Below are 144179 nucleotides of genomic sequence, written 5' to 3'. Positions count from 1 at the left end.
ATCATTGCCTGGCACCTCTGCCCTCAAGGCAAGAGTCCAAACAACTTGTGAGAAGGCACTTTGCCATCTCAGCAGATGGACATGAGCATAAGCAGCTTAGGGACTGTGTCTGCGTATCAAGCATAGGCATTGAGGGCACGATTCCTAGCCAAGAATACTGCAACTGCTGTTTATCTTCTGCTTACCAACCAAGAGTTGTTTATCTTCTGCTTACCAACCAAAAGAGTTCAGGGAATATGTCATTGCTAATTAAGACCTGGGCTGGACTCAATTTCAAAAGTATAAAATACGACTGTGCAAAACAAGTGTCTGTCTGGCTTGAAACGAGCAGCAAGCCCTAAAAGGGACCAAGGGAGTTATCAGGATGAAATCTGCACTGGGGCTGACCAAAATGCAGTAAATGATGCCTCAAAATGTTGCCATTTCATCAGATTCAGGAAAAGAGTAAGGGAAGGGTGAACAGGAAAATCACTGTTACTATATGGGTGGATTTATGTTAACTCAAAAGAAAAAGTGAAATTTGGCATAATAAAGAGATGTAGTTGAAATAGGGAACAAAATGAGGCTTAATATGGAAAAAAATCCTGACTGTAATTGCATGAATTTACAGAATAATCTCAGGAAGGAAAGCTTAGAGGCATTTTTGTTTGGCAATTGTAATACCTGAAAGAAAAAACTTCTTCAAAATAAGAAGACAATACTGTATTCACTGTGAGAAAACCCAGATGACCTAAGGGATCTTTTCCTCTCTCAGTTCCTTGAGTCAGATAAAATTACATTACCTGAGGTACAGTGGTAGTACAAGTACTATAATGCCTTTGAAAGCCTGAACTAGAATTAACTGATTCAGAGGCCTTCTCCATGTACAGAGAAGAAATGAAGCAGAGGATCAGGCAATATATTATTTAAATCATGACGTGACATGCTTCTGCTCACTGGATACAACTGCAATATCAGATGACAGGATCAAGGACAGGCTGAAAATATATTGAAAATATTTTAAAACTGGGTTTTGTTTTTGCCATTGTTATCTGAGTTTCAGGTCAAATATTCATGAAGTATCATAAAATATGCCCCTCCCCTTTTACAATTCTAGTATCAAAAATGGTTAGTAATTAGGGAAAGAAAAGAGGTCAAGCATTTGCTTTTCTGATAAAAAAGGAATTATAAATAGAAGGAAAACAAGTGAATAAAAATGAAAAACTAAAACTTAGAGGGATTCACTGCATGATACTTTCCTTGAAATACAGCACCCTAAAAGGAAAAGCTGGCCCAAAAGGTAAAAAGCCTAACACAAAAAACTATGAACCAGGCACAGCAGATTTCAGAGCCGATGTTCTCTCATTCAAGTCATTATCCACACACTGATACTGAGTACTAGGACCATGTAGTTTACATTATTTTATTTCACCCATTTTTATTTACACCCATGAAGCTATCTTCATCAAGCCAAGTTTGAAAGATGTTGTGCCTGTATGGAAACTGGGATACAAGAAACTCAAATGTTCTTCAAATCTTTACAAATACTTATATTCAGACAAAAAAGTTTCTATATATCGTATGTTTCTCTTATCAGGCACTGATACTAAGAAGTTAGAAATGTCCAGCTTCCTTTCCCACTGTCCTTCCTCTTCCCTGACTGCTGGTATAAGAGGAAAAGCCTACAAAGGAGCAAAACTGAAGCACAAGCACAGCTCACACAAACAGATGCAGCATGTTCCAACACCCTTCTCTAATGATACAGCTAGATAAACTATATCACTTCAGACTGTTCTCCAGCCTTATGCTAAAAGACAGACGGGATTTGCTTTTCATCACCAAAATGTCTTTCCACAGTTCTACCAGCTTTCAAAAACAGTGTAGTCCTGACAGCTACTTTCATTATCACTACACTTGTATCTATATCAATATTTGAATTTATATATTTACACTTTTGTCAGAGGACCTTCATATATAAGAAGAAAATTTATAAGAAAATATCTTTGGTAGTATCATAAAAGTCTTGCAAGGCCATCACATCCTCTTGCATTGTATCATGTGACAATGCAAATATTTTGGGATACAAAGTAAACTGGAAGAAATCTGTGTTTTACCCTTGTCTGTTACCATGCACTTCTTCCTACTGTAACTATTTAAAGTCTAAATCAAAGCACAGTGAAGTTAGAATTTGCTCAATGAAATAACCTTTTCTTATTTATCACACTTCAAGTCACCCAGTTTTCTTTTGAATATCCTGATGACCTACGCAGTCACACATGAATGTCAGTTGAACTATTCAACTCATTTTCTCAGACTGCTCATACTGCTTTTCAGTGCAGACAGAGCCACCTCCCCCCCCACCCCCCAAAAAGTCAATTAAATGGGTATTCTTTGCTTACTTACAAGATATCGGTCAGCTATCAGGTTAAGATGACGTGTTAGCCTTATCCTCTCTGCTAGCTGGCAGAATATCTGATTTTGGGAGGATTAGTTTGGAAAAAACGTAGAAGAAGATTGCTCTCCATCACAAATCACAAGTACAGGGTACACTGGCTGGGTTTCGTAAGGCTGGAGAACGAGCACTGGGCAGCGCCTGAAGAGTTCTAGGGAAAACAAAAACCTGCAGAAAGTAACCAGTAGTTGAACAGCAACCAGCACTAGATAGCACACACACAATGAAAATGTGTGCTACTAAAGTAGTGCTGCTTCCTTCTGTTCTACCTTTACCTTTTTTCTCCTTTTCCATGGTATCAAAGCCAAGGCTAACAAGGAGAATAAGCACCTGCAAGTCAGGCTTTCCACAGTCAAACGCACTTGCAAGTGTCCAGCTCTCCGAAAGGTCTCCAGATACCTGCCCGACGTGCCGCTGCTCCAGAAGCAGTGCAGTGCACAAGGAGGGTGAGGTACCTCAAAATGGACATCCAAAGACATTTAAAATGCATACGTGGCAGTAAAGCTAGACATTAGCATTATGGTTGTTCTAAAGGTAATTCAGTCCTTCTTGTTGTCTCCAGCTTCTTGTTTTCTGTGTCCACTCTCTCGCAAATTCACACAATTCCCTTTGGAGGCTTGCTCAAGATATTCACCTCATCTTCCATTTCACCAGCCCTCCTCTAGCATAACCACCCAGACTGTCTATGTCTATCCTGCAGAAAAATTCTTGCACGCCCAAGCTCCAGCAAGAGAGGTCTTGCACACCAGCTCTCCTCTAGGACTCTTATTACCTACCTCGAGATCAAGAGAGCTAAATTCCTGCCAAACTTGCTCAAAAGAGGACTTGTATGGCCTCCCATCACTAACCTCAGGCCTTGTGTCCCCATACACAAAGAGATTTCTTGGAAAATTGCCTTTTTCTTGTGTAAACTGTTTTCTCACAGACCGGCTTCACTGCTACCTTACCTTCCTGGGTAAGCAGAGATCTGCCAGCAGTGGTGGCGCAGGCAGTGCACAGCCAGGCAGGCTGGAGAGGGGCAGGAGAGGCTGCCCACCCTCACCCAGCTGCTGCCACAAGCACAGGGCATGCTGGAGCCTTGCGTCCTCCTCATGCTTTCTTCCTCCAGAATGATTAGCCCACAGTGACTTGTGTACACTTTTCACATGGTTACCAGGGAGAAAGACAAAGGAAGAAAGGAGAGTCAATGATCCTTCCCTGGGCCTCCTCATGCTCCTGAGAAATGTATTTCAAGAATTTATTCTGTACTGTGGGGGAAGGCAGGGGAGGAGGTGCTTTTTGAAAGCAGCTGTTTTAGGAAACACTACGCACAAGGATGCATTTGAAATGTGACCCTGACCTACTCTGTGCTTCACATTTTGCAGGCAAATGCTTTTATCTACTGCAGATCCACAGCTTTCAGCCCTTTCCTGAAAGAAGGGGTCTGTGACCTGTCTTTGAAACAGCTAAGCAGGGACTATTCCTTTTAAAACACAGTTGAAAGGGGAGATGATGAAACAGCATTGAATAAAATATGAATCCTTGGAGCAGAACTCAAGCTATCTGTCTATCACATAGTGCCCTACCCATGAAGCTCTGTTCGTACTCCTGTTATCTTACTGAATCTTAAGTTCATTTCTATACAAAAATCCAGATTCAACAGGATGGCTGAAGAGCACTGCCCACGTACATACCCCGCTAACCACAGACACCTAAACTAGACAGGAAAATGGGGCATGTGGGTCTCAAATCTGTAAGACAGGAAGGAAAGGTGAACCTAAATCTTTTGCAATTACAGGCTACTACGTATAAGGGAAACAGTAGGGTGAGACTATCCTCCTTCTAAAGGAAAATGACAACTCCTACTGCATTTTGTCCAATCTTTCCAGTTCATAAGGCACTTAACTAGGTGGAATCCCTTCTGAGATTTAATCACAGGATTCTCTAATTACTTGATCTTGAACGCGAAGTCCGTCAAACCCAAGTTATGAATTCAGTGTTATTTTAGCTTGGTATCTGGACAAGGCTGAGTAAATCTGTACTCTGGCAGAAGAGGGGAAAGAAACATGTTGAAATATAATCAGTCGCAGCTACTCTCTGAAAGCCAACAGCAGTCAAAGGGCCAGCACCCTGATCCTGACACACAGGAGGAAAAGCATGAGTTCATGGCATATTTAAGCTCACAAAAAAAGAGAGAACTGAAAAAGGGAAAATATATAATAGAAATCTCATGAGCAGTACAACTTTTTAGGTTTCTTATTAAGTGTGGTCCAGCAAAGCAAATACAATCTGAAGTGCAAGTTCACTAGTTAATACATTAAGTAAATTCTTGGTTCAAAATTCCACTGGGAACAATAGTCATTAGGCACTGTCACCTACTGTAGATGGTTATGAAGGAACTTAATAGAGGAAGAAGCTATTAAACATTTCATCTTAATAATACCTACCTGCTGTCTCATGGTCTACAAAAAGAGACACGAGAATTTTCCATGATAAATTTATCTCATAGAAAAGGAAGAACTGCTACTTGCTACAGATTTTTGGCTGAATTTTTTTCCACTAGTGTTTTTTCTTTTTTTCCATTTCACTCCATACGCTGTGGAAGCATTTTCTGCCAAAGGGGAAAAATATATTATTTACTGAACCAAACCAACATGTTCATATAAATTTATGCCCTGTCCTTGGTGGTGGTCAATACGAGTTACCTTACACAGAATAGGATGGAAGAGGTACAAGAAATTCTAACTAAAAGTTCTGAATAGCAGGCTAAATAAGAAAATTCTGGTTTAAGCTCAGGATGAATATGCCCTGAAACGTAATGATCTATAATCATTTAAATATTGTATCCCATTGATATTTGTCAGTTCTTTCCAATTTTAGTTCTAGTAGTTTGATCATACTGGGAGCATTTCAACTCATATATTCCTAAACAATATTTCACTCCAGTACTGCATTGTCCTAGTTCACCAGCACATGAGTTAAACCTATTGAGAAACAGGCTGCTTTCCATCTGCTACCACAAATGTGATCTACTGTATTAATTATATTAAAACCCTATCTTTGAAGAGTTTTTTAATAAAGTGCTAGAGAACCATTACCACCAGGTTTTCCAGTTAAACTTATTTTGGCTCACAGTCTGGTCTAATATTCCCAACCACCCTACTACAGTCTGCATTTGAAGAGCAAGCTATTAGCTTTCGGTTTAATAGCTGGCTGGCTGTTTTGGTTTAGATTCCCAAGGTCAGACACAAATCCCTCATGTTGTCTCCCTTCTTCTTGACCGCTCTGCTAAGATAAATTTCCCCATGACCACCAGCTCTGTTATGTTTCCTGAACCAGAAATGAAGCATGGATTTGTAACACAAGCAGTAGGTCTTCGTACTGGTTAGCCCCATACAAATGTTTTTCGCATCCTGTTCAACATTAGTGTGTGCGAGAACTGATTTCTTCCCACAGTTACTTCCATTCTTCTAGAATTGTGAAAAATCAGTGGCCTTGATTAGGTATTTTGTCAAATAGGTTTTGATGAGATGCGTACCTGGAAAGATATTTGACTAGTTCTGCATTTGTGCTCCAGCAGAAACAGCTCATCAGCTTAGCTCATATATTTCAGCAGAAAGAGCAGGATGAAATGTCATGAGGCTGTACTGGATTATATGCGAGGTTTTCCGACCTAATTCATTTTCATTTTTCCTTCTTATTTTCCTCCTTAATGCAGTATGCTTCAGTAAACCTAATATCTGACTTTCATAACTATTTTGAAAATTATAAATACCTCTTCTATGAAGCACTATGAAAAGTCATCGCATCACAAGCCTTACAAAGAGATGCTGAAAAAAATCTTTCATTAAAAGTGCATTAGGTGCTAAATGAATCTACAAAACCATACTCAGAGACCCATATATTGCCTGTATGGGGAATAAGATATATAAAGTTTGTGGCTGGCAATCTGTTATTTAAATGGAACATTAATGTAATAGAAAGTATCTGCTTGTATCAGCAAGACTACCATCCTAAACTTTACAGAGTAATCTCTTGCTCTTAATAGCATTTCACAGGAATCACCACAGACAGCACAGAAAACATATCCGCTGTAGCAATATAGAGTAATAGCCAATGGATAGTCCTTTCTCTTCAATACATTTAATGTGCAATTAGAGAGGTCATTATTTAAAAATGTCAGCACTTGAACTTGATTCTGGATCTCAGATCCCCAAAATATGAGGGTAGGGTACCAATCTGATCCAGATTTTCCATTTTATCTACAAAAAACTGAGAACTCACCAACACTGAAATCCGGTACTAAGTATATAAGGAAGGAAGAAATGTTCTCAGACATGGAGTGTGGTTTCTCCCACTTATGCCAATGATATGGAACTTAATTTATAATTAATAGATTAAGATGTGGAAATTCAATTGAAGTTTCCAAGCCAAATCCTTAACTGGTGTAACTCAGATATAATTCAGACTTAAATAACACCAAACTCACAATATGAACTACCAGGGAGTAAGAATAATCACAGTAAGGAGGAACAAATTACTCAACTATGTCATTTTACTGACTAAATAAAATATCAGGGTTCAGTAATTTTAGCATTAGCAAGGCATCAAGTAGCAGTTAGCAAGATGCTTCTGAAAAAATATATATATTTCTTATTCTCTTGGTGTCTGAAATAATTGAAGATTCTTCATCTTAATGTTTTGTTTCATCTTCTATCACTGCAATACCCAACCAGAAAAATATGTGATGTCTAGTGGGCTTCATTTAGACTTTATCAATGAATGGTGGATAGGGGTTTTTCTGACCACGCTGAGGTTGGAATTCCTTTCTATTTTCCTGTCTCCATATTCCAGTATAAGTCTCTGGACATTTCACACTTAAAACCCACTGTGATTCATAACAGAGACATTCCCCTTCCTTTCTCACCAATAGGACCTAAATGTTATGTTCTGAGCATGTTCAACCCAATGAAACAGAGGAGAGGAACTCTCCATAATGTCATCAGAATATTTATTTAGTACTGGACAATCCAGATGAAAAAGCTTCATCACATTACAAAACTTGGACCTATCAACCCTACCAGCAGGACAGTATCCCACTGGAAACCACAAGACAAGTGGTTCTCAATCTTTACTTGTGAAACACTTCCTCTCTGCATAGAAAAATTAAAAATATTTGCCTTTAGTTTGAGATAGATTCTTGGCATTCATATGGGATAAAATTAATTCAAGTCCTTGAGGAAATTAATATTTGTTTCTTAAAAGTAGAGAGAAGCTGGGGAGGGCCATGAGAGACCGGGAGCTCCTCAAAGGCACTGACATCTGGGCCGTCCCCTCTGCTAGCCTTTCCCCATCGCCTCGCTATTTTGCCATTTCTGCACGCTGACTTTTATAAACCCATTTTTTAGGTAAATATTAGATCCAATGATTGGGTGACAGAATTTATAAATTTATCTCTGGCTTGTGAACTCGTCTAGCCCTCTGGGTATGAAAAGTTAGGAATTATGTAGGTTAGTACTGAAACAATAGAAGTCCCCTTGAGAATCTACCCTCAATGTCTCAGTTCTGTGTTGCCAGAAGAAGGGCACGGGTCATGTTATTCTACAGAACAAAACATAATAAAAACAATAAATTTTTTTTCCCTGTAAATCACCAACGCCTGAGAGGAGAAGCAAATTGTAATCTCTAATTGCAGGTTGTCAGAACCAACTGTTTTTCCCAGTTCACTATAATGGGGAACAGTAGTGACAAACTGATCCCGCATCTAAAAACATGATTTACCGTCTCCTTTTTCTGACTTTGAAAAGACAGAAAAGTCTTTGTCTTATTAATAGCGCATACTTTTTAAAAGTACAAAGTACATATTTGTCCAGAATATTTCTAGATTAGACTTCAGGACAGCCATAAATCTACATCAGAAAATACCTTGGCAGGCAGCTAAGGTTTGATTGTACAAAATGCTTCCGAGTAATACTTAACAGATTATGCTGCAAATTTTTTAAAGGCTAAAATCAAATCTAATCTAATCAAAAATAATTCAGCTGAACTTCCTGGAGGAAAGGATAAGGCAGGTGGTCCACTGGCATGACATCTTTACTTTTTTCTAGGATTTTCAGAAATATGGATGTAACGTAGAGACGCTCCCACTCCAAAGCCACTGAGCACTTGGAAAAGCCATTTATAGTAAAACTTTAATAAGCACATTGATGACTTATGAACATAAATTCCCTTTTTGAAAGTGAGGTAGGCACTGACAAGCTTAACTCCCCTAAAAATAATTCCCAACACCATAATTCCCCAATTCTCATGCACACAACCAATGTGAATTAAGCTTTTTATCTTTTAAAGAACAGAATTATTGCAAATGGCAACTAGTTTTCTACTGATGTTCAAATAAAGAGACTATATCTACTTTCTACAGAGTCTATTCTTAGGTCTGAATGTGAAATTATTTCATCTTGGCGTTGGTTAAGGGTAAATTTTTTCCATCTTGCAATTTGAGCAAGATAACTTCCATAGCTGCGGGCAGTTTGTAGTAGACTTCTCAAAGAGCATCAAAACCAAACCAGAAAATACAAATGCTTATTATGAAAATGTTTATATTTAGAACGGGGGCAAATATGTTGAATAGTTACTTCCACGGGAAGGGATTCACAGAAAATGAAGAAGGTGGCAATACATGTGTTTGCACCTCTTGCTAGCTGGGAAAAAGAAAAGCAATTTCAGTTTCTTTCTACAGAACCATTCTAGGTAGTCTGCCAAAATCTTGGCACAGAAGCCCCACTCCCCTTCTGCCAGGTAAGGGGGCTGCAAGGGAAGCAGTGCATCCAAACCCGTATCTCCTTCCCTTGCCATGCTGTGTGGTAAATGGTCCAACTCGCTGCTTCCTCAGCCTCAACATGGAGCTGCCTGTTGGGGACTTGCCTCTCAATTTTGCTTTCTCCTTGCATCCAGAAATATCTTCAGTGCCTTAATTTCTCAAGAGGATTTTCCATCAGCTAAATATTTAAAAAAAAGTTCCCCAGACATTTTCTAACATTCAGCAATCTGCTAAGTTTTGGAGCAGATGATTACTTATTTGAGCACAGACTTTCTTCATTTTTGTACAGTGCTTTGAACAATAGGGGACTAATTATATTAATGGTCCTTTGCTTCTAAAGTCTGTAACTTGAAAGGGTCATTTCAGAGACGGGCGTTTCCAGCTGTGCCAAGCCTCTAACAAGCTATTATTATGGAATAAAAATCTCCTAAAGCACAACATTTAAAGATCTATCAGATCACTAAGGATCTACTTGAGACAATAATATAAATACACCAACTCACAGAAACCAATCTTGTTCTACGAATTCACATTTTGTTTCCAGACAGTATCAGATACTTTGTCTAAAGAACTGCACTCATCTAACTTGTTGATAATAACCTTTTCCCATTTCATATAACACATACAATGTGATCAACTAATACCAGTATTCATACCTGATTTTGGAAAATAGAAACTTAGGACACAATGTTTGCAAACTCAACAGGATCACTCAAAGCACTAAGGTACTCAGGCATAAAAATACACAGTAAGGGATCTAAAACTTGTAAATAAATGTTGTTGAAGAATACTCCTGAGAGCAATTGTGAGAAAAAAATTATTGTCAACAGTATATTTTAAATCAATGAGCTGCTGTAGTATTGGAATTTAGTGATGCTTGTGCCCTTTCTGACATTAAGTGCTTGCCATGCTTGCTTTGTCTGATCAGAGCCTGTAATCTTTGCTATTGCTGTACTTCAAGCTGCTGATGAAACAGCCTGAGGAAGACTGGAAATACCTCTTTGAAATGCACAGCGGGATTTCTCAAAAAATGAACCAACAAAACTTTGAGAAAACTGCTGCAGAACCAAAAGCAAGAGAGAACTATGTGCATTACAAGCGTAAAGATAGACATCTAGGAAATGCTCAGATGGGATTAAAACGGAGGGCAAATAATTGTCTAAAAAAATAATCAAGTACAGACAAGAGTCCATGCACAGATGTAAGATTCCCCCAACTAAAAGTAAATATTTGTCCTTTATTGTTTCCCCTGCTCCATGTGTATCCAGCTTCCACAATGGCAGAAGGACAACTAACCCCGATGCTTTGCCATGGTCTATATCAGGAGCTATAGGGGTCACTTTAAATTGTTTCAGTTGCAGAACATCACTTGGTGAAAGTACACAGCAAAATTTTTCTATCTCAGATGAAAGGCTGGAGGCTGGCGGAACAGAAATTGATGGTGATCTCAAACCGATGATTTCATGGTAAGGAGACAAACAGGAAGCCTTCTGTAGCATCGTGCTACGAGAAAATTAGTACCCCCTTTCTCACAAGGTTTTGCTGATATTTTATTATAGGTAACATTTCTGTAAGTACCCCGTGTGCAAATGACGGAGCACGGCATGACAAAGCCTGTCATGAAAAGCAATGCCAACCAATGTTGATTTAATTTAAAGGTAACAACATAGGAAAAAAATGCGCAGAAACCCAACACTCTCCTTTGCTATGTATGGAACTTTCTTACCAAGAATAGTGCTCTAGAAGATTATTTTCCCTCTTCCTGCTTTTGCTACACCTGTAAAAGAAGATGACTGCCAGCATGCAGCAATTGGTACTACTTTGTAATATAGATGATAAAACAAACCTGCCTGTGAGAGCAGGTATCTGGAACCAATGACTTTCCTCCAGAGCTGCATTCCTACAGATGGTCATAAAGTATTTGAAAAGGAAGTCTTAATATGTTTTAGTTATTTTTATATTTACTTACACAGAAGAAGTTTGAAGTTTCAAGCCTTGTGACCACCATCAAGAAAAGCTTAATAAAACAGGAAAAGAACTTGCACATCCTGAATACTGTACGTTACTAGTAGGTAAATTACGACTTAGCACCTCGCAGTAGTATTGTGCAAAGGCAATACACTGAATCACAGAGCAGCCAGGACAGCACCTGCAACACCCGCCTCTCCAAGAGCTGGTCACTGCCCAGGGACATCGCCCGCTCGGCACGCAGGTACTTGTGAGCTCTCTGCAGCAGAGACCATCTTGCTCTTCTGTGTATTTTTATTATGCGACAGCGAGCAGAAGGCAGTCTCACTGCACCACTGGGATCCTCTGGTGCAAATGTAAACAAGCGAGCGCACCAAACAGCACTGCACACAGCTCTGACATTTTCCATGGCCTCTTCCAGAAATAGCACCCCCTCCGTACATGATGGTCTGTGTTCACTCTTTCTCACCATTTCCCTTTGTGGCAAGATCTGTTGGAATTAGAATCATTCACCATCCTTGAGCCACCTCAGGCCTTTAAAATATTGTAAAACAAAAGGGACCGTTTAGTTTTACCCAGCGAGGCGTGAGCCTTACGTGCACTATATTAACAATTAATCCTAAAAGTGACCCCAAACTCGACCTGCTGCGGAGCGGCTGATGGCGGCGGGCGGCAGCGCAGCGCGGGCTGACAGCGCCCCCTGCCGGCTCCGCGCCGCCCGAGCCGCGCAGCAGCCGCGCAGCAGCCGCGCAGCAGCCGCGCAGCAGCCGCGCAGCCGGCTGGGACCGCCGCACCGCAGGGCGGCGGGGGGATGAACGGCCGCTCAGTGTGGGGAAAAACGAAACCAAACCAAAAATAGAGTCCGTCTTACTAAGGTTTACCTGCCGTAACAATCATTTTTTGTGTATTTTGAAATACACGTATTTTCACTTATATATGCACAATTTCCTATGTTTGTGCGTGGTCTGCAATCTCCAACGAGTCACTCATGAAAACAGCTTGCCTGGCACACGAACATGACAGATTAACCATGACGGGTAATCGGTGAGGAAGAGCGACCCTCACCCGCACGCGAGAGGTCGGGGCGAGCATCCAGACTCTGCCCGTGCCCATGCGATGGATGGTGTTTTCTTCCTCGAGTTTCTTGCCTGTGAGGTCAGGATGTTAAGTAACACCTGCTTATCTGCATGGCAGTGCCCGACGGGGACCCCGGGTGACCTGGGGGGCCAGCCCCAGTGCCACGGCCAGGAGCAGAGCAGCCGTGGGGGGGCACCGGGGCAGCCCCAGCCCTGGGTGTTGGGCACCGCCACGGGGATGGCGATGGGCCCAGGCCAGGCTGGGACATCAGCCAGGCTCGTCTTGGTGGGGCCCACGGCCAAGCAGGCAGGGGCTGGCAGGGCTGGTGGTGCCCTCAGGGCCCTGGCAAGTTTGTCTCGTGTCTTCTGGGTCCTCCTGCTTCAACATTCCTCCCAACTCTCAGGTTTCTCTTCTTTTCCGCATTTATAAAGGGAAATGAAAGGAAATGCACCCATGTGGACAAGGCAGGGGAGCCGGGCTCCCAACACGGAGGGCAGGTCTGCATCGCGGGGAGTGCAGGGCCCGTTCTTGATTATTAAAGCTGACAGATAAAGACTATTAGGTCTCCTTGCCAGCCTAGTAAGCAAATTAAATACTTTCCTATACCACCCACAAAGAGCTTAAACAAACCCTGAAGTGGATTAAGCAGCTAAGAAAAGGAAAAAGTTCCTAAATTTAGCAGGATGGAAAGAATAAAATGGCTTTTAATAATATGAATAAGCATCTCAAAGCTTAACTGTACCATCTCAAGGCTGCTCTGGCACTCAACCAAACCCAGAAATTAACATCTTGTAATCAGAAATTTTTAGCACTTGTTAACTCATGTCACAAATTTATATTGAAAACACGCATTTTAGTAGTCAGGCTTAACGCTGCCATTTTGTTTTCACTGCATGATTATATGGAGTAAGTATGCAATTGAGACTTTGGAAATAGTCCCTTAATTAGTTTCCTTAGGACAATATCAGGGTACCCAAGAAATAACACAATAAAATAGAAATTTAAGTCACTGGAAGATTTGAGTTCTGGCAGGACTGCTTTCACTTATTACAAAAAGAACAGAACAAATTTTCCAAAATGTTTAATGTCAGTACTTGCAGTTCTCCTTTCACAACAGCAGGAGAAAAAAAAAAAATTGTCTAATGCCCAAAAATGACATCTGTGAAAAAAATCTGTGCTAGAAAAGATGAAAAGAACATCTAGTACAATTTATTCACAGAAATGCCCTTAATAATCTAAATTTACACCATAAAACCCCTTTTCTACCCACTTTGTATAATGAAGAATATTACATTATTGATACTAGTGTTAAACCAGCTTTGTGTGGTATAGTAAATCACACTCAAGGCATGCTTAGCAGATGGACGCATTTCTGCTATGTGTTAGGGACTGTATCAGTTAGCCACCCAATAAAGTCTTATCAGCACATTCATCCATGTCAGCTAACTTTCATTTAAGGGCATCACTAAAATCAGTAGCTGAGATTTAAAAGGTTGAGAAAGCAATCAGATCACCAGAACACCCTTTTGTTATACAGCCCATCTCAGGTAGCCCTTGCCACAGATTTCAACCTGGTGCTGCAGGCAGAGAGCAACAGAATGAATTCAAGTCGCAGCCATCTTCCCAGAACACCATTTGAAATTTCACTTGAGGAGGCACATAGTAGAGTCAACCAAATTAACATTTTTACCATTATTGACACTACAAGATTTATTACTCCCTGTTCAATTTAAAAAGATTCCCTGGGGAAATTTTTAAGGGGTGCTTGCTTTATTAGTTGTTATTGAGTTGGACCATTTGACAGCTTGTGGGGAATGTCTGAATAACAAAATCCTTGCTAGAAAGAGACCAAGAGACCCCTGGTGACTGATACGGGTGACATTGATTTGATTTTAGCATGATGCATTTAGTTTCCATTGTTAAAAGAATATAGCAGATTAATTTAAAGAATGAATAGTAACTATATGAACTGTATACACAAAGGAGTCTGACTAGGGCTGTGATAGAACCTGGAGCCCTACAGTGCACGCAGCTCTCACTCCCCCAGTAAACATTAATTTCAGCAAGATTACTATATAGAGCTGTATTACTGTGGGGATGAAGCACTAGGGCTGAACCCTACAACTTCTACACTTGATATTCACAGAATCACTCCATTAACGTATTACAGTGGCTGTGAGGTGGGGTGAATAACTTTCTTCCAGCATAAATATAAAGAAACCATGAAAAATTCTTGTATAAGCAGGATGTTCAAACAATGGGAGCTCTCCGGCAAATACAAACACAGGGTGTGTTAGAATTACGCAGTCATGCAGTTTGAGAGGTATTCTTGGCATTAAAATACAAAACACAAGGCTAGCTAACAAGTAACAAAACACAAGGTCAAGCACTGATAAGACTTGAACTATTTTTTTCTGAGGGATTATGAGAAAAACAGGCAGTCTAGGAAGGTGGAGACAGGAAAGACAGTAAGTTTAATTAATTCACCCAGACACTAAAGCATTTATAGAACTATGCACAAAGGCTTCCTTTAATATGCTGATAAGAACATTTAGAAAAGCAGGAGTGCATCAAGTTTACATGATCACATCACCAGCATCGTTTGCTAATTGCCATAACCCTTAAGTCCCTCATTTTAGATTTAGGCAGTAGTCGAAAGTTGTATTGCTGCTGTCAAAATGGCTTTCACTTTCCAAGGAAGGATCGGTAAATATTCCTGTTAGACCGAGAAACAGTAAGTAGTGGAGGGACATAATATACTCAGAGATGGTTGAAATCAACTTATTGGAAGCTTAAACTAAAAGCTGAAGATTTTTAAAAAGAACTTAAAATATGTCCTTAAAAAAATGCCTCAAAAGTCTGAGGTGTTTCAATTTCAGATGAAGTCTCTGCTGGATGGGCAGCAGCTACACATACTCTAGACTGAGAACTGCACTAAGATACCTTTCTACCATGGTTCCAAAAATTCCCTAGCCTCATGCATTTATTTTCCACCCCCCAGTCCCCCAGCAAACATATAGTTGCAGCGACCTGGTTGATCATCACTACAATCCCAACCTGCAACCACCAAGAGCCTGAATTACCATGTGAAGGAAGCAAAAGGGTTTTATTCAGTCTGTGAGCATTTTGGGGCATATCAAATCTGAATTGGCTAATCCTAGAGTTCATCCAAGGCTTAATATGAATCAATCATTAACCCCACATCTGTGCTATATACTGGGCTTTGGCAAAAAAAAGCATGCCAGGCAAATATTCAGATTATACAAACCAAAGGAAGCCTGGAATCTGTTTCTCCAAGCACGCCATGGTTACTCAGCAGGAATAGCATTTGTCCCACTGTTTTTCTACCCATCCATACTTTGCTGTGTACAGCTACTATAATTACACTTAACCCTCTCTGTGTTACATATGCTAATATAATTTTCTGTACTGTGTTTGAGTCATCCATAATTCACTCCTGCCTTTCTAACAGAAAACTTATGCCTGTGGGGCTGGAACACTCCGTTGGTTTTCCAGTATGCCAGATGAATGCCCAAACTGGTGGATTACAGTCAGTTTCCTTAACCGTGACTCTATCATCAACAAGTCTATAGAACAAAACAGTTTAATAGCAAGAGATTCCACAGGGCAGGAGATATTCACAAGCAATAGCTCTAACTCAGCATTTCTGGTGATCTGGCATTTCTCCATTGCCAGGTTAATATCCTTGGCATTGACCTACAGAATTACCTCGTGCTAATTTTCTCTTGTTTTGGCCAGAACGAGAGAAATCCTTTTTATAGAACAAAAAAAGAGTCTCAAGAATAGTAAACTTCTTCCTAAAAGCATCAACTTCAAATGATTAACATTAGCTCTTGAAAATCATCATTGGACTCAATTTGAATGGTATGTCTGTTATTCCAGGTCTGAGACCAAAAAAGGCAGTGACTATGAATCTCTAAATGGTGGCTAAAATAGACAGAAAAATTATTGCCGGGTGTTCCCCAAATGAGAGCTTTGCACATCTTTCTAACTAGTCTGCTTACAGGAGGAGCAATTCAAGGGAGCCCTGTGAGGTACTGCGGTGCCATTCCATTCCTGTACGCTATGAAAGCCGGAGACAAGGCATGAATAGTTCCTGAAAAGCATTTAACAATGAAGGAAAGGAAGAACACAGTTCTTTACATTAAACCAAATCAAAATACCATGTTTGAGAACCTAGCCACAGATGACTAAACCTAGCAAATTGGATGATCATTATTATGGTGAGCTACAGCCATGGGTATCATAGGGCAAGAAGTATCCTGCAACCAAGGAGCAGCATGAAGATCAGCCTCACTGGAAGAATGATTGATTGCAAGCAAAGAAGAAAGAAATTACCTAGGATAGCTTTTTCTGGGGACAATGTTCTTCTTTGTGCTCTTTAAACCCAAGACAAAGCCTCTGTGAATATAAGATGCTAATTTAAAAGAAATTAAAATGATTTCTAACTTGTCATATCAAACCCTTATATAAAAGCATTTCCATTCGCTGTGTAATACCTGTAATGCCTAAATATCTCCTCAATTATATTTGTTTTCTGGTTGATTCTCCTCACCTAAGAAAGAGGTACACTGCTATCTAAAAATGAATGCTTCTGAGAAGCTTTTTCTCTTTTTCAATGACACTATAATAGTAACAAAAAATCTTGAGCCATTGGCTTTAGTGCAAATTTTGTCTGAGAATGGACAAACTAAACATTTCAGGATTAGGTCCATAGAATTACATAATCATTAGATTCAAATAGATAAATATTTATTCACCGTGAATGGTATTGTAACACTTCCAAAGGGACCGTGCCAGGAACAAAGGACGACAGTACCAACAACAGACCACAGTCGTCTGATGCTGAAACATTTTATACACTCAAATGACAAATGTCAAATATTTGCAAACAAAGAGACAGGGATGCATTCAAAGGTGACATAAAATACTTGCTGCTGCCCAAGGGTAACTGCTGGACACCAGGAGACAACTGTGACAGCACCTATCCCCTGAACCAGCAATCTGCTTCAGACAGCAGGAAATCTAGTTTCGCTAGGAAGGAAAAGGGAGACTATGTGGCTGTGCAGGAAAAGCAGAAGACCAGCCATGGAAGTAGCAAAAATCCTCTACTGTTGCCATACCCTCATTTGCTTCTGAAGGGAAAAGCATTGAAACTCCGAGAAGAGGAAGAGATATTCCGAGTTGGCTGGGAAAAGAATGATAAATGAACCTGAGGCTAGGAGGGAAGGCTGATTAGGGGAGAAATGGAAGAAAGGGAGATATCAGAATCAAATGGAAAGTGATCTGAAGGTGGGTAAGAAGAACTAAGTAGCACCAGCAGGATGAGAAGAGAGAACAGAGGTGGAGAACGCAAAGGCTCTGGGAAGTTTAGTTACATGCCAGAGGAATCCTTGGTAAAAAAAGTTTCAGAATCAGTGACATAAAACACTGTACATGGTACAGCAGTAAAGCTACATAAATTATTACTCAGATTACACATAATTTTCACTCTGTAGAAGTGTGAAACTGTAACAGGAAAAGAACAAAATAAGAGCTGCGAAGTGTGAAAGAAAGCAGAGAGGGGAGAACTTGTTTTTCTCAGGTTATTTTTTTTACATACAGCGAGGAAAACGTTTTCATTCTGAAATGTTAAGAAAAACAATTTAAAAAATAGAGTCTCCATTAAAATAGAGTACCTTCTAGATTAATACCTTGTTCTCTGGTTTGTCTTACCTGTTACTTTTCCTTCTCCCAGCTACACTTTCAACATCTAACTCTGTATTCTAGATGCATACGCCTAATGATCCCTAGCTACTGAGTACACCTGTCACACAGAAGAATCACCACCCTGCCAACTCTGGTATCTAAGTCTCACTCAGGCCCTGCACTGGAAGATACCTCTATATGCCTCTCGCCATGAGAAAAAGGCCTTACTTCTAGTCATGTCCACAACACAGCAGGCCAACTGGAAGGTAGTCTTGGAAGTGAAGCTCCTAAAGGACAAGGCTGAATAAACTACATCAAAGTAGTGCCTTCTGAATTTGCAAGAGTGAAAAATTAGAAAAGAATTAACAGGAGAATAGGTTAGGTTTTTATACTTGGGAGTCATTAAACTGTACGTGAGGTAGTTCAGGTTTTAGGATAACCAAGATAGGAATGAGGTGGGAGAGATATATAAGGTACAAACTTAAGTAGGAGAAAAAAACTAAGCTAAGGTCAGGTTCCTCTGGCAGGAGTTAAATACAACACTATTATGGACCGTAACACTAAGGCAATTGTGAATCCCCTACCTCCTCGTGTTTCCTGCTGATTACTTTGCATTTTGAAAAGCTAAACAGGGCTCAGCCAAGCTGTTTGTTTGGATTTGGCTCAGATATGTCTATGCCCTGCTGAACCAACTGATTTCCCTGGCAAATTGATAGTAGCTTGAAACCTATCACTGGAAATTATTTGTTGCACAAAGCCAAGCTCACAACAGGTGTAATAAAACTAGGGAAAGTCCCTGGTACATTTTTCATACAACTCACCCAGGACCCTATTTCCTGATGTACTCCCTTCTTGTTTGCTAGCTAAGCAAATTCTGAGATGTAGGTGTAAAAACATGGAGCAATGTTCCTATTCTTAATAATTTTATCAATAGAAACTTGAGTCAATAGATTATCACTGGACTGTGTTGATCAAAAACAGTGATGAGCAGTGACAAGCAGAATTGTTCTGGAAGAGCAGTTCATGACAATGCTTATCCCATCACTATCTGGGCCTGGTTTTTAACTGATTAAAATCAGCCGTGAAAGGGTCAGTGTTAGGCGTCCACACAGGGAAAGTTTCAAATCTAGCTTCTCATACAGTATGCAGCCATGGTGATTGCACTCAATGCACCACATAATCATGGTGGGGAACATAACTGTGTTTCAGAGCTTCTTGTGAGAGAAAAGCAACAGAGTGAATCACATCATTTCATGTCCCAGCTCTAAAAACAACAAATGACACCAACAAGAAAAAAATCAGTGAAAGCTTATGGGAGACATGTGAAATGGATTTCTCAAAACGTAAAAGAAGGGCTCATGAAGCAGCACGGGACACTGACTATATTACAGGAAAGGATTGTATAAAAATTGCTGGTCTTTGGAGGAGGAAGCTCTCTTGTATGATTTAGTAAGATGTACCATAGTAGAAGAATACTAATAATCAATTCTCCACTGCCTGATAACACTGCTGAAAAGATTAGTGTTAAGAAAGGTTGATTAAAGCAAGTGCTACAACTGCTGTTGACCCTGACAACATATGCCGTTGTGCTGAATTAGAGAATATCAGCTCCAATCTAGCAGCAAAGCATGATCTTGAAAATTAATTCAGAATAAAGATTATCAGATGCCTGGTTCAAAAGCATTTTAACAGAAGAATAACAGATTTTAAACATGAGTTCTGGGGCATGCAGATAGAAAAACAATGATGGATTCTTAGACCATTAGCATTTCTTAAGGGCTGTGGTATGGAGATACTAAACCATCAGCAGACAGTCAGAACTTTTATTTAAAAATAGCATAGATGCTCATAAGTGCAAGGTAAAAAGAAATGCTCTGCCTGTTTCAGTTTTCATTTGAGCATGACAGGAAATGTGTGGGGAGGATATCAATTTTACAAACAGAAACGGAGGGATGAAGCTTAATAACTTCATTCCTTTGTGAAAGTACAAGGGAAATGAAGAAAAAAGCTGCAGCAGGCCAAGGCGAAGTTAGCTGATACAGATGGTGCCTCACTGACTAATGATTGATAAGAGCAGCGATTACTGACAGTTTTAAAAAATGTCATTCTATTTTAATTCTTGGTATGTCAGACCCAGGAAAATTAAATCACATCAGAAGCCACAGACCTATTACTGAAAGGCCAATTTTTATGAAACTTTTCCTCAACAATTTTAACGGAGAGATTAACTAAAGCCTACTCCATTAACTTGAGCCAGACAAATTTTAGGAGAACATCAGGCAAAAATGAACTAAGAACTGTTGTACTTCCAAATACTGCTTCCGTTTCCAGAGATCGCTTGGAAATCAAAGAGTACATGACCTTGATATTCATAGTAGTACTATCATTTAAGACTTCTGTCAAAGCATGCAGATATGCTTTGAACTGAAAAATGAAGTAGCATCGCTTGTCTAATGCAGAGATGGATCAGGGAAGCCGGTGTTACCCCTCCTATGTAAAGCCACATTCGCTCCCCTAATGCACCCGTTAGCACTGATGGGGCAGGGTATGATTCAGACTTACACCACTACACTTGCAAATCCTGAGGCTGCGGCTTCTTCAGTAACCCGTGGGAGGGCGTGAAGGAAAATATTATGATCACTGAGTCCTTGTGCAATTGACTGGTTTTAAAAGCCAGGCCAAAAGGTGCTGTGTGTTTTATACTAGCTCATTTCTTGATTCACGCACAATTTAAAATTGTGAAGCACGGGCTATGCCTCTGAGAAGCTGAGTATGATTGTGCTGGAAAACTGTGAGAAAATTGAGGACCAGGTTTGATCCAAGAAAAGGAAAGGTTATTCTAGACTTAAAAGTCTAGCTTGAAAAAAACAACAGGAGTTCTTGAAAAATAGACCTACTAATATATCTGCAGTACCAGAGTTTATGTACCAAATCACACAAGTATCACTTTCTCTCCTTTACAATACAGAGGGCTACCAACAAATGTCTGTGTGTTCATCTTTTGTGTTTGATGATAAGTCCAGTAATTTCAGGCATTTGACAAGTACACTAATACTAGCTATCTTAGCAGACTGACTTACCTCAAGATTTAACTTAAAGGGAATCATCCAAAACTAAATATTGTATGCTCATTGATAGGAGAAGTAATGAATTCAACAATCAGGAAAAATCTTCACAATTAAACAGTAGGACTTAAGGATTTCAGAAATGATCCAACTAGTAATTACAGGATAAGTAACTACCATGGTATCTTCTTGCCTCTTTTCACATTTGAACTGAAGCATGAAACAGTAGAATTTTTAAAATGAGGGAAAGAAGAAATGACAAATGAGACTCTTCCTGATATATTATGCACTTGAATGGATATCCAAGAGGGCATAGTTAGAAGGCACAACTGGTCTGTCTTCTGATAAACAATACAATTTACAATTCATAAGAAGAACTATATTATAGACAATAGCAATGACCTCAAGAAAAGAGATTTGACTTTTATTAGAGATGGCATAGCTCCTCTTATGAATTCAGCGGTTTGACAGGAAAGGAGAATTAACATTCTGAGAGGTAGCCACCAAAAAAGTGTTCAAATGGCAGATTTGCTCTACAGAAATTACAGAATTATGTGCTGCCCTATATGTGTTACACTTTGGCTTTCCCACCTGAAGACAGAGGTAAAGAGCAAAAAAAGAAATTGGCAGTGGTAGGCCTCTTTGAAGCTAGATGAAAGAGAGTAGCACCTTGCATTTTGAAGTCTTTTATCTATTCCCCTGAAATTTTAAATATACTTCCCAGACAATGAATATTTTCATTTGATACTACATTTTTCTTACTTATTGCTTCTATTCTTTTTCACTCTGTTCCTACAGGCTCTGTCTCGTCCTGTTTAGAATGTGTACATAAATTATTAGATCATATTGATTTCGTCCTATTATTCATACTTCTCATCTGATTTTTAAAGTACTGATTTTTAAAAACATTTTTTCTGCTTAAACTTGTCACTTTACTTTTTGCCCAATCCTTCCTATTCTGTTTGATGTGGCTGAGGGTGCCTGTGTGTTTCCTGGCTCCTGCTGCTCCTGGATGCTTATCACGTTTGCAGAGCTCACCCGACTAATCTGTATGCCCAGGCTGAGCTGCAGCTGGGATGGCCAGGCCAGCTGGGGCAGCCCTGACAACTTTGCATGAGGGTTCCCCTGGGTGGGGAGATAAGTGCTACATTATTCAGACAGGATCTGGGATAGGGATCAACTCAGGCTAGAGACTGGGGAAAGGCTGGAAACCATACGGTCACTGTATCTTGCACACTTGTGTGGAAAAGCTGTGAAAATGAGAAGGAAACTGAAGGGCTGCTACAGCCAAGAGCTACCAGCTCACTTACCAATTTTATTAAAACTAAAACCAAGACTGTATCAAGTAGTATTGGATAAAAGCTGATGTCATCTACTGTTTGATTCACCTTTTATGAGAAAGGGTCCCTTCCAGCATGTATGAGTGTTACTACATCCATCGGGGTACAGGCCAGACCAGACACCCACACTTCCAGGCGACAGCACCCCGAAGCACACAGCCGGGTTGTGAGATGGTATCAGCCAGTGCACAGCCCCAGGAATCTGGGAAAACCTGCGTGTCCTTGGGCAGGGTTGGTTATTGCAGAAACACCTTAGGCTTCCTTTCTGCCTATGACCATCACACAGCCTTCCCTAAGGCAGACAACCCTACACACCTTCATCTTGCTTGCTCCTATAAATATTATTTTTTAACTTTTTGTCCTTCTATCCGATCTTTTCTGTCTCCATAGAAAAATGCATATTGTTTTCTTTCCTGGCCCATCTACCTTCACTCATTTCTCCTTAGAAGTGCTACCTGCAGACCTGTGCCTAGATCACTCTGTAAGATAAGAGACCTTCATAGCTTCTTCTCTCTGCTTTTGCTTGGAAGGAGGAGAATGGGACTGCTGGCAAAGAAGAGCAAGACAGGAAGCTGCACGAGCTTGTGAAGGATGGAAACCTCCAGCCAAGGCATTGGAGCTAACCTGCAGAGCCTACTCAAGGAGAGGAGCTGAAGAGAGATGATGTAGCTTATCATTTGATATCAGAGAAGGCAATGTGGAAAGATGCCTCCTTTGTTTATGTTGGTTTTAGGGGTGCTGTATATGTGCAGTGCGATGAATGGAAGCTTTGAAAACTAAGTCTAGGTCTGCCAAATACACAGAATTTAACAATATAACAGCAAATGTGAAACATTTTCTTAACGCTCACATTATAACTACTGTTATTCTTCATGGAGAATGTTATAAACAGCAGAGGACAACATGGTCGTTCAATACTGCCCATAGGATTAGACAATCACTTGTATCATTATTTCTATTATTGTCACCAGCCTGCCAGCTAAATAACTTGTGCTTGAATACCTTTGCACAAAATAACCTGTGCTTGAATACCTTGCCTTATTAAAATGCAGATTGAAAGCTTACATTTTTCTAGAATTTTTGACAAAGCCAATAATCTCTTGATATAATTTTTATACACTTTGTAATAAAATATCTAATCAAGGACAGTTAAAAATGTGCATATATGAGAGATGCACAAGTCATTAAAAGCTGTGTACAGAAATTGTAGTCAACACAAATTTATTGGTGATGACACAGAATATTATTTGTGTGTATCTCATATGTAACAGCAGGTTTTTTGTTCTCTTGTGCTTTTAGGGTGTCTTTATCATTCCATTCTGCTTTACTGACTAAGCTGATTAATGCACACTGAACTGAACTGATTTTGTTAATATTTTTGCCAGAGCTACTAAGCTCCTCACATAATTTCAATGGTCTGTCTTTCACACATCAGCCTCATTTACTCAATCTAAAATTTTCTGCGTTTAAAAAAAATACTATAATTCGACTTTATTTTATCTGTTTATCACTCTGGGGTAATAACCAAAATGAAGCATGAGGTGCCAGCAGCTGTAGTTTCACAAACACTGTTACCGGCAGAGGGCACTAAGCCCTGAGAAACTGAATTGTCTATAAAAGGACAAGAGAGAAAATGGATGATTTCACTAGAAGCACACAGGAATTTACTAAGATGATGCAACTTCTTATCTTAACATTGTAGTTTAAGTGCCAGAACTGATGAAGTGGCCTTATCCCAACCCTACCGCATTCAATAATCTTATATGTGAACGTACCTATTAGTGCACAACCCATCAGACTTAAATACTGATCTTCACTCACACTGTTAGGAGCAGTTTAGCAAAATCAATGGAACTATATCCACGGAGACATGATGAGAGTGAAGAATCATGCCTCAGACATTGTTAGTGAATAGATTTTGTACATATTCAAGTATCCTTAAGAATGTCTCTACCAGCAGGAAAAAGATGAATTCTCCTACTCTGCAAAACACATCAAAGTAATTTTTTTCTTGTCATCTTTTTTTGTGGTTTCTTTGGATTATTTTTTTTAAGAAGGCTTTGATGGCAGCTGTAAACTGGGCAATCCAGTTATGGGAGTGTAACTGCAAGATTACAAGAACTAAAATATCTGTTTGTGCTTGAAACAGGATACAGGCTTCTGTTAAGATTACCTCGCTCTCTAGCAGCTCTCTGAAAACTGCTGCTGCTCAGGCAGGGGCAGAGAGCCCGCGTCCCCGCTTCAGGCTGTCCCAGCACTGCTGGGAGGTGGCTGGGCTCAGCTGGGACCGCACCCATGCAGTTTCCTTGCCCTGGGGAGAGTGCAAACCGGGTTGTTGACTTTAGTTCTACTGTTGCAAACATGTAGTAACTCCAGACAAGAAGAAGGTAGGTTATAGTCTGTAAAGTCATCTGTTTGTTTAGACATCATAGGTGTTATTCTTAGTAGCACCGCTTTCTGCAAACAGCTAACTGAAAAGTGATGGAGTAGGAAAAGAATGCAGTGAGTAATGCTGAACTTTTGCATACTACGTAAATTTACTTCCTCTGAGAAGCGTTTGCATTGTGCCGCCTCGCAAGGCAACTGTTCATGGCACTCTCTTTTCATTTCCTGACGGCTTTAAGGCTGTGCGGCAGCAGGCACAAAGAATCAGCTGTCTCGATATACAAATTCAGGTGCCCATCCCATCAGCAAGCGTTGCTGTCAGTGCCTGACCCTGGCGTGGTGTTCAAGCAGCCTTTGGAGCTATAATGGGATGGAAGAGTCAGATGTCAGGCACCCCCTGAGTAAAACGCAGACAGAGTTCAGGGAGCCCAGACTGAATCTCCAGACAGTTGCAATCTCCCTTGGGCTTTCTCTTTGGTCAGTGGCTGTCACATTCCTCTCTTCACAGTAACAACCTTCCCAGGAGAGCACCCTATCACCCCTGCCCAGCTGCTTGCTCCCTCCCCACACCCACCCCAGCCTGCGGGCTGGTGGGGCAGCCTTACAGCGGGAGAGGCTGAACCCCCTTCACCCACAAGTATTGGCCTTCGATCTCTCACATTCCAGGCAGATGTTGAAACTTTAACTAAAGTTACTGCCTGCAATACTGTGCTCCCTTTCTGGTGCATTTGAGGGAAAAAAAAAAAAAAAAAAAAAAGCCTGTGATAACTGAATGGTAGTTTTGGGTATCATAAGGCTGGATTGGGGCACCTAACTTGCATCTGAGTCCCACTTTACCTTTCTAAGCCTGTTTGGTATCTGGCCCTACTGGCCTCTAAAAGATTCATTTCTTTCCAAATGACACTATTACTTATATTTTAAAGGGCTAATTAAAGACAGGGAAAGAAATAGGTTAGCTCATCAACTAGAAAGCCTCAACTGCCTTTAATTGGTTGACAGAAGCACACTCCTGAAGATGTGCGAGACAGCAACACTGGTTTCTGGGATGCAGCCTGCATGTGCTGAAATCTCACAGCAAAGTGACGGTCTGTGGGGTTGTTCAACCATCAGAGGAGAAAGAGCAGGCTGAAGAGGCTGGGAAGGAGATACACCGCTTCCCTTTAGCTCCTGCATCTGTTTCAAACTCGTGTTTTGTTATTTCTAACTTGTGCTCACAATCTGATTTGAAAACTCACTAAAACTCTGAATATTTATATAAAACTTTTTTAAACAAAAGGAGCGTATGCAATACACATATCTTTAATAGCAGAAAGTTGCTGCACCTTCTGAGACTGACGTGGATATATGACATGCATAGCATAGGGAATCCCGAAAGCATATGCTATTTGAACAAATTGTACATTGGTATCCAGGTGGTAAATGCAAAAGCTGTATATATTAGACTCCTTCCCAGAAGATAGATAACAGAGAATGAATTTTTTCAGAGCATCTAACTGGTAAGACACAAAAGCTCCATTTTCCACATGATTTAGAACTCAGGGTCATATTTTCAAAGTTCCTTTAGTGCAGCCCTCTAACAGGACTTTCATAAGTTGGGATCTCAGGTTGTCAGTTGTGACTTGTTTTGAACAGGCCTTGGGGTACCTGCCTGAGACAATGATAGGTGCAGAGGTATCTTTGAAATCTGACCTGCCAATCCCACCAATTTTCTGTGTTTAAATAATAATTTTTTAAAATATGAAGGCCTGTAAATCAGTTCCAAGCTTTTGAAAAAGCCTGTCAATGGAAAGCAGGACTTTATAAGGGCTACAGTCTATCTGATCTCCTTTAGCACAAACAAAGGATTGCGCTGTGCTGCTGAACATCCTAAGTGTAATCACTGTTAGTAATTTTTTGTGATGCTTGCTACCTACAGCCACAGCCTTCTAGGTATTTTTACTATTTTTTGTTTTATGTATACACTGTACTAGAAACACTGGTTGAACTCCAAACCACCAAAAGCAGAAATACTACGGCATACCTGTATTGATATTTCGGGAATAAAATGGTCCTGCCATTGTGTGGTTCCCCGTTTCCTCCTTTGTTTTGTCAGTACCTGTTGCTTGCAGTGAGTCATGGAACTGAAAACCCAGGAAAAAAAGATCAGTCAGTTTAACAGTTTGACCTGAGTCATTGCATCGCCTTATGATCCATCAGAAGTAAAAATGCAAGGTGGGAGGCAAAAAGGTCTGTGCCTTTTGAAGGAAGTGTGGTCCTGGATTGCTTAGGCATACTGTGAAACCAGGGAGGCAGACAATGGCTGCTTAAACTCTGAACAGACAAGAAGCCTCACGGCTGGGTGTCACAGGGACCTCCTGTGCGCCTGCCACGGGCACAAGGCCTTCCACAGATAGCTCCTTCTGGGAGAGCAGCCTTGGGTCCCCTCTCGAACACAGGCCACTGTGCAATTTACACAAATTCCGTGCCTCCACAAACCATGGGCCTGTCCAACTACAGAGATCTGCAAAATCATCTTCGGCATTCTGGATGTGGTACTTACACAGCTTTAGGTGTGGTTGGCTTTGCCGCACGTGCTGGGTGGAGCCGGGAAGAGCGAGCGTGTAATTAGGAGGCAAAACCCAGCGATGGCTGCTGCAATTCTTGCTGTTTCTGGCTCTTGTCATCTTCTATGGGCATAAAAGCATTTATCTGAGATATATAATGCTGTGAGGAAATTAAAGGCTTAGAAAATACAGCTTTTAAACTGAATCTGGTGACCTGTCACGTTGCATGCAGTCACAAGCTGTTTCAAGACGCCCTTTGGTGTGCTGTGCCCATCGCCTTTGTTCCCGCCATCCTACATCACAATATTAAAAACCAAACTAAACATTTCAGACTTTGGAAAGAAACCAGACACATTTTTAGGTCTTGCTCCTGACTAAAAATACACTTCCTAAAGCAGTAATGCCACACAGTACAAATAAGGCCTAATACTGTAGACCTGAACATGAGCCCAGCACCTTAGCTGACTCACTTTATTTGATTAACTTTATGATTAAGAAATCCTGTCACGAAACTGCTGTTGTGCTACCATTGCCCAAGTAGCAAAACTCCCTGTCAGTTTGGTGCATAAAATGGTTACTTAAGCAGTAAAAGCTGAATATAGTTAATCTGAAAGAAGGCCTGAGATGATATTAATGAACAAAAAATGTGAAACACGCATATTGAACAAACTGTCTGTTGGGAACTACCTCAGATTATTGAAGGAAGAGATGAGGAGATGGGGCTGTTTGAGACATAGAAATGGCACCAGCTCCAGGAGAAGGGACAGCAGCTGCCACTGGAGCCTCCTGTCCTCCCTGGCACCGTTGGGCTCTGGTCCTGGGAGATGCCCTCTGCCTCAGAGATCCGGAGGGATGGGCGACAAATTCTCTGTCCATCCAACACCTGGAATGAGAGAGTTACATTTCTTCTGCCATCTCTTCATGCCACATTTCCCCTTCCTCAGGCTTAATTCTTATTTCTGTCTCTCTCCCAACTGCTATTTAAAAAGAAGCCAGGATTGTTATCCAAAACAATGTTTTGCTAGCTCTGAATCTGTAATGAAGACAGTGAACAGCATTATCCTTTATTACCTGACACCAGCATGTTTGCCCTGTAGGCAGGAGAACTGTGTGCTGTTCTTAACAACCTGCAGAATCAAAAGTAAGAGCAAACTTACTCTCAGTAAAGAAGAATGACTATGCTGGCTTTGGCTGGGAGAGAGTTAAATTTCTTCATAGTAGGTTAAATGTTTTGGGTTTGTGATGAAACAGTGCTGATAACACAGGGATGGGTTAGTTATTGCTGAGCAGCACTTACACAGCCTCCAGGCATTTTCTGCTCCTCACCCCGCCCCGCCAGCGAGCAGGCTGGGGGTGCACAAGAAGCTGAGAGGAGACACAGCCAGGACAGCTGATCCCTACTGACTGAAGGGATATCCCGTGCTGTGCATCATGCTCGGAAATAAAACGGGGGCGGGGGGGGGGGGGGGGGGAGGTTGGCAGGGGCTGTCATTGCTCAGGGACTGGCTGGGCATCGGTTGGTTGGTGGTGAGCAATTTTGCATTTTTTGTTTGCCTTGGGTTTTATTTTCCTGTTGGTTTTTTGTTTTGTTTTGTTTTGTTTTTTTTTAAATTATTAAACTGTCTTTATACAAATCCACGAGTTTTCTGAATCCTTCCGATTCTCCCCCCATCGCACTGTGACAGAGTAAGCTGGGGACTGTGTGGGACTTAGTTGCCAGCCAGCATTAAGCCACGACACTGACCCCCACGGCGGGGAATATTCCTTTATCCCACTGGTCTTTTCCCAGTTCTCTCATGAAAGATCAACTATTAAAAAAGATGCAGACAGGGGAAAAAAAAAAAGACGACAAACTCTTTCCCATATCTAAACGGGCAAATAAAATTGCACTACGTAGTGGGGATAAAAAAAAAAGGGGGGGGGTTAATGGCAATCTTAGCGGGGCAAAGCCCTTCCCTCGGGCGCGGTGCCCGCCCGGGGGCGGCCGACGGGCGGGTTCCCCGCCCGTCGGCCGCCCCCGGGCGGGCACCGCGCCCGGTCGGTGCCGGCCCCCGGTGTCCCCCTCCCTCCTCCGGTCCCCCCCCCGCCTTCCCGCGCTCCGCCTCTGCGGACAGTGCGCATGTATGGGGCGGCAGCCCAGCCCCTGACTCACCCCGTCTTCTCCCGTCGGTTCCCATCCCCCGGTTGCGGAGGAGAGAAGGAGGCGGCCACCATGAATCGTTTGGGGAAAAAAGGGGATGAGACTCTCATCGAGATGGCGTTGTCTGCCGATGGTAGGAGACCGTGAGGGGGAAGGAGGGTGGCTGCGTTGTTCTGCCTCGTCAGGGTGAGGAGGGGGGTCGTGGGGCCGCGGATTCCTCCCCTGGAAGTGTCGCGGGTGGGAGGGAGCGGAGTGTCCCGGCAGCAGACGGGACCCGGGGGGTGGTGGTTGGAGGGGTTTGTGGGGGGTCTGGTTGTCTCCCGAGGCTCTGCAGGTAGGCGTCTGGGAGGGGGGAGTTGATTCAGGATGACTCCTTCAGGCCTCCTGAGTCTGGCTTTAATCCTCCGGCTTCCCCTGGGAACTGCAGACACGTTTACATGAGCCTGAGCATAGGTTGATTAGGCCTTTTTTAACCCTAAATAAACCTGGAGAAAAACCCAAACAAAACAGTTCCTACACTAGCGCGCTGCTCAGAACCCATACTAGAGATAGCCCTTAATATTTATTTTTAAACACATTTAAAATGCAAACATCACTTTGACTGACAGAAAACTTTGACCCTTTCACGGAGCACTGGCTGGGTGCTGGCTGAGATGAGCCACTGCCAGCAGCTGAGGTTGTGATGAAGAGCAGGCTCAGAGCAGACCAGGTCCCCTTGTTTTGGGGGGCGAGCAGCCCCTCTCCTGCCACGCTCCATCCCAGATGTGCCAGCCCCGTCGCCTTCAGGTACGGCCTCTGCCCCTGTTGCAGAGCGGGTGGGTCAGCGCTGGGGCTTTGCTTTTCTGCAGAAGCCAGGTTACAGATTCCAGTTCGTGTCAGTTTGTAGTGTAATTTTTTATAATGAATGTGGTAATAGCGTGATTTCGTAAAATAACATGACGCAAATGCTAAGTTTGTATTTATCAGTACCTCACCCGGCAACGTGAATCAACAGTCAGATGTAAGATAATATGTTGATATTTTCAGAAAGAGTCTATATTTAAAACCTAAAGAAAAACATTGACCTAAAAAAAATTATTTTGGGGAGTCATGCTTTGCCATCAGTGCTAAAAGTGAAGATCTTAAAGCAGGAAGGAACCACTCAGCTCGTGGGCTGGCTGCTTGGCTTGTATGCTTTCCCTCCCCGCTTAACTACACTGTCTCTTTTAGGAAAACATACAATACCGTTTTAAACTCCTCGAGCGCTAGTGTAAAATCGTGATTTTTGAGAATCTTTGGCAGCCTTGTCTCAGAGAAATAACGGGTAAGGACTATGAAAGGTATCCATAAGCAGCTGTTTACAGTGACGGGGAGGCACGGTGTCCACACGAGTGTCAGACAGACGTTTGCCCTGGCTGCGACAGCCCGCTGGGGCTGGCAGGCTTGCTCGGGAGTGGAGCAGATGGGTGGTACGGCCCCTTGGCCGTATTGGCATTTCCAGTCTTGCGGGGAGCCCTGAGTCACTGCCCGTCCCGCTGCCTGCGAGCCATGAAAAGAGCTGAGACTGAGCTGCTCTAAGCAGCCCTTGCTCCTCTGAAGTAGCTTGAGACTAAAAAATACTTACAAAATATGCGACAACCACTTAGGGAATGATGTTGGAAGCTGGGTTTGTAAACTTAATTCCGCAGCATTCAATCTTCCCATGAGTGTCTTGAGGGTTTTTTATAGTTATAAACATTGAATATAAGGAGATTTGGGGGGTTTCCCAGTACCATACAGGAGCTTATAATTGTCTATACAAAATCTTGCACCAGTTCATTTTTTTGAAGCACTTTTTGAAAACAGAAACAAATTGAATATGGGGTAAAGTGAGTATAATTTTTAAAGTTTATGTTAACTTGTCCAAAAATTTCTCAAGGTTTAAAAAAAATCTTCATTAAATGATGCTTTAGAAAAGTTAACAGTGTGCATATATTGCCAGTGGGATTTCTCGTAGATCTAAACATCTGCTTTGTGCTTTTAAGAAACAGATAGCCTCTTAAGGAGGCTCCAAGCTATAGATGTCTGACGTGCACAAGAAGGGTCTGTGTGAGTCAGTAGGAACAAAGCAGAAGAAAAAACATCTGCTACTTATTTTCCTTAAACACGTGTTCATATTCAGATAGTACGTGTGTATTTAATTCTGGTTTACTACTGCATTTCATTCAACTTGAATGCTGAGGAACAGGTTGTGGGGGTGAAAAACTCCTTACCAGCAGCAGAACGTTTAGCTTGCAGAGGCTGTGTTTGGAGACCGTGTGCCAAAACTGCTAGCTTGAAGGAAGCTTTCTGGCTTCCTGTTGAATTATACCCGCGTGAGGTAATAACTTCCATTTTCATGTGCGTGATTTTGCTTTCTGTTGGCAGATGTGTGGCATTTACTTCAAATATTAAAAACTAAGAAAAGTGAAATTGCAAACTTGGAATGTAAATATCAGAGGAAGAAGACCACAGCATGTTGTTAGCAATATTTCTTTATGGCTATGCTATCTCTTGGCATTTTTTTTCCAGCATTAAATGATAATGCTGCAGTCTCTGTGTTGTGGGATGTATCCCCAAGGCTCTGGATCTTCTGGAAACTCGTAATTGGCTCCATTGCAGTGGTTTGAAATACACTGCCTTTATGCACATGGTTCATTTTTCAAAACTTCCAGGAGTATGGTTTGAACCTGAAATGCTCTAAGACTGATCGAACTTTGAATACTTCCTTAGGTTGGTTCTCCTTTAGTTCATGTTCCCTCTGAGAAAGGCAGCAAAACATCGGGAAAAGCCGATGGCGTGACTTGCAAATGGTACCTGTGCCATTGTGTCAGCTTCTTGCAATGCCTCAGCCAAATACTGCTGTTGTTTAATAGAATGATACTTCACTTATTTAATCAGAATTATTATGGTTCATACTAGTAACATAAAAATACAGGCCTCTGTTGGAAATGACAGCTGTCTGTAATTACTGGAGAAATGTATGTAGTAATTTCTGATCTATTTGTGGAAATGTGAAATGGGTTATCATGTTCCCACAGGGCTGAAGCCAAGGGTTTGTTAACGTGAAAGCTGTTTGAACGATTATTCCCAGGTAATGAAATAAAAGCTCTGAGAAATTTAGACAGTTCAGAATATAAAAGGCAGGGGAGAAAATACTCCCTTAAACCAACCAACATGTAGTTTCCAAGTGGAATTTCTTTACTAGCTGCGATGCGTCACTGTGGGGGCACAGTGTAAACACAGGTTGGTTATCGGAAGGTAAACCTCCTTTTAACAGAAGACTCCAGTTCGTAGTAGGAAAGCCTGCTTTTGGGAACTGATCCCAACAACTTGCATAATATTGCCTTATATATCTTTTCTGTATACATGCTGTGGTGCTTTTAATGAGAAAATAAACATCAAACTCATTCCACCACAGCTGCTGAATATGGATTTTTATCCAGAGATTTGTGTCAGGGTTAAAAAAAAAAAAAACAAACACAAAACAGCTTTGGTCTTGGACTGGTGACTGAGACTTGCAACGCTTTTCTTTTAGGTGAGGACCCTCCATATGAGCTTAAAGTCACTCTCTCTGCAGCCCTGCGAGTAGCAAAGTGGAGCAGCTCCAGAGGAGGGATTAAGTCTCTCACATGTCTTCTTAACCCAGTAGTAATTATGTGGGAAGTTCAGGCCATGCTTGGGAGAGCTGGGCATACAGTTGAATTCCCCCAGGTAAAGAACTGAGTGACTGTCCCGCCCATCCCAGATGAATGTGGTTTTGTCTCTATTTCATGAGGTGTCCACAGCTTCACCTTTTTGCTCAGAAAATGAAAGAAAATGCTCTGCAGCTGTTTCTCCACAAGGTTTCCTGGACTTGGTTCCAGCTGGGGCAGAGGGTCTGGTCTGCGAATGCCAAATAAAGGCTGAGGGAGCAGCTGAAACCCTGCTGCCGGGTAAGGCTGAGCCATGGCTCTCCAGGTTTCCCTTGCAGGCAGTTTGCAGCTGAGTACTGTCTGGTGTGGTGTCCTATTCTGGGGTGTTTACAGGATTAATCGAAAGGCAGGTTTTCCAGTTCACAGGAGTTTGATTTTCATTTTTATTTAAATAAAAATCTGGCTTTGGATATGAGTAAAATTCAAAATTTTGACAGTATAACTACTGGAAAGTTTCCAGTCTTTGATGCTGGTCAGTGAAATTGTGTACAAATGTGATGTTGCACCCCGGAAGGTTTTTGTAACTGATTCTTCTCAATTTATGAATAAAATCCAAAGTTAATTTGCTTTTCAAGAGTTTATTTAACACGTGCATTAGCAGCACATGTTGAGAACTTCTAACTGCGTTGAAATGTGAGTTTTTGCACTCTGGAAAAGTCTACAGAAACGAGATAACTGTGTCATAAAATGAAAGGGCACTTTAACATCTGTGTACAAATGATTAATAATTACTGTGATGCAAGGAAAAATAGGATAAGATATAAGGGCGCTACTGAAAATGTGCTTTTAAAATTATGCTGAGAACTGTTGGTGGATATTTTGTAAAAGAACCCCACAGAAAACCAGACACCATTGTCTTCATATTTAGTATCTATAAACTAATTAATGAGTTGTATATACACATGGAGACTACAGTCACCTAACATAAACATGTAATTAAGAAGGTATAGGTAATGCAAAAATGTGGTGAGAGTTGCTGTGTCAGATGTTAAGTGGTAAGATAATAATGCAGTGAACTTTTCCACTTAGTTTTTTAGTGTTATCTGGGGGTTGAACTGAAGAGCAGTAATCTTATCTAGCAGTAATTTCGTTATATTTGGTAGTAGCTTTTCACATGCTCATGTGTATAAATGCATGGGGGGGAAGGAAGATCCTTGTGCTGTATTGCAAAGGGTAGTTCTTGCAACTACAACATAGTTATGGAAGGATTTTGAGGTGTTGGCTATCTGCAGAAAGCCGAAGAATATGTCAGGAATTATTTAGAGGTTAAACATTGTGTGGGGGAGGAGTTGATTCTAGGTTGAGACTTGGTTACTTGGATTATACTAGATATGTGTGTTTTTCTTTGAAGGGCCTCCTGCAACAACTTACAGCTGTTAAACCGATGGTGTTGGCTGCTTTAGTCTGCTGCATGCCAAGACAAGGTGTGCTAGCGGGCTGGCTGGCTGCTGCTGATAAAAATGTACGGAGTAAGGCAAGGATGCCTGAACCAGTGCTGGAAACTTCTTGTCTTGTGCTATTGTGCTGACATGCTTTGTAAGCACTAATTACCTCTCTTAACGTAACATAATACAATTCTTAACTTGCCTGTTTGGGTAGGTGAAGGGATGTGACGTGAAAATCTGTGTGTAAGTGTAGTTTCCCAGAACAGCTGAGAGAATACCTGAGCTCCATACCTGCAATACTCCTAATCCAGTAAAGGTTCTGTGTACTTGGAATACATCCACGTGTACATTTGGATTGCTTGTTTCACACCCCATCGAGGCAGAGTTAGCACGTATTCTCACGCATTGTAGGCCTGCCTTCAGTCTCTTTCTTTAGCCCCTGTTTTCATCACGGGTTTCTGCTAACGTAAGGTTTCTGCTTTAGTTGTAACTGGTGCCCAAGAGTTGAAGAGACAGATTGTCTTAGGTTCTCTTTATACAGTTGTTATCTGGAATTTTCAACAGATCCTACAGGTTATGTGGTTCACTACTACTTGTTTTTTGTTTGCATTTGTGGTATACTAGTCTGTTACAGATCTGACCATTAAGAATAGACCAAGATTTGATACTACTTGTGTTACAAGACTTCATTCTAGGCTACCGTTTTACTGGTTTTTATTTTTTTCCCAGTGCACGTGGATCACTCATTTACACATAGCAGTAAAATATAAGCACCTCAGTATTTCATCTTGTTGGTTTTTCGGAGTCTTTCAGTACAGTCAGAGCCATTCTCCACTGGTTCTCAGTGAGGACCAGTAGTTGGAGTTCTAAACGCTCTTTTTTAGGAAGTGAGAATATCTTTGGGTGAAGATATTACTGGGTCTTATAACTGGGAATCCCAAGTGATCCCGTTGTCTTCCTTAGCAGGCTCCCAAGGGTAAATGTGAAATCTGAGGCCTTTGGCAAGATGGCAGAACCCCATCAAGCCATGTGGGTAGGGCTCGTGATGCAGATGGCTGGCCTTTAATTTTCTGCACTAGCCCTAAATTAGAAAGGGCCCTGTGGTTTGTTATTCAAAAGGGTTTTCTTAACTATCAGGTAGGAAATCAGAGAGCCTATGCTTGCACAATTTATAGTGTGCTAGAAATATACCATGCGAAAGAGTAATGACCTGCAGACGTGGTTTTGAGGCTGTTGGCAAGTTGGATGCCTTTGTGTACTTCAGTCCTGTTAATTGACTGGTGCTTGCTGAAAAAAACTCTTTAAGTAATGGGAGCCATGGTCCATTGCCCTGCTCATTTTCTTGATTGATAGGAAGTGTTTCTCTCTGGGGTCAGTGTATAAATTCCAGAGTTACTCCATTGTCTTTAAAGTCATTTGGACAGAAAATGTTAGGTCTTGCAAACTCATACTTAAGAAAAAAACAAACAAACATGGATTTGTTTATAAAAAGTCTTTCTGTACTGGTATATTTTTATGTTGTTTAATATGAGAAAATGAAGTACTCAGACTAGCAAAATTCCCAATGACACATTTCATTGGAAGCACAACCAAAATAGTATTGAACTAGGGTAGAGCATGAGGACCAGAAGGAACAAAAACTTGTGGATGAAGTTGGCCATCTGAAATGAAATGTCTGGGTAGTGTGAAACCGAGGAATGCTGCCAGGGGACAGTAAATTTGAGGTGTAGTTTTTTTGTGTATTGCTTTTTACTTTCTTAATGAAAGTGAAGTTATATGTGTTCTTAATGAAACACAAGTTATATGTGTTCCTAGTTTATGCTAAACCTCTTCCCACCATTTTTCACTATTTCCCCATCGTTAGTTCCCTGTTCAAGTTTCGCTTCTCTCTCCCAGTATCTGTAGAAGATCTCTTCTACAAGGATGGGAGTGTAGTGTGTATCCATCCTATTCCCCCTTACTTAGATGTGTCTAAATGCTACACAATTTAAAATACCTGACTTTATCCAGCTGTCACTGCTCTGGGCTTTATTTTTTTAATTGCATTTAAACCTATTAATCAGTTTACATGTGTCAGTCTGCAAAATTATGATACCTGAAAGGTGTAAGTGCTAGCTTCAGTGCTCATAGAACACATAGGAGTCTCGTCTATGCTGGTACATACAATACGGTAATGGTTATTGCCTGAACCACATCAAAATGCCATTCAAGTTCTGTGTTACAACACTATGCTTGTGGTTTTTTGCTAAAAACAGATTTACACAACTCTTTTTTTCTCACCCCCCCCCCCCCCCGCCCTGTTTTTAGCCTAGTGCCTTTTAATCAACAGGGGAGGGTTTATGGTTCTTTAAAAGGAAGGCAGCTGAGGGTAAACCTCAAGTTCTGATTTCAAATACCTATTTACTATACTGGAGATTAGAACGGAGGACTTCATGTCTTTTCCAAATGCTAAATGAGATTTTCTTATTGTTAGGAAGAGATTTGTCTTCCATATATTTATGCCAATCTAAAAGAGTTATTTTTTTCTTTTACTTCGGAGGTGTTGATAGATACCTGTTCTCTGGATTTGCTTGTTTAATAATAAAACACATGCTGAAAATTAATATATCCATGAAGCAGCCTATACTTGAATGCAATCCTTTTTTTAAGGGAATCATAAAATTCTGTTAAAATGTTCCCAATAATTTTTCTTGGATTTACTGAGAATTTAATATTTTCGCTGTTAAGAAATAGGTTTAAATTTTTAGGAGCAGCCCTGAGTGTGCATGAACCACCACTTCAAACATAATCTTGAGATAGAACCTTTGGCTCAGCAGTGCAGTTACTACTCTTCCAACAATGCCAGATGAAGTAATAACACTTATTTTACTTGCTTGGGAGCCAGTAAGAACTAGGTGGGTCCTCAGTTCCCCTAGACAACTCAGTCATCCAGATCTGGGAGAATATGGTCAATATACACATAAATTCAGTTAAGTCATTTTAAAGCTATTTTTTTCTTAGATATGGAAGCACTTAAAATAGTCATTATGAAGCTTACTTATTCTGGAGAAGTCTTTGTTTGGTACATATTTTTGTTAGTGACTCAGTGCTGATTCAGACTCCTTATCAAAGATGGAAATCAGTCGGAGTAGATCCCACTACAGCAGTAATCCCATGGTGATCTTTTGGGAGCAAAGGACACACTTCTGTAAATAGCACATTGATTTAGTGATAAATAATCATGTCTTAAATTGATTTCTCTTTTCTGTCAGACAGGCCAGATTACTGAATAATATCAGGGCTTTATTAAGATGGTAACTGAAGACATCTAAGAATAAAATTTTCTTTCGTTGCTTGGTAAAGATGAATACTAGGAATTTTCTTTGTAGTACAAAGCAGCTACCTCATAACAACTGCAATGTAAGTTTTGGGATTAGTTTTTTTGTTTGTTTGGGGGTTTTTTTGTTTGTTTGTTTTACTTGGACCATCAAAGTTTTACTCTAGGGTATGTATGTGTATAAACATGCCAAAGGTGTCACATATATGCACAACAGTATGACAGGTCTGAAAGCTCTTTTTACCTGCTTGGTTTTGTTGACTGAAATGGATGCTGTTACTGTGTCTAAGAAAATTGTGGAAATAAATGGAAGCAGTATTTTGGAAACAATGCAGAAAGCAATAGCAGGACCAGTAGTAATACTGTCTTACTGCTGTTAAACAATAAAGTTTATCAACAACTGCCTGAGAATCCTGGCTCTGACTTTGCCTTTGGAATAGCTCTGTCAGAGGTCTTAAGTGTGCAAGTGCAGATGATTTTATAGTTTTAGTAGCAAAAATAAAATTTTGATCCCTAAAAATGTCTGTTCAGCTGCCACTTGGCTTTAGAAGCACCTAATATGTTAACATTTTTACTGGTAAAACATGTCTACCAAGAGCTCTACTTGGTGCAGATGAATCAGGGTGTTAGAAGTTGAAAGAAAGGAAAATGTAAATGCCTTCTCGTGCTCTGTTTTCTGACGCAGAGTTGCTCTGAGCTGCGCCAGACTGCGGCATCTACATGCCAGCTGCTCTGTGCCCAGCTGTACCTTGAGTGCAGCATCATGGGCCAAGCTTTTTTCTTCCCATCTGCCAGCAGACCCCAGTTTACTGGGGATGCTGAAGTGACAAAGATCATTATCTTCCAGGGAGATTGCTGGTTAGGTACAGTTAAAGAGCTAGAGCATCCCTGGCTGTGCCTGTGCTAGTAATTAAAAAAAGCCGAGGATTTTTTCATTGGCCTTCGAGGACAAGTAGCACACTCTGGCCGTGTCCATATCGCTACACTCCCTCCTTGCCCAAGCCAGGCAGACTTCTCCATGCTGTTTTGAAGGCCAGAACCTGGCCTGTGGTGTCCTCCAGAGTGTGTTTCTGCTCTGTCTGGGAAAGTGCTAGAAGCCAAAAACTGTTCCACCAAGTGCACTAATAATTACATTGAGTGAGCAGTCCTGTGGTTGGGCCTGTGTCCTGGACCTTTTATCTGCCCAGTCGAGGCACAGCTGTTGTGACCAGGACATGGCCTGTGGCAGGTTGTGCTTCTCCCAGAGAACATGCAGCTCATTTTTTGGTGCAGAGGGATACATCGCTAGTCCTGTTCTAAATGTTGTTCTAAATGTTCTGTTCTAAATGTTGTTTCTGAGAGCTGTTTTGGATTACTGTTGATCTGATCATCCGGGTATGTAATTGCAATGGTCTGTAATTCTTAGGGGTGGCATACCAAAAGTTTTGATGAGTAGGTTGCCCTGCGGTAGGGTGTAGTTTGAGACAGCATATGTTAATACTGCAAAATTATAGGCCATGTGAATCTTACTTATTTCCAGTAATGTGTAAACTCCCAAGACACCCATGTTTAAGGAGTTACAAATAGATGTCTGCAGAACTGTAAGGCCGTTGGAGACGACGGTTACATTGGGAAAGAGGCATTTCTTTCAGCTAGGATATGTGCATGCCCATGAAAGGCCAGTGATTTGAATAAGTAGTAAAATTATATATTTCTGAAATAGTTTTAATGAGTTCATAGAATCATAGAATGATTTGGGTTGGAAGGGATCTTAAAGATTGTCTAGTTCCAAGCCCCTTGCCATGGGCAGGGACACCTTCCACTAGCCCAGGTTGCCCAAAGCCCCGTCCAGTCTGGCCTTGAACCCTTCCAGGGAGGGGGTAGCCACAGCTTTTCTGGGCAACCTGTGCCAGTGTCTCGCCACCCTCACAGTAAAGAATTTCTTCCTTACTTCTAATCTAAATCTACCCTTGTTCAGTTCAACACTGTTACCCCTCATCCTATCCCTGCACTTCCTGATCAAGAGTCCCTCCCCATCTTTCCTGTAGCCCCTTTAAGTTCTGGAAGGCCACTCTAAGGTCTCTCCAGAGCCTTCTGTTCTCCAGCTGAACACCCCCAACTCTCTCAGCCTGTCCTCCCAGGGGAGGTGCTCCAGCCCCCTGATCATCTTTGTGGCCTCCTCTGGACCTGCTCGAGCAGATCCATGTCCTTCTGATGTTGGTGCCCCCAGAGCTGGACACAGCACTGCAGGGGGGGGTCTCACAAGAGTGGAGTGGAGGCGGAGAATCCCCTCCCTTCACCTGCTGGCTACACTTCTCTTGATGCAGCCCAGGACACAGTTGGCTTTCTGAGCTGCAAGCGCATGTTGCTGGCTCATAGTCAATTTTCTATCCACTAATACCCCCAAGTCCTTCTCTGTGGGACTGCTCTCAATCCACTCATCACCCAGCCTGTATTTGTGCTTGGGATTGCCCCGACCCATGTGCAGGACCTTGCACTTGGCCTTGCTGAACTTCATGAGGTTTGCACAGGTCTATCTCTCCAGGTCCCTCTGGATGGCATATCCCTTCCCTCCAGGGTGTCAACTGCACCACACAGCTCTGTGTCATTTTAGTAGTCATAGCATTGTTCTGGAGTTAATTCTTAATAAAAAAATTGCAAGAAGTGACTGCAATTTGTTAAAAAAAAAAAAAAAATTTCTGTTGAAAAGCCACTTATGTTTAGTAGATGTCCTCGTTGTTGTTGATGTGTAGACGTTTCTAGATCTGTTTACATACAATAGCATGTCTAGTGTTGAAGAATAAGGCCATTCCCTTAAATATGATGGTTTCATCAGAATATTGTTGGTTGACTCCCATCTTTAGATAGGAAATTGTAATTTCTTGAAGAATTTTGAAGGTGTTTTCTTGGCTAGCAGAAAACTGTTATTGTTCTCCCTGCTGCAGATACAGGAAAGTGGCATCCTTGTTTGTGTTGCCAAATAAGGTACCTGGACAAAAAGGGGAATGTTGGTGTTTTAAGAGGAACCTGCTCTGTGCTTTCTGTCTGGGTTAGAGTCTCTGGTTTCCAGGGCTTATTCTTTTGTGGGATACAGTGGCTGTGTTGTAAAGGGCAGAGGGGCATTGTTAAATGGTTTCATGTTAAAAGTGGATTTTACTTCTGCTTCTTACTGAAGTGTTTTTTCCTTTTAAAGATGACATTGCGGTTCTCACCAAGTTCAAGTCAACGCGGTCAGAAGGTATTGTACTAACCAGCGTTACGCCTTCCTCTCGTTTGTGTGTGTCCTCTGTCCTTTTTTTTTTCTGCCAGGGGCCTCTTGGAAACCAGACTTAAGTTTATATGAGTCATTGATATCGCATATGAACCAGGCTTTTTGCAATGTGATTTGCAAGTCAATTCTTAGCTATCTGTGGGCAGCTCTCTGGGCTAAGAACTCATTGGGCATCTCCATTCCTGGTGCTTGTTGCAGTTCTGGGTTGCGGCTCCTTTACACCTTCCTACATGACTTGGACGTGCGTTTCTTGTACTACTCCTGCTCAGGAGCCTGTTTATGTTTTTTTCAAGGTGTGAATGTATTAAGTATGTTGTACTTCTCAGTTAATAAATGTTTTGCATTGTCTTTTTGCCTTCTTGTGTGCTGCTCTAGCGTTACTGAGTTTTTTTTTCCCCTGGATCAGAGATACCAAGAGGATTTCCTTCTACAAGTTGCATAAGTAATCAGCTGTGGTACTGGCAGAGCATTTAAAATGTAGAACTCTGAATTGTGCTTGTTCCTGAGGTTAAACTTTCACAACTACAGGAAGGGTAATCCAGAAAAAACAAACACCAAAGCTGTTGTCGTATGCTGTGGAATCAGTTCAAGTCCTCTCGGCAGCATAGGCAAATTGAATGTTACTGCTCCAGGGACAAGGATTTTCCTGCCATGGAGGGTTGTGTGATGAAATGTTTGGGCTTTCTGCTCCTGGGCCCTGGGCTCGCTACCTTCAGCCAAAGCTGCAGCGACCTGCTTCCCAGGGCTGTGGACAGGGCAGGCAGCCGAGTGTGGTGGTGCTGCTCCCTTCCTTTCATCAGGCTGTGGTCTGCTCTCCTGAGAGGGGCTGAGTTTGCTTAAGCTTAGAGCCAGCCTATATGAAGGTAGAGCCTCTCCTTAGGAATATTCTTGCAGAAACAGTTTCTCACATAAATTAATCTGATTATTTTGATAAGTTACTGTTTTTTGAGTCAAAACTTATGTGTTCTTATTACGATATTCTCCTATTATGTGCTATTTGTTGAACGTTGAATGCTTGTGCTGTGTTGGGAGGTGAACTGAATTCAGTTCTGGGCTGAAGCTGTTCCTGTAAACCTTTCTGTGTTTGTTCTTCTGTTTTACAGCCTAGTCCCTGGAGCAATTTTGTTGTATTTGGGTAGGAAGAATGATCCCAAATTATGTACTCTCACACTAACTTTTAGGAGATGACTTGAAGCTGGTTTCCACGCTTGTATCAGCATATGAAAACACCTTTCTATGAGTGACACAAGTAGAACTTAAGTGTTCAGATTGTATCTACTAATACAGTTTTTGCAGGCGTAATTTGCTTTAGCAGAATAGCGTATGACAACTTTGTCTTAGCATTCAGAAACGTATTCATTATATGTTACATACCATTATATTCCATTGTCCAGTTTCTCATTGCAGGTACAATTATAAATTACAGAGACCGTTTTCTGTAAGTGAACTTAGACAAAGGAAAAAATTACAGGAAACAAAATGCTTTCAAGCTGTACTTAAGTAGCTTATTATAGGTTTTCAAAGAACTAGTTTATATCCTGCCTGGATGCAATTTTGTCATCAAATATTTGCAGGTTACCAAAAAAAAAAAGAAGTAGGTTGGTTTTATTGGTAGGAATAATCTAACTGTAGTTGTCTTGACAGTGGACCAGTCTGATATGTGCTAGTCAGTCTGTGCAGTCTAACCTATACCCAGCAATATATCCTTGATGGAGAAAGGAGTAGGTGAATCCCTCTTTTTGGAAGAAAGGGGCACCATTATTAGATGCCTTCTCTAGATTGTGATGAGCTGTTTTCAAAACCACTTACGCTTTTCCATTAGTGGTGGAGTTACTTAGATGCCTCATTTAGGAGACTGCTCTGTCTGTTGAATCAGCAGAGATGGTTATTTAGAAAAACTTCTTGGAGCAGGAGTCTGGCTTATGGGCTCTGAATTCCTATCCAGAGGAAACTGGTGAGAGAGTAGGTTCAGAGCCACAAACCCAGCCAACATCTCAGTATGACTTAGGGATCTGAAGGTACTCAATGTGATTTTTCCCTGTAATGTTAACATTTAAGTAACAGTGTCCTTGGTGAACTGACTGTATTTGCAGGAAAGTCATGTTGGAGTTCAATACCGTTGTTAAAATGAAGGGGTTTTTTTTGTTTGTTTGTTTTTTAAAACAAGAAGCAGCTTGGTAATTTCAGTTGATACTACTATTCTTGATCCTGTTGTCATATGTCCATTATGTGGGCATCTGTAATCTTGAGGTTGTGCACCATTAATCCCTTAGCAACAAAAAACCTAATTCAATTTATGGCAAGCAACCCCAGAGATAACTGAATTTTCATAACTGAAGCAGCGAAGCTCTGGCTGTGAGACCTTCATAGACAGTAACCTAGCAGACATTTGAGACAAGAAAGATACATGATACTGACAGATTTTTGTTTGTCACAGTTAAAAATATGTTTCTGTGACTGCAAGGTTACACCCAGGTAGTACAGACTGAGTATATTGTGTCTCACAGCGTTTTTTCCCCTTCAGAGAACAATTATTGAAGATTTTATGTAGCTGAGTATTATTTTCCAGTTTTTCCTTTTGTTTGTTCATAGCTCCATGCCTTCAAGGTTCACATCATTTTCAGATACAATAATATTTTAAAATAATGTATTTATGTGAATGTATCTCACTTTCATTGTTCCTTAGGGGAAGAATGCAATGGACCTTTATGTGAAACTACTTCAACTGCAGAGTCAGAAGTCCCAAGCAGCTCTGAGGTAAGGTACAGTTCTGATGGTCTTAACTTGCATGGTAGGAAGAGGAACAGTTGCTGTGAAAGAGAGATTTAGTTTTAAAAATTATATTTCTTATTAGATTGTCTTATACCTCCTTTTTTATCCTCGTAAACATTTTTTTCCTTTAGTGTTTTGAAGGAGCAAAACCATGACTGTAACAGTGATACTCAGTGAGTCTTACAAGAGACTTATCAGTGTTAGTACTACAACACAGTGGTAGTAGAAAACAGCATGGGCTTAACAGTGTTTCCAGTATCAGTCTTGAAATAAGAATCACATGATCATTTAAAGATTTGGCAATTGGAAAAAACATAATGCTTCTGCACAAACCCAACACTTTGTTTTATGCTGCGTATTACGTTGCTGGCTGGATAGGGAACTCAAGGCACTCTTGGATTCCTCTACTCTAGGAACTTTTTGACAGTGCAGCACAAATGAAGATTTGAGTTATATCGCTTTCTTGCAACATGTGCAATATGAAAAGCATCAGCAGCTATTCATTTTCTCACAGTACCTCATTGCTTAATAAGTACAGTACACAGTATCTTAAGTAGATAGCAGTGTGTGGTTACTATTCAGTTAAGAAACAGATTTAGAGAGAATATTGAAAGTATGCATTCTTGAAATCGGTATTTAATTTTAATTTCTATTGTCCAATTTCTTTATTATGGTTATTATATCCTTAGAGGAAGATAGGAAGAGTTTTAGATAGGAAAAGAAATAGTTGCTCTGTTGAAATAGTCTCATACTGGCCATGAGTGCTCATCAGAAATGATGTCTATTGAATTGAGTGTTGGAAAACTGTAGCTGTTCTCTTGAACTTCTTAAGAGTAAAACATTTTCCTCACCTCCTAAGAGGCAAATTTGGAGATGGTCATGTGAAGACAGAACTCAGAAATGCTTCCTAGATTACACAGATCTTCATGTTGCTAGTGCATGCAACCATATCATCTATGTGTTTTCATAAATCTACCAGTTCCGTCTTAAAAATTGTTAGTATGTTCACCTTGCTACTTTCTGAATCTGTTGGAGTTGTAGTAATCTTTTTCTCCAGGAAAATTTTCAATCAACAGCCATAGCAAATACTTCGCTGAACCCTGGGCAGATACAGTCTCTAATTATACCATATGAATCAGCATACCATGATAAGCGTCAGAGTCTGAAGCTGATTCTGAGTTCCTTTTGAGTGTCTCTGAGTAGGTGGAGATGACCCGTTTCACCGAAGCTTGAAAGAATTCACTTAGGATGTAGGAAAAGGCAGGAAACGTGGGAGAAGGGGTGTGACGCACGTGCGGTATAGGTGTAGAGACATGGGACTTGAACCTGGTTTGAAGGGTGAATGATGATGGGGTGGGAGAGGAGGTTTTGGTCTTCAGCACTTTCTTGTCTGGGAGGTAGGGTCCCATGAAAAATGTATCTGGTTACTCTCTTAATCTCTCACTGGTAACTTCATACTGCCTTTTCTCTTGTTTTCTACTCATGCATGTTACTTACATAATTACCTTTCTTCATAGTTAGTTCTTAAATATCACAAAGTTTTGTTATATTAACAATATTAGTCTGTAGTTGACTTGATGACTTGAGGTTTATTGTTCTGTTATTTTCCTCTCTCGCTCTAAGAAGAGACAGCTTATTTGGCTCTAGATTGTTTGATTCTCCAGACCAGCTCATTATCTGATATTTGCTTACATTTAAGTTAGTACTTTTCTGTGCTTTTGTATTATCCTACCCTATGTCCCCTAATACACTCTTAATTTATCTGATTTTTGCTTTCTATGCATCTTCTTGTCCAGTATCACACTCTTAGCAACCAGGACAGGCTTAGTTCTTGATTGATTAACGTCCTAGATATTCAGGTTAAGTCTATCCTTAAAGTTTTTTCCATGAATTCATTCCAACAGTGAGACAGCCATGAATTTTTTTCGTATAATGCTAATCTTATGTGTTGTCACAACTTCGGTTTTCTTCTCTGTAAACTGGAAGAATTTATCTTCCTTCAGTTCTTTGCTAGGCTGCCTTTTGTCGTCCTTGATGCATTCCCATAGGAACTGAGCAGGGTCATGTATCCCAGCATGAAAGACAAGCTGTGGTTTCTCCTCTTTTCACCAAGACCCTTCTGAGCTCAGGTCAACATGCTTTGTTCTTGTTTTGTCAGAGAGCACATTTCTCTGTTTTTATGATTTTACTCCAGTGGTAGGTTGGTAATCTTGTTACTTAACCACATACTTTACTTTGTTGCTGCAGTTGGAAAATATGAACACTTGTAAGTCTTAAAACAATATAAGTAAAGTAATTTTAAAACAGAAATGGAATTCATTCATAAAAAAAACATTGGGAAAGTGCTAAATGAATTTACATTCAGGTCACAACTTCATTATGCTCAGGCTGTCTTTTCTTTTGGAAGAGAAGAAACATAACATACAGTAACAGTATCCTTCTGCTCAGCAGTAGGGAGAAAAAGCTAGGACCTTATTGTTGATTTAGCAACAGAGGAGAGACCAAAGGAAATCTAGATTCAAATATGGAGAGCACAAAACATTACCTATCCATAATTCAGCAGTATTTTTTTTTCTTTTGTATTCTGTAAAGAAATATGTGATTTGGACATAAGGAATGATGCAAGTAAAAAAAAAAAAAAAAACACCCAAAAGTGAAAAACAGTCTGTAGTGAAGCCTGACAACATATTTACAAAAGTCAGGTGAAGTCTGGGACTCAAAAATCAATTGAGTCTCCAGTCAATGGTGCATTTGGTCCTTCGTCATGATTTTGCATTTTGTGCTGTAATCCGCTGCTTCTTGCCTATTTTACCCTGTTTTTTTTCTTTTTTTTATCTGATTGATGTTGAGTCTCCTTGTTTTTCTTCTTTTAATCTCCCACAAGGACAAAAGAAACAAGATCACTTGGAGTTCAACAGCTTTTCGTATTACAAGCCTTATAGGATGAATCATTTCCAGATGCTTTGTCATGCAGGGAGGCAAGGAGATGCTTTCAGCAAACAGCAGACTGGAGAGGGGAAAAAACCGAAAGGATATGATAGAGATATTTTCAGATAGGTGCTGCAATGGGAACTGCTTCAAATCATGTAATTGCTAAATCAGTAATTCGCAGACAGTCACTTCTTTTAGGGATAGGCAGCTGTCCTAATTGAGTCTCTATGTAGAATCTACTTGAATCACTCTTTATGGAGTTCCTGTTCCAAGAAATACATAAATGCCTCTGAAAGTTCTTTCAAGCAAATTGAAAAATGAATGAAATAAAACCTGAGAATCTGTTTTTCCTCTGTGCTTTATATTTATGCAGAGAGCCTGCTAGAAAAATACATAATGGCTCAATTCTGTTTTGATAGCACGGTGCATTTCTGTTCAGTGATTACAATTAGTTGTTCGAGTTAGAAAGTAAATGAGGATGAGGCCTGTTGACAAAATAGTGTTCCTATTCTTAAGAGGAAAGGTGATCAGTTAAAGAATTCAAGATTGGAAGAAAGGTTAAAAAATGGAGTTTGTATTAAGTTTACTGATAGTAACATTTTAGGCCATTCAAGTGGGATAATTGTAAAATCAGTACAGATTTTGTGGAAGGTTGAATGACTAGTTTGTAGTTTATTGACATCTGTAAGAGGTGTATACAGAGGACTGTTTGTCTGTCTGCTACTCCAATTAAGAAGTATGAAGTAACTTAAAATGTTTGCTTTGTATGTATGTGGGCCCTGAGTTTTTCACCCTCATAAAAGGCAGATGGCTGCACTACTCTAAGTAAAGCTGCAGGATTGTGCCCTATTCTAGCTGTGCAAAGGTAGGAATTAATTTTGCACAGTTACATAATAAATTTTCACCTTTCCTGTTAATTTCACACCAGTGAAATGCTCACTAAAAAATCCTGTTCATCAGGATTTTCCGTATTGTAACTTGATGGTGAGAAAATCTCAGAACAAGCTGTCTTTATTTAAGTCAGGTTAGCAGAAGTAAATTGGCAGAGCTCCATCAAATGTATTAAAGCAATGCATTTAATGAAAATTAGGGATATGACACATAGATTATTCTTTTTGAGAGCTGCAGGAGTTCCAAATGAATTGATTTTTTTTTTTTTTTCTGAAGAAATCCATTACAATGGACACTACTTTTCATGCTTGTTTATTTTTTGATTCAGACCAGTGGGTTTTCAAATAGATACATAAAATACCATTATTAATATTGTCAAGACAGACCAAATCAGTTTCAAAATCTAGAAGGAAATACAAAAAAGTTTTTTTGTATACTTGTATTTTCAAGTATAACTACAAAACACAATCTGAGGGATGTTTTGGGGTGAGAGAGCGTTAAAGACTTAGGAGAGTGGATTCCAAAGTATGAAGGACCAGCCCAACACTGCTGCCACCACTGCCATTCTTGGTTTTCATCTCAGGAAAGCTGGATTATTTGAGTATTTCTGAAAACACTGGTTGGTTCTCGGGCGTCATGTGTTATCAAGATTGGAGCCCCTTTGTGCTGTACGTAGATTTTGACGTATAATGAAAAAGTGGTGTCTTCTCTACAGGAGTTCTTACACTTTAAATGTGCAGGAGAAGGTTTGATCACCATTTTTACAATAGTTAACCCCCATGACTTGAGCGGATTAATTTCAGACTGGTGTATTGAGTTCTCTAGGTTAACAGGACTTAACAAAATGCCTAGGAATACGCAGAGGACTCTGCCAGCTGTGTGTCTCCATCTCACAGTTAAGTGTTTCACTGAATGTATTAAAATGTTATCTTGGAGTGAAGCAGTGTGGCCAGCATATGAGGACTGGTGGGTATTTACATCTAATCATGGAGGAGATGGGAAGCTGTGGGAGGGAGGCATATGGGATGGAGAGGTGGAAGAAAAGCAGATGGAAGGGTGACAGCTTGGATGGGGGGGCAAGGTGTGCAACAGAGAGGTCAGGAGCTTTAGGACAGCAATAAAAAGCAAAGGCTGCACTTTCATTGATGTCAAATCTGTACAGTACTTTACAGGCATATATTTTCAGTGTATAATTAGAGAAGAACTCTCTGCTTAAGCGTCTCAGCCCTTAGTTCTCTACAAATAGTGCAGGTTTTTCCAGTAGCATCAGTGACGTGAGGATTAGACTTTTAAACCCAGTTCAGACTATTTTAGGGTGAGAGCTCAGTGTAGCTATTTATATTTGCACTGTTTCTCATGTGGATTCCTTGCCAATAACCAGATCAATCTTTCTGTGTTTGAGTTCTGAAAAGGGCATTTTTATCTCATTTAGCTAGGCAAATACTCCGAGATGGCATCATTAAGAAAGAATGTACAGATGTGTGCATGTATTACTTGCAACGTAAACAGGAACAAAAATATAGCATGTGTGTTTTCACAAAATTACAGGAATGGACCTGGGTGGTTTCTCTCAAGGAAAATTATAATAAAAGTGAAAAATATTCATTTCTAATTTAAAAAATCATAGACAGTACTTTATGAAAATTGAATTTGGGAAAATACACTTCTTGAAATATTACAACTCTAAACCAATAAATGATGATAGAATAATGAAATGAAGTTAGTATTCTGCTTCTGTTGAAAGTTAATTTAATTCCATAGAGAACTGTCATATTTTCATAATGCGCTCGCAATATTTGGTTGCACTGTTTAAACCTGTAATCTGTTTTCAGAAGCAAAACAAAAGACGAGTGTGAGAAATTATTGACTAACAGAACTGGATATTGCAAACCAGCTTAGGTGTTGCAAACCATTATTCATTCCAATAGCGAAGCCTGATCTCAAAATCCTTTGCTCATGCAATCACACAGTTGTGGGCCAGGGCCCAGGTAGCTTACGTATGGATGTGTCTGTAGGATAGCTGTGCTGTGCAGAGTCCTCTGCAGTTGGTGTTCCTGCCCTCCCTGAGTGGAGCCTGGCCAGAGGACGTTGCAGCGCCCGCCAGGCCCACATACAGGAAAATAGTGAGCACCCAGATCGGTACAGTTAAAATCAGGGTAGGGCCTCACCAGGCGTGGATCAGAACTGAAGCTGAGAAGCCCTTGCCAGTCTCGTTAGGCGTAATAACTGCAATTACTGCCACCAGTTTGCCTTGTCTGCACTATGAGATTAATGATTTGTCTCTTAGCATTTGTTTCTGTTCAGCACACATGGTATAATTTCAGTTTGTATTGCAAAAATAGCTCAGTAAGGGGTGTCACATTTGTTCTGACTGGAAGCACAGCCATCTACGCTACACATGTTTTCTCTTTGATATTAATATAAGAAAAAGTACTATTAAAAGTTGTTCTTCATCAGCTTGTAATCTGTGCCAAGTTGTTCAGACTTTATGTTTTATAATGGAAATGTATATCTCTTATTAAAAGCGGGTGTTAATATTTAAAAATCAATATGGGCCATGTAAAAGTCAGTGGCATAGGCTAGAAACCCAGCTCATCTGAGGAAGTACAGGTTTGTTTGAACTTTGTCTAGACTGAAAATCTATCACTCAGAATAGCTTTTCAGCAACTTAAACTAGAAGCTACACTGTTTCTTCTGAAATAGCCTTTTATTTTGAAGCATCCTTTGCATCATCGCTAACAACATTATGTTTTTCCCATGATGCCACTGGCAGGGCCTAAACAGCACTGAGACTACTTTACTCATCCCTGAACATCAAGTGGTAAGCAGTAAGCAATATTCATGCTTCCTTGCATGAATCTGTGTGGCGTCTTCTATTACCATATGCCAAAAAGTCCCTCAGCAGAAAATTTTCCAGTTTCAAGGAAGCCATCCTTCCAAAAAGATTTTTTTTTCCTAGCTTATAAAAATGAATGTGTTTTTTGTGTTTATTCCTAGTGATGGTTTAAATGATAAATTCAAGGAAATTGAAAGGATAATAGGCAAAATTGAAAAGTTAAGATTGGTGAGAAAACTGGAAAGTTTGCTTTTTATTATTGTTTTGGTTTGATGGGCTATAGGATGTATTCTGACTATGGTGTTATTAACAAATGTGGGATTCCTTTTTATCATGATAATCTGGAGGGCTCTGTGAGTCAGCATGATACTTTAAGATGTTTTAAAGAGCAACAAACACTGACAGAACTTGAAATGTGTTGCCTTTTTTATCTTACTGTAGTAAATAATAAGGAAAGGCTCAAAATATCCACTCACTGAAATTTGCAGATGAGACAATTGTCAAATATATCAGAAAAATTAAAACATCTATTATTCTTTTATGGAGAAAAAATTACAAAAAATTATTTGAGATAACTGAAGAAGTACATGCTGAGGATATTAAAACTGTCTGCTTGCTTACATTGGGCTCTGGTGTCTTACATTAACACATATGCTCTCTTAGCATACTTTTTATTTTTCTTTGTTCTATTCTTGTTTAATGTGCTCTTTTATCCAGAGAGGCTTTTTCTGCGCATTTAAATTTTAGTGCAAATACCTTGGTGTCTTAAACTGCTTTGAAATGCATGTTTTCAAGGTTTAAGATTTTAATGTGGTTCAAAATTGAAACACAATTACGGTAAGGGGAGGAAAAAGTAGCTTGCAAGTTTTAGCTACAAGAAATATGTGGGGTTTTGTGTTTCTTTGAATGGGAAGGGTTCTAGTTTTGTATGCAACTTTGCAGCCTGCATGAAGCGTAACTGGAAATTGAAATGTGTGGTGGTAAGAGTGTTGTTAATACACTTCTTTGAAGTGGGTAAGCACTTCAGTTGCGTGGATTCCTTCAAGGAAGAATATTGAAGAGAACTTCATGCAAAGGGGATCTCTGGTATAATGGGAACAGAGTTTACTGCACATAAACCGGGAATTTGCCTTTTTGATTTTCAGTAGAGTGCCTTTATATTTGCATATGTTGTGTACATGCGTTTCCAGGAGCTTTTTTGCTTTTGGAAATAAATTTTATCGAACAGTTACAATTAGCATAGCGGCACTTAAATCATCGTGTTTTTCCTATAGCTGTAAGCATGTTTAATTTGGTGAAAAGGAGAGGTATATAAATATTCTGTGCAAACTGGAGATCTAAGTGAGAGTGGTAATTTTGTTTTTAAGCCATTGAATGTTTCTTACCCTTTCAATTATGGAGGCTTTTCTTGTATTTTGATTCAGCTTTCAAACCCTTATATTTTTGTCCATTTCTGTATTTAGAAAATTTTTCTGCAGTGAATTGTTAATTCATAAATTAACTAATAGCTTTGTAATGACATTTTGGTTTGGTATGCAGTAAATAAATATTTGGTTTGTAGACTGTATCTTGTAAGCAAGCTAGATGTTGCAAATCAATTTTATTTTGTAATTTTGGGCAGTTTTCTTGTCTGGTAATGTAGGACTATGATAATATAATTCTTAGATGTGCTGATGGGGATCACGTTATTAACATAACTTCTCAGCATACCTGTTAGTCATAGCCAGAGTTTCTTCACTGTGCTGTAACTGTAGTGAAGCTAATGTTTTGGGTTCCTCCATCTCACATTAGTGTTAGTTACTGCTTTGTTACTGAAGTTGCTGCTCTAAACCACCTTCTCACTCTGAGATACAGAAAGAAGAAGGGGAAGGCTGCTGAGGTCTGAACCCGCAGTGCCAGTGCTGTGAGGTTGGACACTTGTGAAACCTTGAAGTCTGGGCAGTTGAATTGGGGCAGGGTGTTTCTGATTGTAGGCCCCTAAGAAACTTGGAGTTTTCTGACTGAATATTAATCTGAAAAGTATTGCTCTAGGAGAAGTTCCTCTGTCTTTGAAGTATGGACATGGGGAGGGCTAGGATATCCAGTAGCAAGGTATATTTGGAGGAAGCTCCATTGCCTGCAAGGAGAGAGAGCTGCGCTAAGCGGCCTGTAAGGACAGAAATTTCCTGGTAGGTGGATGACTAGAAAGACAAATCCCTGAGTCCTGTGAAAATACGCAGGATTAAGTCACTCAGGTATAATGTGCAAAATATATTTGCTTTTCAGGTACTGTGATATTGTTAGACCACAGAGGGCTAGCTGACTATACTGACCAAGGTCAGCTGTCTCTGCGCTTTGGTGGGTGAGCAAGACCATGGAAATGTTTACCAGAGTCTCTGTCCCTCAGCTTCAGTCCAAAATTGTTTTTCCGAAGCCCTTCCTGTTACCATGTTTAGTGGTTGATGGCACATCCAGCAGCTCGCTCTCCCTCTCCTCTTTGCGGTGACTGACCTGTTTGCTTTGGCCCTGGAGAAGCGTCTCTGAGCCACCTGCGGGAGAGCTGTGATGGATTGGAATGTAGCGTGCGACCACCAGCCACCATTTACACACTTCACCCAAACCAGTTTGGGCAGAAATGAACGTGGGGTGTCACAGCCTTCCTTTGTCTTAAGCTATGCTTTATTTATTTCCACACTGACATCTTGGTTTTTCCTGTAACCTGTCCTATTTGAGTCAGGATTTTCTACGGGTGGGCTTTAGTTCGTGTCTAACACGAGGATTGCAAGTCCAGGTACTTGGAGGGTTGTTTGGTTGGATGTGCTCCGATACCCTGACCTCCAGTGGATGTCTAGACAGAAGGTAATGATTATGGGATACCTAGGAATATTAATACAATGCCGTATGAATCCAGTAAGTTTGCACTTATGTAGGTACATGAAAAATTTAGCTCTTTATGATAGACCATTAGAGTGTTCAATTAGCAGATCTGTGTGCAGGCTGTGAAGTCACTTCGTTATTACAGAGAATTTTAAAACTGGAAAGTTACTACAGGAAAATAGGAAGGGAGTATTTGTTTTCGAACAAGTAGTTTTTGTAAGCTTGCTTGGTAGCTGGTGGATTTATCCAGCTTTTGGAAGCACTGGTAAATGCTAAACACGTGCAGTAACACCATTGCATAGAATGACATACGATTGGAAGGGACCTCTGGAGGTTTCCTCAACCAACCTCCTACTCAAGGCAAGGCTGATTTCAGTCTTGGATCAGGGCCTTGCTTGGCCAAGCTGTTTGAGGATGGAGGTGATGCAATCTCTCTGAGCAACCTGTTGTACTTGTTCCTGCTCAACCACACCCTCAATCCAGTAGGAATTTCCCTTGCAGCAACTTGTGGCTGTTGCCTCTTGTGTTTTGACCATAACGCCTCAGGGAAGAGGCTGGCTACATCTCCTCTGTAGTTCCTCATTGGGTATTATTCAGTTATTCAAAAGCTTCTGGTTGCTATCTGTGCTGCATTGGGAAATGTTAATTTGGTTACTTGTATTCCAGAAGGTGGACGTCACAGAATGTCTGCTCTGATGAGGTGTAACTTCATTTAATAACTATAGGTTGTGTAAGATCAATTAATTTCAATATAGTTCTGGAAAGAGCTGTTAAGAAATAAGATGTACTAATCCGTAATGTTTTATAATTCACTGATGCAACCAATGCAAATTACTAACATTTTATATATTTTAAACCTGTGAGTGCACATTTATGCATGGAATTGCATGAATATGCAAGACTGATCATGTTCTTCTCGTGAAATCCAAATGCAACGAAACAGAAAGGAATAATTTATGGGTTTAGTAAGTAGCCCTGTCACGATCTGTGATGAATAATCCTATGTATAGAAGGAGAGAGAAGTGGTAAGTATTCCCCTCCTCAAAGCAGATCCAACGATGACTACTGCATGTTCTTACATTGATGGTCAGACCTTTAATGACTGAGCAGAATTCTGATACATCTTAGAAAATGAGCAAACTTTGATGGCACTAAAGATAAAATATTACTTCAATTGTATAGAATGATCTAATTATACTTGTGCTACCCAAAGAATTTGGGACACCCCTTTGGCAGGAGCTTTTTTTAAAGTAAATATTGATTTTTTTTTTTTTTTTTTTTTTTTTTTTTTTTGTGTGTGTATATGGATTTTGTTAGATCACTAGGACAATGTCTGTGCTTGCACGGTCTCGTATCTTTTTTTGATGAGTGGTTGGGGCAGTCTGCTTTTAGACCGCTTCGCAATGTTGTAAGTTGTTAGACTGCACTTTGCGGTTTACTTAATGTAATGCTGAATAATTACAGTATTGTTGATACAATTTAGATGTTGGTGTGGTTCTATAAACTATCAGATTAACGTCTAAACAGTTGCAATTTCTTTGTAGTCAGAATTATATTTACAAAAAAAATGTAACCTGTAAGCACAAAATAGAACAGGAAAATGCGGTTTGTATTTTTTCTCTTGGATTCCATGATTTTTGTGAACCTCTTAGTCTTACGTGATTACATACTGCATTTGGAAGCAAAATGTTTTTGGAGGTAGTTTGTACTGACTTCAATTCTTACAAAGTAGTCTACATTAATTGATCAGCTGTAAATATTTCTCAAGAAGGGAAACAACCAAGTGATTTGTAGCTCCCCAAAGGTGAGAGTAGCTTCAGGAATACAGGAATTCTCCAGAATGAACGGATGGTCCCAGTAGGCTACTGTTTGGTTACAGCAGTTACCAGGGTATCTAGCGCAGGGGCATAAAGCTGTATAACACTGTGGAACAATAGGGATTTTAAATTTTTTTTAAAAACTAAATTTGAGCCTGTTTGAAGATAATGTCCTGGAATATTTGGGTATTATTGCTTGTAATTTTGTCAGCTCTGGAATTACATGGGTGTCATTTGTCTTTTTATGTCCCAGTGGGTTCAGCCTAACATGAGCGTGGCAGAAACATGCATTCTGTGTTCATTAGCCAGTGCTTGTTTTGTTGTCTTTGCATTACATTCAAAGAAACTTTCTCATTGTTCCTCTTTTAAAGTCTGCTTAAGTATCCAAATGATTGCAATTAGCATTTAGGAGTCATTATTTTAAAATACTTGAGTTTGTTATCAAAATGAATGCCAGCACAGCTTTGCCTTGAATAAAAAAGACATTATAGTCATACTGTTTGGAGATGCTTGTGTCTTTCTCATAGTTGGAAGCATTTCCTGTGTTTCTGAAGGACACAGATTTCTCACTAACTCTAGCTGGGGGTATGTGCTCGAAGCAGTTGGTTTGGGTTTTGGAGAGGAGCAGTGGGCTTGCTAACTACTTGTTGGTTATTCCAGCAGAGTGGAAGGAGATTTAATCTGTTCCTGAAGCGACGTCTCAGGGTAAAACAGTGATGAATGATACTGCAAGTGGCTTGGATGGCTGCAGTAATAACATGCTTCACTGTGTGATGCCTTTTGTTAACTGGGAGCAAGGTTCACATTTATGAAGTACTCTGAGAAAGCACAGAATATTTTTCACGCGCGTCCTTGCATGGCTTAAGAGGGAGAAGACAGAGACGTATCCCTCTGAATTATGCTTTTTTCTTCCTACTCTAACAAAATGAAAACCCGATTCAGTCATTTATAAACACAATTCTGCTGATGGGTGAGGTTAAAAAAAAACCAGCAACCACCTTCCTTAGCATGGAGTTAAATTTAGACCAGATTATTAGCTTCTATGGAGAGCACTTTGCTGTATGAACCTCTAGTCTTGTAAAGAATTTGGTAAAGCTGAATATTGATATGATAATAAATAATTTTAGCTAATATTATGTTAACTTCCCTAGGAGAGTGAGGTAATGGTCTTTATATGCTTAATATTAATTACTGTAGTCTAATCAGTGAAAAAGATGAATGTTGTTATTACAACATTCTAGCATGCTGATAAATGAAAATATGACCTTTAATAGATCAATTTAGAATACTAATTGCCCTGTTGCATTGATATCAGATTATTAGCTTTTTGTTTTTTCCCCCACGAAAGTAAATACCCAATTTTGAAATGTAACCCCTGTATTGTTTGTGTGCATTTTCATATGTTGTCATTGCTGAGACATTTCTCTGTGGTGGTTGGTTTAGTGAATTTTGTTATGTAGAAAAAATGCATGGAATTTACATTTTGCTACCTGCTTCAAGTCAATGAACTGTGCCCTAGCTGGCTTTTGTGTAGAGTGGCATTCTGACTAACTGTGGAAACAAATCATGCTTGGTCATTTATGACACACTGTAAAGACTGTGAAAGAGTAAATGGTAGCATTGTTCACAGGTATTGCTACATTAACACGTATTTATTCTTCATATACTGGTTATTGACATGTAGTGTTTGTGGATATAAGCAGTTAATTTTGAAATTATTTTAAGTGGGTATAGCCCTTGTTGAAATTTGTGCTAGTGTATCTTCAACTGTGAAGAAACTGAAGAATTGAGGCAATTTTGGGGAACTTGTTTGTCCTCTGTTATATTTCAGAGCAACAGCAATACTTGTTTTTTTTAATCGTATGCCTGTATCTTCCACAGATTGATAAAAGACATCAAAGCAAAGATTCTATTTTCTTCAGGGATGGTGTCAGGAGAATTGATTTTGTTCTTGCCTATGTGGACGATCTTAATAAGGAATGGGAAAAAAAGTTGGTAAGTTTGTCTTCTTGAGGTTCTCTTTATTCTTACCTATCATAACCTGAATATCAGTTTCTAAGCCTTTCAAGTAACTACACTCAGCTAGAGTTGGATTTAGCTAAAAACTTGATAGCTCTGTAGAAAGCCATTCCATATACTGAGAGTTTTGTGTAATTTACTGTTGTGCATTAGGACCCAATTTTATTAGATTTTTGAGGCTTTATTTACTGAATTGATCACACTCTATTACTTAGCCTGGTCAATATATTATACAATCAGTGCCAAGTAATCCAAATGATTTTGCTTTCTTCATTTAACAGTCTTATAGTTAGCTGTGGCTTTGGTAAAACTGTATCTGTAAATAGTTAAATGAAGGAGGTTTCTTCTAAATAAGCAAAGCATTATCCAAATAAGATGTAATAGTAACTTTTTTCCCCCGTCTCCATCTAACTTCAGTTAGAGTAGAAATGGATCCTTAGAGCTAAGAATCCATGCAACTTTCCTTTTAAGACTTTATTTTTTTTAATACTCTGAGCAAAATAAACACAGAGCTTCTTTTTGAGCTCCTCCCTGTGCTTGACGTGCTCTCCATATACATGTATTCACTGTTCTAGAAGAATATTTGAAGTGGCTTGGATAGGAGATCTACGTTACAGAGCATGAAGTACAGGCTTTCTCTAAAATGCCGGTCAGCCACCCTCCCTGAACTACCCACCAAGACCCGGTTGCCGGAACGGTAGCAGTAGGTCAGACGGACTCAGTAAATGACATGTATCCTTGCTCATACTGACACTTGAGGTCTAACTTGACTAATACATAAATTCAAGCTATTTAAAAAATCCAGTACTATGAGATGCCGTCAAGATGAACAATAAATTCTGTATAAGCATGGTGTTTAAATAATAACAATTGCAGGGATTTTAATTTTTTTTACCCCCTCTTTATTCACTGGCTTCTTTCTGAGCCAGGAGAGGTTACATTTACAATGGTCTGCAAGGTAAATAATGTTTCTCACCTGTATCTGGTCATATTAAAGTGTTTCATAATGAAATATTATAATTGCCTTTGAACAAAAACTGTACAGTTGGGCTGTTCAGAAAACTGCTTACTGCTTACATTCCTTTATGAAGGAAATACTGTTTTCAAAGGACTTATGCTTCCTATATGCAAATATGATCCCATGTAGAGCACAGCTCCTGTATCGTATTCTTGTTACCTCAAAAAAAGCAAGAATCTCTGTCACAATCTTCAATGCTTTTCCCATCTTAAGCATCTCACAGTCTGCTTTCCTCAGCTAGCCACGTTCAGTATATTTGCTTGGCAGACCAGGGTTATATTACAGCTACGCACCATAGGTTTATGTGATGCATACTTTTTCAAACTCGCCCTGACTCTTTGTCAAACTGCAATCCTAGTTAGATTCCTCCTTCTACCATAAAGCAAATGAGTTTAAAAAAGAAGGAAGAGGAGACCAATCAGTGTAGAGAGAAAAAGATAGCCATGCAAAATATGTGAAAGCAACTCTTAAAATAAACTTTCCCATTAGTCATTCTCAAATAACATGAGGGAAGAAATGGAGACTATTTAGGTAATGTTTCAAGTGGGAAGGAAAATGAGCCAGATGCTCAGTCTAGTCACTCATTGATGCTGTGTGCAGCAATTTCCTCCTCATTGGTTTATAGGTCTTTAGAGGGTGGCAGGAACCTGCCAGACCAGAGGCCACATACACAGGTGTCATTATCGACTGCAGGATTCACAGTGGGAAGAACCCAAGAGCTAGTAGCTAATATTGAAGTTCCTCTTTGAGGTAAAAATGCACTTGGCTAGGAAAAAACATCTCTCTCTTCAAAAGAGGAGAAATCTGCATCAGGTTCTGTGAAGTTTAATTCTGTATATGTCTGTTACTTGCAAAAGAGTTTGTGGCCCCGTGGAAGGAGGTGTTTGGTCTGTGGCCCTGTAGGTTAGCTTTGCAGGTGCAGGGCAGACAGGCATGAAGGTATCAATGTTACGGTGTGTGAGTTTTTGCACAGTTGTAGGGGAATCTGCTAAGAAAATTGAATTTGCCCTGTATTTATGTCCAGCATAGATCTTTATACAATTAATATGCCCATAAATTAATGCAGACTTTTTAGCCTGGAAGTACTGTGCTGTTGTCTTTGTGGGAACAAGATGTAAATAGTGATGAACTGCAGCCTTTGGAATGTCTGACATACTGTACTTGCCATTGTACAGTTGTCGCAGGAAAGAAATGTGAATTTCTTTTACTGTAGTACAATGATACAGCGAAATGTAACAGCTAAGAATAGAAATGTTCATGGGAAGAGAATAACAGTTGTGACAAATGGTTTTGTTGTCTCAAGGAAACAGCTTTGTTCTGCATTTCTAAGAAAGGGATGAATAATTAATTTCTTTGTGTTTTTCAACATAGCCCTGATACAGATATAGGAGATGGTCTGCTCATCTTCTCCTTTAGCTTTATGCAGATCAAATGCATTAACTTCTTTGATGTTCCCCAGAAACTTTACAGCTTAAACTCTGTTTTGAACTTGCCTTCTGTCAATGGCACGAATAAATCCTAACCACGAAGTCTCTCTGAACAAAAATTAGGATTACATTTTTGTGAGACGATACTTTATATTTTTCCTCTAAGCCTCCAGCAGATAAATGGAAATATTTTACCCATATATGAAATGCATGTGAACATGGAAAAATAAATCTGATTTCTAAAAGTATCTACCAATTTATTCATGTATGACCAGGACATGATCTTTATTTTTCATAAGTGTATTTCTTCACAGGATCCAGAGTGTTAGGACTGTGGCATCTCTGTGCAAAGTAACTTGTTCCTATGTTTACTGGAAGAAAAGACCCTCTGTCCCCAGCGGGGCATGGAGATACAGAAAGAAATTTTATCTAGTCCTTTCCCACTTTTCATCATCTCAGACCAACTTTTGCTTTCTCACAGGCACCAGATAGCCCAAAGTTCGGGAGTCAGGGGCAGCAAAAAATCAGGTGTTTGTTGTTCCTGCTGTACCCTGTTAGGCTGCTGACTGTCCCCAGCTCTGCAGGAGCAGCTGAAAACTGCCCTTGAGCCAAACTGGGCACCTCTCCATGCCTGCTTCACAGCAGCCTGGCTGGTACTCGCAGAAGGAAGGTATTTTGTGTCTCTTGTGTTTCAGAGGGCACGTGGAGCACCCTCCCATGCCACGCGGGCAGCCCCTGTAGCGCTGCCATAGGGCCAGCTCTCTCATCTGTCTCGTCAGCCTCCCGCTCGCGTGACTGCAGGAGGATGAGATGACAAGGGGTCTTTCCTAAACAAGCTCTATCTCGCCTGAAACATTCTTGCCAGGGAGCTGCGTGGGCAGTCTACGAAACAGCCCATCTCTGTTAGTCCTGTGAAGTGAGTTGTGTTTTCTCAGGGTACAGCTAAGAGCAGAGTTCTTGTACACTTTACAGTAGCATGTGATTGTTCCAAAGGGCCATACTTATTTACCAATATCCTACACATGACTGCAGTTAGAGTAAGCCCGAGCATCCTGATATATAAAAGGTTTTTGTAAGCTTAACATTCCCTGCCTAAAGGAAGGGGGAAAGCAAGGAAGAGGAGTTTGATGAAGGAATAGTATGTTATAAACTTAAAATTATTTTATTTTCCTGTTTGTTTATTGTTGTTACTAGCACTAACAGCTTTGCTATCAAGAAGCAGGTTGATAACAGTTGTCTCTCTTCCTTAGGTCCCTAATCACGCAGTGTTGCATCTGCATTGGGCATACTAGTACCACTGGACTTTGGATCTTGCTTTGTTAATCTTACGGGGATGTTCATTACAGCCAAGCAAACGTTAGATGGGAAAGTTACTCTGTAGAAGTGTGCAGGGTGCTCGGAGAGGTGAATGCTCTACTGGCCTCTCCTATATAGGCCACAGTGGTCTCGGAAAATGTGGTTTCAGTCTGTTACAGATGCTTTGGAGAGGCTTAAGGACTGTACTTAAACAAAATGTGAGGAACGGTATTAGCCTGCTATTACTGGTCTTCACTAATGTGATTACTTATGTTGCTTCCCTCTGTGACTGCAGAGTAGCATCTGAGCAGAGTCACAAATATCTGCACCAGGTCTAACTTCAGGTTTGGGACAGTAAGCTTAAAATTATTACAAGTATGTTTTAAAACAAAACAGCACTGGTCCGAGGGTACATTTTGTCCACTTTAAACCTTTGATGGCAACATGAAGAAATCCAGTATTTGGCAAGAAAAGGGGGAGCATTGTTTTTTTTCAGGAGATTGATTTCCTTTTAAAGATGGTGAAAGTACAGTACATTCGCATGGCATTCAGAGAAGGTGGCTTAAGAGAGCAAGGTGGTAAAAAGAGCGTAATTTCTATTAGAGATCTGCAGTTTGTCATTCTAAGTGTATAGTAAGGAAAGATCAATAAGGTGGGGCCAGACCCTTTGTCTCTGCCTGTTATTAAGCTGAGCAGCGGGAGGAGCTGGCTGGGTTCTGTGGTGGCAGACAGCCCTTGGAGCGGACTCGCTTGGCTCTCCTCCAGTGGTTGCTGGGGAAAGAATGCACTCCAGCATGCTTTGTTTGGAGAAAATGTAGTCCAGGATAGCACGTAGCTTTGAATACCAGGCTTGAATGTTAGATTTTATATAGCACTTTCAAATGTAATCATAAATCACCTTTTAGTTGTATTGTTCTCTGTTAGGTCATCAGGTCAGCAAACAAGTTCTCTGGTGTGTTTATACAGGTGCATGTAGGCGCGTTGGGGGGATACGTTAATTAATAAATAGTACATGGAATTGCATTTGCCCCCAGCATGTGCTCGAACTCAGGAATTACCATATTTGCAAACTTATCTATGCCAATGTCTAATCTAATATCTAATAATATTTGGCAAAATCAGATATGACAGGTAAACGTGCAAGGCCGCTAACACAGGAAAATGTGTCAATACAGCTTAAGATAGATTTGCAGGCCATTAAAGCTCTTCTTCAGTCTGTATTCATTTATCCAAGTAGTTTATGCAAACGGCTATGCAAAGAGGGCAGCCTGCTCCTCACAGACACGCAGGAGAAGGAAATTGGCTGAAGACTGTGGTGTTTGGGGTTTTTTTAAGTTGGTTGGAAAATGCCATTTAAGACCTTTCAATAGAGAAAACATCATACAGCATTGCAGGTTTTAGCTAGAAATAAATTGGTAGTCTAGCTAGTGTCTTCTGAAGAGGCTAGGGCTCAATATTTAGCTTAACTTGTAGTTATTATGGTAGTTCTTCAGCAAATTTTATATAACTAAAAGGAAATTAATTCAGTCTCCCAATAGGAGCAAAAATTCTGCTGAGAAAGAGGGGAAGAAAACGTTTTTACCTGAAGACACCACCTAAGAATTACTTGGCAAAATACAGAGTTCAGGAAGAGTGTCAAACTCCCAGAGGTCATGCAGGCATCATGCACTGCCACCGGCAGGTTTTGTTATCTCTCTTCTGTATGAAGTCCACACTGACTTTATGCAAGCTTAGTATATGCAAGCTTACTCGTGATGATTTGTTAGTCTTATCTAGTTTTACAGTTATGTTGTTTGTGAAGCATAGTTTGAATTGTCTGTAGTGAGTACTTGAACATCTGTGTCAGGCTTGATTGTTAAACTGCTAGATAGATGTCACTGTAAGCAGTCAGTCTTCCATGCCTCCAGAATTTTTCTTTCCTTCTAGTTTTACCATTCTCTTAGAAATATAGCTAAACTTGAAAAATAACACACCACCTTCCCAAAAAGTCAGAAATGCTCAGGACGCCTGACTTAACTCTGCTCAACAAGATTGCAGTTTATGAGCCTATTCTTAACAAATAGGTTTCCTGGTGCTAGTCAGTGCAATTCCTGATGTGTTGCCTTCACTCGGAAGTGGCCTGGTATGCATCAGCTGGCTTTTGTCTGGTGGTCTGATTTCTTTAACAAAGGTCACATAGCATCAAGGGGCTGTCATCAGTTAGGAGGAGTGAAACTCAGTGAAGTCATCAGTAAGTGATCAGTTAGTTGCTAACTTTGTCAGTTAATAAAGTGTGTTTATTTCTCTTCAGGAAAGAAGAAAAGAATTTGAGAGAAATCTGGAAAATGCTGGTTTGAAACTAGAAAGAGAAGACAAGAAGGTAAAAAGAAAAATCAGGACTAAAGCAACAGACCTGCAAATTACTGATTAATATATACCACTTTGTTTCTTTGAGAAAAATGGTATTCTAGTGGATTTCAGTGGAGCATGACTAATTTAGGTGAAACAAGCTTAATATGTTTGAGTTATTTTTGCAGATATATTCCTAAGAATTGTGGAAACAAAGTAATTTTTGATTCAGGAGGCAGTGATTGCTTTTGATTTCATAACAGAAAGCAAGCAGTTCCAAAATACCTGTGAGTTCATTTAAACCCATGTAAAAGGGAAGTATGCTCACAGCTACATTTAATCCCACCTAACACCTAGTAGCATGTTTGGAAGTCAGTGAATGGATTAGCATATGCCCACTGGATCTTGTAATTATGAGGAAGGACTTGGAGATGACTGATCAGTGTCACTGTTTTGTTTAATAACTGGAGAGCAACGCACCCTTTTTTCTGCCAGGGATTGCGTGGAGCAAAATAACTCTTGAAGTTCAGACTCTGTAACGTGCATAGATGGAGATTGAGCAGCATGTTAAAAATATTTTCTGATTCCCATTTTCTCCTCTGTATAGAGAGGAACACTGGAAGAACATAAACTGTCGAGTGAGGCTTGTGATAAGATTATTCCTTATAGCTGCGAGGCTGTAACAGATCTCGGCTCTGGTTGGTAACTCCTTTTTGCAAGGAGTCTTGTATGCACTACTCCGCTGTATGGAAACTGCTCCTCGAGGAGAGAGAACAGCTTCACAGCCCGGCACGGTGGCCAGCAGGACGTGTGGGCTGCCAGCGGCCAGCCCTGCGTAGCAAACCCTCGTGTCTCCAACGTGGTCAGAGTGCAGTGAGAGTTTTCAGGCCTCAGTGTACAAGATTAATGTAGTTTCAAAAGCCTTTGTGAGCTTTTAGTAGTGCAGAGATTATCCTTACGAACAAACAACCACTTGGATAAGCTTTTCAGTTAAAAAACTTATAAATGGCCCCCTATTCCCCCTCCTTTTTTCTAAAGCTTTCACAAATATGTAGAAGGAAATCAATTTTGTATAACAAGTTTTCTCATAAATCTTGCAATAAAATGCAGTTTAGTCGGATGTGTGCTTTAACTTTCCTGGGCAGGAATCTGAAGATGGCAAGATTTGTTTTGTGAAGATCCATGCCACATGGGATGTTCTGATCACGTATGCAGAAGTGCTGAACATTAAAGTTCCTATCAAGGAAAATGACATTCCCTCAACGGTGGAGAACCCTCTGGACTGTATGCTTGCACCACTCAGGCTTCCCAAGAAGGTGATGCACCCTGAACCGGATTATTTCACGGCACCATTCAGCAGGGACAAGCAGGAGCTGTACCTCATTAATGACGAGAGCACTTTCTTCTCACCATCCATGAGAAACAGAATAGTACGTATGTGAATTTGCCTACTTACATTTACATGTAGATTTACACAATCCCATTGGAATATTCATGCAAGGAAGGACTATGTAAACTGTGATATCTGTGGGTAAATATGAGGAAGCCTAGGTGCCTGTGCATCTTTTTTAGAAATCTGGAAGAGTATGTGTTGGAATGGATTTTCTGGATGTCTACAAGGCAAGTGTGGTCTCATACAGGGAGAAGCGCTTTTTGCTTTTGCGTGTTGTTCCTGCAGACTGTATGCAGTGCACAACCGTTACCGGTTTCTGTTAAATGGCCTTAAAGTAGCAAAGGTCTGAAATTCTTGTGTTTGAATCTCAGGTTAATTACATTCTTACACGTTGCCCATATGGAACAGAAGAAGGGAAGAAAAAATTTGGGATTAAGAGACTGCTAAATAATGGCACTTATTCAGCTGCATATCCTCTTCACGATGTAAGTATTTTAGCTTTCTGCTCCCTTGAGCATTTCCTAACGTTTTTACTCTTACACCTACTGTGACATTTGCCATTTCCAGCAGAAATGAAAATGTACTCAAACCCTTCCTTTTGTCCCAGTAATTGATTCTGTTTTATAATACACAAGACATATCTGCCCCCCTTACTACTTGGTTTTTAGGTCCTGAAATGTTTCTTCCTATGGATAAGTTTCTAGGGTGTACTTATGTGTCACTTGCATAATTTGTAAGAGACTTATTCCATAGTATATTTCTATAATGTTTATGATGCAGGTTATGTGGTAATACATTGGAAAGATTATAACAAGGAATGAACACCTACTGTAGGTGCATGCAGTCAGCTGTGTGTGTATAGGGTGTGTACAGGTAGTGCATACTACCTGCAGTTATGTAAATACTCTTGGGATCATACCGTGTTGGGACTGAAGTCAGATGAGTTGCGTGTGCCCTACAGTTCAGTGGGGGGTGGTCACGTGTCCATCTCAGGTGAGTTTTGGTGAGCTTCTGAACGTTGTGTTTAATTCGTTGCATGAATCTTAAATTCTTTCCTTGTTTTTAATAGTTATTTCAGATTTATCACAAAGCTTTAGTGAACTTAAACTGCTTATTTATATCTGTGAGTTCTACCACAACATGTTTTTGAGTACTTTATATAAATTTATATTTTTGAATGTTTCAAGTATTTTTGTCCTCCCTTAGAAAATGGAAAGAAATGGATGAATGAACATTCTTTAGGTTTTCAGGGGGAAAGTTTAGCTGATCAGAATCTGAGCTGTAGAAGACTAGTCTAGCCTGGGAAGTGCTTTATACTGTTGGGACTACCAAATCACAGATAACAAAAAGCAGTACAGCCAACTTTAAATGTTAAGAAATTGCATCAAAAAAATTCCAAAAATCATGAGACAGACTTACAAATCATTGTCTAAAAAATAACTATTTAACCTTTAAAAATATTTTTAAAGTGCAAACTTTAGGTTGTTTAAACTTCCTGATTTCTCTTTAGAAACCAATTTTTCATGCTTTTCTTTGTGTCTGAGAGACATCCAGAAAAAAAGGAAAACCCAGATCACAAACTGAATATTTGACATAGCCAAATATTTCTTAAAGGCAGAGCTCTACAACACAAAATAAAATTACAAGAGCTGTCACGAACTGCGGTTATTTTGTGCTGTTTAATTTTTAGGAAACTGATGAAGTTCCAATATTTTCTTAGCTTTTGGCAGGTAGCGAGGAACACCACTAAGTTAATTAGTGTCAGGATTTCATTTTGCATGTCCTTGCCTTACACCTTGAGAAGCCACAGCACAGAGTACATCATAGTGCTATGGCTGGAGGCAGGAAACAACTTCAATTTATATCACCTAGTTTCCATCTCTCAGTGAAATGCTTTTGGCTGCGCAATTTACAGTGAGACTGAAATACGAAGGACAGGATTTAAATATGCATCATCTTTACTGAAGTTGAGTAAAATGGTGATTTTCTGCTTTAGAGAAGCTTGAAGTTCTGCAGTTGCATATGCTACACCAGCGTAAAGGAACAACCCATTCACTGCAGTAATCTCCCAGTGTGAACAAGTCTGTGGTACCAACACAACACTGGTGTGACGGAACGTGATGTGGTTACAGTGCAGGCAAACGATGTCTAAGATTGATAGATGTTTTCTGAAAATGTGCATTATCTTTAAATATTACATATAAGGGTTCTACTTAAAGTGATGAAGTACAGTGCTAAGTTTGACTTTAAAATTGTTTCAGTTGACACAATGTTAAGAGGAGTGCATCAACATTAACGTTTGTTTCTTTCAATGTAGTATTTGAGTCTGTCGATGAGCTGTTTTGCCTTTACTCTGATTTGCTCACAGTGCCAGTACTGGAAAAAGGCAAACGATCCGAACTGTGAGAGTGAGAGATACACGCTCTACATGGAGTGGGCCCGCTTCTTGCGGTTCTACAAAGAACAGCCTTTAGACCTCATCAGGTAAAAGCCTGACTGTGTTTTATTATATTTACTTGGTTTTTAGTGCAATATGAGTGTGTATGCATTTGTAGCTTGATCCTGCTGGGAAATTTTTACTGCTTTTAAGATCCGATGAGTATTGGATACTTAATTGGGCACTGGGTCCTTAGAGGATGCAACACAGGTTTTTACTAGCAACTGGAAAAATGTTTTATCTCAGATCAAGCCTCTTTCAATCTAGCCAGTGCTCCTGGGGTCAGGTATTTTACAGATAATTCAGCTGTAGAGAAACACATGCAAAGAATACCTTGCATTTTGCAATCAATATCTGCCACAGTTTTTAAAGATTGATTTGAATTTCAGCACAGACTTGAAAAAACACTGATAAAATCAGCTTTGAAGCTTGACTCTTAATTCAGTATTAAACCCAAATTTAAACTAACTTTATCCAAGATCGCTTTGATTCAGTCATATAACAAAAACGTTACTTTATTCACAGGTTAGAATTGCCCCATTTGTAACACAGCCAGTTGTATTTCTGAGAATTATCCATTTGTTCTAACCATAGCATCAGAACTGTTGTGCCCAGTTTCATGTGTATAACTCCTTGGAAAATCAAAAAAGTAAATCTTCATTTACATTGTCCTGTGGGAAGGAGAAAGAGTGATTTTTTTCAAGCTGGAGCTTCTGTTAGGAGATAAAAAAAGGGTCAACAGAGGCCATATATTCTGTTCATTCAGCTTGCGTAACTTCTCACAGATAGCTTCAAATCTCATTTTTCCAGTGTACGTCAACGCATTTACTGTTCCGTTAAGTGAGAATTTTGCCAAGTGTTTCATTTTGACTCTGGCCAGTTTGCTCTATTGCAGTTACAAACTTTGCTTTGTATTCCTATTAATTGCATTTTTTTGTGTTTAGGAAGTACTATGGTGAGAAGATTGGCATCTATTTTGCCTGGCTAGGATTTTACACTGAGATGTTATTCCTTGCAGCAGTTGTTGGCTTAATCTGTTTTCTTTACGGCTTGTTTACAATGGATGAAAATATGAGCAGGTGAGTGTAATGTTGAAAATCTCCTGGGCTTATAATGGGAAAAGCTAAGCAATGTGAAAATTTTATTCTTGCAGAAAAACAGTTAACAAGCTTTTAAAGCTTGTCAGAGCAGACAGATTTGTTCTTCGGCTATCTTTATTGACTGAAATGGTGGTGGATGGCTAATGCAGAACTTGTGACTATTAATTAGTAAGACTCAAATTGTAGGTTAAAAGCAATACTTTATTGCCATTTGGCGATATCTTTTTATATTGGAGTACCTGCAATACATGAAGCCCTAAGACTACCAGTGACATCTCTCAAAATTGTTTCAAGTGTTTATTGTTGCCTTAAGCTTTTTCTATTTTAATCTATCTCTCAGAGTAGTCCGTTGACCTGTTTCTGTAGGTCATCATTTGTACTAACTACCAAAAGCATGAGTACAGGACAGATCAGCAGTGTTCTTCTGTCAAAGAGGAATCCAGTATCTTGGAAGCTAGTTTGCTTCTTTTTAAAAAAACATTGTATTTGTTTGTTCAAGGGTCCCGAGTTTTCTTGTATTCACGGATTTGGCGGGAGGGTGGATGAGTGGGGAGAGGAAAAGAGAGTTGACGTTGCATTGCTCACTGTTTTATATAAGAAGGCTTCCAGAAAATGTTGAGTTTTAACCATAAAAGATGAATAAAATTCTCATCCATTCTATTGAATTCTGTATTTTTGAGACTTACATTTTGGCTAGGTTCAGAATTCACCTGGGAATACTGCTGTAGATGTTCAGATTTCTCTGGATATTGAACGACTATCACAGAATTGTAAACTTCACCCACTGTAGTACTTAAATTGAAGTAGCAAATTTTACTGTAGATAGCAAAGCTGAATTTTTAGCTGCTTTTAGAAAAGATGTTTTTAATGCATTACTAACCTGATAAGAAATAACATAGTTTATATCTCACCTGAAAGCTGTGCATGTGCAGTACAGCTCCTTACAGACTTTTGATTCGTTACTGATAGAGTTGGAAAGCCCATACCAAGTGAATTGCTAGTTTTCCTCCTTGGAGCAGCTGCTACATTTCTTGGCTTGCCCTGACCAACCGTAGGTTAACACCAGTGAATGTGGCAAGACTTGGCACCTTTTCTGTGAAGCTGCAAATGTCGAGCTTTGAACAAACGAAGCTCTTTATTTTTTTTTTAAAAATGAATTTCATATAGCACCTCTTGAGATGCTATGAAAACAGATGCTGTACAATGTTTTTCTCCTCAGCAAAGAAATCTGTGACCCTGCAATTGGAGGAGAGATCATCATGTGCCCTCTTTGTGACCAAGACTGCGAGTACTGGCGACTAAATACCACCTGTGAGTCCTCGCAGGTCCGTATCTGGCTCTCCAGCCGCTTGTCGCTTTTGTTCATACTGAAAACTGTTTTGGTACTGACCTGTTCCTGTGTTTTCTGTTGTAGTATTCCCATTTGTTTGACAACGTGGCAACTCTTTTTTTTGCCATTTTCATGGGCATATGGGGTGAGTACATTTGATAAGTTTTATGTCAAGCAATAAGGAGATCTTGGCCAAACTGCTGAGGGACACTGGAAGTGGGAAGAGGAGGAATAATAGCTTCACTTTAATATCCTGCCTCAGATGCAAAAGTGATGAAAGACTAAAAATAATTTTAAGTTACAGAGGAATTAGGCTTTAAAAAACCCAGCAGATATCTAGGATATCATAAGCATTGCGTACTCTGTAGCTGCTAACATTTGTTTCTTTGCTTAGTAACCGAAGACAGAGTAGTCCAGCCTTTATGCAGCCCTTGTAAGAGCCTGTCTAAGCCCTGCAGTGTCCCTCTGAGGGCGTAGAGGGCTTTTGTGCCCTTTTGCTGGATGGTGATCCAGCACTACCACTTTATGAGCAGCACTTCTAGGATGAGAATCAGTTGGCTTCTACTCCAGTGAAGTTCATACGTTACAGTATGTTTTGATGATGCAGAAATAGGTGGATTTCCTGACTCTCGAAGCATGTTTTCACACAAAGTGATGCTTGTTCAGACTTTAAGATCATACTGTCTTGAATACCTGTTCTTTTCTTAAACTCTGTGAATGGGTTTGTAGATGCAGGGTATTGTTTCTTATTTCCTTAAATACCTTGTCTCCTGTTTCATTCAGTTTGTATGAAATAACATTATTAAGTCTTTGATTTGAATATAGATATTTCATTAACAAGCAAAGATCTCTGTGTGCTAATAGAAAAACCTATTTGTGTGTTTGTTACAGAAGGACCTAGCTGCTAACTTTTTTTCATAAAGAATTCTCAAAAAAAACTTTGAGAAAGATAACGTTGTATGTCTGTTTTACTAATCTTTTCTTGCTTTTAAGCACTAGCATTTGAGTGAGATGGATTAGTCGTTCAGGAAGTACCAGCAAAAGATTTTAGAACTGCAGAAGATAAGTTTTCCAGTGTTTGTGTAAACCGTAAAGCCTCTCCAGTTCAACCAAGAACAATCAGATTACTAAACGTTTACATATGAAAGTAGTTTATAGAGGGCTTTTAAAATGTTACATAGTATTGTAACTTTTATATTTGTTTATTTTAGGTATGAAATCAGTTCCCTCTAGTGTCTTAAAAATTTCTTAAGCCAGCCTCACTCTCAATCATATGAAAAGCATCATTCACCATCTTTAAAATGACCATGATATCAAATAATCATCAAAAAGCAACAGAAATCTTTGAACATACTACTTGAAAACAGTTCTGTTCATGTGTAACAGGTTTATACACAAGCAATTAGTTGAATTCCGTGCTGCTATTTGCATATGAAAAGTAGTTAAACTGTAATTGAATGTGGTCATCATAACCATGGAAATACCCATATCCTGTCTTGGCATCTTCCTTGTCATCCACTCCTGGAATTCAATTAGCTAATAATTACTTAATCCATATTATGGTTTTAGCTGTGAACTTTAATAGACAGTCCAAAAAAATAGATGGGTCACACTGTGAGGATAAATAATAGACTGCAGAATGAAGCCAGTGCAGAAATAAGTTTAACTTGGTTCATGAAATTGATCACTTCTCCCATAACTGAATTTTGACACTTCCAAATTGCAGTTACACTTTTCTTGGAGTTTTGGAAGAGACGGCAAGCTAGACTGAAATATGAGTGGGATTTGGTTGATTTTGAAGAGGAACAACAACAGCTCCAGCTGAGGCCTGAGTACGAGGCAAAATGTACCCATAAGAAGAAGAATCCTGTAACGCAGGTAATGAGCGTGCTGGGTTGACATGCATGCAAATTCAGTTGTGTGCTGACAGCTTGATAACGTGAGTTGTGTCTCAGGAACATGTCTGTATGTCAGGGCTAGGGAAGGATTTGTGAGACACACGTAGGTGATGCTGCGTTTACACTGGAGCAGGGCAGGCCCTCAGCTGTTAGGTCTCCACAGAGCAGTCTTTAGGCCGCTGTGAGCTTGGCTGAAATACGTAGAACCACCATGATGCCAACCACGCCCTCGCTGGGTGGTTGCATTGAATATCAAAGCAGAATTTGCTAACATGTTATTTTCTGGCTGACAGCACCCAGTTGAGTACTGAGGTTTGTGCTCTTTGACTAGTATGAGAGATACCCGCTAGCTGCTGACAGCAGCACAGCTGTGTTAGCACCAGTAAATCCTGGGGTCTGTTTCCCCAGGCGCGGGGCTGTTGCGGTGTGGCTGTCCTGCTTTCCAGTCTGAAGGTAACAGCAGCTGAGGGCTGTCAGCACAGCGGCCTCCTGCACGGGACAGGCATGCCCCAGCTCCTGGACCATGGCTCTCTGCCTGCAGATGCCTTTGTTATCTAGGCTTTAGACACAGAATAATGAGAACATGGGGGTTTTGCCTCTGGAGCGTGCACATAACTTTCATTAATTATTCTCTATTGATTTTAATTTCCACTGGAACTGATAAATCAGGAATACAGAGGCAAAGTTTATAGCTTTCACTTGGCTAACACCATCTTTACAGTGTCCTTCACATTTCAAGGGAGGAGTCTCTGAAATCTTCACACCTTGAAAAGCACTCTTTCTCATCCCTACACGACATATGAAGAAACAGTTGTTTTGATCTAAAGATACATAAGTGGGACTAGCTGTGGTTTTGTTTCTGACATACAACCAGTTTGGGGAATGCTAGAGAGATGAAGGTTGCTGAAGCCCTTTGTCTGAAATCTAATTGAGATACAATTAACCACACTATTTAACTCTGCTAAGTGTTCTGTAGAAATACTTACTAGATGTTAATGGTCTCCATTTAAATTTAATTTAGGTAGAAGTTATTTGACAAATTTAGGGATCAGATGGTTGCATTCCAATACAACATCTACTACCTCAAATTGACATATTTTTAAATCATCCTTCCTCCTAGAATTGCATATAAATAACTTATTTTCACTAGTCATAAGTATACTCGGATAACACAGTCTTCAGAAGAGAAATAGAAGCTTAGCCAGAACATCAGAAGCATCATTGTTTTATACACCATAGCCCTGTCTTTTAGGACTTCTATCCTTAATTATTAGGAAATATATATGCTAATCTTACTTCTCATGAGAGACAGTCTTTTCTGCCTCTCCTACCCCTTCTGCACATGCAGCATTAATGCTGCTGTTCTTATACCTGTAACTTGTGCACTTGGACTGTACACTGTACAAGTTACGCAGAGATCTTTGATAACCGTGCACTGTGATTTTGAGTGTAGCTCTGCTGAGGTATTGATTTCTGCATTCTCAGGAAAATGGTTTCAGGTAAATCAGTTTTTGATTAGCTAGTTCAGCTAGTTCACGCAGGCGGTTCATGGCCCTTGTGTGCTCTGAAGTAACGGGCTGCAGCAGAGGGTAATTGTGTGAGGACGGGGAAGCAATGGGCTGACTCGTAGGCAGTGGTTACGTACCGCACGGACCAAAACCCACAGTCTGGCGAGGTGAATGAGCCATGGCAGATCCAGCCAGAGATGGCACGGGTGAGGTGCGTTTGTGTAACTGTCCTGAGGGAGAAGATTGTTCTCTAAATTCATGCAGATCTCTTTGGTAGGATGGTTTCTTTGGACTTTATTTAGAAAATAGAAATTGGATCATAATATTCAAGAGTGAGGTACTGCACTGCTCTGTGCTTTCTAAGTATGTATTAACAATCACCATGAAAATTCAGTGACTATACAATCCTTTATTTTATGACACATCAATTTATTACCTTGGTGGATTTGCAGAAGCTTTTGTGCAGCCGGGTTTAGCGGTGATCCTTACCAAAACCCAGTTATAGCAAACCATACAGGTTAGCCATGCTGTAGTGTAATTTCCTTTCACTAGATAACATGCAGGACTGAACACATGAAGGGACAGTGCTTTCAAATAAGTTAATTTTGCAGACTGATAAGGTAATATGGATACAGGTCACTGAGTTTCTTGTGTCCCAAGGATGGATTTGCTTTGCTCAGAAAATTATTTCCTCATTATTCCTGGCCATGTTTCAAAGTTCTAGGTGCACTGAAACAGAAATTGCCCATCTTGAGGCTTTAATTAACACCTCATTTGCTCATGGTGCTAAACTATCTAGCTAGGTCATAGCTAAAATCTGGTTTTGCTGATTATGGTAGAATCTTAATTTACATAAATAATGAAGCATTCCATTCAAACTTAGCTCTATCATTGCACGTTATTGCTTACAGTTTGTTCTAAAGTAGAAAACTTGTCGAATAGCCTAGAATGTGTGAAACATTTGTTCTTAGTATAGAATATATGTATTATTTATTAATACAAAATAGGTATAGAATGTAATGAGCCTAGGTAAAGTCACCTGATATCTGTGCTTGTATCTTATCTTCAGCTGCTTTTTATAGTTTTATTAATAGAGCCTTCAACTGTTATCATCAAAAAAACTTGTTGTGACTTGAGACTACAGTATTGATAATTGCACTAAGTAAGTATACTTAGTGAGATTCTGGCAGTATATCTCTCCTGAGAGAACACCACATTGCACCTCAAATGAAATCACTTTGATATGAGCATGCTGACTGACTGAAGAATATCGCCGTCAAGAAGCAGCACGTGTGGAACTGTTGCTGCTTGGTTGTGTCAGGGACAAATGTGCAGCTCAATTGCAGACGCTGTATTCAGCATAATTACGCCACATTATGCTGGTCTGTTCGGCACATACTGGGCCTTTGTGAAACAGAAAATGAATCCCTTCAACCACATTTTACAAGTTCAATATCTTCTGTTTCAAAACAAGCATTTTCTGGTTCAATATACTTATTGATAATATGCTTAACATTGCACGCGCCTGTGGTAATCGGTGCCCCTTTGTCCAAGTTAGAAGCGTAAGCACACTACAATGCCTTGTCCCAAAGATTTATCAAATTCAGATTATCTTTTACTAAATCTTCTTCCACTGGTGTTAGTTCTTAAATGATCCTTTTTTAACACATGTAATCTGATATTTTAGGAAGTAGAATTGGTTGCGAAAAAGAGAACTTTACACGAACATGGAACATTGTTCATGTGCTATGTGGGGATACTCTCCTGGGTAAGACCTAGGTGCCTGAGACTGGCAACTAATGAATATAGCCATTTCTTCAATTAAAAAAAAATTGAAGGAGTGGAGGAAAATGCTCTCTGGCTGTGTGGAAAAACATGGTACATCCAAATAAATGACTGTTTTAAGAAGCTTTGACATGAGGAGTTTCTTAAAATTCAGTCCAGTTTTGGACTCGGAGCTGTATGACAGCTGACCTAGCATTACAGTAACAGTTCTGTTCGTCTGACAAAGGAGGTGGTCTGTTTCCTGCAGCTACTGATTGATTTTTGGAAAGGTTTAACCATTCTTTCCAAGTACTGTCTTTACTTTTAGCATTGTTATGGCTGCTTCTGTCCTGATTTTATTATTATTTTTTTTTTTTTTTACCCCCAGCACATTCAAAATGAAGTCCTATCTGCCCTTCTAGAGAGGGGGTTTCTGAATGGTTTTCCTCAGATGTGGGCACTTTCACACAGCTGATGAGAGCTCTGTGTGCTGCTTGATGTTAGAATAAGATTTTGGATTTGTGAACTGTGCTGTGCTTGCTTGACTGTTTCAGGAGATGGAGCCTTATTTGCCTATAACTAGCCAAGCTGTGCGGTTCTGCATCTCAGGAACTACAGTGTTGTTCTGGGTGAGCATCTTTTTGAATCATCACTTTAACACATATCAGAGTTGCCGAGCGTCACTAATCGTGACATTAACACAAACTGGTTTTAATCGTGATATTAACATGCTTTTAGTACTGTCCTGCAGATTTCTTGCTCTCATGCAAAATGCGCTTCAATTCAATTAAAAAAAAAAAAAGAGACCTTGGAAATCTGTCATTAATTAGTAATTTGATTGGACATTTTAGCATAAGGATAACTTTTTCTCTGGCTTATGTGCTATTAACTGACTATACTGACAAAATTTGTAGTAAAGGCAAAAAAACCCAAGTATTACTCATTACAATGAAATATCTACATATTCCTCTGTAGAAATATCTGCAGAGTGAATTTCAGGGTGGACAGTGTAATCTAACTTGTCCCTTCCATCTCCATTTCTGAGTCTGTATTCTCCTGCACTATTTTTTTTTTTAATATTAGATTGTCTGCTTTTCTTGTGTTAACAAAATAATTTTGTTGGGTTTAATGTATCAATATAAGGAAGTATTCTGCCTGTGTACTTTGCATTTCAGTGCTCTGAACTCATACCCATAAAGAATAAAATTTTATAAGTATAAGGCATGATGATTTACATCTGATTTCAAAAGTTACATGCATGTAGCTATACTGAGCTGTAAGTGTATTTCAAATCTCTCTCCATTCCTTAGGTGTCTCTGATTATAGCTAGCATGATAGCTGTGATCGTGTATCGTCTTGCAGTATATGCTGCCTTCGCCAGCCTTATGGAGAACACTCAGACTTTACAGCCTATCAGTGGATTACTGACCCCTCAGCTGGCAACTTCAGTCACAGCCTCCTGCCTGAATTTTGTCATCATCATGATACTGAATTTCTTATATGAGAGAATAGCCATCTGGATTACTGATATGGGTAAGTAATGTCCTTGAAGACAAAACTTTCAGGGAATCACTAAGGGTAGAACCCATCTAGAGGTGCTCTGTGTAGTTGATCTCGAGTACAGTGGCAGCACTAGGTCGTTAGTGTGTGCCTTGCAGCAGTGACTCAGCTGTATCCATGGCCATACTGAACATTTTCCCTGCATTTGAATAGTTATCATAAGCTGGTTTCTCTTAGTATAATGTTTGCTTATATTAAAACCAGTCTACAGAGACAAACATAGTTCTGAACGTAATTAAAAATTGTGTTATATTAGAGCCACCAAAGCAAGATCAAACTACCTTGATTTAGCGGTGTTTCAATTAGAAATCCTGAAGATGTATTTTTAAAAATAGATCATATCTTTCACAGCCTTCTTAACAAGAAAAAAGACTGAACAATCATGTCTCTTACTTTGAGGGAAAAGTTAGGAGGCTGGGGGATATGATAGTATATTTTCCAGGGTTTTCTCTTGGTTCTGTTCCTCTTAGCTATGGATTTACAGATTCGGAGTAGCTACAGATTGAAGGGAGAGATAGAGCAGGTTGAGAAGTTGGGCCCAAGATGTGTCATTGTGGCTGTAGCCATTGGTGGCATTGCCTGCAGTAGGCTCATTCCAGAGCTGGAGGAGCTGGCAGGCAGGCCCAGAAAGATCTATTACTTTTGCAGCAGGTTTTGTCTGACTGTGGCTGGCTTGCTTGCTGGAAATACCCTTTCCTAGAGACCTTCTCACGTATTTTTCTTTGTTAGCCCTTAGTGATTTAGATACATGAGTCCCTGCAGGTGCTTTATGGAAAGAAAGAATTGCAGAATATTCAGCTGGGCTGAAGAGCTGAAAGTATTAGGTATTTGTAGTTTGTACAGCTGTCATAAAACATCTTTCTTATGAGGTCTTACAAGTGGAATCAAGAATGGAAAGGTGTTTCTGTAGAAACTTCATGGGATGTTGCACTGGGTTTATTTTGATTTGTCATGGACCATTTCTTGTCTCAGAGATCTGTATTGATCTCACAATGGCCAAATTAGCCCAAAGAAAGACAGAACAGGTAATAAGTAAAATTACCCCTAGGAAAAAAAAACAACCAATCAACCAACCAAATAAAACCCAACAAAAACCCACACAACCCCCCAAAAAAACCCCTCCAAAAACTAGAAAATAATATATATTTTTTAAATTTTTCTTTCTTGAAGTCCATGAATTATAAGCACGAAGGCTCAGCAGTATTATTTAGCTGGTTGCAAGTGCGGAGGATTAATTTCTTAAGTGTCAGTACTACCTGTGGTTATCAGTTCTAGGGGGAAGACAAATGTGTACTTCTGTGGGACTGCTGCCCTCCTCTGGCGGCCGCGGCAGCTGCGCTTAGCCCAGGTTTAGAGTCACAGTAGGGCCCAGGGTATGAAATGTTGGCTGTGGCCATCAGGATTGTCCGTTCTAACTCTTTTCACTCCGGAATTCTTTAGAAAGGTTAGGCCAGCTTTTGTTTTCAGACGTGCAGGTGTAATTTAGCTGTGGTGCTCTAAACCTTGAGTGTCTGACATAAACATTTGACAGCTCGCTGCCAGTAAAAATACTTTAATGAGCTGCAACCTAGGCAGAGTACCTAATCTAAGTACTGCCTCCTCTGGAGTGCGCTGCAGCTTCCCAGTAAATGCCTCCTGTCATGCAAACTTATGCCAAGCTTGGAAACAATTTACTCAGATACATAAAATAACTTTGTCATAGGGCCGGTGAGTTCAACACATCTGCCAACTCCTGACCAATTCACAGGGATGTGAATGCTTGTGGTGTATTTTCTTCCCTTCTCCCAGCTTGAATTGGTTATATGTTATCATTTAACAGGACGTTTTAACAGTATTGTGCACAGGGCTTCCTGCTACTTTTAAAAATGTAAAACATGATGGAGAATGTGATGATGAAGGCAGCAAAACCTTAAGCAAAGGCTTAATGATGTTCAGGACCACTGAGATACCTGTATCCTTCCCTGTTTTCTCCCCCCACTATGAGTCTCATCTTTGAGACACAGGACCCATCCAGTTTCTACTGATTTTAATATGTTACACACATAAAACATAATGAAAAAAACAATACTGTAACGTATTTCATTGCCACAAGGAAAAAAAAAAATCTTTTATCATGTGCATTGCCAACAATGAAATTTTCATAGTCTAGAAGACCCTGCTAGTTAATGTTTGAGATTCATCTTGGATCTCCTAAAAATAGCGTAAGATTTTTGTGATGGACAAGTGCTAGAGGACAGTGCAAAGAAGGGGAAATTGAAGCTTATAAATATTTCAGGAGTGAATTTCACTTGCCTGTCTTCTCAGAGCATTGCATTGTAAATTAAGGGCAGGGTGTCTGAGAGCAGGAATTCCATCTGCTGAACTGTTTGTAGGTGGTGGTTTGGGGTTGTTTTTTTTTCCTCTTTGGGATATAAAGGCACAGTGGGTGATAAGTATTTATGAATCTGTATCCTTTTAAAGGGAATAAAGGAAAATAAAATTACTGTTTTCTGATTTCACAGAGATTCCCAGAACTCATATGGAATATGAGAACAGGCTCACAATGAAAATGTTTCTGTTCCAGTTTGTCAACTACTATTCATCCTGCTTCTATGTGGCCTTCTTCAAAGGGAAGTTTGTTGGTTACCCAGGTGCCTACACGTACATGTTTAATCGCTGGCGAAATGAAGAGGTAGGACTTTCTCGATTAAGGTGGATTAAATAATAATAAACTAGTTTAAACTCTTTATCCCCTCCAACCTGTGCAGTCATAAATTGCCAGCTGCAGATTTGGCCTGGAATGAGCTGGACCTCAGCTGGCGATCCGGGGACTGATAGAGGGCCTTCCAAGGACTCTTCATGCCGTTGCTAGTCAGGGAAACACCAGCAGTGAAAATCTGTGGCTCTCAGTCACGAGGGTGAAAATCAAAAAGCTTTTCTTGGCCCTAGTTCTTCTGAAATAACAGTGGATCTTGCCATAGCTCTTAAAAGTGATCCTCTAGCCTGAAGAAAACTAGTATAAATGGAAATGGTCTCCGGCCTTTGGGTGTCTTCATAAGCTTTTTGAGGCACTACATTTTCAGGGAAACCATTTCTGAAGAGGCACATGTTTTTTCCCCCTCATTTCATTGCTAATTATGCTGTTTGTACAGAGATGAAATATAGTATTTTATCTGAAGCATTGCTTGGGAGTCAGTAGTGGAGGAAAAACTTTATGCAAAACACAATGAAGAAATGCAGTGCACTTACTGATAGAGTATCTCCTAATACTGGTCTGGCTGCTAAATGCTTAAGAAGGTCTCAATAAAGAGCCGAAACTTCAAAACTAGTGTTCTCAGCAAACAGCAGAAACCAGATACTGGCTGGTGTAGGGATAGGAATAGAAAATGCAGGTGCTTGCTAGGTTGGAGTTGGTCTGGTGTTGAAAACTAACCGAGCGCCACCAGTCCACCTTGCTGGGGCTGTGGGGTGGCCACTGCACGCAGATCCTGCTGCCCCGTCACTCTGTGTCTGCACAGTGGTCGGCCTGAAGCATCTCTGAATTACTCTGTCTTTAAATGCTTGTTACGTTTTGGTGTGTGTTTCATCAAGCACACTGTGCATTGAAAGCCCTTCCGTAACGTTTTCCTGAGGGGGTGGGTGTCTTAGCTGGCAGTTCAGGTGAAAATTAAGTATTGTTCTAGCAAGTTTTAAGAACTCCTTTCTTTCATTTACAGAGTAGTAGAATGTGGTTTATCTGCGTAATGTCCATTATTCATGTCCATTAACCCCCAATTTATCTCTGCCAGTGCGATCCTGCAGGCTGTTTGATAGAATTGACGACACAGCTCACCATAGTCATGGCTGGCAAACAGATCTGGGGAAATATCCAAGAGGCCATCGTACCGTAAGTTACCTCTTACACTGAGATGCCCATGTTAGTCCTTCCAAGAACTTCCTCTGTCTCTGATAACAAGTATTGCCATATGAAGGAAGTTGAGAACAATTCTGTAAAATAAGCACAAATTCTGACAAGTAGACTCATTTCATAGAGGCTTTTGGCCCCTTTTTGTGAAAGTGCAACAAGGAGCTTGCTTGGAGAAAGGAATACTTGATCAGCTTCTCTCGTTGTTAACTTTTTTCTTCATATACAGCTGGATTTGTAACTGGTGGGGACGCCGGAAAGCCAGAAATAATCCAGAAAATTTATACAGTCGCTGGGAGCAAGACCATGATCTGCAGACATTTGGAGCCTTAGGCCTATTCTATGAATATCTAGAAATGGGTAAGTTTAAAAATGCACATTTGGAGTTGAGGACAAGATATCTTGTACTGACACTTCCAAAAATATAGTTTCTCAATTAATTGTTATGAGTTGATGCCGCAGCTGGTGAACAGTAGACAGTTAACTGCTGAAGATCATCAAATAAATAGGTGAGCTTTTTTTAAAAAAACAAAACAAACACAGCTGTCTTTGCATCTTAGACTGCAGAGAATTCTACAGAAACACTGCAAAGACTGTTTGTTTCCCTCATTTGAATGGGGAACATAATTCTCAGTGCCGCCAGCTGTCTCGATGTCTGTTCTGTTCTTGTTCCCAAGCATTTTCTCAGCTGATGTCAGTGGAAATTATAAGTATGGGATGAGTGCCAAATATCCTTTAAGGATGGCTACTGCAGATACCAGATCTACGAACTGGATCAGAGAGAATCTGTTTAGTTTTAGGTTTGAACTGGTTAGTGCTTCGATACACTCCAGTAGACCAGCAGAGGGAGTGTGGGTAACAGAATAGGATTTTTCAAAGGTAACATGAACAGGTCTGCATACTGTCCTGGTTTTGGCTGGGATACAGGTAATTTTTGTTCTTAGTAGCTAGAATAGTGCTGTGTTTTGGATTCAGCGTGGGATTTGGTATAAGAAGGTTGATAATATGCTGATGTTTTCAGTTGTTGCTAAGAGATCAAGGACTTTCCAACTCCCCATGTCCTGCCCGTGCGCAGGTGCACAAGAAGCTGGGAGGGAGCACGGCCAGAGCACCAGACCCAAACTGGCCGATGAAATATTCCATATCATGTAACATCACGCTCAGTATATAAAGGAGGGGTGGCCGAGCAAGTGGGAGTTTGCTCTCGCTTCCGGGATTGCGATTGCAGCATCTTGGTGTTTCGGGATCACTAGCTGGGAACGGGCTGGGTATCGGTCAGCGGGTGGTGAGCAATCACATTGTACATTATCTGTTTGTACTTTCTATTACTGTTTTATTTTATTGCAATTATTAAACTTTTTATCTCAACCTAGAAGTCTCCCTTCACCTCTCCAATCCCTTCCCCCATTCCCTGGGCAGGGGAGGGTGAGTACCAGCTGTGTGGTACTCAATTGCCCTCTGAGCTTAAACCACAACACATATGAAATTAGTTTACAAAACCTGAGAAACTGAAACTAAAAACTAAAGCCAAACTAAATCTAAAAGAAACTTAAAAAAATACATTAATGTTTGTCTATTATAAGGACAAAGTTTGCTGAAAAGTGGTCCCTTGTATTGTTTTGTTTCTACAGAAACACTTTTAAGTGTTCTAGATCACCTAAAGATTTGTAGCTTTATTATTGTCACTTCATACACTTCATGGTGTTCCATACAGAGCTCTGATCTTGTGAAATTCATACACTCAGAACAGTCAGTGTTGTCAGCCATGCCTGTTAATAGATGTCTTTGCTCTTCCTGAATCAGAACGGAACCAGTACACTCCAGCATTGTCCTGGGGCTGCTAAACTGGTAGGAATCATGTTGCTTGTCTAAGATGAAGAACTCATGGCTGAAATTATGGAAGAGCTCATGACTGGTGTATGGGAATTTATTTTTATCCTCTACCTAAACCAGACATGATGTTCTATTTCCTGTCTTTAAAACATAGTGGCAGCATTGGCTCTGCACTGAGGCCTGTCACATTCTGTACCAAGAGACATTTCTTTTTGGTAATGATTAAAGGGATCATTTGTTAGATTTTATTTTCAATTAAACTAATGTTAAGACTCCCCAGTGGAACTATTACATACAGAATTCATATTAATATTTTGACTAAACCAATAACAATAGGTGGAAGTAAGGTGGTGATAAAAGTAAAAGCATTTCCTTTTTTTCATTTAGGAGTGTAGCTGATAAGTAAAAGGAGGATGGGCTCACTCTGTACAAACTGCAGGAGAGGAAAATAGCCTGGTTTTGTTCCTCTCTCGTAATTCAGAAATTTGATGTCTGAGTACATTCCCATTCCCCTACAGTTAGGTTCCATTCATGAGAGAGCTGCAGCACCATGGAAGAATTAGTATCCAGCACCACTGGCAGCATCGTTTGACAGGACCCGAGTGCCCTGTTCCCCTGGGTGCTGCTGAATGGCAGCCCAGAGAGACTGGAGGAGTCTGGGGCTGGGGCAGGTTGTCATGTAGCTCAGGCCAGGCTGGAGATGACTTGTGCAGCCGCACAGAAGTTTGCCATTTGTTTGTGAGTGGCAACTTGCATGTTTCATTGTCTCCCTGAGGGTACTTATGTAGGGCAGATTTTGGCACTTTTGTTTTCTCCCTTGCAGTGATTCAGTTTGGATTCATTACTCTCTTTGTGGCATCCTTTCCCCTGGCTCCCCTTCTTGCTCTGATGAATAATATCCTGGAGATTCGAGTAGACTCCTGGAAATTAACCACTCAGTACAGGAGACCTGTGGCTGCGAAAGCACATAGCATAGGAGTTTGGCAAGAAATCCTGAACGGAATGGCCATCTTGTCTGTTGTCACTAATGTAAGTACCTTAACTGTGCTATGTCAGTTTTGATTCTTCCATGTACTCAGAATTTGCAGATTGAAAAATCAGCTGATGCTTTTTCTCCATCATCAACAGTATTCACTTTATCCCATTACCCTACTGAGTAGGGTCAAGCCATTTGGTGGTTTGGCTTGTCCATAAGTTGATGACATGCAGCTCACAATCCACATTTCACTGGACCATAATCTTTCATTCACTTGTCTGTGTTTTCCAGTGGTTTGGAATGGCATAAGCAAGCCTGAAGCTGAGTCTGATGAAGCGCACTGATTGCCCAGAGGGGACCATAGGGGACAGGAGAGGTGCATAATTCTGTTGGCCAGATGACATTTGTGTCTTGTCACTATGAGGCCTATTCTGTGGGAATTCTGCTCGTTGAACTGCTCTGGATGCCCCTGTGGGGGCAGTGGCTCAGAGGACTTTTTATAAACTGGAAACTAAATGTTCTGCTAGTATTTCATCATAAGTATAATGTAAAGCAGACTACTGAGCAAGAGAGTTGCCTCTTTTTAATGCAGAATATTAAACAGTATCTGATCTGCAAGTGTCTCGGGCAACAAACCCACTTGCAGGTATTGCCTAATTAGCAAGGTACCTGAGCATCTTAATCATCTCAAGTTTCCAGGCAAAATGTGCTCGTAGCCATTGTTTCCTTTTTAAATACAGCTGGAGAAAATGTCTCCCCTTCTTTCATAAAGTGATCACACACTGGGTTTGAGTTCATCCTTTCTCACAAGAATTCAAAACCATTTATCCTCTTTCATTAAGGAGTGCTGTTATCACAGATAGAAGACAGTTTGGGGTGAGGGGATATTTGGGATTTGGTGCCTCTTGTAAGAACTGTTCGCGTGTTTTGTTCACTGAGTGCTGGTCCTTGCAGCAGAGGCTGCAGTCAGCATCTTTACCAAGGTAGGGTGCCCTAATGCTCACGCTTGCTTAAAAGATCCTGGGTTATGCCACAGAGCCACAGCACCAAAACCCCTTTATGAATCTGCTTACAAGTTCTGTGTGTCACTTAATTTCTTTTTACAATTTCTTTTTCAGGCTTTTATTGTTGCATTCACATCAGATATGATTCCTCGTTTAGTTTACTACTATACTGCTTCTGAAAATGAAGACTCGCCTATGTCTGGATACATAAACAATAGCCTGTCAGTGTTTCAAATCTCAGATTTTCCTGATAGAAACAAGCCTAAATTGAATCCGGAAAACTTTGTCATATGCAGGTTGGTGTTGGTGTAAGAATAACTGTGTTATCACTTTGTTTAGAATACGGCATAAAAAGTCAATGCAGATCTAAGTAGTCCACTAGAAGGTAAATGATGTCATTCTCATCACTCTAAAGTGTGAGAGGTAATATTTAAACTATTAACAAGACAATGCTTGAGATGGTAAAAGATCATGCCAGTAATGAAAAAAATCACCTTTTTGTTGTTTAAGAGAGTCTCATTGCTAATGTTTTTGTTTGTTTTCTTACTTAATTAAACTATCGATTTTTGAGTGATGGAGGAGATATACGTCCCTAAGGTTGCAAACTTCAGCATATGTTTTCTAAGGTTTTTAGGCTGCAATGCCTAAGTGGGCAAGGAAGTATCGTTAAGGGGATGTTTAGATTCCAAAGCTGCAAATGAGATACGGTGTTTAAAGTAAATCGGTATCATCCTAGATACCACGAAGGATCTGGGCCCTCCTGTTTTAATTTTAAAAAATAGACATTTCTCACTAGAAGCAGCATTGGAGCATCTAGAAGAATTGAGAAAGAACTTTGGAGAAGTCTATGGTAAAACAAAAGTATTGACTTGATGAAAAAAAATTCCAAAACAAATGAACCAAACAAAGCAACTCCAGCATTTTAAGAAGGAGCTACATCTGTGTGATGTTTTAGCTTTAAAGCCCCAGGAGTCTTTATCCTACTTACACATGTGAGTGTAGAACACATACTGAAGACTGTTGTTCCATTAAACCCTGCATCTGTCCAGTCCATAATCTGTCAACATCTGTCACATTTAGTCCATACTTGTCCATTAGTGTGTGATACATTCCATCACTCTGTCCTGTATTATTTGATTATTGCTTGGAAAAAAAGTAACCTATGTACAAAATTTCACTTCTCACACATCCTCATCTCTGCTCTGTTGCTGTGAATGTAAGGGTGTTTAAGCAAACATGAGATAGAAACAAATTGAGAGGCAACCTTTTTCTGCAAAAGGAAAGAGGCCATTTAAAACAAGATGAAAAGGTTCCTCAAGTGACAGCTGTATTTGCCTGTAAGTGTCACTGAGCTTGTAGTCTGTCTCAGACTGAATATGACATTTCACCTTTGCATGTCTTTCTATCCAACAGGTACAGAGACTATCGATATCCTCCGGATCATGAGAAGAAATATTTACACAGTATGCAGTTCTGGCACATTCTTGCTGCAAAACTGGCCTTTATAATTATTATGGAGGTATGTTCCCTACAGAATTTCTTTTTGAAACTGGTACCTTATAGATTCTCTAGGTAGTTACTAATGTTGCAGAAAATAGATTTGCTGAAGAGTGTAAAATACTTCCTTCCCTGAGTAATACCAAAGTAGTAATACCAAGTAATACCAAATAGTCATGTCCTAAATGATTTCTATAACTAGGTCTTTTAACTTCAGGAAGTTAACCTGAGAGTAAGAACAGTGAAAATAGCTGAGGAGACTGCTAGATTTGATAGAAATAAAACAGAATAAAAAAGGTCTTTATGGAGATGGAAGAGACATGCACCACCAGGACTAGCACCTTCACTCCTGCTGGTTTCATTAGAGCTGTATGTGAGGTGTCTGTATTCAAAACCCAGAAGGCATTTTGCAGTGATGTATATTGGCTAAAAATAGCTGCATCAGTAATTTGTGTAACAGGCGCTTCAGTATTAAGCCACTGTCTTGTAAGTTCTGAAGGGAGAAGGGAGTTGTTACGTTGCTCTTCTCATCCCTTTTCTTACTGTGTTTTATTGGTTCTCAATAGCTGAGCATTATCAGCACGGCAATGAGAATTTTCTAAGAAACCACACAGAGGTATTAGAAAGTGGTGCTAGGGATTCAGAACCTGATGCTTTCTACTTGGGTTTGCTAATTCATAAATGGTGTGAAATTCAAGTTTCTGCATAAAAGGAAGTGCTTTAATCTTTGTGCACATCAGTTTGTTATGTATTGTTCCAGGACAACCAAATGAAAGGTATTCTGTTTGTGAACAAAAAAAGAAATGATCTGTTTGGAGTTAGATAAAGCAATAGGTGTTTCATTTGGTAATAAGTTGTTACATTTCTCCTGTTTTTTTGGTTTTTTGTTTTTTCCCCAGCATGTTGTATTCATCGTCAAGTTCTTCGTAGCATGGATGATTCCTGATGTCCCTGCAGACGTGAAAGCCAAAATAAAACGTGAAAAGTATTTAACACAGAAAATCCTGTATGAGTATGAATTTGAAAAACTGAAGGAGAGACTGTGTCAAGGTGGTAAGCAAGCCACGGAAGAGGAGTTCATCACTACAGAAGGGAGAATGGAGTTATCCAGAGCAATGTAGTTGAAAAGACAACTGTTTGGAATTTAGCTCATTTTAACTTTTTTATCTGTGATTTGCTCAGGATGCATGATCTTGAAAGCTCTAGGACAGTTTCAACCCTTCGCTTTCAGTCCAAAGATTTTAGACTTTTCTTTAAAAGTCTTACTGAGCATTCTAGGTTTAGTAAATCTACTTAACTATGACTTCAGTACTGTTTTCTATTTACCCATCACTTTGAATAATAAGTGTAATCTTGGATGAATTTGGATTCCCAGTATAGGGAATGTTACCCTCAAAGGGCTCACAGGATATGATAAGGTCATTGCCACCAAGGCCTCCCCCTGTTGCTGAATGCAAATTCCAGGCTTTATCCCAGCTGAATGAAAAGGCTATCATAGAGAACTCCTGCTGTGGAAAATGCTGAGAATTATTATTTTCATGACATGATAATTTAAGTAGGAGAACACTCCTGATAAAAGGGTTTGGGGCTTTTTTTGTATTCACTGTGTCTTACGAAACATTTGTTTGCAGCTTTGAAATTCTATGCACTTTTTAGAAGAAATTGATTTTTAAAGATATATTGGCTTAATTCCACTTGGAATTATTTATAGGCAAAGAAATCAGTTAATACATAGTAATGAAGGAAAAGAAACCCATAATTTATTTTCATAAAGATGATATCTGCCAAAGAGTTTGCTCTTTAAGTGCAAGTATTGTGGAATCATCTAATTACAGTGTTTTTTGAAAAGATTTATACAATTTGGAGAAGTACAGCTAATTTATTGCTCAATCTCAAAAACTGCCATTGGAAGATTATGCTTGATATTAGTTTTGGCCAAAGCTGCTCCTTTGTGTGGGTTCTTTGTTTGGATTCTCTGTGAATGCCAGTGAAGGGCTGGTGTCTGTACTCGATGCGTACTGTAGAGTAGTACAGTGCAGTGGTGGGGAGCTGGACCGCCACGCTAACTGATCTAGCTGGATGGCTTGTACATGGATTTTAAGCATGCTGAATAATCTGTGTTTACATTGTTATTGTCCATATACATAGGAGCCTGGGGGGGTGGTTTTTGATTTGTTTTTTTTTTCTTTTTAATCTTCAAGAAGGATTTTTTTTTTCCTGTGTTGTCGTGGGGCTTTTCTACAAAGTTACCGAGTTTATAAATATATAATAACTACTTGTGCAAAGTAGCTACCAGTTGTTTATGAATGTGCCCTCATTTTATAATTTGAAGCAGTTAGGCATTTTTATCATTTTGCTCTATATTTAAAATATATCAACACTTCCATGCTTAGTGCCTTGTTTGTTTGCATTTGGCAAAAGATGTGAAAATGATTACTGTGGGGAAATAAGTGTTTCCAAGGTGTGCTTGCAGGCATCATGATACTGTGAACCTGCACACAGAGCTGTACAGTGTTAGCCAAACCATGCCTGCCTTGGCACACTTCTGTTGTAGTTCTGTGCGAACTGCTCACAGAGCAGTTCATACCTAGACTGCTTTGATAAAGTAGCAGCAGGTTGTTGAGTTCTCTCATGCTGAAGTGCACTGGCTAGAGAGGTTCGAAATTTTACTATATTTGCACTTTGAAAGTTATACTTCCTTGGAAGTATACACAAAAAAATTTAGATTTGTATTCCACATCAGCCAAATGATGTACTGTTTACTAGATCCACAACTTAAGGTTGCCATATTTTGTTTAGCAGACCTAGCCTATGTCTTGGAATACCTGGCTAGTAACCTTAATGTTGTGTCAGAGTTTTAAATCCGTATCTTGAGTGGAACCATCATTATTAGCTAAAGTGTTAACATTGAAGTGCCTACCTCGAACAAACATCACATGGTTTGGCTGCCAGTCAAGGAGTTGAAGCAGATGTACATTTCTCGTTACTGTAAATTATTCAGCTTCATTCTGTGAGTTTGCTTGATAAATCGAGCACGTTGGCAGTTCATGTTCATGATGAACTGACCGTGGTCTTGACTATTCAGATATAATGGATTTATTGGAGGAGTGCATGTGTAAATAAATTAACTCTGCTGCTTAATGTATAAGCCAAAGAAGAGTATCAGTCACCATAGTTATATATGTGCCACCAGAATTTGCACAGTGCAAGCACTTTGTGGCTGCTTACACATATACTGTTAACTAAACTGCTTAATTTAGATTTCATGGTTTTGTTACTGTTAGCAATGCAAACAATTGCTTCAAGCATAGGGTGATGAGATGCAAAACGATATTTCTATGCAAAACGTACGATCTGATTGAAGCTGAAAACAAATCTGAAAATTCAGCATTAGATGCACTATTCCTGCTTATGGAACATTCATTTGTTCAGGTCCTGTAATAAAGTGTCCTAATACGCTACGCTTGAAAAGATGTATTGTGAATAAAGAATGCTGTCTGAAAAGCAAGATGGAGGAAACAAGGAAATACCCTTGTTTGTGATACAGCATTGATATGCAGAAGCCCCGCATGCAGACCCTGAATCTGAATTGATGTTTTGACCCTTATTTCTTGCTTCTTTCAGACTTATCTTTTCAGATCACTCCCTATTTAAGGCTATACAAAGAGATGTTTTGCATATGTTGTATCATACAATAGAAAGTGGAAAAAATCTGGTATCAGCTTATTTAAAAAGAAATATCTATCTTAATATATCATTAACACTTCATAGCATTACTTCTTCGTATATAGAAACTGTTGAAAAGAAAATGTGTTGTCATATTAAGAGCTAACGTCACATAACAAAATAAGTCTTAACACTTCTTATACATAATAGTTTGCCTTGTCATTAAGCAGTATTTTGACAAAAGATTATTATTAAAGTTAGGATTATAATGGTTCACATACATAGATATTTCCTGAACTGTTTTTGAAAAGTGACAAAAATAGGAAAAATGGGCTGGTCAGTTTGAGAATGTGCTAATTCTTACTGTTGGAATACTTGATTTTGATGTGTTTAATATAAGTATCTAAAAGTGTCCTTGAACCAAAGTGAAGATAGTTCTGTGTTGGAACTACTGTAATTTAAGCAACAGTAGATTGCTTTATTGGAATTAGTTAGAAAAAGAAAATGGGCCTTTCAAGTGTAATACAATCAGGGATTTTTATTTTTTTTTCCAGTTAAAATTTAGTATTTTTACCTTGGAAAGATTTAGTGTGGTATGTCCTAAGCAAGTGACTGCAAAATAAGAGTGCTACTATAAGACACTATGCTGTTTTTCCTAGAACATTTTGTTATTGTGCTTTTACTTTTTTATGTAATACTATCAGTTTGAGACAGCAGAACAGAGTGAAAATAGATAGACTTTCCTACTGTTCTTTGTGTACTGCTTGTTTTGACTTGTACTGTCACGTAATCTGAGTGGTGTTTTTGTCTGTTAAGTATGTTGCTGATATATATGATACACTAATGTTGGAATAAATTTTTTAAACATTGCATTCAGCTAACTTATGTATATACATTTAATGAGAGCTAAATCTGGCAAATAAAGCAGTGTTTATTTTTAATATGCTGTCAGCTTGATTTTGAAAATTTCAAGAATTCAGAGAGGAGCTGAGGTATTAAAAGTTAAATGCCCAGAGAGCCTCATGGAGGAAAGTATTCATACAGATTTCTGCAACTCATTGCAGGATATTTGGATGCTGTATATAGATTTCCTGCAATTTGTAACTTCACAAGTTTCTTACATTGTTGGAGAAAGCCTCCACCTGACTGTCATCTTCCACTAGATAATCACATGGTGTAACTGTCTTTTCTGTCTTTATGCATTGTCTTAAGAATGAATTACCAAGGAAAACCCGTACTGAGTTGTGCATATATTGTAGGTAATGCACATGGACAGAGATGGCATGAGTGTGTGATAGCCCATGAGGGAATGTAGCTCAGTGAAAAAGACTCAGCACTTGCATCTTCCTTTAGGTACGGTACAAACAGTATGTTAACATACATTCATTTTCTGCCAGGCAGCTTTTCCCTTCATTCTCTGGATACAGTTTTTATTCTTGTGATGCCAGGACCTGAGGTGGCTTCTCAAGTTCTCAGTCAGTCACACGCAGTTTTCACACGCAGCACATACGTGCACTTAAATAGCTTTGAGCACATACACTGGAAAATATGGCAGAGCTAAAGCTTTTCCAAGGGACTGGTAAAATCTTACTGTTCATAGATACCTCTACATATTTTCATCTTTCTTAAAACGCCCTTCTGGCACCAGTGTAGGGCTTTGGATTAAATCACAGTGAATCTGGATTCAAATTTATGGCTTACTCTCAATAGACAGCATCAGCACATGTTATCACTCGTGTTATACCACGTTATCAGAACTTCCCTGGGAACAGGGTCGCCTGCCAGACTTGGTAGGTCATTTCCTTTGTAACTTTGAAATAATAAATTAAGAGAGATGCAATAGCAGTAATCAAATGTAAGAAATGTATGAGATGAACAAAATCATCTTGTCAATATTAAAAAAAAAAAAAAATTACCAAAACAAGCAGGGTGTAATTAGGTATTATGCTACTACGACAGTGCTGGTTACTGAGGTGCTGTAGATTACTTAATTAGCTACCACAAAGAAAAATGTGGTGTTAAGAAAGATGGAGAGGAAAGTGGTAGCAAAAGGAAAGTGAGAAAGGAGTAAAAACAAAAAAAAAAAGTGCTGTTGCTATGCAGGGTATAGGGGATATTTATCAATTACTGAGGCGTTAAACCTTTTCGGGTGCATTCAAGCTTTGTTTCCATTGAGGCCTGTGGTAAATGGGTAATGAAGTTGTAACTGGTACAGTTGCATCCAAAACCAATTACATTTTATAAGAGTAGCATGGTAACTTGTGAGACATTCACAAATCCTGGAACATACCTCCCATGATCAGAAATTGTAGCTACCCTTCAAAAGTCTTTAATTCCTTCATTTATCTGTTGCAGTAAACGAAGAGGTGCACCAAAGTTTTGGTGGTTGTACTTTTTGCATCAGAAAAAAGAGGTAAGGCATCTAACTTGCTCAGTGTCTTCATCTACCCAGATTAAAGGGTCTTTCTAAAAATAATTCTGTGTTTATTCTATGCAAAAAAATGATAGGGAGCACTGAAATAGAAGAAATGTTTTGAACATACACATCTCAAACTGCTGTAAAATACATTGTCTTACAGGAGTAGAAAAATATGTAACCCATTGACTAGTGGAAAAAAAAAAGGCAAGATGTGGAAGAAACAGTATCCCAACATCTGAAGTCTGCACATTTCATATCTATTTCAGATGTGTGGGCTCTGCGATAAATCTTCCCTAATCTTCCTCAAAATGTTCAAAATTAAAACCAGTGCTTCTCAAAATAACATCTTAAATATGGCACTGAAAATACATTGAGGTCAGCACAACTGTACCAGTGGTAGCTCCTGTACTCTGAGAGCCCAGCTTCTAACTGGAAGGAGATTTAGAGCGATGTAGGGCTGAGACACAGGGGATGGGGTTGTGGTTTGTAACGTCTGGTGTGGCAAAGAGATTGTACCAAGAAAGGGCAAAGGCAGCCCTCACAAAGGACTCATTTAGACATGAAAATCCTTTCTTCCCTAAACAGATGGAGAGCAGTAAAGGAGAAAGAAAATATGGTCGTTACCATACCAATAATAACAAAATAATTTCCAGAATATTTGAATTACTTTGTAGCCTCATTACGCCACAGCTACTATTTCTTGTCTGTCTTCCTGTATGCTCAGGGTGGTCACAACAATGCTGCAGCACAGTCTTGGCATCCTTAAAAAGGAATAGCTAAATTAAATCTTGTTCTGGTTTTAAATAATCAGTTTTCTCTACCCAACACTTAGATCATTCAGATGCAGCCCAGGAAGGGTTTTTTTTTATGTAAGTATGTGTACCAAGAAATCTGCTGGCAGCTGAGTAGGATGTGAAATTCAGCAGCCATATCAATTTTTGGAAGGCACATATGCACATTCCCCTGCAGTCATTAGTGACTGTGCTTTCTCACTCAGACATGAGTCAGTCTGAAACATTTAGTAAGGGTATGATTCTTTTTAATTCTTTTTTCAACTTCTCAACAAACTGGTGCTCTTAGCTAGTCAAAAACACATTTGTATTTAAATTACTGACTGACCTAGCTTTGTCCTGAGGTTTTCTAAACATCTAACGCTATTCAGCATTTCAGTTTTGGTACTGAAAGATGTAGGGGACATCATAACTACTTCTGTAGCCAAAAAGCATTAAATAAATTAGCCTTTTAGTTATGTTGTCCCTTCCATGCCACAGTAGGCTGGAAATGCTTGGTGTTGCTAGTGTGTCTGAACCACACCATCCTCAACAATGAACAGCCATGGTGGAAAAGTTCTGACTCAGATGGCCCCCGGTTCCCCACGTCTCCCATGCTGATGGCTTTTACTAATTTGCCTCAGGTAGTGCTCAGTACAATGTAATAGGAAGCCACTGTTCAAGAAGCATGTGCTAGATGCTTGCTGGCTCTTTTAATAACCTTTCAAAAAGGAATAAAAATACTCCAGACAGAAGGTTTTAGCAGGGAAAACTGATAGGAAGGCTGGATTGCCATGTTACAACCTCATCACAACAGACAGTTTTGCTATCGGATTCTCTTGAATAAACACTTCTGTTGACATTAGCCCATTAGTAGAGTGTCAGCAAACAGTAATGCTACAGTTAAGGCAGTTTTCTGGTTGTGGCATCTATATTATTCTTCAAATAAAATTCTAGCTCTGTCTATACTGATGGAAGTTGTACAATTATTTCTAGATGCAGTCAAGATTCCAACATTTCTCTAACAAAGATCCAGGTTAAAAAAATACAGCTGAACTGGGCGGGCCAAGAGATTTCTATACAGCTCACCATATAATGGCAATCTGCTAATTTCAAGGTGACTTCATGCTGCTCTAAGCAAGCTGCTAGCGCACTGCAATCAGGAAGGAATCCCTGCTTTCCCCGTTCACATAGGATTGCCTGTGTCATGACAGCTTTTTTGGCTTCCTCAGAAGCAGTAGAGGAGACAATGTGGCAGTACTACCAAACACCAAACCCTAGGTGCCAGGTCACACTTCCACTCATCTGCCAACAGCGGCTTCCTTGCACAGGTTTCAGTTTCTCAGCTAGAAGTGAGATTCATGTGCTTCTGAGCCTCTTCCCAAGATGCTGCAGAGTGTGAGGGGCGCATGTCAGGCAATAGAGAATTGTTCAGGGGAGAAGGATATTTGTGTTGATGTGACATTGCATGAACGTATCAAGAAATGCTCCTTCTAGCTCAGCCAAGAACACAAGGCACTCTGTGTCAAAGATGGTTCCTGCCACTTCAGCTCCAGTGAAGCTGGTGTGTGTAGGTTCAGGCCAGAGAAATGAGAGATGATCTTGTGGGGTGTGTCAGGGGTGTTTCCTTGGGAAAAGACAAACATTCCAGCCCTCTAATTTTTTTTTTTTTTTTTTTTTTAAATGGGATGGTCTGATATATCACCATGAAAGGTTTTTTTTCACAAAGATTTCTGAGTAGAAGTGTCTCATGTTTTGAGTGAGAGAACAAGTTCCTGTGTGTTTTATAGCAAACAATAAGTGGCTCAATGCTTTTTCATTGTATTTTTGTTGCTGTGCACTCATGTGAAAATAGCAAATGATTCTGTGGCTACAACCAGCCTGTCGTGATGACTCGTGTTTTAATTAGAAGATGCCACAGTATGCCAAGTCACCACATACCAGCAAACAGCATTCAACTTTTTAATCAAATGAAAGTACTCTCTCTGGGATTGGTAAAAATATGATGACCTAGTTAATGGGGACACTACTGTGATTAGAGCTGAAGGAGGTGACACGGGTAGAAGAAATCAAAGCATAAAGAAATCTGCTCTGTACTTTTAATGTCAGTTCCAAGTGCTAGAGTTACCTGCTGAACATGTCGAGGGAACTGAATTTAGCAAGGAACTATGAAGTCCTTATTAATACCTTTATCTTCAAAAGTGCGAGGGTGAATAAATGGAAGTGTAAGGGCTCATGAAGTGAAGATAGAAAAACTGAGGCACCAGACAGGCTTGAAGCCAGACCATGTAGAGAAACTATGATGGAGACTTGTTAATATTCAGATGTGTAGAAGAAGCCTTTAAATGTAAATGCTGGTCTGCCAGCATCTCCCCTGCATAGGAGAGAGGAGCCAGTTTCATTAGCAGTTAATACAGGAACCGAAATTGGGTATCCAAGAGGTTGATTCTGCAGGGAAGGGAAAAGCAGGCTTTCCTCTGCTTTTGCACCTGGAAGAAATTAAATGCAAAGAAATAATTTGGAGCATTTGCTTCACTTTCAGTGCTAGGATAAACTCTGCTTCAAACGTCTACCCAGCATAACCAGACACCTCCCTGTGCACAGAGCAGCCTTCCCTTCCCCTGTGCACACACCACTCAGCAGTGATTTATTCATGCATCTGTCATTGCAGGGACCTGACTCATTCCTGGGCACAAAGACAGTCACAGGAGCAAGCACTTTTCCAAAGAGCTCAGGGTGTCTGATGAGGATGGGGCAAATACTGAGCAAGGTAACTTCAGTTTCTTCTGTGGAGAGAACAATTATTACTGCCTATAAGGCTACCTTGGCGAGTTTCTTCATTCTGCAATAAATGCCAATTACTTGGTGTATATTTGACATACAAATGCACAAAATTTTCAGTCATCCTGAAACTTTATAATTAAACCTCTATCCTGCAAAAGAGTTGATATTATTCAGCATAATAAAAGCAAGTGATATGGGATCATTGTCTTCAGAAAACATGTTCCTTGTCACTTTTTAGAGCATGCTGGAACAGCAGCTGGGCCTGGAGGTGTTCTGATAGGGCCAATCCAAAGCAGTAGCCAGGAATTTCTCTGTCGATTTTAATGTCTTTGATCAGACCATAGTGATTTGTCAGTAAAATGTCAAACACCTAAAAAAATGAAGACAGTCTCACCATAAATCTCTTCTCAGAACTGGCAATAATGATGCAGGCAATCACAAGATGTTCATGCTAACTGTAACGCAGAGAGGAGATGTCTGTCACGTAAAGTGGAAACATCGTGCTTTATGTCTCTGCATTTGGATAGAAAACAAGGACAGATTTTTGTGGAAATGCAGATACCATCTTGGACACTGTTCACAGGACTCTCCTTCCAGGGGCTTTTTCTTCATCCCATCTGTGGGGCTGACAGAACATCTCTGTTATCTGGGTTTTCATCTTCCAGGGGAAATGCTGGACTCAGAGAGCATGATTTCCCCTTGCAGCCTGGTCATAGCTGAAACTATGTAGCTCCTAACCCTTCCCCTTCTAATTGCCATTTGAGCCAGCTGCAGTGTATCTTTTGAGATGTTTTTTGTAAGATAACCAGAACAGTTCACCATGTTTGCTACTACAGTAACACCTATTCTGTCCCATGTCGGAGTGTGGATCACTGTTTGGCCCTGATGCATCCACTGAAATGCTTGGGGGTGTGAGACAGTGGTGGGTTCTCATTTGCCTCCCCATATGACTACCCTGACCAGTGTGCCCGTTGCCTCCGTTGTCAGTGCTCAGTGTCCAAACAACACTATTTATTGCATCTATGTAGTTTCCAACTTCACCTCTCCAGCACTCCTCCCTCTCTTGAGCTGTGCAGTTTCTGGCTGCTTACTGCCCTTCGTTGGTATTTGCTATGGTTAACTGCAGCAGCAGCAGGATGCTGACAAATAGAGGCCTCCTTTCCTTTTCTTAACAGGAATAAACTCAGCAAACTTTGGTATTCCACTCTGATAATTTTTGCCTTCCTTTGTTTTCCTTAACCTTTGTGAAGAAAAACATCTTTTTGAGAGCATGGTGGCCCACTGCCAGGAAACCCACTAGGTGGGTGGATACTTTCTGAAGATGACAGCATGCAGCCTAAATACTTGCATCAAACCTTCCCTCTGCTTCTTAGCTGGTGGGGGGTTTTGAGAACAGGTTGCTGTCAGAGTAGCCTCCTCATTTTGTAACAGCACACTTCAGAAAAGTCAGTGGCAGAGGGCATCTGTATAACCAGTACAACTTCAGCCTCCCACAATATGAACTGAAGAAATGAAAACTTTTTACTATTGAAATGAATAACAAAGCCCCATCGACTTCCCAAGATGGGATGACACCATATCTGTGAGGAACATACTAACACTCATGCTTATATTCTAAAGACTACTAATTTGGGCATCTTCAGGGATCATGAAAAATGGCTCCAGGCACCACAATTGTCAATCTCCAACCCTGAATATTCTGTGATTTTAAATGAAGCAAAGTAGGCAATGAACAGCTGACAGAAAAGCTAAAACCCTAACAAAAATTATGCTTCCATAATTTTGTTTTGAAGACTCACAACTGATCTCTTTATCAAGATTTGTTCATTTATTTCTTTTATGGTTTTAATACATCCCATGTACTATTAAAAATGCCAGTGAAAGGAGTTAGCACATTTTGACCCAACAAGTTTGGCAAATTAAATTATTCCCTTGGGTTTATTTCCTGCTTGTTAACCCAATTTTTCTAAAATAGAATTTTTCATGAAAAACAAACTTCTATGTAGACAGTTTTTAAACTGAAAAAGCTTTAAATCATACAAAATTTTCTAAATGGTTGTTAAGTATGATTTTGGTAGTATTTTAATATATTAAGAACAGAAGGTTTTTTTGTTTTTTTGCTATCATCAAAGGCAAAAAGTTTCCTACTTGTTGTGATTCTCAATCTTCCATCTTGTTCTGCAAGACTGAGTTACTAATTCCCACATTCAAGCTGCATTTCAGGTACTTGCATGTGTGGGTTGTCACGTGGCCGTAATATCAGACAGATGATATATGATCAGTAGCCTATTCATACTAGCTGGAGAACTGATCTCAGACCAAATCATAAAGAAAAATACTGAGAAGTGTCAGGTATTTGAATGTAATCAAGAACAAAAAAGTTCTTGCACATGCTCAGTTTACTCAGTCTTCCTGCCTGACACACAGAGAACAAAGAACTTCTGAGCCTGATTTCTCTTGAAGTAGCTACTAGCAGAAAAAACGATGAAGTTATACTTTGGTCAAATATTTGTTAAGGATATCAGAATTGGGCCCAAATGTTTAGCAACATGATCGACTGTTTAGAATTATTTTAATTTGGAAGGTGATCTTTTCCTATTTATGTCATTCTAACCTTTTGTGAAATAACAATGATTAAATTAAGAAAGAGCTTGGAGAAGGTGGTGATTCAGCTGTCCTTTGCATTTGCCATCCCACTTCTGCTGATAAAAGAGAAATTAATTCAAATGCTGGGAACCACTGGATCTGTAAACTGCTTGTTACCCTACTACAGGGAAATGGGCTAAATGAGGCATAGAGTATTTTGGAAAAAAAGGAATATATATGTGAAACAAAAGCCCCCTTCGCCCCCCACAAAAGGCCCAGTTATGGCCTACTTTCAGGCTGATGGTATGGGAAAGCAATTCCAGAACATGAATTGTTGTGAGATTTCCTTCAAAAATGCTAGTACTCGTGAGAAAGTCCTATTGTATTTAAGGCCATATTCCTTGACATTGAGTTCAAGTAGAGAAACAGGCTGTTTCTTACACTATCTGACCTTCCCTGTGCCTCACATGGACTTAAGAGAGAATCCTGCTCTCTCTTTCTCTCACCTGTCATATTTTCCCATCTCCTTCAGGCTGTATGGTTGGTCACCCATCCTTTCAGTGAAGAAGGATTAATGAGGATCATTTTGAAGTCTCTTAGAAGTGCTGGAGAGTATAGGGCTGCTTTTGAAAGGCAAACAATCGATTTATGAAGCTTTTGGAGAACACTAGTCAAGGTACAAGACATGAGCGAAGGAAAGATGCCCATGTAGACCAGGAAAGCGTCCGCTGCACAAGGCCCTTAGGTGTAATGTTAACCAGATGCGAAAGTACCTCGCAATGATTGATGATGTGCACTGATGATGGAGCACGCACCATTCAGAGAGTGATTAATATTCTTGTCATAAAGAGAAAGAAATTGGCAGTTTGCCAAGGAAATTTGTGAAGGCAGAAGACCAACTCAATTCACCAAGAGTGACTGAGTAATATGAGACTGATTGAACTCATGGATTCAGTGGAGATTTTTGTTAAAGATAAGCTACCTCTAGGGAAAGGTGTTTCCATAAGTCATGGGGTCCTTGTAGTAAAAGAGAATTTGGAAGTGAGGAAGATGTGACTGACAGAATGGAGTTTCAGAGACTACTTGCTTTCCAGCCATTCAGTTCGGCAATATATAGTTATTTCAGAGCTTTATTTATTATATGAATATTACTAACAGAAAGAACCTTGTGTTCCAAAGGCCACAAAAGCTAGCCTTTGTAATGCTTCTGATGTGTTCAGCCCTCCAGAAAGCAGAAGACCTCCGGAAAAAAAAGCATATGTAACAACATGGTAGGCAGGAATAAATTGGTAGTCTCAGGCCAATTACTGGACACATGCATCACTCCAAAAAAAATAAAACAAAACAAAACAAAACAAAAATAGGTACAACTAGTACCTTCCTTACTGAGTTACAAGTTAGTCTATCATGGTAAGGGGAAAAAAATAATCTGCACAGAAAACATATGGCATGATTCAGATCACTGTAAGAAAATTTAGATACTTTGTTCTGGAAATAGCCCCAGTGATTTTATTGGAATTATATACAAAGTAAGACCTACAGTTTGGAACTGTAAGAAAATATTAAGTGAGAGAGAACAAGAAAACAAACAACTAAATTTAACAAGTTATGTGTTGCAGAAATTAATTACCTAGCTGCAGCCCCCAGGGTGTGATCTCAGGACATCTGGCAAACAGCAGAAGAACTGTGCTCGTAGCTTACCTTTTCGTACATATTTATACACAACTCAGTCTTGATCTTTGTTTGGCTGTAGCGTAATGCATATTTTTCATGGATAAAGCAGGCTTAATGTCTAAAAAGTACCTATTCCTCAACAGGGCTTTAGAACAACCAAATGGTAAGACAATTTTTGAGGAACTGGCATCACTTCTGAAAGGAGAGCGCAGAGGATATGCAACTGCGTAGGGAAGGGTTCTCAGCTAAAGATAGACCACCGGTAAAATGCAGTGTGCACTTTAAAGTTAGTTCCATACAGAAGGCCAAATCCTGAATTCCTTTCTTGTTATTCTGCTGAGACATGTCTCCTGCTGAGTTAGGTAGGAATACAACCCAAGCAGAGACTTTGACATTTGTCTTTTTTCTCCTTTAAGTTGTTATTTTTCTAATGGATTGAGAAGTTTCTGTAGCACTAAAACAGAGAAGAAGTAGCACTGCCTTATAAGAGCTTTCTATCTACACTTTAGTATTTGGCTTTGGCAAACAGAGTGGGATTCATAGATCATACACCACAGCATACAGAGATAGCACTAATGGTAATACTGATCACTTCTCCAGCTGTGGGGGAAGAAAAAAAAAAGTCAGTTAAGAACTGCCCATAAAACAGTGCCCTTTGGGTAGAAAAGGGAAGCAGCCAGCAAATCTTTACCACAAGGGGAGCCAGAAAGTGCCTCAACTACAGAATGAGTTGTAATAATCAGACATAACGCAATAAAAGCCCATGGTGAAGGCCCAGGAGATGTCAGCTGTTAAGCTGAGGGCTGTTGGGCTGAAAACCAGAAGACAGAAAAGGCAGAATTGTTCTGGCTTTCACAATGAAAATGCCAACTTAAAGAGACAGACGAGGAAACCCTGAGCCTGGTAAGGGCTGAAGGGTCAGCATATGTCTTTCGAACCATTTGAACTTCCAAGTCTTGTAAATAGACCACTAAATATGTAATTAAAATTCACCTCTCCTGTAGGAGAAACCCTGGAATAGCTAAAGACGTCAGAACTGGTCACCCAGAGACTGAGTCCCACAAGAATCAATGAGCTCAGTTTGACCCAGATGGAACTAAAGAAGCCAGAGGTATTCCTGAAAACATTTGAAGTTATGGCTAACTCCATCCAAAGGAACCTGGGAAGGACAGACTTGGAAGTGAGTCAGAACCATGCTCTTAAATGTGTGGATGTGCCAGTCCTTAATCTAGTATATCTATTTATAAAATTAAGGTGCTAAATAATTTCAGTTCATGCCTGTAGAGCCTAATTGTGCCAGAGCAGTACCATTGTAGTGTAGCTGTCAAAGCTAATACCACGCCATAGCACACACAACGCATTTGGAGCCACAGCTTCCTCTAGTGGAATCAAGTACTTGATCCACCAGATCTGTGATGATTTATTTATAACAAACAATAAGAAAAAATAGATATAAAATATTAACACTAACACACCAGATTATAAAAGAAAGTGCGCCTGAAGCCTAAGCTTGAGGGTGTTCCCTGTGACATTTAGAAAAGGGATCTGAACTGAGAACTTGATATTTTTAGTTACATTTAGAGATCACAGATATTTTGAAATGGATGGGTCGAGTGCTTTGGCCTAAAGCTAGCTATGTGATACCCTCATCTCCCCTCTGCCCTGTTGGAACACAATGTAATCACCACTGAGCTCATTACCAGTGCCCTAAAATAAAGCAGAGATTTTCCTGTCATCTTAAATTATGTGCTGCTCTAATGTTTCCAGGGGAGAAGGAACATCTTATGTATTCAACAAACCAACAGGGATGGCAGTTCTGTGCTCAGATTCCCTCAAAACCTTTTACAGCCTTTGGTTTTCCTTTGCATCTTGTGGTAACAAAAAGAATATTTGGACTTTTCTGCCTTCAAGCCCATGGACATGTTCTCCAAGGAAAGTATCTAGCACTCCTTAAGTATTTATTGCATAAAAGGTGAGACCTTTGTGGTTTATAGAAAGCAGAGGAATTGTTTCTCAAAAGATAGAGTAATATCAGAGATAACTTCTGCTATTAATGAAACATGAGATCAACAAAACCAACATCTAACACTGATTGTTTCAGTCCAGTTTTCTAATGAAATGAAACCTACACATTTTTTGTGTCTGTTCCCGTTCACAATCACTTTTGAACCTATTTCAGTCAAATTTGCCAGAAACATAAAAGTGTCAGAATTAAGAGTTCCCTACAATTTTCAGAAAAATAGTTTACCAAAAGCAGTTTTGTAAAGAAAAATGAGAGACACGATGAGGGAGAGGGAAAAGGCATGCTGATGACATGGCAGGAACTAAGGATGCTGACAGGAAAGCATTAGGGAACGTGCAGGGGAGGACTGGAGTTACAGATCCTGACCAGGACCTGGTGTGAGAAGGGGGTAGTAGAAAATTCAGGTTACTGAAGACAGGAAGCCCCAGGGAGCCAGATGCATTTATTCGGATACTCAGAGAACAAGCAAGATTTCATTTTATATTATAAATAAAATGATGGGAGTCTTTTGATTGAAATACTAGTCACTTGAGGATAAACTGGCATTGCTAGCTTGGATTAGTGTAATCTGATGCAGATGCAAATATCTGACATAAGACCCTCCCCACCCCCACCCCCCACCCCCCCCAATTCCTTGTTTTCATATTTTGGACCCAGATTGGAGACAATTCTATTATTCTATCAGGCTGATTCCAAGGAAATCTAAGAGATGAAATGTGATTACATTTAGCCTTGAATTCATGTGATGGTTGTCAGCTTGTCAAGAAATAAAACTAAAGAAGGAAATGTGGGATGAATGGAAGCCTCCCTCAGTGAAAAACATGGTTCTTTCTTGGGAAGGCATGAGAATCACTTTCTACAGACACCACTAACCCCACATATCAACTAAAGGCACATGCTTCCTCCTTATTTATTTTTTCTACAGTTATACACACTGTCTCAATATCCTTATACATAGAAAAGCTATGGTATAGCAGTTGAAAATTTACAAGTGTCCTTAGACCTCTGGGACTTGTTCTGGCTGAGCCTAGAGGTGAAGGCGAAATCTGTTGGCTGTCCGTATCACTAGCAAATTACACATTGTGGATGTAAATTACTGATTACAGTTTTATGTATGTGCTTCTCCTTAGAGAAACCACTTTACATGCAATAGAATCTCCATATATTCTTCCTATACAGTATTTTATGTATTTTGGTTTAATTTAGTCTATTGACAAATCAATATTTGTACTAAAGAAGGATTATTCTCTCTCTTTCATAACCAAAAAAAACCTGAGGCGTGGAAAAACTGAGTGACAAATTCAGGCTGTAATATCAATCCCAGACGCAACTGTAGTCCAAGAGTCTGCCCGCAAACTCAGATGTCAGTTCCCTGTTGTACTAAGCACAGCTATTTTCCAAATATCTATTAGAGTTGCATTGGGTTGTTTTTTCTGACCAGGAATAGCTTCCTGATCAAATGGGGTATCTGAAATTCCTTTTGGTATCTCTTTAACAGTTCTCCTAGCAAATGAATGTCTATAATAAATTTAAGCTCTGTTCAAATTGGTGCAACTTGTGATCTGAAACATCAGGACTTCCTCTCCAAACTTCTCTTAATACATTTCAAAATAATGTTAAGAGGCAAGTCAACAGACAAGAAAGGACTACTGCAGCCCTAGAAAATCTGTTTCTGATTTTCTAATTCTGGCAATAAAAAGGCAACCTAATTCAGTCTTCAATTTGTACATTTCCCTCAAGGTTTTTCATGCGGTGAAGAGAGACCTGACTATCACTAAGTCCAAAGTGACTCTTGCATAGAGCCTTGCCTAAGCTGTTAAACAGTCCAGTGATGGACATCATGGAACAATAAAATAATGATAGATTAATGATATAAAAGGTCATTAACCAGCATATTAATAAAAGATAGGATAATATGCTGCAATCCTTGGCTAAATTTCACTGTGGGTAATTGCATCCCACTCACCAAGTGCTGCACAGATTTCTTGTGCACTAAGAGAATTGTTACTCCGGCTCACCCCCAGAGGTAGGTGCATTTCTGTCTGTGTAACATGACAGATGGCTTGAAGTCCTTCGGGATCCTCTGCATTTAACTCATGGAGCAGTGCAGGAATTCAAAGGAACAGATGTTCCTGTTATATCTGGGAAGAAGATAAGCACCCCCATTTACTTTTAAGATAAATATATTTGATACTGTCAAATTTCTCCACAGATATAAAAAAAAAAAAAAAGAAAAAAAAAGACAAGGTTTTTAATACAAATATCATTGCTTTTGTGACTTAAAAGGGATTTTCCATTGGGTGAATTTTTATTAGAATTTTTTAAAATCTAGTTGCTAATATTAAAAACAGACAAGATTTTAAACAGAAAAGGGAGGAAGGAGGAAATAAATAAATTTTTATGTAGTGCAATGGGGAAATTTCCAGCCATGGAGTAGTCATATATGGTAACTGCAAATCACCTCGTGGTTTTGGTTGGTTTTGTTTGGTTTTTTTTTTTTTTTTTTTTTTTCCCACAAAGATATCCGCTGTAGTAGTAGGACATAAAGACTGCACTTCTAGTGCCTTAATGGCTTTTGCCACTAGAGGGGGGAAGCAACAGCTTCAACACAATAATGAACCTGCCCTGCTACGCGAGCCAAACACACCTGGGATTATCTGGAAACCAGGCATTGCCATGAGAGTTAACACTATGAATGTATACGCTTAAAAACAAGCTATTCCTTAATACAAAAAAGTGCAGCTTTCAGATACTTCTATGCTTTTTTTTTTTTTTTTTTTTTTTTTTAAATGATCGTTGTTACCCTCTTGGAAAACAATAGCAACTTTCTAAATACTGGGGTTTGCAGCAAGTCATTAGAATATTTCACCATCTATGTCAGTGCAGAGATTTCTGGGAAAATTACCTCCAGTTTGGCTTAAAACTAGAAATCCCTCTGAAAAATTAGTGTGTAACTTCTGTCCTCTATTATGTATCATTTCTTGTGCTTATTAGGCTATTGGCAAAGCAATGTAAAAATGTTCTAGCAACTGAATGGGGGCATCTGAAAGACAGTAGACCAATTTACAAGCTCTAAGCTGTCATATATCACACTTAGCTGAAGCAGTGGAAAAGCTACTCAAGTTTGCTTGACAAAATCTACAGTCATAGTTTAGTTTGCCTCTGCAGCCAGCTTCCTGCTAGGTTTTTCTATTTCTCCCTATGATCTTGGCCCAAAGTTCCAGATTCTATTTCCAAGAAGCATGAGCTGGTTGAGAGTGACCTTCCATGTGAATGGGTATGTTTTGCCCAGATGTGTGTATGTTTCAGCTCAAGCCTGTTGTCTTTGGGACACAAAATGAGAAAGATAAAGAGTCTTTGCGCTGTTGTAGAGATACAGAGCCAAGATCTGATCCAACGGTTCAACTTCTGCCATGTTTATTTTATAGCATAGAAATTACCAATCCAGCCCACAGTTCAGGAAATTAAAATATCATTCAAGATGTAAGTGGCACGGACGAGGAGGAAACAGAAAGAAATTCTGTGAACTCCTGGCATTACGGCACATTACAGTTACTCCTTTCAACGCCATTGTGTAATACACGTCTCAACAGGATACAATAACTACATTGTGAATACAATCTAGGTCTGGAGTTATGTGCGCAAAAAAGGAGCAAGACCGTTTCATAAAATATATGTTTAGCCACTGCTGGATACATCTCCAAAAGGCAAAGTCATCTGTAAAGTATTGTGAACCCAACTTCATGCAGTTTTCACTGGGATTCAGGAATCTTGACAGGTTAGAGTGCAGAATTCAGCATAGACACATCTTTAATGTGACAACAGATGGACACTGCATCTAAATCCTCAAATTGCTTGGTTGTGTGATTTTTCAAGAGGCTTGTCCAGTTGTTGCTGTGAATCATCATGACACTGGAGGATAAAACAAAAGCCCGCCTAACTTGTGCTAGGGAGTGTCCCTCACAAATTTTCAGGGAGAATGAGGAAGCTTCTGCTTTAAAGAAGCTTTTTTAAAAAAACTCTCTTTGTCCCCCTTTTCTGCCTCTTCAGTCAAGGGCCTGGCACCAGATTTTATTTCAATAATTTTTTGAAATATTGAAAACTTATTTTCAATAAATAGTTTACTGAAAAAGAGTTTACAGAGCTGTTGCTTCTTTCAGACAACCTTCTTCCTGGTGGACTGACAAGCAAGATCATTATTTTGGCATTGCTTTGGGATTTTGCAGGTCCATAGCCCCAAAGAAGGTAAAAAATTGCTTTGTTCTTAAGGTGACATCAAATTCCATTGGATTCAATGGACAGCTACCATAAATAGCAGTGAGAATTAGATCATAATTTTTGAGGCACGTTTATGCTATCCTCAGTCTCAAATGACTCTGTCTTACAGACATGCATTTAATGACATAACTAAGATTCTAAGCACACAATTAATTTCTGAAGTTGGTACTGTATCAAGAGCAATATTTTGTCACCTTTGAGTAGATAGAGCGAATGAAATCTTTCAGATTTTATCTGTCTGAATAATTATTTTTCAAAATAATGATTATTTCAAAATATGGCTATTTTTCAAAATGGATCACAAAATACATATTCATTTATAAGCTCTGCATGCATGACACTTGGGAAAGAGCAAATCTATATTGCAGTGTATCAGCAGCAAAGATAAGGTCAAAAATGAAATTGAAATAATTTTTATTTTTAAATCACTGGTATGCATCACTGATGAAAATTTTAACTTAGGGTTAGTTAGTTTGCTTCAGCAAGACTAAAACTTAGAGAAATGTATATTGCTGTGTTTACTTCGTAGTGCTCTAAAAGGATTATACTATATTTAGGCACTATTCTGAGGTTTATTGTGGAAAATTTTGAGATTACATGTATAGTAATAAGAAAAACCAAGCTAAGAACCACATCTGTAATTCTTCATCTCTTTCAATTAACTTGTTGAAATAGCTCAGTCAAACACTTGTATAAAGGAACTATTTATAGAAACAAAGGGGCAGGTAAGGACTCAATCCTTTAGCCTTCACACAAGAAAAAAAAACCAAACAACTTATCAGGCGAAGAGAACTGTATTTAATTACAAGATTTCAGGATGAAACAATAAGGTTTCTGCTCTATGTGAAAAGCTGCAGGCATACCATATCATCCCACAGATATTCTTGGACTTTTTCAGAACTCTGTATTTTACTGGGTGACTTCTGATTGAATCTCTTTCCTTCTGGTCAATACGTGAACATTTAGCGGTGATATCTGGACTAGTATTTTCTGCATAACATCCTATTTCACCTGCCACTGACGCCAGTGGAAAGAACTCCCAGTGATTTCACTGGAGTTTGAATTAGGCCTTTTGTGAGAGGCGTCTGTCCATGACAGGTATTCTTTATAGAAATAATTATTGATAACAATTTTGATGACATATATTAACACTATGTGTTGTTTCTTCTAGAAATGACTTATTCTAACAAGATTAAAAAACTAAAACATAATGTTAAAAAAGTTGACAAGTTTATACATATTTTATAATGCTAATGATGTTATCTTTCTACTGCTCTTATTAGTGCCTCATGTGAAACCAAAACAGCCAAGCTTGATCAGGATGTGACTCACAAATATCTTGGTATAACATCTGATAGACATAAAATTTCCACTTCAGATGGCTACAGCAGCAGCCTAGTCACTGTAGCATTTTACTGTACCAGGGTCGTTTGCTATTTTGCATATTTTATCCAACTAAGGACTAACTAATTGCCCTCTAGTAAGAGTCTACACCCAGGAATGTCTCATCCAGCCTTTAAATGCCTTCTCATGTGATACAATAAATTATTTATCTTTCCCAAATCAATCACTATTTACTTATTAAATGTTATTATTTTGTTAATAATTATCGCTGCTACTTAGTAGCCATAGCATCACAAACATGCCAGTGTTGAGCTTTCCGAAAAAAGGGCCAGAGCTCCCTGTATATGGTGTGCAAATAAACAAAGCACTTTAGCGTCTCAAATTCCAGCTCAGAAAAGTGCTCAGTACTTTTCTGAAAAGCTTGTGTTACAGAATCCAATCCCACTTCATCCCTGCTAAACAATTTCCTGTTCCTGCTGCCCCTCAGAAAAATCTGTTAATACGGGTTTCCTTTGAGCATCTGCAGTGGCACACTGGAGCCATGAAACACTGGGGAGACTTGCTTACATAACTGTGCAGCTTCACATGTCCTGGGAAAAATCCTTTCGGCAGCATAATGGTAGTGAAAATGCTGCACTGAAACCTGTGCTGAAAGCCCCCTTCAGTACCTACCATGACAACTCTGGGTTATGATGCTAATTAGCAACATTTCAATTATATCTAGTTCTAATTTATTTTCTACTCTATTACTTTGTAGTACTTGAGCAACTTTGAAAGGACATATTGAAATTCTACACACGGATTAATCAGTATGGGAATTTCAATATTAAAATAATTCATCTTTTGTATAAACGTGCTTTGCTGCTGCAAAACTTCTTTAACCCTCCACCAGAGGGCAATATCAGAAAAAAATATTTAAATAAATCCAAAGAGCAGTAGCTTTTAGGATATTGCAGCTACAACACAGGCTTTCATCAGGGAATCTTACTTTTAAAATATGCTGTTTACGTTTTGTCACCAACTAGACAGGTGAAGAAACTTAATAATTTTAGAAGGATTTGTTTAGAGCACAAGTTGTACACGATTTTTTAAATTAACAAATCTACAGAAACTTTAACATGAAGCTTAAAAGAAATATAACAGTTATGACTTAGAAAAAAATACTCCGTTTAGCATCTTCCATTTACTTCAAAGTGATTCAAGTCAGAAAATTACTACTAGATTCTGGAAAGAAAAATAATTCTGTTCAGAATGTGCCCAGCTCATTCCAGTGCTGTACCACCAATCAAATGTTACGCTGGCCTACTCAGAGGCATGAAGGCAGAGGACACAAAAAGGATGGAAAATATTAAATGCTTAAGAGAAAGCAGTCGCTAATGGATGCCTAATATGATATAAAATAAGCTGTTTGGGTAAATACGGATGGAGATAAATATGCCTTCAGAATCGATGCTAGCTATTTATAGCCCGAGCCGGGCTGTGTGCAGCTTGTGCCCTGTTCCCCCAGAAGCTCCGCTGACTGCACGAAGGCCGCGTCCTTTCCCCGCACAAACGGCGACGCTCGCCCCGACGTGCGGCAAACCCCGCGGCGCGGCCCCGAGCTACCCCCGAAGAGGGGGGCGACGATTTCCCGCCCCCCCCCAGGCCCCTCTTGCGCGGAGGCGGGCGGGAGGCGAGGGCGCGGCTGCGCGGGGGCTGCGGAGCGCGGTCCGCCCCCGCGGAGTGGGCGCGGCGCTGTCCGCGGTGCTGAAGGGACGCGGCGCCGTCCACGGTGCTGAAGGGGGGCGGGCGGGGCGGGGGCGAGGCGCCCCGAGGGTGCCGCTCGCCGCCGCCGCCGCCTCGGGGCGCGACCTGCGCGGCCGCGCTGGCAGCAGCGCTGCGCGGTGGGCGGGCGGGCGGGGGCAGAGCGGACACGGCGGGTCTCCTCGCCGCCCGAGGGATTTAGCCGGCGGCTGCGGGGCAGCGCTCGGCTGTCTGCCTGCGGCGACCACTCGCCCCCCTCCCCCCTCCAGCGCTACAGCCGGGGACGCCGCCAGAGCTCGGAAACGCTCCCGCGAAGGGACCTCCGTCCCCTCCCAGCCGGGCATGGCACTGCCTCCCCCCGCCGGCGCTGAGCCCTGCAAGGCCGAGAAGACTTTCTGACCGTGCCTGGCAACTCCGCGCTGCCGGGAAAGCCGGGGGCTGCCTGCAGCGCTCAGGCTCCCCGCTCGCTGCCGCACACAGGCGCGCTCCCTCGCCCTCGCCCTCTCCCCCCCCCGGCTCCGCACGCCGTCTCTCCCTCTCCCTCTCTCCCTCACACACGCGCGCACGCTTTCTCTCCCTCTGCCTTTACCCGGAGGTGCACTGATAGCCATTTAATGAGGGAGGAAAGTTAAGAGATTAAACCACTATGAACCATCGTTGCTCGTAGCAGCACCCTACCCAGAGCAGAGCAGAATTCAGCGAGCACCCCTGCAGGAATGGAGTCGGTAAAACAAAGGATTTTGACCCCTGGCAAGGAGGGATTGAAGAATTTTGCTGGAAAATCGCTTGGTCAACTCTACAGGTAAGACTGAGATCTCTTACAGGAATCTACTTCCTAGAAATAATAGGAAGCTTTTCTTAACCGCCAGCCGCTGAAGGAGGTCGAAAGCTTTGGGGAGGTTAGCGGTGGAGGGGCTGGGGGCTCTTGAGGTACTGCTGATATAATCGGGATCCTGGAAACTAGTGCTGAAGCTTCTCAATATGGCACCCTTGTAACTTCTCTATCTGATTCGTAGATGGTGTCAGTAAATATGTAGCGAAATATTACCCCGTCTTTCCCCCACGAAAACAGGATCCCATCTTGAAATCCTAACCAGGAGAAAGCAGCTCCCTGTATTTTTGTTCTGTGTTAATTTTGCAATGCAGTCACAGGATCTTTCCCCTTGCCTTTACCAATCATTAAATAATAATAATAATAATCTTTCCTAGTTTCGATTAGTCTTGTCCCTTGTGTAATCCGTCGTCAGAGGAAGATAAACATGGAGATGTATAAATAATTGATATCCGAACGATTTTTTTTTCTCCTGAAGCTGAAACATATAGAGGGATGTGTTTAATTATTTATCCGTCTGTCTTGAGAAGCATCCACTTGTCTTATAAGTAATACACAACTGCAATTGCTAAACTCAAAAGCACCACTCAACAGTATGTTTCTGTGTGTACAGAACATTTCTACCGTCTTCGAGCCAGGTACACACAGATAAACAAGCCCGAATTCTCACGTACCTAAAAAGTGTCTGCACTCAAGTTAACAGATCCTGCTCCATCCAATCTGGCGACTTTAGTGACCTCCAGGACGTTTGAGAATAGTCTGTGAAATTCCAATGTATTTTCGATTGTCCCCTCTGCTAGAAATTACCCCGAAGGTTGGAGGTTTTTGTTGGGGTTGTTTTCTGGGTTTTTTTTTTTTTTTTTTCTTTCCCGAATTACGGATGAAAGGTAACTGCGGATTTATCTGCCGAGGGTAGGTCACGTAAAATTCTTTTTTTTCCATACCTATGCGGCAGTGTTGGGCACAGGCACAAGGCTGCTCCACAGCATGAGTCACAACTTCTGCTGCCATTTTCAGGAAAGGGGACATATCAGTGAAGTGAAAACGACAAAATTAATATTTTCATTTTAGTAGAAAGGGTACAATTTTGAAAAAAACAAAAGCAGACCCACAGCCATCAACAACGCAGTGAATATCCTACAGGTTTTGGTCATATTTAAGTCATTTTCAATGGTCAGAAAAAGAAACATTGATAATACAGAATAACTGCTTAAAATATAATTAAGGAACTAAACCTCTTTTTCACCCTAAAAGACTCTACAACAAATAAATAAAAGATCATGTCTACTGCTTTTTATATAGTCACACAGTGAATAATGGAGAAACTGTGTTTGTATTTGCCATCAAGACCCCGTTTGAACTCCCCCCTTGATGAACAAATACGCGATTTACTAATCTTTTTCACTCACGGGATTGAAGTACTTTGCGATTCGTAGAATTAAAATACCTTTCCTGTCCCTTACACATCGATTTCTAGTGTCTTCCCGAAGACAAGAAGCCCATTCAGGGAGAAAACACTTCCACACCATCCTTTATTCGCACGAACGAATTTTGAACATAAAACCAGGGTGTTTTGTTTTATTCACAACTTTAAGACATTTCTTAGTGCTGCGCTCTTTAAGCATGGAAATAATTCTTCCAGCAAAGAAAAATCGGGAGAATTTCCACCGAGCGAAAAATCCTTGTATTTTCTCCAAAACACGGAGAACCTTTTGAGCCTTATTCTGCTAATTGTTACTGCCCCATTAGCCGGATGAGTTAACCTCAAAGAGATGCTCCTGCGAGGAGAGTTTCTGACCTGAGAAAACACTCGTAGAGCAAGGTGAGGGCAGCGGTAGGAGAGTCCCGAGTCTCGGGAAATGGTCACATATTCGCTCCTCAAGAGGATGGAGCTAGGACAGAAGCGGTTATGTTTTCTGTCTTTTAAATATCTCAGTGACTACAAAACAAGATTAAGAGATTCGGCATGGGACACTTGCTCGGTAAACCCGATCTTTCCTCCTACCGACACGGCAATTTTAAAGCTTTTCCATCAAAGAAGAAATAAAATTAAATGTTCTAAGTCACCTTTCGTGGATGGTAGGGTTTTGTTGGGGTTTTTTTGTTTGGTTTTTTTTTTTTTTTTTTTTTTTTTTTTTTTCTCCCCCGTATTTTTTCTGTTGATTGGAAATAGCTGCAAATAACCATTTCTCTTCAGATTTCTGCACATTGTTTTCGAGGAGGTAAGATTCTCATGTGAAAACAAGGGAGTGGGGGCAAGGGGATCGAGCTTAAAGCTGGTCTGGGAAGGTTAAACCTGCGAAGCGATCACACGCTCACACGCGTAGCTGAGCAGATGCGATCTTTTGGAAAGCCTTCTCCGGAGATGCCAGCTCTCTAAACACGGTCATGTTTTCCTCCACTGCATGTGACAGCCATTTTGCAACTCTAAAATAAGTAGCAATATCGCTCCTCCTCCCCTTCTGTTAATATTTCTTTTGTTCCCAGACCTGAAGCGAGATGCACACCCAGATCATCCCCCCTTGGTGTTTCTAATACGGCAAGGAGGGAGTAAAACCTTCTCCAAAAGACTGTTTCAGTGTCCATGCTGTGCCTCTTGGGCTGCCCAACATGGCGCCTCTGCAGTGGTTACAGATGATGTCTTCTTAATGCGTCCTACATATTTAAGCAGAAGTCTTTAATGATAGATGAGCAACTCGCAGCCAGAGCTCCTCCCTGGGCTTCTGCGGCGGGGTGGCGGGGGGAGTCGGGGATGACTAATCGTGACTCCCACAGGTCACTGCTAAAGAACAGTTGAAGGTGAAAGGAAAGCAAGGGATAGGATAAATCCTCGAATCAAGCCAAGCCAAGCCAAAGGGGCGGGCGGAGCGGTGAATTTAAGGTTTCAGCTACCCGGGGTGGCTGTGCGCTCAGCCGGCCGGGGCTTGACTTTCCCTTCTTGTGTCGGGCAGAGTCCTAGAGAAGAGGCAGAAGCCCGGGGACACCATCGAGCTGACGGAAGATGGAAAGCCCATGGAAATGCCCGAGAAGAAAGCCCCGCTCTGCGACTGTACCTGCTTCGGGCTGCCCCGGAGGTACATCATTGCCATCATGAGTGGACTGGGATTCTGCATTTCCTTCGGGATCCGATGTAACTTGGGAGTGGCCATCGTGGATATGGTCAATAACAGCACCATACACCGAGGAGGAAAAATTATTAAAGAGGTGGGAACCCTTCCCTCGCAAATCCCATGCCCTCCCAGTGCAGCTCCCAGGCCAAGCCCCTCAGCGCAGGCCGGGCGGGCTCGGAGGGCTCCGCAGAATTTCCCCGCCTCAGCCCGCGGTGCCCCCGCCCCCCCCCCCCGCACTGCCCGGCCCCGCCGCCCCCCTCTGCAGGACGGAAACCCCGTTCCTGAAGGAGAAACAATTTCTACTGATTATTTCTTATTTTTTTCCCGTTCCCAGCCCAAAGCCAATTTGCGGTATTAGTTTGCAGGCAGGGTTTTGGGCTTTCAGGCAGGGTTTTGGGCTTTTTTTTTTTTTTTTTTTTTTTTTTTTCCCCTTTAACACACAACGTTGAAAAACGCAGATATCTCGTAAAATAAATGTCGGGGATGGGGGAAGGAAGGCGTCGAACAAGCGGCTGCCAGCGGATGCGCCGCGCTGTAACGGAGCCGGGAAGGTTGTGCAGGAATGTTTGAAAACACCAGGGTGAAAGAATTTGCGTTGATAAAAGGCGTTAAATGATAAGACCCGTTTTAAAGCGCGTTAGAGAGCAGTGAGAAAGAGGTGAACCCTAAAACCGGGTGAGTGTTAACTATTCAAGTCCGGTGACAAACAAACCCCCAGAGCTTGCTCCTTGCAGAGGCGAGGGGTGGGTGCTGCAGCCCCGGCCGGGCGGGCAGGCGACGCCTCCGCCCCCCCGCCCGCGCAGGGATGGATTTTTTTTTTTTTTTCCGGCTGTACTATCTGAATAATTTTTCATAAGATTCGATGCCTGACACTCTGCTACGGGAAACCTAGGGTGAAGGAACTTCTTCAGCACAAGCCCGGCAGGCAGGGCCCCAGGGGGGTCCCGCGGGTCCCGGGGCTCCGCGCTGCCCCGGCCCCGCCGCCCCCGCCCCGGCTGAGGGGCTCAGGGCACACGGGGGTCACTCGTGAGAGACCCTGTCCCTCCCGGCTCACACGGAGGCACGGGCGGTGCTATTTTTATTGCTATTCCCGAATTTGTTCTGCTGTTTATTTATCGGGCGGAGCATTGGCGGTGGCGGGCTAAGGCCGGGCGAGCAGCTCGGGTGGCCCCGCGTCCTCATCCCTGTGCCCCGGCCGCCAAGTGCCACCACCGGCCTTAGAAAGCCCCCCCTCGACTGCCCGCTCTGAAGCCACTGCGGGTGAATGCTTTAATCTGGCACGATTACAGCCTTCCTCTTCTTTTTCTCTCCTTCTCTCCCGGTCCCTTGCGTTGGAAGAAAGCGAAGTTTAACTGGGATCCTGAAACAGTTGGCATGATCCACGGCTCTTTTTTCTGGGGATACATAATCACCCAAATCCCCGGCGGGTATATCTCGTCCCGGCTGGCAGCGAACAGGTAACCGCGGCCTGAGCAGCCCTGGGGTGCTGTACGAGTCCGAGTGGGAGCGGCCGGGGAGTGCGGGGAGGTGGCGGGGGCACCGGGCCCGGCCCCAGCCGCGGCCCCCCCGGGGCCGGGAGCACGGCAGGGCCCCCCCCGCACCCCAACACCCCCCCAGCAAGCTGCCTCTGGGTCCAGGGCAGTGGCGTTCACCTATCTGTCTCGGGGATATCTCCCGGGGGCTTCGTTTTCCTTTAAACCGCCCTTTGAGAAGGTTGTGGCAGTCATACTCACACAAGCCGTATTCAGAGACAAATGCAAAAATTCGTTATTTCATCAGAGCCTGAGAGGTATTTTTCCATGACTGAACGGAAGAATTTTATAATTTTTCTTTTAATGAAAAAGAAAAACCGTCAGCAGGAATTTTCCATTAACGCACAAATGATTTTAGAATGGTCGAAAAACATGTTTCAATGAGACTTCCACAATGAAAAGAAAGTGCAGATGGTGCGGGGACTTAAGGACTCGTTTCTATGGTGTCTGGCAATTTTTCAAGCACCCAGGGTGCGATTCTACCTGTTAATTAGATCCTCTGAGTATTCAAGACACATGAGGCTTTCACTTCCATGCTTTACGCCACAGGCTCATCGTTTGCAGAAGCAGCGAAGGTCCTAGTGCCCCTCTTCAAAACAGTAACAAACTAAGTGCAAATAGACACAAAACTCAGCAATATATACCTTTAACTCTTCTCAGGGGTGCGCAACATCAAAGGTAGGACTGGAAAGGCAGAGAGGCTTTGCCTGGCGAGCAAGCTCACTTGTGCTTGTTTGAGAAAGAGGGGGAGGAGAGAGGGGAGCCAGGGCAAAAATGCTCTCTGCAAGGTAAATACCTTTTAGACAGAGACCTACATGAAATATAATGAGTAATTGCTAATGGAGAGATGCTCTGTAAGTGAGATAACACAAAAATCCCTCCTTTTAAAGCAAATACGACAAAATACAACATTTATTAAACTGAGGTATCCATTGCCTGTCTGCTTACAAGTGCCATCTTTCTGATAAGGGTTCAGAAATGTAAAAGGCTATTTTAAATAACAAATAACAGCCAGTTAAAAGGTTCTTTCCCTTTTCTTCCTCCTTCGAGCATTTTTGCATCTTTACAGAGTCTGTAACTCCTCAGGATTAATTGGAGTTTTGCTCGAGTAAAGACTGCAGAATTTGACTCAGAGAATCAAAAATCTGTCTTCATTCACCCGAGCAACATCAGTGAAGTCATTTGAATCAATCCAGATTTAAAGTGGTGTGACTACAAAGATTTGCAAGACAATGGCAGGGACATTCCTGGGAAAACTCGGCAGTAGAAACACACAACCTGGCATATGTGAATCAAACTTTCCTCCTCTTCACAAACATTTACATTTATAACAGCAAATGAAGACTAGTTCCAGTTATTAACCTGGGTGTATTTTAACTCAGCAATTTTCACAGATTAGTGGTTCGTTATTACTATTGTGGAAGCCTCTGAGACAACTCCAACACAAGGCAAATGATTATGTAAACCACAGATTTAATTAAGGAACTAGCTACGACATACATGCCAGTAATTGCAAATAGTAAAATACGGAGAGTAGCTGTGACTCATGTTTAGTTTGTAGATAAAAATGGCAGAGAATAGAGTGCTGAGTAGTTAGATATAGCAGTTGGAATAGCAAGGTATTGAGAAGGGGAAAATAAAAGTTAGTTCCTGAATGCTGCAAAGAGATTTTGACATCTACACGTTCAACTTGAAATGGACAGGATGACTGTAGGGTAAAGCAGCACCCAAAATAGGGCGCAAGCTTTGATGTCCATACCCTTACCAAGAAACTGCATGAGAAAAAGTCAGACAAGTGAGTACGCAGGCCTAGAGGCCAACAGCACCAATAAAATATGAGCTACTATAAAAGTCCCTGCTGATTTCCATGTTTTGTGCTAGAGCCACAACTGGTCCCTTTACACTGTGGTGGATGACAGCCAAGTAACTTTTTTTTTTTTTTTTTTTTTTTTAACAAACCTCACTGAATATCGTTGTGGCGTCAGTGGTTTCCTTTGCATTCAAAGCAAGTCTGAATTGATACAAAAAAACAAAGTTCAGATGTGCTCTACATTAAAAATAATAAGAGTCTAGAATAGCATCATCAGATTCAAGATGATCTGTGAGAAGCTCAGTCTTAAGCTCAAGAAAAAGGGAGATTTTCAAGAGATTCATTCCCTGGAAAGAAAGGAGATAATGATTACATGGACAAGATAGCATGAATGAAAAACTGCCTCCCAACTGCTAAGAGTGTCAAGGAAGGAAACTGGGAGGAGGGGTAAGGTGTGCTTTGTGATCTTAATTTGTTATTGACAGGGAGTTGTTGAGTGTACGGCACTGAGTTTGCTTGACATTAAGATTCAGTCTAGCAACCAATTATAGAGATTGGGCTGACATAATTTGCAAGTTTCTCTAAGGTATAACACACGGAAGAAATGACCCTCCTGTGGTATCAAGAAAACCTGTCTACACACAATGCATTAATTTCAAGCTGGGCTGAAATCCTTTATTTTCATTCTGCCCCTGTTTTAAACTGCTTACTGCCAATCAAGAATTAGCAACCTTGAGCTCTGAACTCTAACATATTTTCTTCAGCTGAGTCTGTCAGTGGGTAGCATTTTACTGATATCCTTTGCTAATTGTAGAGCTCAAGGCTGCTACTGCATGGTTATTCTGTTCTGCCTTGACCCACTGCTCTCATCACGCACAGCTCCCCACTACTTCTGACAGATCAGATTTAGTGATTTACAGATTTACAAGTAGTAAATGGAGTTTCTCAGGAATTTGCACTTGATAGCCTGGGTCTCAATTTATTTCATATTGCACCACTAAGAATTTTCTGTTATATTTTCAGTCCAACACAAAGAAAATTGTTTTACTTAAAAGGTGTATTTATGCTGCTGTAGTAACAAGGTCAAACAAAACCGTGTTCCAAAATTCCAGAAAACATTCAGAAACAACACATCTCCTGAACACTTACCTCTCAGGTGGGCAATAGAAGTTGGGCTAGTGTGTTACAAAGGTCAGTGCTCCTGAACACTTTCAACCTCTGTTGCCTTCCTTAGGAACAGAGAACCTTCAGTACTTAGCAAGACAACATAATTTTTCAAAATACACGGATTGGGCCTCAGGTGCCCCCTCATTTGCAATCAGTGAGGCTTTAAACTGGCGTCCCTTGAGTAGTGTGTGAAAATAGAAGAGGATTCCCCTTTGCCGCAGGAGGCTGGAGACCTCTTCTCCTAGAGGAAGATGCTGGTACAAAACTCCTGTGCAACCAACCACAGAAGACTGGAGGAACAAAGGAAGCACAGTGCGGAGTCCCATGGGTAGGGTTTATTACAGCTACACCTTTTGTCAGGGTTAAGTTCTCAATGAACAACGAACAATTAACCTTGCCATCAATACAGCATGACATGATGACAGCAGAGAGTACTGAGCAGGCTCTAGTAGTTTAGAGAGGGCATCTTGTCACATGGACATCCAAGTTTGCAACTAATCTAGGTTACTTGTCTTTGAACATATGTACAGCCTTACACTAAAAAAGTGCCCTTCTCTCCAGGCTGCAGTACGCTGGGAGTAGGATTGATGGTCTCCACAGAGATGTTTACGTAACTATCTCTATCAAGAGTAAATCAGCTATGATTCAGAGCTTCTGAGACTGTAGGGGCAAGAACAGACAAGCAGATTCCAGACCCAAATCCAAAATAATATAAAAGTTTATTGGTTACAACCCTTTCTGATTAGTGATAGCAAAGCTTTCTCCCCAAAAAGTGAACAAAGAGTGAGACTTTTTTTTTTTTTTTTTTTTTTTAGTTTCTTGGGATTCAATGCTATATTTTTCACTAAATCACAGTGAATTTTGACTAGTGGATTCAGGCTTTTCAGGAGGAAGGAACTGAGTTGCTTTTGCACTGTTTAAAAGTATTTTTCCTCGAAAAATATAAGAAAACATGAAAATTCAAGTGTGATGCCCTAATAGCATGTATCCACACTATTTAATCAGCTGAGCTATTACTCATAATGGCAGTTAATGGCATTTAAAAGCACATAAATCTCATTTAAATGCTTTTAAACTACAGGTTTTAATATCAGCATTACAGAGGCTCCCACCAGAGGGGTTGTCATTATATGATTACGATGTGATGTGAACAGAAAGGATATGAAATTATGACTGTCCTCCAACCCCACCTAGTCTTAACTTCTACTTAGCCCATGGAAAGAACTTTTGCTAGGGCTAATCAGAATTAATCTAATCTTTACAAGTTTTAAAAAACAATCATCATTCTTAGTGACTGAAATTTTATTAAAAGAGAGAAAAAGAAATTAGTGGTTTGGTGCTTCTTCAATTCTATCATTCAAAATTTGATTTAAATGGGATGCATTTAAAATCAATGGTCAAGATGTTTAAATGTTCTGAAACAATGCAACGAATGCAATATTCTGATATGAAATTCAGAAATGTCATTTCATAATTGCATTCTTTTGTAGTATCCTAACAGCTATATTATAAACAGATTTTGTTGTTCTGATACTTTGAAAATAGCAAACTGGGAACTGGTGCAGTTTTTCTTGACTTTGAGCTCCTCCAGGAAGATTTATACTGTTTAACTGAGTGAGTTAATAAGCACTTCAAATCTCAGGTGTATCGTGTCATTGCCAGCATATGCGTATCTCTGCCTATGTACTGTATAGGGACCCCAGGTTACTTGGGGTATTTGCCTGGGTCATCACGTGGTGTGATGAAACCCCTTCTTTTTGTGTTTTGCACAAGAAAATGAGTGCCTGTAACTGGGCTAGTGATATTTATCACACTGGGAGACTGATGAGTAGCTGGCCAGTGTTTATGAACCTTTCAAAGATTTCAATATTGTTATGATACTGCTGAACAGTCCTTAAACAAGATCTACCGTGATCTTCACAGTTCATCAGCCATTTCAGGAATATGTGTAAATGCTGATATACGGGTACAAAAAGGACCAGACGATCAGATGATATATTAAAAACAGTTTGGTAAACTGAATTCTGTTCAATATATATGACACTCAAGTGCAAAGTAACATGAGGGAGTGGGGAACCACCCTGGAAAACAGTCACACTGAGTGGGATCTTAAGCCATGCTGGACTAGAAACCCATCATGAGCTTTCAACAGGGTGCTCTAATAAGGAAGTCGATGTAATCCTGGGTATTTATTTTTTTTGTATTTACTGAAGTGAGTGTATTTAGGTCAATGACACAGACCTTGGACTGTTGTGGGTAATTCGGGTACATGCATATTAATATGAGTGTCGAAAAAATAGAGATTGATTTAGAGATCTTTAACTACTTAAAAGATGACAGTATATAATGTCACATAGTGAAAGAAATATCAAGAATCATGTATTCAGGATATCAGTATATAAAAAACAGTACTAAGAGGTAATCTGATTACAAAGCATTTGTATAACTCCACTGGAAAAAATTGCTGGGTATAAATGAGTGCTTTAGTCCCGTGGAAAGATATAACAAGAATCAGTAAATGGCAGCCATATAAATGAAAAAAGCATGAATATCAACAATAATGACTGGTCTCCACTGGTTCAACCAGAGAAATTATATGCTAGATTCTTCTTCTTTGAGTGTTAAATTCTTAAATTGGAAGTTATATTTTAGCTATTATAAAATATTTTCAGTACAGGGATAATTAAGCAAAAGAAAAGGGATAATCAAGTGAAACATAAGGGTTAATGCCATAGCAAACGTCAGGCTAGATGGCCTTAAAATAAGCAGTTATTTTATTTTTAATCTAGAAATATCGTCATTCTATTTAAATTAATATTTCCTATTCTACATTTATGCTATCGCAAAGCTGCAGCTGTCTGTGAATAAACTACCTGCTGTGCTGTCACACGTACATGGAAAGGTGTGAAACTGTGCTGGTTTTCACCACCTGATCTCAGGATAATTTAAATATCGTTATATTTTAACTTCTGATACAATCTTTAAAAATTCTGTTAAAACCACACTGGAAATCTATAATAAATTCTTTGCCCCATCAAAAGAATTACCAAAATGCTATGCCAGTATTTCCTCACTGATTTCCTAAGTGAACAGTTTAAATACTTACTGTAAATCAGGAAAGATTCTCTGAAATTAATGGGTCATTGTTAGATTACACAGGGTAGGGAATTAATTCCCAAGTTTGCAATTACATATTTAAAATAGAAATGTAGGTTTTGACTGTATGTGCCAAGTACTGTTTCAAAAATACATGTGCAATAATCACGGATTTTTTTTTGGTAAAACAATGTTGAGTGACAATTTTAGCTCATTGGTGTATACTCAAACATTAAAACTTTCCTACACAGAGATACAAAGGGCAGAATGGAGTGAAAATTTTTTAAAAATTAAAGCCCCCTTATAATTCTATGATAATGACATATCTTTCTCATTATCTGTTAAACTGCAAATCCTGGCACTATTCACATTAAGAATCGTCACTACATAACTATACTAAATTTCTCTACAATGCAATTATCTCTCATCTATGTTGAACTCTTCATCATTGTCCCATTCTAACCTGAATGAAAATATATAAATCAACCTTTCACTTCAAATTAATCTTTGTTTTCAAAGTGCCATTCATCTTGTTATTAAGGGCTAAATCCTTCTTCCCAGCAAGTAATCCGATAGGATTATTTGCATGAATCAACTGAATGATATTTCAGACAATTGTATGTCAGTGCATCTCATTTCAGAGTCCTAAAGATTTGCACTGAAACTGTGTCATTAGTGTGTCAGTGAAATGAGAATCTTTCTCCCTAACTCAGTCTTAATGACCACAAGCATAAAAAATATAAAGTATTGGTTTAGAAATACAAGTACAAAGATTTACTAGAACTTTAGAACTTTACATTTTTTGGTTTGAAAAAGAGAAATTAATCACTCCCCTTTAGCAGGTAGACTTATTTTGTGTTTTTCTGATTTGCAAACGATGTATTATAATTCACAGCGTGACCAGGGGATTTGTAGCTGCTTAGACAAGAGCCAGCTTCTGAACTTCTGAAGACATAAACTGACCTTGCACTGCAAGAGAGAACCCCGAAAGTTGTACTTGCCAACCCCACCTTTCAAGTTCAAAATCCTGCAGATTGAACTGGGCTCTGGTCCCAGGCACTGGTGTTGGGTTCGCCTGTTTCCAGGCAAAGCATCCAATATTGCTCAAAATCCCAAACCACTTCTGTCACCCTATCGCACTGCAGGGTCTTTTCAGCACCAGTCACTGCAAGAAGGGGACTGCGGAACCATCTATGGGTGGCTGGTACCGCTGCTCCCTCCACCATATGGCTCAGGGTCCTTCCATTTTTCTGTCATGAATGATGAAGCTGTTTTCACAATTTAATGATGCAACAAGGGATTTGGATGGGGGTTTTGGTTGATAAAAGGGGGCCTCAGATGTGTGACAAAAATTAATAATGTATCCAAGCCCTTATTATACTAGATTAGACGGCGGGAGGTCGGCTTTTACATATTAATGTTTCATGAAGGGCTTATAATAGGATTTAGTATGAAGGGCACATAGACACACGTCCCCCTCCTCCCTTGTACACATATGAATGAAAATAACCTGGTTTATCACGTTTTAAAAAAGCCAAATAAAGCTGCTGTACTACGGCTTCTGGCCACAGACTATTATTAAAGAGGATGGGATTTAAGCTATTCTCTCATGAAGCACGTTCAATCCAAGACTGGCACTTGGGAATAAGTGTTCCTCTCTAATGTCAAAGGTAGCTTATTCTGTCTGTTCTGCTGGGCAGCTGAGTTCATCAACCATTCTAATATTCATGGCATAATCCCAGCTTTGTTAGCCCTATGTTATTTTATGCAAATTAAAGGGCAGATTCAGAAAAAAACACATTTTGCTTATCATTTATGAAGCCATAAACTGTCAGGGTGAGCATTTCACAGGAATATATCTGCAGTAGAGGGTCAACAGAGTCATCAGGAAATTAGCCCGTACCAGAGAAAAGTCAGAATGATGATATATGTTGCAGAATAGCTAAACAGTGTCTCCCCATACTGGGTTCATTTTCCCTTAGTCCATTTCAAGTACATAAACATAAATAGAAGTTGTCCCAAGAAGTGTAACCAGCATGATTACTGATTGAAAGGACAACTAGAATAAGAGGAATATCATCAGGGCTATTTAGGTTACAAAGGAGATGAACAAGTGACATGATAGGTAAATATTTAATAAACATCAGTATAGGCAATGTAAATATTCACATGAGCGCCTACTCACAGTTCGCAGTCAAGGAGGTAACCATTGATGCACAAGGGAACAGCTGAAAAAATGCAAAAAATTGTCACACTATATTACCGAGGAAAAATGATCTTTTTAGAGCTCAGTAAGAGTGTTGTTTATATTTACATAAATCGAAAGCAAGTAAATCATCATTAATGGTATTAAATTTTTAGCTTCCAAGCAACCCTCAAGCAAAAACATTATAGGCTAAAATATCTTCTGTTACTGAGAAGCACCTGTATAACTCTCAGCTGACAAATGTGGACTTTTGGAACTATTTGGATATAGAATGGCAGTGATCCTCAAGATACTAAATGCAGAGAACTATATTTACTCTTGATGAGTTATTTCAGGACTAAATATAAAAATTTCAGAATTTGCCCCTGCTTGTTCAGATATAACTGACAAGAGTAGGATTACGTCTGAAATTTGGATTTAGTTCTGCATTCCATCCTCCATTAATCCAAATTCTTTGAAATTGGAATCAGTAGAAAACTTGCTACACAGTTTACATAAAATTACACCAGATGCTTTCAGACCAAGCTGATAAAGAAACTTGTTATTTATTGAGATTATATCATCCAGATACGTCAATACTGTCAAATAACTTTGCTCTCAGTTCTATCCCAGGTCCTGAGCCTCCGTGAATCCCTACTACACGTATGATACCTCATAACCAGAGTCCCTTTCAGAAGGGAAAAGACTAATCCTCTCTAAAACAAAACCCACATATGTTTCTGGCATAGATAAATTCAGGGACTCTATCCAACAGGCATCCTTAATCACCTCTACCTGCTTTGATACTTCATTCCAATGCATCATGTCCACTGGATTTCATGCAAAGAAATACTGTTTAGGTTGGTTGTGTAAAAACACTGATGTTCACAGTTGCTTTTCTCTGAAGGAATCTGCATTTTCTCTGAGCAGTCCAGATACAATCAGCTGCAATACGTGGCCCATATGTCAGAAAACACTCCACAAAGCAGTACAGATGTAGCTTTTGAGTCCAACACATAGCAGTTATCCTCCCAACCAGCTCTACAAAATATTTTAAAGTTAAAAACCCAGATGATTTCTTTGATAAGTGTATTATATATCTCTAAATCAACAGAGACCATTGAATCACAGCCTAAAACCTGGAACTTGGTAAGGTAATTTGAATGAGATGGTCTTGGTTTGAAACATGATCTAGCAGATTACATATTTAATGAGCAAGCCATCCTAAAGCTAATGAGCTAGAAGGAATGAGTCAGAGTTTTATCTAGTCATATATGGACATAATGAGTTGTAAAATGAAACCGCAGGTTTGAGAGATTCCCCAGCTGAATTCAAACAGGAGAGAGAGAGGGTTGGTAGGGTGATCAAATGAATGAAGAATAAAGAAGATGAGGTGAAGAGGGCCTGGATTGCTTAGCAATACAAAAGAAAGAAGATAGGACTGCTATTGGGGTAAACTGCAGAGCCTAAAACTGCTAAAATAAAATAGCACAGGTACAAGGTATCTACTGGATGTGGGAAGTAACATGCTGGAAAGGCCTCCAAAATAAGTAGGGCAAATGCTAATTACTTCTGAAATGGGACCTGATCTGCTTATGAAAGGGTGATGTAACGCACTTGCTGGGAAGAGCAACGATCAGAATTTAATGACCCAGGAGTCTTTTACATTCAGTATCAATTGCAATGATGCTGTCATCCAACAGTGCCCAAGTTCTCCATAAAATACACACTGACATATCAAAAATAGATCTGTGAAGAGTCAATGGAAGGCTCCACCTGAAAATTATTCAGGGTCTTGGTTTGACCTGTATGAGTCAGTGGCATTTGTGAGGTTTGGAGAAGGCAGAAGGCTAAAGGGACTTTGTGCTACTGATAGACACTGACTTTGTCTCTGCATGTCATTTCACTCTGGTGCTTGATCTAGTCCTTGTATGGTCCATTTTACTAAAAGACTTGTGAGTATTTTAGGATTTATTTATCTTTCAAACCAGCAGATCAAACCACAGCAAATTTGGGTTGTCAAAAAGTTCATGTTCTGTATCAAAGTCTTAGAAGGCCCTCATCACACCTGACATGGGTAGAGATACACTTTGTAAGAAGAGAAGTGTTAACGGGCAGCTAAACCCCTGAAATTTCTATATATTCTGTCCCTGCACAACTCAAAGAAAAAAAAAAAAAGTTAAAATGGATGATCACAAGTTTGCTAATAGCATTTGCAGAAGGAAGGATTCTGAAAAACTGCTGCATGGCTACAGGCATTCCAACTAGCTCCTGTCCTGTTTCTCCCTAGACCTTATGTTTTACTCAAAAAATTAAGCATTTAACCCAGCATTCAGCCTTGCAGTTCCTCCCAGACAAGATATTCTTTAGGTTGTCTAAAAATATAACATAATCAGTTCTATGTTGTTGGTCTTTTGCAGGAGGAGGTGTGTCAAAGATGAATGATAGTAGGTAGAGTCAGAGAAAAAGATAATAAATTTTAGAAAACTTGAGCTGAGAGAATAATCTGAGTGACTAAAAGGTCACTTTGCGCAATACATTTATATCTGCTCAGAGTTGTTCAAGAAACAAGCACTTTCAAGAATGAACACCAAAGGATAATCATGACCCAGTTTATTTGTTATATATGTTTGACAAAATAAGTCTTTGTTCAACATATTTTATGAGTTTTCTGTAAGGAGAAGGAATGGCAATAACCAGCTCACCAACTTGAATCCAACTAAATTTCTTTTTTTTTTGACAAAATTTTCATCTCATCTTTAGACTAGGTTGGAAAACTTTGCAAGGAAAACTCATGTTTTCAGTCCTCTTTATTTTTCACCCTTACCTAAGAGAGGACTCTCATCTAAAGCCAGGAAAAATGTTTTATCGCTGTTTACAAATAAAGTATTTTTTCAATACAGATACTTTACCCAATGAAAATAATATCCTTCATAATATGATCAGTATTACTGTAAAATTGTCAAATGCAGAGGTTGTATGTCCCAGAAAAGAACAGAGGCTACATTTGCCATAGGTTCCTGTTCAAAGTCAGAATAAACCACCTTATAATATTTGGATTTAATTTATTGTAGCAGTGTGAAATGCTTTCACACACCCCGACCATGATTCCCTAGAAAACTAACAAAATAATCAAACGTTCCTGTTCTGTAGATAGGTCTTCCATGAAATGATGATCAGTGGCTTTTTGAGGGTGAAAACTATTCAGTTACAGCCCTGAACAACTTTTCTATTGAAGTCACTGAAAACTTCTTTAGGTTATCACAAAGAGTGACGTGAAACCTTCTCTGCCTTCACAGTTCTCAATGTAAATCCATTAAAATCCATCTTTTGTAGTTGTCAGTGACCAACACTTAACTAGTCTTTAATTATTTTGGATTTTAATTAAATGGCATTCATAATTCTTTGATACAGCATATATTAAAGCATCTTAAACTTACAGTATTTTCTCTTTTAACTAAATATTTTAAAATGCTGTTTTGAACATACAGAGTTACTCTTTGATTTTTAATTTTTTTAAAAGATAAACTTTAGTTAAGGTATTTTAGAAAAGAGATATTATTTGGTTTCCGTAACAGTTTTGTTTTCACAAAGTTGGACCACTTATTCAGAGAATAGGAACATAGATAATTGTGGAATTTATCAATTATATTAAAAAATGACATAAATAGAAATACACAGGATTCAGACAGCTGAGGAATTGACTCCTCCCCATACCCATATGAAAGGAGTTTTAGCTTTATGGACTCATTGTAGCAATTTTCTCTCCCAGTCATTGCAGTAAAAGGACGCTTCTAGCCAGGACCCCTTACTTTCAGATATCATATGTGTAACCCAATATGTCACCCATCTGGCATTCAGCATTTGGTATGCATCTGTGCTCCCACTGTTCTCAGCTCACTTTTTGAGCCGGCACTTCTTCCAGCTGAGTAACAATATCTGTAACGCACTTCCATGCAGAATGCTCGTGTAATACAAATTGCCTGGAAAAGGTAGATGAGAACAGTGGGGCTGCACAGATGCAAAAATTAGAAATCCAGAAATGAAAATAAATACATTTCTTTTTCTTCAGTTTGTCCCCAAAGAGAAAAATGAGCCAACTGGCTTGAAACCCAAAAAGATTAATTCCCTGTGCAACCTCATTCCATTCTAAGCATTTTTCCTGAATTGTCAGAGTAATTTCCTTCCTCTGCTCCCATCCCAAATGTCTCTTAGCCAAATATGATTTTTCTATTATTACTACTTGTATTACAGGAGGACTAAGTCACAGCTCATGACCTTCATATAATGCCAATGTCAGTAAAACACTGAGGATCAATTTTAGATTCTGTCTTTTGGGACTGAATCTACTGAGTCTAGAAATAGAAATAGACAAGCAAAACATAATTCTTTGTTTCAAGTCTTCTTCTGGTCACTTATGAGGACCAGGATTTACATTTTTTCCCTCTCCTTGACATATTACTACTGTATTCATTTATTTGTCTTCTGTATATGGTTATTTTCTTCTACATATAGTTAAACAGTTGCTGATTTTGGGTCAGAAAGGAATTTTCTCCCAAGTCTAGGGGCTGCTGAAGGCATGTCAGGGCATTTTAATTCCCTCCTAAAGCCAGGGCCAAGGATGACGGCGACGTCAGTGACCTCTCCTGCTCTATCTCTGTGGCATACATGTTCAAGGTGATATCAGAATGTCAAGAGGACAAATAGATACGTGTATAAAAGATGCAGTGGGATGTGGGATAGGAGTGAACAGTCCTGAACAGGCTGAAAGTTTTATTTTCAAAAGGGAACCATGTCTGTCTGAGAATGAAAATAATCCATCTTCAATTGCTATAAATACAACTATAGATCCCCACACACTGTCAATTTGCCATGGAAACATAAGGATCTTAAAGAAAAATATGGTTGCTAATCCATTGTTGGAGTTAACACTGTAGCAAAATTGAGCAAATGAGAATTGTTTGAGAAGCAGAAATGAAGCATAACAGATCATAAAATCACTAGCTTAATAAACATAACAAAAATGTAAGCACAAAAGAAGAACAACACAATTTGGAGAGTTGATGTGTGTGTCAGTAAAACACCTCATAAATATCTTAGGAACAATCAGAATGTTCCATTTCCTAATTAAATATATTCAAACGTGAGCAGCATTCAAATATATTTAGATTTATCGTAGTTCAAAATCATTCTTGTTTGATCTAAATGATAATAAATGTAGTTAGCTGAGATATTTAAACCAATAAAACTAAGTTTGTACAAAACTTTGTACAAATATCACAATACTCTGTTAGGAAGAAGAATTTAGTATTTATGGGGGTGAAATAGATGTAACAAGACAAAAAAGCACGAAGGAGAAATACTGATTCTATTTATGGATGTGCATTGAGAGATGCAAGGCAAATGTAGGAAGATGTATTTCTCTTGACTAAGAGTTATAGAGGAAACCGACTCACTAAAATAGCCATGCACTGAATTCATGGTGCTGTTCTTAATATGCATTCAAGAAAAAAGATAAAAAAGCCATTTCTCACAAGAATCATAATTTAACTCTAATTTATTCTACCCTTAAATCCATCTATTTTGGGGGGAAAAAGTGATCTATTTTTGAGAGGGCTGTTCCTATAAAGCATAGTTCTGAGGGAGAATTGACTTACAAGTGACATTATGGAATTATTTCATCATCTGCTCCTCAATGTTATTAAATATTCACTGGTACTTGTGTGTCTAAATACAGGCAAGATTTTAATTTGGAAGATGCATGTCTCTGATCATTCCTTAAATTACATTTTCCTTTTTCTTCTAGAAGGAACAGACTCAAGGAAACAGCTTCTCTTTAGTGAACATGAGAACAAAGGCAGTTCTGGGAAACACAGCTTTCAGTTGTGGCAAACAGAAGCTGATTTCAGATATAGAATCCAAAAAACAGAGTAAATTTCCTTGAAGGAACAGTTACCTACCATAACAATTTTGTAAATCTCATCCTTATAAAGAGATGGCATTTTTCAATATTCTATCTTAGCGTGATTTTAACAGGAATAGTGATTTAGAAAGAGTTGCACTGATTCTCACTAGCTAAGAATCTGCTCCAGCCAGTCTATGCACAATCACAAACTGAAAATCACATTGCTGCATTAGGCGTTTAGCTAAACAGCTATTCAGAAAAGAAACAGGGAAGGCTACAAAACAATCAGTCCTTTCTTCCTGCTTACAAGTAAATATGGATTTTCCCACAGAAACTTTAGAACAGTTACAGTCTATTTTTCTTCAAAAATTGCTAACAGGAACATCTAACTTTTTAAAAGAATTTGTAAAAATCACAGGCAAAACTCCTATGAGTCCCAAACTCTTCTCATTAATAAATAAAGAAAAAAGGCAAATGAAAACCGGGACACCATTGTGATTTCTGTGAACATATAGGAGTATTAAATTGTAAGGAAATTAACTGCACATACTTTTGGAGTAGAAACTTACACATAAAGAAATTAAGAGTAAAGAGAGAATTCAGGCCAAAGTAGTTCACGTAGTGCAACACAAACACGTGCACCAGTCAGTCCCAGTACATGTATTGAACATGCTGCCAGACAAAGCCAGAAATGTACTGCACAGCCAGCTAGATGTTTAACACAAGATAGGGATCACAGGGAACAAAATGAGGAGACCAGATTTAAAGCTATTTAAAAAAACTTCCTTACTGTGCCAAGAAGCTTTTTTTCTGTTGCCCTTTAATATTTGTCAAATAGAAGTGGAGTATACTTAATTTGCTATTTAAAGATTCCTATCAGGCTGTAATTCTAAATAGAGAATGTGAAACATAGATGTCTTTGAGGAGAATTTTCATCTTGAAACTTATTGCTGCTTCGTGCTTCTTTAGCCCAAGGTCTGTTTCTCACTAACTTTTGGCACTGTACCAATTTCTGAAAAACACATGCTAAGGTTAAAGGTTTCTGTCAAATCAGTTCCACATCAGATACTGTGATGTCATATGTTAAGACATCTCCAGGATTTATCTTAACATTACATAGTTTTGTATAAAGTGGCCAGTCATTGCTGTTGGCTTCATCCCTTTGCACAGTTCCACTGAAAGGAAAATGGGGAAAAAAAGGATTATTTCCACAATAGAAGAATGAATGAACATTAAAAAAAATGAAACAATAATGCTTCCTCCTACAAGGGGCAGATATTAATTGAATCAAACTAGAATTCAGTCAAAGCAGTGGAATTTTGAAAAAGAATCGTCACTTCACACATTTATTTAGACCTTGTAATGCGCTTTATTTGAAGCAAATCCTAGGATGCTTTTGGAACCAAAATCAGCAATATTCAGTGAGCAACCTCTAAAAAAACAGCAGAAAGAATGATCTGTTTTCTACGGATATGTGTTTCCAGATTGATTAAGTCTTGTGTCTATGTTAAATCCCAGCTCTGTTTAAAATTCTTCCTGCTGCTTTGGTATTTATAGAAGTGGATTCTCTTTTGCTTTATAAGTAGTGAATGCATGGTGCCACTTTCTTACAATTAAAGCACTAAGAAGAATCTCTCTTTTACTTGGCCACCAGTTTTAACAAACCATTTGGAGACCTAATTTCTAATTTCTCTAGAAGACGGCAAATTCAATAAGATTTGGTTGAAATAGATGTGAAAATTAACTAAAAGAAAGAGTGGGGATATGTAGGGAGAGTAAGATCTACACCCGTGACTGCATAAAATGTATTACTTTAGGAAATTATGCTAAATAGAAGTTTATGTCCATGTTTGGTCTGGGTCTTATTAGACAGGTTATTACACTAGATGGAAGTAGACACTAATCCGGTCCAGCAGTTAGTAGATTCCCTACATAAAGAACATATGTTTAAATACATCTATGTTGATATGTGAGCATATGTGGAATAAGTCAATTGGGACGACACTGAAGTTACTTCCTTTCCTTTTTTTTCCACCTTTGCAGAGTATTTGGTGCTGCTATACTGCTGACATCCTCCCTCAACATGTTAATACCGTCTGCAGCCAGGGTGCACTATGGGTGTGTCATCTTTGTTAGGATCTTGCAGGGCCTTGTGGAGGTATGCAAAATTTATAAAATAACCAGTAAATGTGACAGATATTTGTTAGCCTTTAAATAGCAATTGTAACTTTCGGGGGAAAATAAAAATTGCTTTCAGTTTATTACTGATTTTCAGCATAATGGATTTCAATGTATGAATTACAACTATTTGGTTTTCCTTCATCTATAAAATTACACAGCAAAGTTTTGTCTTGCTAAGAATCCAGTGACATATGTATTTAACACTGAAGTTCCACTGAAATCCTGTCCTGCATAGGGCTTATACTGATGCTATTCTCAACAGTTATTTGTTGTCCAGTCTCATAGATTAAATCTATAATAAAGAATTGAGCTTCTATCATAGGCCCTGACCATGCTCTTGTCAGAATGAATGAGACATTTACCATAATTTAAAAGAGACAAAATTTGAGCCTGCCTTCTAAATTTATTTGTTTGCTTGTTTCTTTACCAAAAGAGATTTTTAGGCCTGTGATTGCTGGTGCTTTCAGGGCTACACAGTTTTATTGCACGAGCTGATTTTAACTCATGCATTTTATTGTATAAAAAGACTCCAAAAGAGGGTGCAGAATGTGCCTGAAAGTTAGGTAACTGTCAATCAAGTTCTTAAAGTATATGTGTATAAATCTGGACCCATTTCTGAAAAGTGATCTGCATGTACAGAGGTGTGCTTGACTGCAAGGAGGAGAGGAACAGAGCAAGTAGGTAATACAAAATCAAATTTTAGACCCACTCATTTCTGTGATACTGTTCAAAGGAATTGTGAATGCAAAACCTCTCAAACAGGACCATTTGAAGAAGGTTTACAATAAATCATGACAATATTTATATTTTTTACATCTTTATATTTTTTTAAAAACTGTCAGAAATGAACACGAAATTGGTTATAGGATCTTCTTTCAAAACAGAATAATGTATCTTCCAACCTTTGGCATATTGAGAACGATAATCTTAACTTTTATGATAACCTCAACATTTGCAAAAAGTTATTAATTTTTTCTAATTTTTGCATAGGAAACAAAACATCAGATTAAGAGAAAAGTGACTCTATATAACTATGTATACACCATAATAATTATTAAGAAGGAATTTTGTAGAAAATTACTGTACATTTCATATTACATTTTCTAAAATTTCAATGTTGCAAGATGTAATGATTTTTTAAATTTTTTTTTAGTTTTTCTATTATGAAGTTAAAGGCTGGTTTTGAAGAGAAACCTAAAAAGTGACTGGTTTAAAATCAAAGCAACTAACATCATTCAATTATTTGCATTAAGTGCTCAAGTAGGTTCATTAAAGACAAAGATGGTGAAAAACTTCTCTCTTTATATTTTTAAACTCTTCTTAATCTTATTTTCTGTTTTAGAGCAGTGGAACAGTAATCTGTATTTCCTAAATTATACTTTAAATGTTAGATCAAAAAAAGTTAGAACACCACCAAAACTGAGTGCTGGAGAAATCAGCCCAGCATTAGAAAGACCCCAGAGGGTCTGTGTTTTCATCCTTCCTTTGACTCTGGTACTTGTGCATTAAGACTATTTATTTTTAATTCTTCACAATTGTTTCCTGGAAGGGGGAGGGGGAATAAAAGGAAATAATTGTGGTTTATACCTGTTTCATAACACCTCTTTAATGATCTGGAGTGATTTACAAAACTCATTTCAACCTTAATAGAAAAGGAAGGTTTTCTATGGCTGTGCTCAGACTTTGCTTTAGAAATGCAAAGCATTCTCAACTTCTTTGTAGCAATTTAAAAAAAGTAAATCATGCAAAGACAATGAACTGAGTGACTGATGAGCATTAGCTAACTTGTGGCACACCCATTCCCCAGGGGGTCACCTACCCTGCCTGCCACGGTATTTGGAGCAAGTGGGCCCCCCCATTAGAAAGAAGTAGGTTAGCAACCACTTCCTTTTGTGGTAAGTAACTTTTTATTTTTGTCTTTCTTTCATTTGTAACATAAAAGTATTTTGAGACTGACTTTTATTCCCTTTTCATTCATGTATGTCTTGTTTTGTAGGTTCCTATGCAGGAGCTGTTATTGCAATGCCTTTAGCTGGAATTCTAGTGCAATATACTGGGTGGTCTTCTGTGTTCTATGTGTATGGTACGCATTTTGCTCACCTCACTCCGATATTGTATGACCTTACTCTACCCTTTCTAAAAATGTAAAAGCTACTGTTAAGATGACAAAAAAAAAGAGAAGCAGGTCCATAAAGCTAAAAATACAGTCTAGAGAAAAGGACAGTGAAAGAACAGAATTTAAAGGAGAGAGTAGGAAAGCAACATTACTAAAGAAGAAGATAAACTAAGTTCATGGTGAAACCTTCATCACTTCTAGTACACAAAGTGCAAACTGCTATGCAGATCTATCGAATCTCAGATCATGTAACTCTTTCATTTATACAACTGTAAGTTCAGAGTACCTGCCCTGACTAGGATGTCCTGATTTTTATCTGAAGACCTACATAACTTCATTCACACTAGTTGTGCTACCTTAACTTACACTGATGAAAAAAAATGTTCCAAAGGAGGTCATTCTGCAGTGTAAAATTGATGTGAATTAGGGGGAAACCTTGTAGAAGTGTAATAAACTACTCAGGAAATGCTTTGTTGAAAACAATGCCACAATCTTGTATTTTGCAGGCAAAATATTTAGTGTAGTAATCAAACAACAGTGGCTTAAAGCAGAAGGGAACTTCATTTACAGTCTGGTGAAATGAAATGGAAGCTTTTTCACTGCACCGCATTGTACAAATTGATGTTAAAATATCAGTGACTATTCACTTACAGTGAAATCGTTCTCTAAATGAAACAAAGAAGTCTTTGCTATGGTCCAGCTCTGCATGTATTTTGCCCAAATATTGTTTGGAGGAACCAAGTCTCTGTTAGAGTGACTCAGTAGAAGAACAGTAACAACAACTGCCATTTAAATTTGTTATAATTATTCACAGATTTTTTCTATGTTTGCTTCATTACTGTGCATCTTTTAAGAGTCTTTCTTTCCATTCCAAAGGGAGCTTTGGTATAGTCTGGTACATGTTTTGGCTTTTGGTTTCATATGAGAGTCCTGCAAAGCATCCTACAATCACAGATGAAGAAAGGAGATACATAGAAGAAAGCATTGGAGAGAGTGCCAACCTCCTAGGTGCAATGGAAGTAAGAATATTACTCATACGCTTTTTCCTATGAGAGAAATAAACCCCCCAAATCCCAAATAGAAACAACAAAAAAAATCAAACATAGTCTTCAAGAGAGAAAAACATGTTCACACAATTGAATTTTTTTGGGGGGTGGGGAGATCTGAAATCTGCTGATAGATTTCTGAGTGGATATTGTTTCTGCATGGAGAATTATAGAATCATAAATAGTTTGAGTTGGAAGGGACTTTTAAAGGTCACTTAGTCCAACGCCCCTGCAATGAGCAGGGACATCTTCCACTAGATCAGGTTGCCCACAGCCCCATCCAACCTGGCCTTGAATGGTTCCAGGGATGAGGCATCTACAACCTCTCTGGGTAACCTGTTCCAGTGTTTCACCTCCCTCATTGTAAAAAATTGCTTCCTTATATCTAGACTAAATCTACCTTCTTTTAGTTTAAAGCCATTACCCTTTGTCCTATCACAACAGACCCTGCTAAAAAGTTTGTCCCCATCTTTCTTGTAAGCCTCCTTTAAGTACTGAAAGGTCACAATGTTCAGTTCTTCTAGCAGATCACTCATGGAATTTATGCCTCTTTTTCTACTCCAAATTATAAAACTACCCCTGCAGTTACATTCGAAATTGCAGCTTTCTTAAGACTTTCATAGTACCTTGATTTCTAGTGGTTAATTTCCTTCCTATATAATCCCTTCTGGAAGGTTTTCCTCTTTCTAAAAGTAAACTGGAAGATAAGCACTATGCAGTGTCTCTTGAGGTACTCACAACATCAGAGAAAAAGCAAATCCTGACTATTCTATGTTTCATTTGCAAGAAAGACTGTAAATTGCAATAGAGCATGCCAGGAGAGCCATAGGAACATTCTCCATTATCATGGTAACTGCTGGAAACATGCTATCAAGCCTCTCATAATCTGATTTAGTTCTGTACTGGATTAATTCTCAAGAATTCCTAAAAAAACATCTATGAATTCAGAGAATTTTCTAGCCACTTAATAATCCTATCATGCTAAATAATAATTTTCCTATTTCTCTAACTATTGAAAAGCTTTAAAGAAACTATCATCATGCTTACTAACTCAAGAAAGTAAAAAAAAATTGGTCCTTAAATCTCAGTTCATCTGCTCAAATTTTTACACCATCCATCCCCAGTCAACCCTCACTACCACTCTTCATTATGTTTTTTAATAGGTCAGAACACTGGTTCTTGATTGAACTCAGGAATAAACCATTTTTCTCTTGGTAAAAAAACTTTGATCCAGATTTTTTCTTGAGGGAGTGTCGGGGTTGATATTCAACAGCATTCAGCAGTGGTCATGGTTTCTTATACCTATAAGCATTGTTAAAAATTTGACATGAAATGAGATACTTCAAAGGATGCCCATATAATTCTAATTTGGGCTGGATAACTTCTATTTTTTATTGTTGTTTTTTAATGAAACATTTTTTAGAAGTGATTAGTCTGTATCAATAGTTCAGTTGCTTCTGAAATACTCAGGTTGAAATTCTTCCCATAGGATCAAGTTAGCTTTTCTGGCTGGCTTGTCATTAACTACGTCACATTAAATCCTTAGCTCTCACTTAAGTGTAATTTAATAGGTATACAAGGTATAGCGTATATCCACCTATGGGCTGTTTTTCTGTGAAGAAAAGCCAGTATTCAAATCAACTGTAGAGTAAATTCAGCCTGAAACCTTGCTGAAGTGATTTTCAAACACTCATCTGGGTCTGGATCCTGTATTTGGATCAACACAGATGGGCAGAACCCTGGGCTCATGGAGAGGTGCTGGGACTCAGCAGGATTGTAGTTCTGTCCATCTGTCTCTTTTTTTTTTTTTTCATTATGCAATTCATTTTAAAAATACAATAAAACAAACAAAAAATGTATTGACCAAGCAGTTTCAGATGAGGCTTGATAAAAAAATTATTCAGAATGCTGGGATTAAGATTTAAATGCTAAAATACATGCTTAAAATAAATCTGGATGAAATTGTGTTCTTACAGTGTAAAATCTGACTGTTGCCTTAGATACAGCAACATTGTCTTTTAAGGACATATTATTAGTTTGGACTTAGTATGTTCATGTTTACATGATTGAGATAATGGCACTTGTACATGAGTGTTGTGATACAGCTAAGTAGCACTGTGATTCTCCATTCCTGCATTTTGTAGTAATTTTTACTTGCTTATGTTTTTAAATTAAATCTTGATCATCCAAATGTGGATGCTTTATGATAACTGAAGTCATTGTAATTCAGATACATAATGTGTGCACATATGAGCTTGTTGGAGTATAGGTAAAAATATTAGATAGGAAAAGGCAAGATAGATAGTTGATAATTATCAAAATGGTGACTGGATCCCCCTTTCTGTGTTTCAGAAATACAAAACTCCATGGAGAAAATTTTTTACATCTATGCCAGTCTATGCAATAATAGTTGCAAACTTCTGTAGAAGCTGGACTTTTTACTTGCTGCTTATTAGTCAGCCTGCTTACTTTGAGGAAGTGTTTGGATTTGAAATAAGCAAGGTATGTAAAAATAATGTAAAGCTTTTATCTATGTAAATATCAGAGCTACATTTGTGGTAATTATTAGGAGGAGGAAAGAAAAGTGTTCTGCATCTTTATCATGGGTTTACAAGTCTTAAATCTTATTCCTTCCAGTTACTGTTCCCTCAACTAGCACAATATAAGTGAAGTAACTGTGACAAGGGATTGGATCGGGGAAGGTGAAGGCAGGATGAGATTTAATGATGATCTGCTTGGGGCCATATTGCAAAAAGAGCTTCAGTAAAGTGCTTGAAACCAGATCATGCATGGTATTAGAAAGGTATCGAGAGACCCATTACAGTTCTGTCCCTGACACCCCAGGGGATGCAGGATCCCACTGAAGCTGTAAAGCGAGCATTGACAAATGGTTCCATTTTTCTAGGTGTGTTTTACAAAGCAGGACCAGATAGTTTTAGGAAAGATAGTAAAATTTATCACCTTTCTGTATCCGCTTTTAATGTGGTGAGAACTGCTCTACCTTTTCCACTTAGGAAGTGAAAGAGATGGTGGCAAAATATGAGACATAGGGATGATCTAAAGTTCCACATAATTCATATGAATTTTGGATCAGACTTATAATGTAAATATGGATACATGCAAACATGCCATCAGAGTGCATAGTGAGCTTTCGACTAATACAGATTTTCTTCTTGTGAAAGTGACCGGGGCTTGTGCTTTTAAGACACCTGTATTTGTCTGATATTTTTCCATGAGGTATTGTCACCCTAAATTGTGATGTGACAGTAGATGAGTCGCTTCCAAAGTGTTACCGTATTATGGAGTATTGTCAAAAATATGTAATGCCATCCTGCATTTAAAGGTGGGCTTCCATCTTTAGCTGGAGTTATTTTAAGAAGCTTTGTTATGCTTGAAATATCAGTTGTTATACACGCAATAAGAATGGTCATATTCTATAGAATTAATCTGATCATTTTGTTCTAGAAGGTTTTTCTTAGAGTGTACTCAAAGAAATGTGGAGCTTTGTAAACAATGACAGCAAAATCAGTTTAACCTGCTGTGTATATGGATGCTCATAACTGAATAGTTATCACTTAGTCAGGAACACCTCAAAGCAGTAATGGCAATGCCACAGTTACCTCATAGTTCATATCTGGCTTATTGGGAGAACCATCTATTAAGATGAAGCTAGCTGTCCCAACATAGTTGCCACATGTATAAACTGAAGCCAAATACACTATTTCACAACTTTGATTGAAGAGTAGAGAAAACTTGTTTTCTTTTTGTTCTCATGGAGCCTGTCTGCCCTGCACACTGATGCAACTCAAGCCAGACATCAGACCAGCTGATACACTGTTCAGACAGCAATCATGCAAAAACCCCCGTGCTTAAGCACTTTTTCAGATATACGTAATAATCAGTATTCTTTATCAGAACAAAATACCACGTGTACTACACCAAAGTGTCTGCAAGGCAGTTATGCTGACAGGAGATAGCAGGTGGCAGTTCGTGCCATGCTCACAGGTACCTGTTTTGCAGGAATGGGCTTCAAATATTTATTATATCTTGGAACAGTCATCACCAAATTACTATTTCTTACTTTGCTAGTATGTGTAGCATTTTGAATATTGTCAATCAATATTTAGAATGCTATCTTTCACTATGTACAGAGTTTCTCAGACATATCTTTTGCCCATGTGAAATTTGAAGCTTGGGGGGTGGTCAGAAATCAAAGGCAAATGGCCATTGTGCACGTGGGGATGATCCACAAGGAATCTATCTAGACACATTAGGTTTGCTGGGCAATGCGACGCCCAACACCAACAGAAATGTAGCAATTCAGTTTAACGCATTTGATCATAAATTTTCTGAAAAGAAAGGGCAGGAGGGCTATGAGTGAGGGGAAAAGAGCCATTAGCTTAAATATAAACTATGAAAACAAACTAAACAAAAAGTGTCATGGCATCAGAGGTTCTTAAAAACTGTGACTGTCCTTCATAAAATACAATGGCAAGATCACCAGTTTTGTTCATTTAATAAACCAAGATTTGCAGTATTAGTTTTAGTACATAGCCTGAAATTGAAGAGAAACAGTTGTTGAATGTTTCAGAAAATGAAGAAATAATATTTCCTTATGGTTTATACTCTGCTGATTCTAATTATTATTTTAGGTGGGTATCTTATCTGCTGTGCCGCATTTAGTGATGACAATTATTGTTCCTATTGGAGGACAAATTGCAGACTTTTTAAGAAGCAGACAGATTCTTTCAACCACTACTGTGAGAAAGATAATGAACTGTGGAGGTAAGTCTTCCTATTTTATTAAAAAGCTTCTTGTACAGATTCAATGTCCCTATAGTATGCTGTATACAGCAAACAAACTAACTGAACATATTATGAAGCAATGCTTTGTGTATTTTTTGCACACCCTCTGCACTAAGAGAGCCCAGACAACTACCTGAGATTACATATCTGACTTCTAAGGTTAAAGTCACATGAGCTGAATCCTGGCTGTGATAAGGGCTGCAGAATTCATAAGCAGGTTAAGTGTATATTCCCATTAGGGTTGGCTGGAACGACCTAACCAAATCACAAGCATTTCTTTTCATCTTAAAACGGACAGGAACCAACAATAGGTTAGCATACAAAGGCTAAAATAAGGATTAGCTGAGATAGAAAGAACATGTGGTTTTTAGGGATGAAAGAAATACCTGAATATATTCCATTCTGAGGTAATGTTTTGCCTCTGTCTTCCTATGAAATATTACCATATCCTAAGGCCTGCAATATTTGAGAGGGAATGAAATCTGATGCCTGGTTTTCTTTATGATTTCCCCAGGTTTTGGTATGGAAGCAACTCTTCTTCTCGTGGTGGGATATTCTCACAGTAAAGGAGTGGCTATTTCATTCTTAGTGCTTGCTGTAGGCTTTAGTGGATTCGCCATATCTGGTAAGATTATATTACTGCTATAGTAAATTATTTTATCTTAACAGAGAGAACATCTCATTTGGCTTTTATTCATTGATAGTAATTTAAACAAACCCCAGAATTCCAAATGACATTATTTATGATAATTACAGGAAAGTACAGTCAGAATCACATCTTTTATATTAGATTATTTTTGTTCAAATACTTCAATCTTATTCATTGCAGCAAATTAGACTTCTTTTCAGTGAGGTGCTAATGTACACCACAGATTTTTCTTGAAATCAAACATAACACAAATGGACTGATATTATACAGTGATACCTAAATTTCCATGTCTTTGTTTAAATATGAGCCTTTTACTAATTTTTTCCACTATATGTTAATTAATGCTTTGTTAATGTTGCATTTTTTTATTCCTTTGGGGCCTAATTACTAGCAATTTTTTTCTGATTTAAAATTCAGCTCTCCCCCTTTCCTGCTGATAGATCACCCCTTTGCCTTTGCCCTTCCCAAACACAAGTTACCTGGCCTTCCCTTGCTTTCCCACTGTGATCTTAGTATCCTCTCCCATGCTGGTTCCTTATGTCTAAAACAGGCTCTCTTTTCTTCTGTGCCAAACATCTAAACTCCCCTTAATCAAATCTGTCCTTAATCCCATGTGTTCTGCAAATTATCATGCCTGTTTTGCACAACTTGAAAAGTGTATAGCACTTTCTCTAACAGTTATCCATATCATACTGCTTGCCTTTTCCCTCTTACTATCTTCCTGTATCTAAAGATTTCGTTTCTGTTTTCATTTACTTAAGTGCTTCCTTTGGGACGATGAGTTCTGTTGCTTCAGAGAAGCATGTGTTTTTTCTAAGACTATTTAAATAGTTACTGCATAAGTTTCAACAGACTTAAGCTGCTGGAGATGCAAGAGAACAAACAAATATTTATAAAAATAATTAATAAATCTTTTATAGATACTGTCTTTCTACTCCCTTCCTTTTACCACTCAAGAACAGAAGGGAACTCCCTTCTGCTAGTCTGTGTGACAAGAAGAAAGATGTGGGCAATAGGAAAGGGAAGTGGTACAAGTTGGAAGAAGAAATGACATGTTATTTACAGCATGAAATGTTTGTGAATGACACTGAGAAATATGAACGCTCTCCCTGCCTAAATATCTCCTGGGTTTTCTACTCCACACAGTCACTACTAGGATTTTTTTTTTTAAACTACAATTTTTGGGAGAAAATACATTTGGTATCCTTTCATAATATATTTTTAGAAGAAAATGAAAACCCAGAGTCTCTCTACAAATATTTAAACATTGTAAGTCTTTTAGAGAAAAAGAAATGTAATTAAACACCCCAAGTCTGTCATAGTAAAATTGTCAAGTGACAGCATTACTTTTCAGAACTGAAGTAATGCTCTGCTTTTGGTATGAATGTTTGCTGACCTTTGCATTGCAGGATTCAATGTCAACCATTTAGACATAGCCCCGAGGTATGCCAGCATCTTAATGGGGATTTCTAATGGAGTCGGGACCTTGTCTGGAATGGTTTGCCCTATAATTGTCGGAGCAATGACAAAGAACAAGGTAAATGACAGTACAGTTTTCAAATCTTCCAGTTTAACACTATTGGTTCCAAGAAAAGACCTTTCCATAGTACAGCTTGCCAGGGTACCCATATTAGAATCTGGGACTTCCAGGGCATAGCATCTAGGAACTTGCTAATGTGAAGCATGCTTAAGTATATGCTCACCACGTCAGTGCTTTTATAGGCTAATGAACAGTGATTTTTCAAAGATGGATGTAAGTAATTGGAAACTGGACACTTAAATGTTTTAGCTCTGCTGATTATCACAACCTCAATCCCTGATTTTAATCTTTCAGCTCAGAAGAGTTAGATAAGTCTATGCACTAGTCTCATTTAGCAAATTTCTTCTTTACAGACACGTGAAGAGTGGCAGTATGTCTTCCTCATTGCTGCTTTAGTTCATTACGGGGGTGTTATCTTCTATGGTATATTTGCTTCAGGAGAGAAACAACCCTGGGCAGACCCTGAACAGACAAGTGAAGAGAAATGTGGCTTTATTCATGAAGATGAACTTGCTGAAGAGACAGGGGACATTACTCAGAATTATGTAAATTATGGTACCACCAAGTCTTATGGTGCTACAACCCAGGTCAACGGTGGCTGGCCTAATGGTTGGGAGAAAAAAGAGGAATTTGTACAAGAGGAAGTACAAGACTCATACAATTACAAGGAAGGAGATTATTCATAACAAACCTAAATATTGGGTATATTTTGTAGTGTTTGTGATTAAATTCATTGTGATTGTTTGCACACAGAAATAAAATGTGGTATAAACATGTAAACACATATCAAACAGGAAGGTCTTACTGTAAAAAAATACATCAAAGTGCAATCTGTATGAGTTGTGACATGTCATCACTTTCATTAGGTTATATTTGTTCTATAAACATTAGAGTTTTAAGGGTTTACTGGTCAAAACTATAGAGGCAATTAGATACTCACAGTATACAAGAGCTAAACTCATAACTAAGGATTAAAGCACAACTAAGCAACCAAGTTGGCACATCTAATGCTCTTTTTAGAAAGCCAAAATTACTTGATCATTAAAAATGCACTTATATATTTGTTACACTGTATTGAAAGAGATTGTGTTAAATACACACGTTTACTCAGTGCAATGTAGGAATTGTATGTTTAGTCTAAGACAAGAGCTTTCGTAAAGAAGAAAGGTTGAGTCCTAGACATTTACAGAGGATTGATCCAGTTCCTTTAATGGTAATTGTATCAAGCCTAAAGAACAAATAGGGCATATTGTATGTTTAACGTGATTACATGCTGCAGGCTACTCTGTGATGAATAAAGGAATTATTTAGGAGTTTTATACTGAATGTTTGGGCACAAATTCTTATTTCTATTCTTTACAGAATCTTATGAAATTATAGGCATTGTCATGTTCTTCCCTGCATTTATCAACTAATATAAAAACAATATATAATATTAAGTCTGACTTTTCTTGCAGACTGTCAAGTCCCTTTATCAAAAAACAAGCTTTATTATTCCATTCTTTGCAGTATATTCCAACTTTGTACTGGTGTCTTTAGAGAGAGAAAAAACCAATATAACCTAGAAAAATATATAGTCTTTTACAAAATTCCAAAGAGAAATTTACTATGAGCAAGTAGCCCTATGAAAAAGGATGTATTTCTTTTGCAGAATATTTTGAAGCCAATAGAAGAAACAGAGAATAATTTAACCCTTATTCTTCCCTTAATAGCTTTCATATTTTTACACATCGTGCCACAGTTGTATACATAGATATAAGTTTATTGAAGATACTGTAATTATAGAAAATGTTGCTATTTTAGAAATCCCTGAAATAAAAAAATGTATTTGTCTTTCGATTAAACCGAATAATAATGGACACTGAATATGAGTAACATATAAACTCACAATAAACCAAAGTGGTAAATAACTAGTGTTGGGTTGAAAGAAGCCAACAAGCATCATGCTTGTCTCTAGCATAACTCAACAGTGACTGCAACATTAGTGTACCAAGCAATAAGTGCAATGCATTATGAAGTGCATAATCTTCTAGACTATATATTAACCTTCATTTAGCTTGTTGTATATATTTGGGGTTGTTGGGAGTAAACCAAACTGAACCAACTGAAGTTAGCAACACCAGACCACTTCTTAATACTCTAAAATGACAACAATGATCCATTTCTTAATTCAATCAAATGATTATTATTGTATGTAATAATCCATTCTGGATTCTTGGTCTGTTCATTGTATTGTGCTAGTGATTGGAAACCCTGCTACCGCAATATACAACTTGAGGATTGTTTCTTCTCCTTTTTTTTTTAATGCAAATCATACCTTGACCTTAAGGAAAAAGTATTTTGCTTTGTGCCTCAAAGTGATGTAAAATGTGACCATAGCTTTTGCTGTGTTTAATGAAAAAGATGTGGACCGTGTCACTTTTGTTGCTGCAAAAAGTGTTAATAAAATGCTCTATTTATCCTTTTATATAAAAAAGGACAATTGTAGTTTCTTGTCATTTTTTTAGATGTGCCTTAATATAGATGACCAAAATTATAGTCACCGCAGAACAAATTCTGCTATTGACATGGAGATAATATCTTATGTCCCAGTTGGGAGCTCTGCTGAATACCCAATGTCTTGCACTGTCTATTCTCTCCTCTGACCATGAGCAGGTGTGTGGTGGGAGAGGAACTTAACTCTAGATTGTTGTTCCTCCTCTCAGAAGGATGGCTGGAGTAGGCATGGAAGAGAAAGGAGTAGGAGGATCAGTGTGTCAGCCAATGCAGTGCGACTGGGAAAGACAGACTAATCTGTGTTAGCTAAAAAGTGGGCGTGGATCAGCATTCTCAAAGAAAATGAAAATCACCACAGATTGCTGTTCCTGAAATTTGTTTCCTTTATTGTTCCTGCAACAAGACTCCTTAAGTGAAACATAATGTTACTGTCCATCCACCTGTAGATAGACCCTACAGAAATCAGTAAATTCAAGAAATCACATATTAAAAGTATTTTTCTACCAAAATTTTTAGTTTTCAGTAGTTTTCTTGCACTAAGTAGAAGAATACAGAAACACCAAACTGAACAAAAGGCTACAAAACACTAGAGAGAACAGTAATGGGCCCAGCGTTTCTCACTGATAGGTTAGTTGTCATGAGACGCTGAGTCAAGTAACAGACAAAGTTACTGCCAATTGTTTTGATGGACTGGCGTGGTGTTGCCATGGAAACTTCCTGAAAGAGTCAAAAGTGGGATAAATAGGGGCTGTAAAAGTACTGTTGTATTTACCTTGGCAAATGGACAGCTCGGAAAATGAAAACTAATTAACAAAATTAAAATAAATTCTTAGTTTTCAGTCTGATCTTACAGGTTCTATATCTTTTGGAATTGTTTCAGTAATTTCCTTTCATTAAGTACAGGTAATTTTTTTTTCTTATTAGCTTGACACTTTATAATTACTTAG

At 39.5% G+C, this 144179-nt stretch overlaps 2 protein-coding genes and 1 long non-coding RNA gene across 16 annotated transcripts; 2 read left to right on the top strand and 1 right to left on the bottom strand.

Annotated features, from left to right (window-relative positions):
• Positions 1 to 26806: 26806 nt before the first annotated feature.
• Positions 26807 to 28192, bottom strand: LOC141950021 (uncharacterized). The gene is made up of 3 exons (XR_012630907.1): positions 28005 to 28192; positions 27314 to 27440; positions 26807 to 26894 (listed from the first exon to the last, which is right to left on the bottom strand). It is a non-coding gene; the product is annotated as an uncharacterized LOC141950021 (long non-coding RNA).
• A 1194-nt stretch (positions 28193 to 29386) lies between these two features.
• On the top strand, positions 29387 to 90081 carry ANO5 (anoctamin 5). 14 transcript variants are annotated; one of them, XM_074885297.1, is made up of 23 exons: positions 29387 to 29590; positions 41023 to 41067; positions 43787 to 43857; positions 50468 to 50515; positions 55867 to 55908; positions 57085 to 57198; positions 63254 to 63322; positions 64407 to 64721; positions 65056 to 65169; positions 67002 to 67168; positions 68066 to 68200; positions 69441 to 69546; positions 69636 to 69696; positions 71278 to 71429; positions 75276 to 75350; positions 76032 to 76254; positions 78783 to 78952; positions 80049 to 80146; positions 80394 to 80524; positions 82821 to 83026; positions 84092 to 84273; positions 85391 to 85496; positions 86374 to 90081. In XM_074885297.1, exons 1-23 carry the CDS (start codon positions 29437 to 29439, stop codon positions 86593 to 86595), a joined length of 3006 nt encoding a protein of 1001 aa, XP_074741398.1. In that variant the 5' UTR covers positions 29387 to 29436; the 3' UTR covers positions 86596 to 90081. The 14 variants fall into 14 exon arrangements, with proteins under 14 accessions (XP_074741398.1, XP_074741397.1, XP_074741402.1 ...); XM_074885296.1 differs by having other exon boundaries at positions 55864 to 55908; XM_074885298.1 differs by having other exon boundaries at positions 29389 to 29590; positions 55864 to 55908; positions 64437 to 64721.
• An 18844-nt stretch (positions 90082 to 108925) lies between these two features.
• Positions 108926 to 143218, top strand: SLC17A6 (solute carrier family 17 member 6). The gene is made up of 12 exons (XM_074884789.1): positions 108926 to 109563; positions 112545 to 112797; positions 114042 to 114160; positions 130442 to 130556; positions 132387 to 132474; positions 132576 to 132662; positions 133572 to 133714; positions 136094 to 136243; positions 138394 to 138526; positions 139062 to 139172; positions 140606 to 140733; positions 141090 to 143218. The coding sequence occupies exons 1-12, from the start codon at positions 109478 to 109480 to the stop codon at positions 141420 to 141422; spliced, it is 1746 nt and encodes a 581-aa protein (XP_074740890.1). The 5' UTR covers positions 108926 to 109477; the 3' UTR covers positions 141423 to 143218.
• The last annotated feature ends 961 nt before the right edge of the window (positions 143219 to 144179 follow it).

Source organism: Strix uralensis, chromosome 15 (assembly GCF_047716275.1).
Source record: "Strix uralensis isolate ZFMK-TIS-50842 chromosome 15, bStrUra1, whole genome shotgun sequence".
Taxonomy (NCBI): Eukaryota; Metazoa; Chordata; class Aves; order Strigiformes; family Strigidae; genus Strix; species Strix uralensis.
Note: the sequence above shows the minus strand (reverse complement) of the source record. Positions and strands in the feature narration are given on the sequence as shown.

Bases quoted from the DNA above. Each gene is read 5' to 3' on its own strand.
- ANO5 (XM_074885296.1), top strand. From the start codon at position 29,437: ATGTATGGGGCGGCAGCCCAGCCCCTGACTCACCCCGTCTTCTCCCGT. The intron at 67,169-68,065 runs GTAAAAGCCTGA...TTTTGTGTTTAG, and splicing joins CAGCCTTTAGACCTCATCAG to GAAGTACTATGGTGAGAAGA. The intron at 71,430-75,275 runs GTAATGAGCGTG...TGACTGTTTCAG, and splicing joins AGAAGAATCCTGTAACGCAG to GAGATGGAGCCTTATTTGCC.
- SLC17A6 (XM_074884789.1), top strand. From the start codon at position 109,478: ATGGAGTCGGTAAAACAAAGGATTTTGACCCCTGGCAAGGAGGGATTG. The intron at 138,527-139,061 runs GTAAGTCTTCCT...TGATTTCCCCAG, and splicing joins AAAGATAATGAACTGTGGAG to GTTTTGGTATGGAAGCAACT. The intron at 140,734-141,089 runs GTAAATGACAGT...TCTTCTTTACAG, and splicing joins GAGCAATGACAAAGAACAAG to ACACGTGAAGAGTGGCAGTA.